At 40.1% G+C, this 107,500-nt stretch overlaps 4 protein-coding genes and 1 long non-coding RNA gene across 14 annotated transcripts in view; 4 read left to right on the top strand and 1 right to left on the bottom strand.

Annotated features, from left to right (window-relative positions):
• Positions 1-25,003: 25,003 nt before the first annotated feature.
• LOC135106295 (uncharacterized) lies at positions 25,004-42,752 on the top strand. Its single transcript, XM_064015161.1, has 7 exons — positions 25,004-25,121; positions 28,206-28,382; positions 29,373-29,518; positions 30,047-30,137; positions 30,531-30,664; positions 31,121-31,238; positions 34,124-42,752. The coding sequence occupies exons 2-6, from the start codon at positions 28,227-28,229 to the stop codon at positions 31,194-31,196; spliced, it is 603 nt and encodes a 200-aa protein (XP_063871231.1). The 5' UTR covers positions 25,004-25,121; positions 28,206-28,226; the 3' UTR covers positions 31,197-31,238; positions 34,124-42,752.
• A 3,757-nt stretch (positions 42,753-46,509) lies between these two features.
• Positions 46,510-57,208, top strand: LOC135106288 (uncharacterized). 3 transcript variants are annotated; one of them, XM_064015151.1, is made up of 6 exons: positions 46,510-46,530; positions 51,261-51,350; positions 51,831-51,938; positions 53,947-54,036; positions 54,517-54,627; positions 55,373-57,208. In XM_064015151.1, coding segments are annotated over exons 1-6 (420 nt in total). In that variant the 5' UTR covers positions 46,510-46,528; the 3' UTR covers positions 55,392-57,208. The 3 variants fall into 3 exon arrangements, with proteins under 3 accessions (XP_063871221.1, XP_063871220.1, XP_063871219.1); XM_064015150.1 differs by lacking the exon at positions 46,510-46,530 and adding an exon at positions 47,018-47,349; XM_064015149.1 differs by lacking the exon at positions 46,510-46,530 and adding an exon at positions 47,459-47,668.
• A 4,482-nt stretch (positions 57,209-61,690) lies between these two features.
• Positions 61,691-89,513, top strand: LOC135106286 (mucin-5AC-like). 5 transcript variants are annotated; one of them, XM_064015146.1, is made up of 13 exons: positions 61,691-61,987; positions 69,854-69,963; positions 70,921-71,022; positions 73,185-73,277; positions 73,741-73,833; positions 75,969-76,080; positions 76,589-76,737; positions 77,797-79,758; positions 79,810-82,587; positions 83,935-84,046; positions 85,621-85,773; positions 87,370-87,525; positions 89,057-89,513. In XM_064015146.1, exons 2-13 carry the CDS (start codon positions 69,877-69,879, stop codon positions 89,257-89,259), a joined length of 6,000 nt encoding a protein of 1,999 aa, XP_063871216.1. In that variant the 5' UTR covers positions 61,691-61,987; positions 69,854-69,876; the 3' UTR covers positions 89,260-89,513. The 5 variants fall into 5 exon arrangements, with proteins under 5 accessions (XP_063871216.1, XP_063871214.1, XP_063871217.1 ...); XM_064015148.1 differs by having other exon boundaries at positions 61,692-61,987; positions 77,797-79,557; positions 79,708-82,587; XM_064015144.1 differs by having other exon boundaries at positions 77,797-82,587.
• Positions 89,514-92,711: 3,198 nt separating this feature from the next.
• On the top strand, positions 92,712-99,513 carry LOC135106293 (alpha-1,3/1,6-mannosyltransferase ALG2-like). 2 transcript variants are annotated; one of them, XM_064015159.1, is made up of 2 exons: positions 92,712-93,007; positions 98,008-99,513. In XM_064015159.1, the coding sequence occupies exon 2, from the start codon at positions 98,061-98,063 to the stop codon at positions 99,282-99,284; it is 1,224 nt and encodes a 407-aa protein (XP_063871229.1). In that variant the 5' UTR covers positions 92,712-93,007; positions 98,008-98,060; the 3' UTR covers positions 99,285-99,513. The 2 variants fall into 2 exon arrangements, with proteins under 2 accessions (XP_063871229.1, XP_063871230.1); XM_064015160.1 differs by lacking the exon at positions 92,712-93,007 and adding an exon at positions 95,961-96,162.
• Positions 99,514-106,105: 6,592 nt separating this feature from the next.
• The window catches only part of LOC135106294 (uncharacterized), a 7,538-nt gene continuing 6,143 nt past the window's right edge, over positions 106,106-107,500 (bottom strand). For all 3 annotated transcript variants that reach the window (XR_010271244.1, XR_010271243.1, XR_010271242.1), the window contains one exon: positions 106,106-107,069. This is a non-coding gene — a long non-coding RNA (uncharacterized LOC135106294). The remainder of the gene's footprint in view (positions 107,070-107,500) is intronic.

Below are 107,500 nucleotides of genomic sequence, written 5' to 3'. Positions count from 1 at the left end.
GTTGAGCTGCAAGCTTGAGTGCATGTCGCCCACCTCTTCCTCCTCCTCCTCCTCCTCCTCCTCCTCCTCCTCCTTCCACCTTCCCCCTTGCATCTCCCTCCCCCTGCTTATCTCCTAGGCCCGTATTCTGAAACGCTTTGCTCTTTTATCACGACTAGTATTTTCAAAGGCCACAGAGATTATTAGTCGGGTTTTCATGAATGTTTCTCACTGTTAATAATGTAGAAAATATTGTTAATCTGTCATTAGAGCAATAAAAAACACTAACAAACCTGTGTAACGTCCACTATAAGCTACTTAATGCAGTAGAGGTGCGGAGCGGAAGTGTTTCAAACTATGGTCCCTACAGGCCTCCTCCTGCCGCCTCTCCAGGCACGCGTTGCACCAACACTGCACCACCATCAGGCACACTCCCCGCGTGTCTCCAAGGCCCCTCCCTCACATGGCGCTGCGTTCTCTCATCGCTCATTACTAACACCATGCTTTCCCTTCGTCTCCCTCGAAAACACTGGCGGGTTCACCTCAGCAGACAAACGATCGAGGCACTACTTCCATAGCAGCCTCGTTAAGTCACTGTTTGCCTTGCCCTTGTCTCTGTGGCACCAGTCGCCGTCCACCAGCACGCTTCATGCCGCTGCTGAAACATTGCCACGGACTCAGCCTTGGCGGAATACACTCAGTTTTATCCCATTTGCTTGCCTGTAAGTATTCTGAGGATCACATGAGTACCAGCCACTCCACGTACCTCTACGATGTGTGAGGTTTATGCCAGGTTAGTAGGATACGTTAACCTAATCTAAGCCACCGTGACACTATCCCTCGCCGTAAGTGATCCCTTAGCCCACTGCTGCTTCTCCTCACCTCCTGCAGGATCTCTTAAGGGGGACAACACACGCTCATACAACCGCTTCTATATTAAATACCCACTACCTCTCTTCCTCCCTCTCAGCTCCTCTCTCTCTCTCTCTCTCTCTCTCTCTCTCTCTCTCTCTCTCTCTCTCTCTCTCTCTCTCTCTCTCTCTCTCTCTCCTCCGCCTTCCTCACCTCTATATCCTCATGAGAGTGGTACAAACTGCGGCTCCCGACAACTTTTCCTCAGGACTTTTAAAACTCTTGCGGCTGTTTGGCCAACTTCTTTCCGTCTTGTAAGGGTTTTGTTTGGCACACGACTGGGTTAGGTTAGGTTATGGCACTAGTAGGCGAAGAAGGAGAAAAATAAATAAATAAAGAAAGAAAGAAAGGAGAAAAATAAGTGGGAGAGGAGGAAAGGGAAAAGGAGAAGGGAAAGTAAGTAAAAATTAGGAAGAAGAAGAGGAAGAAGAAGAAAAAAACAAGACCAACAGCTTCTACTACTGTTATTGCTATTACCACCACCACCACCACCACTAATAATAATAATAATAATAATAATAATAATAATAATAATAATAATAATAATAATAATAATAATAACACATAAAAAGAGAGAAAATAAGAAAAAAAGTAAAAAGGGAGAGAAACTTATGATTCCTCCCCTTCCTTCCTTCCCCCTCCGCTTCCTTCATCCCCTCCTCTCCTTTCCCCACTGGCGTAGAAGAGAGCAGGTGGTGTGCTGGCTACCTGGTCATTTAGTGAACACCTGTCGAGAAGGATGAAAAGCGAGAGAGAGAGAGAGAGAGAGAGAGAGAGAGAGAGAGAGAGAGAGAGAGAGAGAGAGAGAGAGAGAGAGAGAGAGAGAGAGGGGGGGGTTAGAAGGGTTTTATGGCTTGAGTGATGAGGGAAAAGGAAAAGAGAAAAGGGATGGAAAGGAGAGGAGGAGGAAAAGGAGGAGGAAGAGGAGGAGAAGAAGGAGGTGAAGGAAGTCATTGCGTAATTTGATGGAAAAAGGAAATGAAATGTGGATGAGGATGAAAAAGGGAGAGGAAGGAATTAGAGAGGACAGGAAAGAGTAACAGGAAGGAGAGGGAAAGGAAGGGAAATTGAGGTGAAGAAAAAGAAAAGAGAAATAAAAAAGAAGGGATCAGAAGGGGAGTAAAAGGAAGGGAATAGAAGAGAAAGAAAGAAAAAGGAAGTGCAAGGAGAGGAAAGAGAGGGGAAGGGAAGAAATGGGAAAGAAAGTGAAGCGAAGGGAAGGAAAAAGGAAGGGAAGTGAAGGGAAGTTAAAGAAAGTGAAGGGAAGGAAAGGGGAAGAGGTTGTGGGCGGCCAGCATTCACTGTATTGGTCCGTCGGAAGATTTGTGTTGCTGAAATATTGGTCATTTCAACGTGACGCGAGCGAGTAATTGAGAGTGTGGCGCCGCCTGCTGGAGGAGAAAAGGCTGACCTCTCTCTCTCTCTCTCTCTCTCTCTCTCTCTCTCTCTCTCTCTCTCTCTCTCTCTCTCTCTCTTGTTGTAATAGTTTCTTTTCTAATTCCCGTAAAGGTAATGCCGTCGCGAACACTTATGTTTCCCTTACCCGCGTGATGGGCGGCGGAGGGAGAGACAGTGACTCAAAGTCCCTAAGATGTGGTGCGAGGTGCCCACAAGTCGTCTGAACACCCACACCACCACCACCTCCGCTGTCTCCTTATCAACCAGCTCATCAACGCGGCTTCACCACAGATTATGGTTATGGCGCCAACAAATGACACCAGATTTTTAATTTGTTAATGGAATAGGCTATTAAGCACTTCATTAAATCTTTCTATCTCCCAGCGCCTCCATAGCTGTGCTCCACCCCTTGGGGCGCAGGGCGGCGGTCAAGCTCTCCTTGCCACTCTTGTTAGAATCAAAGAATTAGTCAAGATTCACTGACGCAGCGACGCGTAAAGGTAATGAAATAAAGGACAGATCCAGGCTGTGATCAAATTAACCAGAAAACTGTGTTGAACAAGGGCTGCGATTTAATTACCCGGCACAGGACTGCCGAGTGCTGATTAAGGCTGAGGAGGAGTGGCGGGGCATGGGCGGGGAGGAGCTCGATGGCGACAAGGAGCTGACGCAGGAGTTGCTTAGAATGACACGATGACGCGCTCAGCATTATCGAATACCTGCACCAGGCCGGCGTCCATCGGGAGGGCTTTGGGTGACTTCATTTCTCTCCGCCTCACGTCATCCTGCTCCTCGCCGCTCACAGCCGCGTGAAGGCCACAGAGATGATTAGTCGGGTTCTCAAGAGCGTTTCTCCCGTTAATAATGCAGAAATATTGTTAATATGTCTCTATAACCATAAAAATACCCTTAAAAATACGTGTCACCTCAACTAGAGCCTTTTGAAAGTACTCGCTGAGCGGGCAGAAGTGTTTCAGAATGTGGTCCGGTACCCCACACAGCCACCACGCTGCCCTCCCTCCCTCCCTCCCTGGTGGTGACGACAGCCGCAATGATAAAGAACGTATTACACCTTGTCTCGGCAAATAGAGAATGTCTTTTTCTCTATTCTTCACGCATTACTTTGAGATCCAGTGCAGTGTTGTGGTTGTTACTCTGTTTAGGTGTACCGGGCAGAGACAGACTGATAACCAGGGAAAGATATGTAGCTGAGTGTAGCATTCACACAGACGTACAGATCTGTGGCTTAACATACAGACAGACGGAGAAGGCAGAAACACAGGATACTGTAATTGTAAATCTATTTCATCTCTTGACAACTCTCTCTCTCTCTCTCTCTCTCTCTCTCTCTCTCTCTCTCTCTCTCTCTCTCTCTCTCTCTCTCTCTCTCTCTCTCCTTCTTCCGTTCGCCAGCCTTGTTATCATCATCATCATCATCCTTATCATCATCATCATCATCATCATCTTCATCATGAACATTATCAAAACTATTGCCTTCAACTTCACTACCGTCATCATTATAGCAGTCGTCCATCACTGCAAGCATCATTACTACTACCATCATCATCATCATCATCATCATCATCATCAGTGTCATCATCACTCACAGCATTCATCACTAACACATTTGCAAGCTTTTTATCGATGCTATTTCGGTTCGGATAATCCTCTGATCTCGTTTCCAACCCCCCCCTCTCTCTCTCTCTCTCTCTCTCTCTCTCTCTCTCTCTCTCTCTCTCTCTCTCTCTCTCTCTCTCTCTCTCTCTCTCTCTCTCTCGTCACTGCAAAACCTTCTCTGGCCTCAAAACGCAGACAACCACACTTACCCTCACCACTGTGCCAAAGGAGGAGGAAGAGGAGGAGGAGGAGGAGGAGGAGGAGGAGGAGGAGGAGGAGGAGGAGGAGGATACTCGTAAAAGGAAGACAGGCAAGTGTAGGTGTGCTGGAGAAAACAACAGCAAAGCGAGAGAGAGAGAGAGAGAGAGAGAGAGAGAGAGAGAGAGAGAGAGAGAGAGAGAGAGAGAGAGAGAGAGAGAGAAAGGTAACCAAAAGATGAAGAGACAAAACAACATCCTCAAACAAAGAAACGCGAGGACGAGGAGGAAAACGAAAATAAAAAGGAGGTAGATGAAGATGGCGATGAGAACAAGATATCCTTTTGAAACAGAAAGAGGAATAAGAGGAGGAGGAGGAGGACGTAAGCATGAAAAAATAAACGTAGAGAGAGAGAGAGAGAGAGAGAGAGAGAGAGAGAGAGAGAGAGAGAGAGAGAGAGAGAGAGAGAGAGAGAGAGACTAACTAAAAACTATGTAACTTCGTTGTCCTACCCTCAGTTACAAATAAGCTTATCCATCGGGCATCTTGAAGTGAATAAGACGTTAATTTATTGGAGTCTCAGATAGTAATAAGGTACAGCCACTCTGATGCTTCTCTGAGTTAACACCGCGGCCTCCAAGTGTGTTCCCAATGGCGTGATGCTGTGAACGCCTTGCCATCACACTGGAGTTTATCCCTCTCATTGCCTGCTGATGACTTCACATTCAGTCTGCGATGCTCTGTTGTTTTGTTTTGTTTTGTTTTGTTTTGTTTTGTTTTGTTTTCTGGGCACACGAGTATCCCCGAGCTGTGGCGAATTCCGGTGCTTTCTTGGCGAGGGTGACATTCCTGTTCAGGAAGCCGTACTGTGTCGTGTTGCCAGTAATCCGGGTTCGTAAGTATATTTTGTTTTCACTGGGTGGTGTATAGGGTAGAAGTGTTCAGAGCTGCTGAGAGTGGCGGATTGTGTTGTATCTCTTCACACTTTGTCAGTAATATGTTTATCAATGGTGTGTGTGTGTGTGTGTGTGTGTGTGTGTGTGTGTGTGTGTGGGTGTGTGTGGGCCGGCATTTGGGGTGGCTTGGGTGCGCGAAAATTATTCCCTTTGCTTATGGGCTTGACTCGAGTATTGAAAGGCTGTGGACTCTCATAAGGACCACCACCGAAGGCTGCAGAGAAGATTGGTTGGATTCTCATAAGTGGCCTTCCCAATGGTGGTGCAGAATTTGTGTAAGTCTGTCACCGGAATCATGAAAACATCCTTGAGAATCCCAAGAACTTCCACTACAGCCTATTGAAAATACCTGAGATTAGACCTTGAAATTTTTTAGAAATATTACGGTCCCTTTTGTTTCTTCCTGTTTGCCAGTACTTTAATCTTGCCAATGTGTCTCTCGTGGTCTTTTAATCCCTTCATAATGGTTTTCTTTTTTAGGGACTGGCACCTCAGTGGGCCTTTTTTTTTTTTTTTTTGGTCTCTCTTCCTTTTCATGTCCTAGTCTAGTGTCTCTCGTATATAAAAAGAAAAATCCCTGTATCATCGTCCTGAAGAATCCCATCCAATGTGGCGATCTGTCTTGTGCCGTCAGCGTAAGCGTGTTGCACTCTTGGTCAGTAGCCTAGTCACATACGGCTCTCCCTTCTACTGTGCTCATAGCTTTCCCTGTGCTTCAAATCCCCCGCTTTGCAAAGAATCTATCAACTGTAGGACATTATAAGCAGACTGTCAACAAAGCAGAGGATGTATTGAGGAAAAGCACAAATCACAGTGGAAGTGCAGAGGGTTACTGAAATTCTGACGACGGTGTGCCGGCTGTGTGTGGTGAGTAGTGTAGGTGGCAACACGCTGCCCTCCAGTAACCCACTCTAAGGGCACGGGTGGTGATGCTGCTGAAGTGACAGCCATGGATACTGAGCTCTGATGAAGAAAGATACGATTTCGCCGTCACGTCTGGCATTACTAGTGGCAAAAACTTGTATAACCTGCGACCATGACGCTGCCCTATCGTAAGTAGTTTCTAACACATCTCTCGGGCATTGCATCTAAGGTGAAGAGGAAAGATGTGCCGGTCTGAAAGAGGAAAGATGTGCCGGTCTGAAAGCAACACCTACAGGTAGGTACTCTTAACTTTCTGGGCTTACACTGGGGACTATTTGCACAGGCCACAGAGACCACTCATCCGATTCTTATGACTATTTATTTTCCTTTTTTCTTTCCTTTTTTAATGGTGATATAGAATCGTGCGCACAGTCACCATTTATTTACACACCAGCCGTCAGACAAGCTGGGTCTTCTTGGCTGGGTGAAGCGCGTCTTCCATCCTCGTTTTACTCTAAGTAGTGTCTCTTTCAAACTCTTCTCTGCCGGAACGTTGCCGAAGGGAGGGGAAGGTGGAGAGGAAAGCTGCTCTATTCTGTCCTGTTCTCCCGCACCTGCTTTCCTGTAAGAAGTACATAGTTCAGTAGATACCCTTGATACAGACAAACTGGTATCTGTTCTATCATGTAAGCATAATGTGCTCTTCTTTCCTTCACCCGTGTCCTCCTCCTCCTTCTCCTCCTCCTCTTCCTCCAAGACCAGGAATCAAATACGTGATCGACAACACACCAGAACGTGGTATGTATTTTCAGTTTCCGCAGTGGCAAAGCGGATTAACGCCTAACAGGAGAACGGAGCGTGGGCGGCTGGATGGGTGCTAGAGTATATGGTTGGACGTATGGGTGAGTAGATGAATGGGCAGGAGGACAGGAGGCTACGTATAAGCCAATACTGGAGATACCAGTGGTGGTGGTGGTGGTGCTGGTGCTGGTGATGGAGGAGGGAGGTGTGATAGAGATGGTTCCTTACCCCCCACGCACCACCATGAGGTAACAACGTTTAGCGTTGCCACACCATTGAGGGCACGGGGACACTGACTGTACCAAATGTGACCTGAGTCCGTGAGGAAAGGATTGCAAAGATACATTAACGCGCGCAAAGTTGTCCTTCAAAATGCAGAAGCATGTGTGGAGCATACCTGTTTTGGAACCCCTCACAGGTGTGCGTGACTCATCATACACACACACACACACACACACACACACACACACACACACACACACACACACACACACACACACACACATGCATGTAGGGGGGGGAGGCGAGGGCAGGTGTTACGTTAAATAGTGAACTCAGAGGCCGCGAGGGGCGCACAGCAATCCCAGCAGGTGGGGGCTCAAAGACAGGAGTGCAGGCGGGTGTGTAGGGCGGGGTGTGGGTGCGGGTCTAGATGCGTGGCAGCGGAATGGTGCTGCGGTCGCCAGGGAAGGTACAAAGCGCCTATATTTGTTACTGAGGTAAAACTCGTAACATTTATGATTTTCTCCTGACACTTACGGCAACATTTTGGTCCGGCGTTAATAAATACAAACTCAAAGTAAATTAACTTTTAAATAGATTAAGAAAATATCTTGCCGTAAAGTCTTTAGTAACTATTGTAGTGCTGAAAACAACCATCACAGTAATCCAAGCCAGCTATTCTTATCCACTAGAAACAAATAACGCCGTCCCTTCCCCTCTCGCACACACACACACACACACACACACACACACACACACACACACATAGGCACGAGCGCATTTCCCCCCCACCCCTCCAAGCCTGCAGCTCAAGAGATGGTCACCACAGGGGCACTTGAGTCGCCTGCCCTGCCCAGTCTCTAGCGCCTGGGGGCAGCCCGGTGCAGTGTATACTTTGAATGACGGTACGTGTTGCGGCACAGGGCGGGTGAGGCTGGGCGGCGTGGCGGCGCGTGGCGGCGAGCACATTAAAGAGAACCAGTGAAGTGAGTGAGACGGACAGCAGGGCAGCAGGGCGTGGCCTTGATCCTCAGGCAGGAAGCGTGGCGGCGAGGGGCGACCACGCCGCCGCCCCTTTCCCCCCGCCCCGCCACCCACCACACCCATACCGCACCACACCGCTGATATCGTGCCGCGTGTGTGTGTGTGTGTGTGTGTGTGTGTATATACCACCACCTCTTCTTGAACGTTGCAAGTATTATAGACTTATTTTTTTCTTGCATTTTTTTTACTTTTTTTTATGCTCTCTCTCTCTCTCTCTCTCTCTCTCTCTCTCTCTCTCTCTCTCTCTCTCTCTCTCTCTCTCTCTCTCTCTCTCTCTCTCAAAGGACACACTTTCAAATAAGGGCGCGAACAACAAGGTCAAGAGGAGCAAGGACAACAAGCACAGTTTCAGAAAAGTTCAGAGGTTACAGAACTAATGGAAAGATGAGAGTCGCGAGGGAAATCTGAGTGAGTGGAAGGTGACGGGTACTGATGCGAAGCAGTACGAAGCGAGGGAAGAGGAGCAAGGGGAACAAACACAGGAAGACGACGAAGACGAGAAGGATTACAGATTACAGCTTGCAAGTATTGTGTAATGGAAAGTATAGTATGGCTGAAGGCTCCTCTCCACCCACCCAGCAAGAGGAAACAGATAACAACGTAAAGAAAACAGGAAGGACAAACATTAGTAGACCTGCTGTTCGCACAAGGCTGTCTGTGGTGACTATACTATCTAAAAACTATGAGAAAAATACAACAGCAAAGACGAAGGGTCCTCCCCACCCACCGCTCCCTCCAGAAGAGGCTAGCAGGAAAGGAAGAAATGACATGTAGTGTGGAGAAAGTTTATGACAATTTTATAAGAAGGAGAAAAGTACCACCACCAATGTTATATCTGTCCAGTGATAGACAACCGACGACTTATGAAAAGTGACATTCCAGAGATGCATCGGAGAGAATTTCATTGCAGCAGACACTGCTCAATTGCGGATTGGTGTTCAAATACTTGACCAATCTGATTTTATAACCTGTAACTCTTGTTTCATTGACAACATTGGGGGATGCACAGTTCCAAACATTAACGACCTGACTGAAGAAGTAGACTATTTCACTTCACATGACATGAGTCTTTTATCAATAATCTTCAGGGTGTCATGTCTTCTTGTTAGGTTTTAGATCTACTGTAAAATAATCTACATTAATAATATGAAATTCTTTCAGTGTTTAGGTACTTTTATTAGATCACCTTCCATTCTTCCTTTCAAAAGAACGAATAAATCGAATTCAATAAACCTTTCTTCATAAGTATTTCTTTTCAGCTGTGGAATAATTTTATCTATTCGACATTGTATCCCTTCAGGGTTTCCATTTTTTTTTTTTTTTTTTTTTATCAGTAATGTGGAGACCAGAGCTGTAAGTAGTACTCAAGATGGAATCAAGCCAGCCAATTATCAAGTTTTGATATAACCACTGCTGACTTAATTTCAAAGATCGATCCGACAAAGCCAATGTTTGTTAAGTCTTAACTTCTTCAGAGCTATGTTGACTGGGCTTCAGATATATTCCAAGATCTTAAAGTTGTCTGTGAACGTGACAATTATTGCTTATGATGTGCGTTACTTTGCATTCATCAACATTGAATTTTATTTGCCATTCAGTGAACCTGCGAGTTAGTCAATCTAAATTTGAGTGGAAAGTTTTTTTGCTCTGTGGTGTACTTACTTTACTATCAATTTTCACGTCATCATCAAATTTTGATACTTTTGTAGCTGAGGTCATCGTTGATGTCATTAATGCTTATCATAAATATAACAGGACCAAGCACCGAACCTTGCGGCAGACGCTCCCTAGAACCGCCCTCTGTTTCCGTTCAGGGTCACTTCTCATGCCGATCCTGGACATAACCAGTGACATTGAGTGTGCATGGTTTATTGAGTACTATTTCACCATATTGTCTCGAATGATGGTCTACGTACGAGTACATCAGTGTTTCTTAATATGGGGTGCTGGCACTGCGAGATTAGTTTCAGTGAAGGAGGAAGAGGAGGAGGAAGAAGAAGAAGAAGAAGAAGAAGAAGAGGAAGAAAAGAAGATGATGAAGAGAAGGAGGAGGAGGAGGAGGAGGAGGAGGAGGAGGAGGAGGAGGAGAAAGAGGAGGAGCGGGAGGAGGAAGAGGAAGAAGAGTATCCCCGATCAATTATCACCAGAATCATGATGGCATCCTTGAACACCCAGCAACTTCCATATGAATTGAGATAAAACCTGGAACTTCTAATAGTGAGATCGCAAGACATTCACCACCGTTCAACATTCAGTGGCGTGGTTTGATGGGAGTCTTTTTTCTGAGGACCGCAATCCTCCACATATGAATTGCACCCCAACAACAACAGCAAAGTTCTACTCCCTCGCTGTTCATCCGTCATATAGCAGAGGAATAGCTCGCGTCCAGTGTTTGGAAGGGAGTACAAGAAGGAAAGTCCGTACTGTGTGAGTTAAAGTAAATGAGTACCTGAGACCAGAGACGGACAGAGCAATCTGCCGACTATGACAGACATACGGATTACACTGCCGATGAGGAGGGGGAAGATCCGTGGCTAGCCGAGGCGCGAGGCGGGGAGAAGGAGGAGCGAGGGACAGAAAGCCTCACTGACACACAGACACAAAAACCAAGAGAGATGGAGGTCACGAACAAATAGGTTGTAAAGTCAATAGGTCGAGTGCTTCTGTGCGTCCCGCTTCCGTCTCGCCTTTCCTTTCCTGGCAGGGAGTAGTTTCATACCATGCACAAACAACATTCGTTGGTTTGTTTGCTTTACGTACCTTAAGATTGGGAGGGGAGGCGGTGTTGAGCTGCAGGAACGAGTGAAGAGTGGTGCACGGCTGAGCGTGGGAAGCTCCTGGGCAGGTTGTCAGCTGATGATAAGAATGCTTGGGTTCTTATTCCATGTCACAGTCTCGCGGGTTCACTATGTCCGGTTCACTGGGTGTGGTCGCGACGCTCGTCTTCCCTGTTGGTTGACACGATCCCACGTCAAGCACGCACGAGCTGCTACAACTGGGACAGCTGTCGCTCAGCTTACCACAAAAATATTGCTGATCCCTTATGATGTTACCCAAGCAAAGTATTGTTCCCTCTCTTCTAAGTACGATGAATTAATCAAACATTCGGTTCCGTAGTCTGTTCCGCGAACGTAGCTTTTGTCTCTAACTTCACTGTCGACAGTGTAAATAAGGATCTCTCTCTCTCTCTCTCTCTCTCTCTCTCTCTTTCTCTCTCTCTCTCTCTCTCTCTCTCTCTCTCTCTCTCTCTCTTGTGAACTTGTAAATCAGAAGGGACTACGTTTGTTCTCTGGACTTGTGAGCTCGAAGGAATAGTTACGATGCTTTCCGCGAGAAGCAAGAAAGAAGCAACATACATCGACGCTTCGACCGAATGCTCGTGACATACTTCGGGCCGCTGCGTCTGGCGCTCCAGGATCCCTGGCAGAGGAATAAGTGACCTGCGGGAGGATGCGCCTGCCATAACTTTAATAATTTGTAACTGAAGTGTTCCGCGGCCAGGAACTGTCCTCACAGTGTTCCTCAGTGGCTCTTGAAGAAATTAACCCCTTTGGAAAAAAACAAACGCGTACACAACATCCGTTCCTCAGTTCCTCCTCCGCCACGTTAATATGCACGGCAGTGATTGACAAACATTTTTACACGACCCATGAGACTTGCATTCAAAGCGCATCGCATTTCCTTAAGTACTCATACCTATCCAACTTCATACAAGAATTTTGAAATAATTTTCTAAATTCAAATTCTGCGGTCGTACTCTTACTGCGGGGATTACAAGGTGCGGTACAGCAGCATGAAGACGCCATGACGAGTGTCCGGAGTGAGCAGCCATCTACAGTGAAGGTAAATGTGGTTTAGGTTTGGAGAGAATTCAAACGTGAATGTGTCCATTTCTCTTTAAGTCGTCCTAGGTCATTACCTTACGTCGGCTTTGGGGTTCTCTCTCTCTCTCTCTCTCTCTCTCTCTCTCTCTCTCTCTCTCTCTCTCTCTCTCTCTCTCTCTCTCTCTCTCTCTCTCTCTCTTTCTCTCTCTCTCTCTCTCTCTCTCTCTCTCTCTCTCTCTCTCTCTCCTTTAATAACACCTTAAAATATTCACTCCCTATGGTCATGGTTAGAAATTATCAGTAACGCTACGAGTGACTGTCTTCGCTGCCCACCGAGCACCCGGCAGCGGCCGTACACTGGCGACGGTCTCTCGGACCTCAGTGCCCGGACACCCTGTAGCCACTGGGTCTTCCGACGGGCCTCGCGACCACGACCGCCCACGCGCTTCACTCGACAGGCAGAGTAATTGACCGGCCTAAGCCTGCCTGAGGCAGAAAATGAGCCGAAGTCAGTCAGGGAAGCAAGATTCAGGCTGTCAGCTTGCTGGAATAGGAGTGTTCGCGTTATGCTCAATACAGAAGAAAATTAAGTCAAGTGCATGCACTTGTTGGAAACTGTCACAACTTTCAAAAGTAATTTATGAAAAGCTTGTCTTCTTTTCATTGTTATCAAAGCAAATTCGAAACTAGAACTTTCATTAGGGTGGCAAAAAAATTGCGTTTCACCAGACAAGAACAGCAGCCGAGTGAAGGGAGCGGGGCAACAGTAAAGGGAGGAGGACACGCACCGCACGCCTGCTGGGCCTCGACTGACACAAGACCCGGGGTGGGCGGCGCTCAACCTGCTGCAGAGACCACATGCTCGAGGCACGATAATGCCGCGCCGCCGCACCTCACCTCAGGCTGCAGACACTCACGGCCTTGGATAGATTTCAAATCTGGTCCTATGAGTCTTCCGCCGACATTTAAGCGGTGCCGCCCTTCCTCCTCACCCTGGGCAGACGGTGGCGGCCTGTCCAAGCCAAGGGGACAGCAGCCACGTCGCACCGCCGCCACCTGATACACGCCGCGAAGAATCAATACCTAAGTGGCCCCGGACAGCACGCCGAGAGCTGCCGTCGTAACCGACCATCCTTCTTCTTCTTCTGGTCATACGATAAATTTCCATTTTATTTGAATAAAAATAATATACAAAACATTTATACCACGACGAAACATTGTTGTGGCTGTAATTATAAGTGTGGCCACTCTGCCGCCCACCCCTCCCTGAGGCGTGCCCCGCGCCCTCCTCAGCCCGCCACTCGGTGAGCCTCTCGTTGGTCACACACTCTGGTTAATAATGATAAATGAAGTCCCAGTTTGGTATTTTACCGGTTATATAAGCGACGAGGAGGAGCGTCACCACGCAGACTAAAAGAATTGTTACAAACCCTGCACCCTACATGCACGGGAGTGACGGACACACACACACACACACACACACACACACACACACACACAAGACTTCAGTTATCTTCATAATACACGTATGTGAATATGGTTTTACTTAACAGTGAAGGCAAAAAGCGTAACTCTGTGTACAGGTTTAGGTGAGACAGAGTTGTAAATCCCATCAGTGTATCGGCTGCGGCCTCACACCGCCAGTAGGCCGCGGGAAGGCGAGGGCTGCTTCCACACTTCGGCCACGGGCGGCTCGATAGTCCTCCAAGGACCGTGTGATTACTGTGTGTGTGTGTATGTGTGTGTGTGTGTGTGTGTGTGTGTGTGTGTGTGTGTGTGTGTACAGACAAGTAGAAGTACTCACACGGAAAGATTGGTAGAAAGTGAACCACACAGGTTCTTCACTCATCTCAGTCTGCTGTTCACAAAATTCAGTTAACTGTGAGGAGTTTCCTGTAACTCATTAAATTTTCTGCAGCTTCATGCGTCACTCTTGGCGCCCGTGTGTCCCTGAGGTAACCAGTGTATCTTCGTAACTACTCGTCTGTTCCCACTACACAAGTTTACACTTCATTCCTGCTCACATTACTGCCACACATTGGGTGTTGAGTTGTTATATGATATAAATAAAATTATTTCAATCATCTGATTATAATTTACTTTAATCTGAATAAGTAAAATCGTGATTTAAATCAAGGTGATTTTCTTATTGATATGCTCATAATTTTTTTTTTTTGCGAAATGAATAATGAGTTACAGAGTAAAAGGAGGACAGCTTAATTATTAGGCGCACACTGTATCATGCATTTTTCAGGCACTGCTTGTGGTCTTTGTTCTGTAATTATTTAGCAAACGCGTGTGTACTGTATGACACATTGCACCCAGTTGTTCCCTTCATAGATACTCTGCATCAGAAGTTCCAGGCCGCTTCTATGATTATTACTACCACACTACTACTACTACTACTACTACTACTACTACTACTAATAATAATAATAATAATAATAATAATATTATTATTATTATTATTATTATTATTATTATTATTATTATTATTATTATTATCATTATTGTTGTTGTTGTTGCTGTTGTTATTGTTGTTATTAACTTTTACTGATATTGTCATCATAAAATTAAGAAAATTACAGATAAAGATTAAGAAGAGAAAAATCCAATAAGAAGCTTTTTTTTTTTTTCAAGCATAATCCTTCCCAACCGTGGGCCTTGCAAGAAAGGGAATACATCTGCAGGTTTTAAATGCTTCTCCTGCCAAAACAAATTTTTCAGCGACAGGGCCAGTGCTTAGAAAAACAACCGAAATTTAAACACAAAATTTATTGTCACGAAAACTTCTTTGCATAACCTCAGAGGAGTTATTTTGTTCCCATACACGTGTCTCGCTTCCACCAACCGCATCACTGATGCCAAAAAGCACTCTCCTCCATGAAATTTAGGCAATCTTTTAAGTTTAGATGAAGTGTGGCACGCCTCCTGCTGACCCAGGTGAGTGTGCCAGAGCCCCTGCAGGCCCAGGAGAGTGTAGCAGAGCCCTTGCTGGCCCAGGCGAGTGTGGCAGAGCCCCTGCTGGCTCAGGCGAGTGTGGCAGAGCCTTCTGCTGGCCCAGGTGAGTGTGGCAGAGCCCCTGCTGGCCCAGGCGAGTGTGGCAGAGCCTTCTGCTGGCCCAGGCGAGTGTGGCAGAGCCTTCTGCTGGCCCAGGCGAGTGTGGCAGAGCCTTCTGCTGGCCCAGGTGAGTGTGGCAGAGCCGCTGCTGGCCCAGGTAAGTGTGGAAGAGCCTTCTGTTGGCCCAGGCGAGTGTGGCAGAGCCTTCTGCTGGCCCAGGCGAGTGTGGCAGTCTTCTGCTGGCCCAGGCGAGTGTGGCAGAGCCTTCTGCCGGCCCAGGCGAGTGTGGCAGTGTCTTCTGCTGGCCCAGGCGAGTGTGGCAGAGCCCCTGCTGGCCCAGGCGAGTGTGGCAGAGCCTTCTGCTGGCCCAGGCGAGTGTGGTAGAGCCCCTGCTGGCCCAGGCGAGTGTGGCAGAGCCTTCTGCTATCCCAGGCGAGTGTGGCAGAGCCTTCTGCTATCCCAGGCGAGTGTGGCAGAGCCTTCTGCTATCCCAGGCGAGTGTGGCAGAGCCTTCTGCTATCCCAGGCGAGTGTGGCAGAGTCTTCTGCTGGCAGTGGGCCGCGGCAGTTGGGTGAGGGCGGTTGTTTCAGCAGTCTTACTGGCTTGTAGCGTTTCATGAGCAGCTATCGTGTGTGCAGCCGTCTTCCTCCGGCATCTCTGCCTGCCGCGTTCCTCCTCAGCAGGACTGGGGAAGACACAATGTCTCACTCCCATTACTGCACACTGCAGTACTTACACGTTTGCACCTTAACTCTGAACGAGACCAACGACCGAAGCCTAACGGCAGCTGGACTCGCCGCAGGGTCAGCCTGGTGTGTGGCAGGCCGCGTTAGGGGATTGGGGAAAATACGCAGCGTGATGCCTTCACTCAATCACAAAGAAGTTATTCCACATGTTAGTGACGGCGGTGGCCATCAAAGGGACGCGAGAGAGTAGCAGGGATTAGAGCGGCGCAGCGCGGCGCTGATCCTCCTCTACGGGAGGGCAAGGGAGAAGGAGGAAAGTTGAGGGTAGTGTGGCTCACTCATTGTGAATGTAGCAGCAGTAGCAGCAGCAGCAGCAGCACCAGCAGCAGCAGTAGCAATAGCCTTCTAAACAGAGTGGAATTAAAAAGCATTTTGCCTTATCAACTCCTCTCCTCTAACTGACAGTCTTCAAGCTCTCTCTCATCGCCGCAATGTTGCATCTCTTGCCATCTTCTGCCTCTATTTTCACAGTAACTGCCCTTCTGATCTTGCTAATTGTATGCCTCCCCTCCTCCCATGGCCTCGCTGCACAAGGACTTTCTTCTTTCTTTCACCCCTATTCTGTCCACCTCTCTAATGCAAGAGTTAACCTGTATTCTCAGTCATTCACCCCTTTTCTGATAAACTCCAGAACTCTCCCTGCTTGTTTCTGTATTTCCTTCTTGTGACTTGAACTCTTCCAGGAGGGAGGCTTCAAGACAATTATCCTCCAATTTTTATTATTCTTTTTTATCTCGCTATAGGGACTAGCGCTATATATATATATATATATATATATATATATATATATATATATATATATATATATATATATATATATATATATATATATATATATATATATATATATATATATATATATATATATATATATATATATATAATTTTTTTTTTTTTTTTTTTACCTTTGCCAGTGCCCCTCTTACATAGAAAAATAATAGTAGCAGAAGTAGTAGAAGTAGTAGTAGTAGTAGTAGTAGTAGTAATAGTAGTAGTAATAGTAGTAGTAGTAGTAATAGTAGTAGTAGTAGTAGTAGTGGTGGTGGCGGTGGTGGTAGTGGACATAGTAAATTTACATGTGCATACTAATACAGACCCTCCTGGCGGCCTAAGGTCAGTGTGACAGACCGATCCACGTATCTACCTACCTATCTATTTTCACTCTGTTGGTATATATGCTTATTCATATCACAGCTGTGTGTGTGTGTGTGTGTGTGTGTGTGTGTGTGTGTGTGTGTGTGTGTGTGTGTGTGCGTGCGTGTACTGCAGCACCAAGGCGCCAACAGCGAGACAATGTTCCTGGTAGAGACAGCAGACAGTCGGTCCAGCATCAGCCTCATGTCCTTACAGCCTTCACCGCCGCGCTGTCTGAGAGCCAGCTGTCTGCAGAGGAACCTCAGCCGGGGTGAAGGACCGCTGGCCACCGCGCCCCGCCTCAAAGGCACGATGTCAGTAGCTCATACCGGCGGCCTAACGGAAAATAGTGCCGCAGAGGGTGCAACGACGCTTAGGCAGCGGAACTGTCCCAGTGTAATGACACGCCCTCCTGCCGAGCTGGTGCCTTCGACCCACGCCGAGTTGGGGTGACGCGTGGCTGGAGGCCAGAGTACAGCTTGGTGCAGAAGGGAGAGACAGGAACACGTGGGTTGCCTTTTGCAAGATGCTGGCGGGACGCTCGCTCAATATTGTCTGGAGCTTTCAGCGGACACGCCTCCGAGGGGAAAAAAAATAGGGCAAGAGAATCCCTTCTTTCGAATATCTAAATATGAACAGTTGCACAGCTATAGCATCCACTTCAGGGAGGAGGATGGATCTTGCCAGTGACGAGCTGCACACTCTATGGCAACATAACTTATGACTTATCACAATATCTTTATTTCTTTTATTTTGTTTTATTTGTGCTTTTATTTTCTTTGTGTGCGCTTATGTGTAAACCTCAGCAGTCATGATCAGTGGGCCTTTTTCACATTTTTGTTATCCTTGGCCAACGTTCATTTTAAATAAAAAAAAAAATGAATAAAATAAAAAGTACCAGTCAACACACCTGCCTTAGCACTGTCACGTCAGTCGCGGAAACACTGTGGCGTTCGGTGAGACAACAAGAAGAGGAGGAGGAGGAGGAGGAGGAGCTGAGGCTCAGGGAACCACTGAAGCAGGAGAGAACGCCCATCCACAAAGGCTGAGTGAACTGCCGCAATGGTACAAGCAGCCGACGGATTTGATTTATTGCTCAGAGTAAGTATCATGTCTGCCACGTCTGTGTGCCCACTGGATGTCGTCAGTGCCCCGCCCCGAGCAGACCATCCCCGCCCCTTCGTGTCTTGGTGTACAGAAATCTTGTTCACCTGTGAACATCTATGACTTACTAAGTCCAAGATGGATCTCAAGAAAAGGAAGCAGGCAAGCACATGATCCAAGAATTGCACTGGATAATGGGCAAGCACCACCCGTGGCCAGGGAGTCCCAGCACTTCAGACGATGCTGACGGTCCTCGAACTATCTTTTTTTTTTTTTTACACGAAAAGATGGCCAAGACATACAAAAGTAATGTCAAAACGAATCTGCTAACTATACCTTTAAACACACACACACACACAAGGAAACTCAACAGGGTAGGATCAGGTTTGCTTGATATGTTTAAATAGCCTTGGGAGTGGTGACATGGAAAGCAGAATAAAGGGGGTTGTTCCAGAGTTTGTCAGGAAGAGGGATGAAGTGGAGTAGATATTGATGCTTCAGGATCCCCTAAGCACAGGAAATGACGCGTGAGTCTAAAAAAAAAAAAAAGGAGACAAATGAGACACGTGGCACTCGGGGAGAGCTTTAGGGAGGTAGCTGAGGCTCAGGAGGCTGGCGGGGACGCAGCCTTCCTGGGAGACGCTCCTGATGAACAAGTAAAGTCATGGAAACAAGACAACACTCCAGCGGCAGATGGGTGTCAGTCGACTTCCTAGCACCTCTGCATCGCCTCCTGCAGGGTGAGTCACATTTTCGTTTTCGTGCAGAGCGAGGCCTCGAGTGGTCAGTCGCTGCTTCACCTTCCCGTGACTCAACCTTTTCCTTCTTCACTCCCGCGCTCGTCCCACACTTGCGAGGACTCAGCAGAAAGCATCGATTATTAAGCTGACCACTGTTTAGTACTGTCACGCAGCATAACAATAAAAAATTATTTTTGTCACGGAATCATCTCAAAAACTGTCTTGGCGCCCTGTCACCGCCCCGACTCCCACACGAGCTGCTCAGAACATGCCGCCACTGCTGCTGCTGTTGCTGCCGATTCAGTCGAACCACCGCAACACTCCCCGCCACGCCGACGCTGCAGTATTTACTGCCGCTCATTATTTTCCTTATGGTAGGCGCGAAATATTCGCTTCTGATCTGTGGACAATCTTGCATGGCTCCTTCGTCAAGGGATTGCAATACATTGTACATTCTTATATATATATATATATATATATATATATATATATATATATATATATATATATATATATATATATATATATATATATATATATATATATATATATATATATATATATATATATATATATATATATATATATATATATATATATATATATATATGACTTTCTGAACTGTCACATAGCACATAGCACATACATTCTTCTCGTAACCCTGTATCACATAACGTGTTAATTACTCCACACATCTGTGCCCACCAGTGTCCCAGCCCTGGACGTGTGGGAGGCTCGTGTCCTGGTGAGGCTGGAGGCTGCTTCCACATGCACACCATGCACTACCACACACCGCTGTTCTCGTGGTCAGGAGTATAGGATCCCCATAACTAAGATGGCAATGCAATTAGCTGAAGAGGACAGACCAGCGGATGAGACACGTTTATTGACAGTCGCCAATATTGGCTGTTTCTCGATTGGCAGTCTTGTAAAGGAACATTTCTGCTTCTGCTGATGCTTCAAGCTTTCCACGAACTTGCTAAACGAATTGAAGAGAGAATTGTGGAAGCCATAACATCACGAGTAACCTCTAATCACCACTGGCAGAATCATCAGTCCAGATCTGACATTGCTGGTACTGGACGTGAGAGCTCTCAACTGTTTCAGATTTAGTCTTTGTGTTCAAGAAAAAATAAAGTGTATCTTTCCATTATCATCTTATAACCAGGTAAGATACAACTGCTCATTAAGTAACAAGGCCATCGGACAAAGGTGTCAGGAGGCACATTCCTCAAATACCTAAAGAAGTAGGGTTGTGGATTTAACAAAACCCAGGCAAAGTGTACGATATTAGATTGTTTCAAGAAGCCGGCTAAATGTATGGATGGTGGTGGCAGGTGGTAAGGTTTAAGTGCTCAGGAGCTGCCTTGCGTTGCTCAACTGGCCTTTTGCAGTCTGCTTATTTTCTCTTCGTGCTCGGTAACCAGAGACCGCATTCTCAAACATCTCATTCTTACCTCCATTACTTTCAACAGGCAGCAGAAGAGGAAGTTGGTGGGGTTTACAAGGATGCTTTCATGATTATAATGATAGTCTAACAAAGATTCTGCTTTATTAAATGGAAAACATCCTTGAGAACTCATGTAATCACCTCTGTGGCTTTTGGTAATATCCGGCACGAGAGAACAGTGTTATGAAATCTTACGGACACACACCACCACCACCACAGCAACCACACCACCGTGCCAGTAACTCCGGAGAGCCAGCACATCAGCGCCACCTAGCACAGGCCACACGAGGCCGCCGCCACTGCTGAAGACGGTTCATTATTTAAAAGAACGGAAACCAACGGACCAATGTCAATAACTCTGAAACCGAAACTAGCTCTTTAACTCTCTGGCTCTTTGTTGAGCTCTACTGGCTTGCTGTAGCATACACTCGCAGCGTTAACTCATCGCGGGTGGATCGGAACAACTAGTAGGCAGAGAAACAGGTAGTAGGTTTTTTTTTTATTGGATTTTGTTGTCCTTAGCCAGTGTCCCTCCCAGTCCTTAGCCAGTGTCCCTCCCGCATAAAAAAAAGACAGACACAAGGGTAATGTTGTTTCGCCGCATACGCATGTGCATAATGAATAATTTTAATGATCACCCCCCCAAGCTCTTGCACTAACTTAAACACACACACATGGGAAAAATGGCAAGTCCCCGCCCAGCACTCCACGGCCAGCACACCAAGGTCGGGGGTACAGACAGTTTAAAAAGTCCACTCATACAGACACTCATTCACTCATCCAGTCAGTCAGTCACACACACACACACACACACACTTCCTCACCTCCTCACCCTTTCACTCACACCTATACCATCACCCCCTCACTCACTCACACGCAGCCAGCCAGCCTCTCACCTCAGAAACACACTCACACGTTCAGTCACACACCAGTCACTCACTCATTCACACACCCTGTCACTCACTCACCCACTCACAAACACACATTCACCCCCCCTCACCTCTTCAATTACTCATACACTCAGACATCCATGCAAACACACTCGCTCATTCATCCATCGAGTCTCAAACACACACACACACACACACGGATAGGCGATTACTTTTAGGTCAAAGTTAATCCTCGCTACCAGTGCCAGTAAATTTTATCGAAGTTTACCCTGAATTTACCCTCGTAATTGCCTCCATTATCTACACATGACAAAACCATATTTTTTTGCCACTTAGGTCGTGGTCTCAAATATTCACTGCCAAAATAACATCCTTGTCTGACACTTTGGTAAGATTTCATTCGCGAAAGAAGGGTGGACGCGGCCCCTCACACCTTTAGTAGTTGAGGTGACACGAGATTTCAAGGGTGATTTTTTTTTCTTTTTTTTTTTACGGTTCTAGTGACACTCGTGAGAACCGGCTAATCATCTATGTGGCCTTTGAAAATAGCCGAGATAAGGTGACATGGGTTTTTAAAGGGTATTTGCCACGGTTAGCTTTGTTCTGTCATCCATGTTGTTTCTCCCTGCATATAATGGCTATTCCTTATACTAATGTCCTTCTTTCAGTTAATGTCCCGTATTCTTCATTAATTTAGTTATTTAATCACCATGTTTGGTGCTGAAAGGCTACAGATTTTAGGACATAGTTACAATCTATACCTTGCCTCTTTATCATGGATTATTATTATAAGTATTACAGAAGAATCTTTCGATACTGACTCTACAAATTGTCTTGTCTCTTGGTGATACATAGTTTATAGGGTGAAGAGTGTTTAAAGATAGCAATTTCCTGAGAGATTCCTTTCTGGTACCTATCATTGGTGAGAGATTACACTACACAGATTAATTTAGTAACGCTTGCTCAACCCACCTTAGCCATATTTCCTCGTAGCATAAGGATCTTCTGAGACTACCCATAGATCAACATAGGGTCACGTAGTGGAGGTTTCTCGACAATACAACGTCTACATAGTGTAGTTGAGTTTATTGATGAGGGATCGGGACCTCCGCTAATGTGCTGTATACCTCTCACCTAACTCCTCTGACTATAAGAAATTCTTTGACTACTTAACTTCCAAAGTGGAGCACATTCTGACCCTCTTCCCTTTCGCAGAGATCTCCATTCTTGGAGACTTCAATGTTCACCACCAGCTTTGGCTTTCCTCTCCCTTCACTGACCATCCTGGTGAACTACCCTACAACTTTGCTGTCCTCCATGACCTAGAGTAATGGATGCAACAACCTACTCGTATTCCTGACCGTCTTGGAGATACGCCCAACATTCTTGACCTTTTCCTGACCTCTAATCCTTCTGCTTATGCTGTCACCCTTTCTTCTCCGTTGGGCTCCTCCGATCACAATCTCATATCTTTATCTTGTCCTATTGCTCCAATCCCTCCTCAGGATCCCCCTAAGCGAAGGTGCCTCTGGCGTTTTGCCTCTGCTAGTTGGGGGGACCTGAGGAGGTATTTTGCTGATTTTCCTTGGAATGACTACTGCTTCCGTGTCAGAGACCCGTCTTTGTGTGCTGAGCGCATAACAGAGGTGATAGTGTCTGGCATGGAGGCGTACATTCCTCACTCTTTTTCTCGTCCTAAACCTTCTAAACCTTGGTTTAACACAGCTTGTTCTTGTGCTATACATGATAGAGAGGTGGCCCACAAAAGGTACTTAAGCCTTCCATCACCAGAATCTCATGCACTTTATATTTCTGCCCGGAACCATGCCAAGTCTGTTCTCCAACTAGCCAAAAACTCCTTCATTAACAGAAAATGTCAAAACCTTTCAAGATCTAACTCCCCTCGTGATTTCTGGCGTCTAGCCAAAAATATCTCCAATAATTTTGCTTCTTCTTTCCCTCCTCTATTTCAACCAGATGGCACCACTGCTATCACATATATTTCTAAAGCTGAACTCTTCGCTCAAACCTTTGCTAAAAACTCTACCTTGGACGATTCTGGGCTTGTTCCTCCCTCTCCTCCACCCTCTGACTACTTCATGCCACGTATTAAAATTCTTCGCAATGATGTTTTACATGCCCTCGCTGGCCTAAACCCTCGGAAGGCTTATGGACCTGATAGGGTCCCTCCTATTGTTCTCCGAAACTGTGCCTCTGTGCTTGCACCTTGCCTAGTCAAACTCTTTCAGCTCTGTCTGTCAACATCTACCTTTCCTTCTTGCTGGAAGTTTGCCTACATTCAACCTGTTCCTAAAAAGGGTGACCGTTCTAATCCCTCAAACTACCGTCCTATTGCTTTAATTTCCTGCCTATCTAAAGTTTTTGAATCTATCCTCAACAGGAAGATTCTTAAACATCTATCACTTCACAACCTTCTATCTGTTCGCCAGTATGGGTTCCATCAAGGCCGCTCTACTGGTGATCTTCTGGCTTTCCTTACTGAGACTTAGTCATCCTCTTTTAGAGATTTTGGTGAAACTTTTGCTGTTGCCTTGGACATATCAAAAGCTTTTGATAGAGTCTGGCACAAAGCTTTGACTTTCAAACTAACCTCCTACGGATTCTATCCTTCTCTATGTAACTTCATCTCAAGTTTCCTTTCTGACCGTTCTATTACTGCTGTGGTAGACGGTCACTGTTCTTCTCCTAAATCTATTAACAGTGGTGTTCCTCAGGGTTCTGTCCTGTCACCCACTTTCTTCTTATTATTCATTAATGATCTTCTAAACCAAACTTCTTGTCCTATCCACTCCTATGCTGATGATACCACCCTGCACTTTTCCACGTCTTTTCATAGACGTCCAACCCTTCAGGAGGTAAACATATTACGCAGGGAAGCCACAGAACGCTTGACTTCTGATCTTTCTAAAATTTCTGATTGGGGCAGAGCAAACTTGGTATTGTTCAATGCCTCAAAAACTCAATTCCTCCATCTATCAACTCGACACAACCTTCCAGACAACTATCCCCTCTTCTTCAATGACACTCAACTGTCCCCCTCTTCTACACTGAACATCCTCGGTCTGTCCTTTACTTATAATCTGAACTGGAAACTTCACATCTCATCTCTAGCTAAAACAGCTTCTATGAAGTTAGGTGCTCTGAGACGTCTTTGCCAGTTTTTCTCATCCCCCCAGCTGCTAACTCAGTACAAGGGCCTTATCCGTCCATGTATGGAGTATGCTTCACATGTCTGGGGGGTTTCCACTCATACTACTCTACTAGACAGGGTGGAATCAAAAGCTTTTCGTCTCATCGACTCCTCTCCTCTAACTGACTGTCTTCAGCTTCTCTCTCACCGCCGCAATGTTGCATATCTAGCTGTCTTTTACCGCTATTTTCATGCTAACTGCTCTTCTGATCTTGCTAACTGCATGCCTCCCCTCCTTCCGTGGCCTCGCTGCACAAGACTTTCTTCTTTCTCTCACCCCTATTCTGTCCACCTCTCTAACGCAAGAGTTAACCAGTATTCTCAATCATTCATCCCTTTCTCTGGTAAACTCTGGAACTCCCTGCCTGCTTCTGTACGAGTATTTCCACCTTCCTATGACTTGAATTCCTTCAAGAGGGAGGTTTCAAGACACTTATTCATCAGTTTTTGACCACTGTTTTGACCCTTTTATGGGACTGGCATTTCAGTGGGCATATTTTTTTATTGGATTTTTGTTGCCCTTGGCCAGTCTCCTTCCTACATAAAAAAAAAAAAAAAATGTACGAAGTGCTCATTAACGTGTTTGTACTTAATTATACTTACATGTAGGTTTTCTATATTATCAAGATGATAAAAAGTAGTAATTTAGCTGTGGGTTTAGCTAAGAGGATGACAAGAGCAGGGAGAGTAGGGATAAAGTATGCAAATTGTTCATTGACGTGTTTGCACCTAAATATAATTCCATGAAAGATTTCCATATTTTTGAGATGCAAAAAAGTGGTAATTTGATTGCGAGTATAATTAAGAGAGTGGCATCAGCAGGGATGATGGCGATAAGATAGTTTCCTTGGCGACCGTCAGGCGGCGCGGCGGCGTGTAAACAGAGTGAGTCACCGCCTTTGTCGCAGCGCTGCAGCCCCGCCCCGCTGCCCCGCGCCCCACGCCTCTTCCCCACGCCCTCTCGCCACCATGTGAGTCCTAAAGGCATGCTACGTGGAATTTACTATGCTAGGTGAAGTGAGATATTGGTTTTGGCGCCAGTGTGCGGTGTAGAGGGAGGCGTGGGCGATCCCAGCCAGCAACCCGTGTGGTGCTGGTGGCGGTGGCCTTGTGCTGCACGCCCGCCACTCAGCACTAGCCTTATACCAACGCCTTCCTTTATCCAAGAAGGCACTATTTGTTATCAGGAGATAGAAAAGAAAAGTAGATTTCCAGAAACAATAGGTGTTCAAAGTAGCTGATAGAATTTTGCTTTCCAGATAAGTTTTTAATGCCATTCACCAGGTGATGCAACTTTTTATCTTATAAATCACTAGTTTTGTTTGTTTGTTTGTTTTTTCATGTAGTTATTCATTTTGATCTTTTATTAGCAGAGGTTGATTGTACTTGTGCCTTATAAGACAATATTACATGGTACTATTCTGGTGTCAACCATTCAGGCATATACTTTCCAAGCGGACCACCATTTGAGTGAATGGTTATTGAAGCAAGTACCTAATCAGCATGAGTATAAATATGATACTTTACTTGAAAAGTATGGTAATCTTTTACTCTTTCACCATTCTCTCTATTCTGGACGAAATTATCATTTCTGGTAGTTTTTGGCCAGTTTTTAATTAATCTGTGTTGTTTTTTTCATGCAAATCATTATTTTTTTTTTTCTTTATCCCCCCATCTGCTCAAACTAATGTTTTGCAATAAAAATAAAAGGCAAATTGATTCAAAACAGACCTAAATCTACTAAAAAATAGTTTCATCCTCACAAATAAGTAACAGCAATAACACTCACTCGCAGTGTTTCCCCCCAAAGAGGATTGGCTGCCGCTTTCCCATGGCTTTCCCACCTGTCACACACAACCTTTTAACCTAACCTAATGAAATTAACCTAACTAAACCAAACTAACCTAATCTAACTGGCAAGGATAAGAAATCCGTAGGAAGTTGTTACCTTATTCATCTTCATAAAATCTGGCAATACACTGGTAATCAATGTAACACCCTCCACAGACAGACGTCTTCCTTAGACTAATTCAATATTTCAAATTGAGCTGCCTCTCCTTTATCAGGATAAAATAAAATGCTTATATTGGGTAAATTAATTCTGTATTTTTTAATTGGCCGGCAGCTGCATTCTCAAACAAAAGAATCAATAACTGTGACTAATTTCACACTTCCACAACAAATGTGACACACACACACACACACACACACACACACACACACACACACACACACACACACACACACACACACACACACACACACCTCCACTGGAGAAGATCAGTGTTCACCTATTCATCACATGTGTGGGTGTGTCACTTACAAGTGTTGTCACAGGAGCAAGCAAGCTTGCTTCACAAAAAAAAATGAATAAATAAATAAATCTTTAAAAAAATGTTGTCAGCAATTTTAGATAATTTGTGGCGGGTATATATGGGGTTCAAATTACTCAGAATGAGAAGCTCTACCTGATAAGAAAAACCATGATGAGACTGTTGAACAAGTAAAAGAATATTAAAAATATTATAAAGACTAGAATTACTTGTTATTTGATTTTGTATCTGTAGTATTTTAAAAACTCAGAATTATATAAACTGTCATAATTTGTTTGAACAGTGTGCCCTAACAGTACCGTACTTTAAAAAAAGCTGTTTGATCAATTACCATAAACATTTTTTCTGGATAGTTTTGTGTTTTGAGTGAATCTGCTTACCTTTCTATCCTTTCCATCACATTTTTATTTATTTATTTATTTATTTATTTATTTATATATATTTTTTATTTATTTATTGTTTTTTTTTTTTTTATTTATCTATCTATTTATTTATTTATTTATTTACAGCCTCTGCTCTGAAACTGATGATTCACCATGAAAACAAGTATCAGGTTAATACAGAATATGCTTTATTCAACTAGAAAGAAATTTTTTCGTCCTCACAGATGCCACACACACAATAATGCTATGTGTACCATTAATCAGAATCTTTCCCTTTCATCCATCTCTACAGTCAGTTCCACTGTCTCTCGTCACAACACTCTTAGTTATTAACAAGCTAAATCTAACCAATCCTAACTTAAACAAATAGAAGAGCTGCACCCCAGATGACCAATCCATGATCAGTTCATAAAAAAAATTTACCGGGGTTCCTTCCTGCAAGTTTCAATTTCCATGGCATTGGATGCACCTCACACATGCAGCAGAACAATGTATTCACGTAAAAATGTCAGGGAATAAGATTGGGCAATACTCGCACAGTAATTGAAAGAACAACCAGGATACACAAGCATCTTCCTCAGACTTATTCAAATTCAACCCAATTCTTCCTTCTCAGACAAAGCAGAGCACTGTGATTGGTTAAGTTTCTATCCAATTGGCCCACAGCATTGTCTCCATTCAAAAAATTCAGTCAGTGTGACTGATCTATTCTGGTCTGGCACTTATTTGAAGTTGTCAAATGCATTTACAAACACACACTGCCTTCCTCGGTGTGACAGTTGCTGGTATAATATCCTCTTGATATTATATCACCTTCAGTACAACCATTCTAAAAGCTGTAAAGTTTCAGAAATCACTGGTGGCATCATAATAAATGTGGCATGGCTAACAGAGTCTGAGATGATTCATGTTGACCAACACAAAAACTGCATATAATAATACTTACAGTAATGTATAATATTGAAAACAAGAAGGCTATAATGTGGTGGTATTAATTAAATAAGAAATCGGGTATCAACTTGTAGCTTGAAGTGTTCACAATCAGCCACTTCAGTAAACCTTTTATTATTATTATTATTATTATTATTATTATTATTATTATTATTATTATTATTGAAATGAAGATGTAGATCATTAAAATGAACATAAGAAGTCAAGCCATCATACAGTATGTGGGATGACTGCTTGTCTTGGAGAATAGCAAGACTCAATAAGCAATGGTCATTTGGTATTGTCAAGATGAGGTAAGTTATGGATTGTAAGTTCATGTGTTTCTGTCTTGATTTAAGTACAGAAGGAAAAAGCCAACCTGCCACCAACAGTCCTTGTCTTGTTGCAGAGAGCGGAGAGCACCACCACCATGAGAGACCAAGTGTACCGGCCTACCACAACCCCCGCCCATCATGACCACACCAAGAACTGGGTGCCAACCATTCTGGGCCCAACCTCCTCTGGCAGCATGTGGTCCCGCACATTGGTCCTCATCATCTCCATCATGTTTGCTGTCATGGGACTGGTCAGTATTCTCTCTCTCTCTCTCTCTCTCTCTCTCTCTCTCTCTCTCTCTCTCTCTCTCTCTCTCTCTCTCTCTCTCTCTCTCTCTCTCTCTCTCTCTCTCTCTCTCTCTCTCTCTCTCTCTCTCTCCCCACTGATTACCATCTCTACTTTGCTTATACTGTGTTCTCTTACCAGGTTGGTGGAGATAATATATGGGGAGTTTGGGATAGAAGTGTAGTACATGTCGGTATCAAAATTGATATTATGCATGATTTAATTTTAAAAGTTCTTAAATACTGTATTCTGTGATAATAATCAAATTATCATTATTACTATCAGATGATCAAATAATATTGTTACTATTACATCCTTTATAATGGTGTTATTGTCTAAGTCATTAATGCTTTAACTCAGCATGGAGTAAAAATGGAATAATAATAATACATCACCTCCCACTCCACAAGTGTGGTGGCCTGTGTGTTCATTGCATTAGCATGGCACTGAATACAGCTCATACTCCTGCAGCTCCATCTTATCTTCCCCATCTATCCTTATTGCTCTCCCCACATCTCTAAAGAAACATTCCACTGTGTCTGAAAGTTCCAAAAATGTGATTCCATGTCTTAGGGGTGGACAAAATTGGCTTATATTCACACCTAACCATGCATCAAGATGAGGGCAAATCACCTGTCATTCTCACTGTGTGTGTGTAGCTGGACAGAGCCATATAGCATCTATAGTATCAAGACAGTAATCTAAGAGATACTATGTTTATTTTATATTTTAGCATTATTTTGATTTGTAATCATAATTTGATAAATAATGTGAACTTTTTTTTCTGCCTTATCTTGTATGGTAGGAAATACAGTACATGAAGAAAGACAGGAAAGGTTGTGGCAAGAGTAGTCTTAATGTTGCACATTTTTACTTTGGTTCCAAATTTAATTTGTCTTAATGATTTTTCCTTTTTTTCCATGTATCACTGAGTAATTGAGATGATCTTGCACAGGTGATGATCATTGTGGGAGCCACCTCATACCAGTCCCTGGAGGAAGGATCCCTCAAGGAAGTCAACAGCACTGCCTATGTTATTATCTTGTGCTTAGGGGTGCTGATGGAGGTGGCAGCCATTCTTGCTGTAATCTTCTACATGAGGTTAGTGTATGGCTGTTGAAGTTTGATAAAATGGGGAAGGATTTTTGGAAAAAAGGGATAAAGATTGGAAAGAGCCTTTTTATGATTAGGTAAAAGAAGGATGAATGTGGAAGCTGTGCATTTGTGATCCAGATGTTATGCAGAGGACTGGGGAAGATTCTGTCTGTAAAAGTTTTTTCCCTCTATGGCCTGCACTGGTTGTGCATATTGCATTAACAATCAGCTCGTGAGGTTATCATCAAGTGGCTTCTTATCTTCAGTGATGACTGCATTAAGGGGCTCTGGAGGGCAGCATGAGGTTTTTGCAAAGCTGTCACTCAGAAAATTTGTCAGCACCATCATTGGGGAGGGGGACAACCAGCTAAACCTCCCCTAGATATAAAACTCAAAGATTTCAGTGTGACCGCAACAGTGCAAGAGTTATTAGTGTACTGTTGTGTCAGAATGCTGAGGTACAGTGTTAGAAAAAGGAGCAGTGATGGAGCTCCTTAAACCCTTCAGCCTTTTAAGACTTCTTTCTTCTTGCAGGAATGTGGGATACTATATTCCGTGCTGCCCTGGCAAGATTGCTCGCATCAGAAAGCGTCTTCATGAAAACCAAATGATGGTTAATGGACAGGTAAGTTTAACTTCCTCACTGTAGTTTTGGGTTCACTGATCTTTTAAATACGTGTACTGAAATTATTTCTATGTGTTCGCTTTATCTTGCTGATGCCGCGCTCTCTATGAATGTCCCAAAAAGGGATGACCACAGCAGAGGAGCCTCCACTTCTCCCTATGTAACACTCATTGCTTATTCAGGAACTCTAATTATGACAGCACCTCTTACACATGTACTTAATAACCTTATCCTTCATTGTGGCCTATGTAAATGCTGAACATTCAGCATTTGTAGTCACTGCAAAAAAATGGAATAGCAGAAACAATTAATGTATCAGTAGCAGGCCCACTTTATATCAGATATGCATTTAGATTTTTTTTTTTTTTTTTTTTTTTTTTTTTTTTTTTTTAGATGGTGACAGCAGGAGAACCAGTATCTGCTCAGTACTGCCCCCCAACCCAGCCAGGTGTGGGCAGCACCCCTCCTCCACCATACACTGATGTCTCTGAGGAGCAAAGACTTATGGAAGAAAAGACAGACCTTGGGTGAGTTACTGGATTCTGGTAGCAGTAGCTACCATTGTAAAGAACTTTAATGCCTTATCAAGTTTTCATAAATACTAAGATATTATTAGATTTTACTTGCATAGCAACTAAGAGACCTTACTATGTTTATATCCAAAAATGTTAGATACTTCATAATCCTGACTTGCATTGCCTACTGAAGCTACCTACCATTCCTGCACCCTATCTTGACGTCAGCAAAATTATCATCTCTCTTACTTTCCCTTTTACTGTGCTTCAACTTGCTTTATTGTAAGGACCATAGGAATACCACAGGAATGCAGCAGCCTGGAATAGGGATGTGTAATTGAGTCAGAGCATAAGTGTTTGAAAGGGTGAGAAAGATCATTTAATACACTAAGGATCAGTTGATATCTGGTTACTCCAAATCTTTGTTTAATTCTGAATCTTTGAGATTTTACTGTACTGTGATTTCAGAGAGGACACTGAACGTATCCTGGAGGAGGACCCACGAATTGTGTTGACACCACTCAAGCCCCATGAGGAACGCTAGGTCACTCTCTGCACTGCTCTGCACCATTTCTCTAAGCCTCATGTAAGATGAGCTATTTATTTTTCATATCATGCCTTTCACATTTACATATGGAAAGGAATAGCAGAGGGCAAAAATGAGGGCTCAGGAAGAAACATCTAATAAAGGAATTCAAAGTTATTTTTGGCATAGAAAAGAGAAAGATGAGAGAGAAAGAATGCAAATAAAGGTATCATAAATACAGTAAAAATCTCTTGTTCTAAATGACATGGGAATGTGAGTTATTTGAATTAATAAAAAAATATTGAGACATTTAGGACAGTACACCAAGAATACAGGTAGATATAGCTGTAGATAATATATATATGAGGCGCGCGGTGCAACAACGACGTAACCGAGAAATGGAAGTTTCGAGAAAAACGCGCTCAAAGTTAAACACTGATTGCGCACAATAGGATACCCTTAAATAAGTAAGTATTATGCATCATTTGAAAGGTCTTGGGTAGTTCTGTTTGGGGATGTAGGTTTCGAAGTGATAGGTGACGATTTTGGGTGGATGACTTACGCGTTAATTAACGCGTATACCGTAGGTAATAATTTTTTTTCCCGATATTGTTTTCATTTGTTAATAATGTGTTAGAGCCTATTACACATAGTATTAGGTGAAAGTTTCATGAAGATTGGTACATAAATAAATTTTTTATGAATTTTTTTCCGAGCGTGCGTCTGTGCTCGGGCGTGTTAAAGGGCAGAGTGGATGAGCACATGGTGAGTGTGTTGTCACCATGGCAACGGCGCTGGTAAACATGGCAGCGGTGCTGTGATTGGCTCGCCCGCGCCGGGCGGCTGCAACCGCGCTGCTGATTGGCCATACGCACGTGAGGCTGGGAGGAGCAGGTTGCGTCGTTGTTGTACCGCTTTCGAGATGTTAGTCCAGAGAAATTTTCTCCGCACTACGCTCGACTTTGAGCCTTAGTACAGGTGCTTAGATGGTCGAATATGACTTGGCCGACATCACCACGAGACTTTTACACCCTTCTACCACACGGAGCAGGCAAAAACACGAAATCTCAAATTTCGCGGTTACGTCGTTGTTGCGCCGCGCGCCTCATATGTAGTTTGAGTGTGTGTGTGTATATATATATGTTAGTAGTAGACCTTTCTGAATACATGTACTTTCAGAATCAACAGTGAGACATGCATTATTCTTTTTATACAGTATACTTTATATTTTTCACATAAGGGTGCACTCATCAGGGTTTAGTTAGTGGAGGAGTAAACCAAAGTTAATTTTCTGTAGATGTTTTTTGGCCTGTTGAAATCCAGTGCGTGAACACATGTAAGTATAGTATGGGAGAATGTCCTTGGAGCAAATAACCAATCAGCCCACAGCTGGGTTACCTGCAGATGTGGCCAATGAGCACCTAGCTATGCCACTAGGTGGCTGTTGCTGAGAAGGCTGTGTTGTTGATGGCTGGTTTTTGCACTGCTTCAGTCATCTTAAGTCTCTTGCCATCATTCTCTTTCACAAGGATGGTTGTATTCTACTCCATATAGAGTTACTTAAGGATGAGCCCATGCTCATTTATGTAGTGTCATCATATGGCACCACCCTGGAGGTGTGCTGTGGTTCTTAACAGGATTGTAATTGTGAAGCTGATATACCTGGAATTTAGGTGACTACAGTCACCAACAGTGCATGTGTGTTAGTACACAATGTTCACTTCTTGAAGAGGTTTAGTCAGGGGGAGACAGCTATTCTTCATAGTAAAGCTGGTGATTTTTTGGGTCATAGTTGATGAGTAGCTTGGTGTCTCTGTTGACAGGTGAGATGTTGTGTTGTTGTTGTACACTGATGACATCATGTTTTTGTAGAAGGTAGTGATGCATGGTGTTTCTTGCTTGGCCGAGTTGTAACACATGTAGTTGTCCATGCACTGGTGTATTACTTTGTCTGTTTCTTGCTGCAGGTAGCCATTGTTGGTAAAGAGCTGGAGGATTATATTAGTTAATAGTAATCATTGTGAAATCAAGTTTACTTTAAAATGGGATGAAGTCTCCAGAAACAGAAACAGAAACAAAATAGTTGACTTCAGGAGAGCAGATTTTAAAGGATTACGAAGATACCTCCCTGTTAATGATTGGCAGTGGACAGAAAGAAAAGGCAAGGCAAGACATGGTCCTGGAATGTGTCAGGATGGAAGAGTTGAAGTGAGATATATGTGTGTGTGTGTGTGTGTGTGTGTGGTGAGGGAACCAGGTCAAGTTGGGAGGATAGATGGAGTGGAGACAGATGAAAATGAGATGAGGCTTAGGGATGTGGTTAGGGGGTTAAGGCAGAGTGGGAGAGGTGAAGTGAGGTGTGAACATGTGGTGAGGGAATCATGTCAAGCCATGTCTGATGCAACTGCTCTGCAGACAGACTTAGATGAGATAAACAAATGAACAGATAGATGGCAAATGAAATTCAGTATTAAATCCAGTGTTCAGCTTAAGTAGGAAAAATTCACATAATAGGCACACAGTGAAGAATGAATCTCTGGTAAGGTTATAAAAAAAAAAGATTCTGGAGTTATAGCTATATTTTATCTCCTTAAAAGAAAACAATGCATAGCCCAGAAATAAAACAAACAGCATATTAGTGTTATCTTTAGGAACATTAAAAGTAGGAATTCCTAAGTAATACTAAAGCTGTACTTGGCACTGGTCAGACATCATGTAGTTTATGCTTGGCATTTCTGGTTTCCATATTACATGGAGGATAGAGGTCTGTTAGAGACGGTACTGAGAAGAATGATAGGAAAATTTAAGGGATGAGAAATATTCCTTACAAAAGAAATAGAACATTTGTTTCTCTTTGGCCTTAGGTTGGATAATTTTTAAACATGTCATATTTTTGTTCACCACATTGTACATATTGGATATTACCCATTCTGTTGCTTTTGCAGCTGTGTTGATAGAAGGATGCTGCTAGGGCACTAAGCTTGCTCTTCCTTCTGCCAGAAAAGTTGACTCTTGTCTTCAACCATTACATTCCTCACCTCTTAGGAGGCATGGTGTCTCTGTACCCAGTTAAGTGGATTTTGGTGTGCATTTCAAGTGCATGACCAATAGATTATTCTTTGGTTTATTAATCATTACTGTAGAATTAAAATGGATGGTGTAGGTAGTTCTTATTTATAACTGTGTTCAAAACTTATACATGTTAACTGATCATCCTACACAGAAGTAGTTAACTTTTAAAATTCCAAATGTAAAACAGTTATGGTTTGTTTAACTCTGATTTTTTAAGTAAATCATTATTCAGATATATGTACTATATTTAATATGTTTATTAGAGTGAGGATATTGTCATCTTGGATTCTCATACATAAATGTACTTCACATCCAAAGGAAATGTTCTTTTACGAAAAAATTGGACGTGGCTGTCCATGAATGAGGTACTGCAATTACTCACTGCTGAGTTTAGCATCATCCATGACAGAGGAAAAATAATGGTGCAGTGTTCGTCCTCACATAAAATGCGTAGAAAAGATTCTTTGTGGTAATTTTCAGTGTAATTGTTCATCTTGAGAAAAGGATTATATGAATATTACATGCGGTCACCTGTGATAAGTGCTGAGTGTTATCATGTATTGTTTTGCTTTTGAAAAATATACTTTGAATGTCAGGATGTTTTCTGCCACCATAGGGCTTGGAGCTTACCTGGGCTCATGGATGCCTTGGCCTCCTGAGTTTTGGTACAAAGAGTCTTCATATGAAATGTATTTTATTCAGGGGATTATAAGATATCTGAAATTCTTCTGCACAATTGATTCAGCACTCAATGCTTTCTTTTTTCAGCTTGGCATATGGAATGCAACTCAAAATTAAATTAGGTATACTTTCTTGCTTTTGCTGCATTTAATCACCAATTTTGACCTAAAATGAAACTCATAAGCCTTATCTTTGTTATGTTAGGTGATCTGGTAACCATGTTTTCTAAGAATTTATTAGTTTTATCACATACATATATCTATATATAGATGTAAAGGCAATATTAAAATTTGGTGTACAATAATTAGATTTGATAAAGAAAAATATTTTCATATTTGAATTTTGTTGTGTATATACTGATATTTGTGTATTTTTATAATATATATATATATATATATATATATATATATATATATATATATATATATATATATATATATATATATATATATGAAACACCTGCATATGTTGCAAGGATTTAGCTTAGTTTTGTTCCTTAGGGGAATGGAAGGAACACTGCTATGCATTCCACTATTGTGAGATGTTGCATTACATCAAGATACACTGATATACATTCCACTGTTGTTAGATGTTGCACTTATAGACAAATTTTCAAGGCAAGTAGGAACTTTTTACTTAAGAACTGAGCATCAGCTTGGTTCATGTTGGTCTTATGATAAGAAGGAAATTTGTTTTGATAGTCACATGAAGTAGATTATTGTGTACCTGAGGCTCATGAAGCAGAGGTGTGCGTGCATGCGTTTCTTTCTATTTTGGTCTACATGCCTTTTATTCTGCACTATGAATGACTATATATATATATATATATATATATATATATATATATATATATATATATATATATATATATATATATATATATATATATATATATATATATCATGCACAATAGGGATAATAATAGCCCATTAATGTTATTGGGCAAGAGAATTTTGGACAGTAAGGTTAATCATCATGTTAGGTTAATGTTACTGAGCAAGCCATTAATGTTAATGGCCTTTTATCCCTATTGAGCACAATATATATATATATATATATATATATATATATATATATATATATATATATATATATATATATATATATATATATATATTATATATATATCAGAAATGTGTGATTGGGTACCAAAGACCTCATAAAATTTTAGTCTTTAATTTCCCATTTCCCCATGTGATGAAAACCTGTCCGTCCCTAAAGGCAGAGATTTATTCATGCTAGTTGCCATACAGTAAGGGTACTCTTCCCTCGGTGCACGATTATAGAATCTTGAAGCAGAAATCTTGAGACTTCAATTCGATAATTGTAAATGTTAGATATTATGAGGGTTTTGTTGAGACAGACAAGTGCTCATGTTAAACTGTTTTGACACATTTTCATTAGTGTTAAAGATAAATACAACATGCGTCGGTTATTGTAAAACGTATCCACATACAGGGATTTATTCTTACAAAGATTTTGAGAGCTGTGGCTTCATTCTTGAAGTTTCTTTGCATTTGGTCTCATTAATTTATTTGGTATGCTAATTTCTTGCAAGTGACATTACCAATTATGTGTTGTAATATTCCATGTTCCAGTTTCTCTGTAGCATTGGACAGGTGTGATTACTTGTTTTGTTCATGTTTGTAAGAAAATAATGAAAGTAATACTAGCTGATGAAGAAAAGGTGATCTGTAAATGTTCCATGCTAACATATTCTCTCTCTCTCTCTCTCTCTCTCTCTCTCTCTCTCTCTCTCTCTCTCTCTCTCTCTCTCTCTCTCTCTCTCTCTCTCTCTCTCTCTCTCTCTCTCTCTCTCTCTCTCTCTCTCTCTCTCTCTCTCTCTCTCTCAACTGAACATGGATTTACAAGTGGCTTTTAGCTTACAGCCAAGGCATGCAGTGTAATACAGTATAATTTGGTTTGTAACTGAAAAAAATTAATACTACACCATAGCATACTTGTTTACTACCTTCATTGTGAATCAGTATGGATTATGTTACTTTGTACCTGACACTGTACGTGATCAGATCAATTACAATAATTTGTATCACAAGTGTTATAAATTATCTGTCCATGGCTGTTTGAACTTTGTTGATAGTCACAGTCACTTCTTCCTAGCCCAGTGACCTTGAAAGCTAAGATTAAATTGCTCATCAAGTCACTATAAATGAGTTAACCTTTGCTATCCCAGTGAGCTCACTTTGGAGGACTGGGGGAGCAGAGACAGGTTTGTAGGTGTGACTGATGCAGCTGCAGCATAGAATTTAATGTACTTTTGTATTGTTCTTGTACAGTATAGATTATACTGTATTGGCATAACTATGGATTATTTTTGTATTATTCAGATTTATACAGTACAGGTATATGATCTTTTATCTGGAACTTTTGGGACCTGATGCGGAATTCCAGAATTTTCCAAATTTTGAAATATATCTTCTTCTGTACACAGTATTTACAGCTGCCTAACTATTTTCCATAAGTATATGAGGTATTCATTATTTGCAGTTTCTTCATAATTAACTCTGTATTTAGATGTTACCACAAATCTCATGGGTAATTTAATCCTTACAAACATTGTCCTGCACACAAAAATGTGTGTTGTTATTCTCTAACAAACATTGGAGACATACCTTTTATAGCAGCACCTATACCAGCACTTATTCCTATGAACCACAAATAAAGGAATATCAAATAACAGAATATAATAACATTAACACACATTTACTAAATAATTTAAAAGGACAGTAAATAAGAACTGCTAGTGGATAATCATGATGCATGCAGACATCAGCCAAGCACCATCCCTCTTGAGTATTATAATAACCAGGTGCTCATGAAATTTGAGGCTAATCATCCCAATATGCTGTGACTGTATGCAAAAAGCCACCAACTTGCAACTATCGTTTTCCCTTTCAACTCTCACCAGAAACAGCCTGATTGGGTGAGTAAACTGCTGACTTGGCAACTCTGGCAGGACTGACTGTGGCTTGCTTCTAGTCGGCGGTGTGGGCAGCACAGCACCACACAAATAAACATGTGAATAAGAAAATAGGTATGGTAATGGCGGTGGTACAAACGTTAAGAAACAGAGAAAAATATGGAGACCAATAAAGTCTCTGGTATAAAAACACTTTTTTATTGCCATGACTGACTTCCAGGTTTTGGAGTATTCTGATTTTTAGAATTCCGGACAAAAGATAATGTACCTGTAACATAATTCTATATCATATTGTAGTGTACTGCATGCTTTGCTGACAGCTATCAAAAATTGAATGTATTGGGTTTGCAATCTTATTTTGTTGTCATAATCAGTTACTGGGTGTTGACATGAAATTTTAATATTATGTGTATGATTACTATTAATTTTAATATTGGATGCTTTATTGTTAATGAAAATTATATATCTAGAAACTATTCACACATTTACAAAAACCAGTTAATAAATTATATTTCTACATTACTACACAATAGAGATGGAACGAATGTCTATTTTCCACATTTGCAAATGTGAATGCAAATTGTTGAAATTGCAGTCTGATCCCTATTCCATCATTCAAGTACCAATAATGTATAATTTCTTGAAAGTGAAACTAAATTGTATGAATATTTGGGGTTCTATATCAGACACATTTGATTTCTAATTCCTTTATTAAGTTCACCTCGAATTTATCGTAAGAGTTTGGCCATTGAAAACTGAATGATTGTGACCACAGAACCTGACAGAGAGGCAGAGGAACAGGATTGCTGCTTTGCTTCCATAGTCTTCCTTCACCCCACTGTCGCCACTAACACAGTTACAAATATTTCTTTATGTAAACTGTAAACTCTAAACTTTGGTATTTTTCAAATTATACCTATTTATTTTTATTACTTTTTTGGGAAAATACTTGCATATTTGCAAAACAAGATTTAATGAAAATTAAATGACAAATAATGAAGCACAGTAAATATCCACACCTGCAAATACTAAAGTGAGTGTTTAATCTATCTCTATTACATACACACACATGGTATACATATATTAATTACATGAGCATGATGTTCTTAGTATGGAATGTTTTTTTTTTATATCCACTGTTTGGAGTGTTCAGCCTCAGACATGAGGATCACTGTTTATTAATTTTTAACTAAAATCAAATTGAGATGATCCAGGAGTCTACCAAATGATATTGTTTATAATAGCTGATGCTTAAAAGAATATGAAATGGGGTAAAGTGGTTTTTGTCCAGGACTGAAAAGCATTCAGTTTGACAAGTGATATTGAGATCCTTTGTTATGCTCAGGGAGATGCCCTCCCATGGAGATTGTGTTAGGGGGGAGGCTAGTTGTGTTGTCTTTGCAGGATTTCTTTATGGTGTGTCAGTGGACATCACTAGTGTAATTAGAGGAAAGTCTGTCACTGTTTATTAAGAAATTTTTACTGTACTCCTCACCTATTTGGACAGGATCAACACCTTCATTGGAATTTCTTCTGGACCAGTGTTACGAGAGCTTTGGGTGTAGCCTGGGAGTAGGAAACAGGAAATGTAACTAAGGGTAATGTAATGGTAATGCTATGTGTACCATTTTTGTTCATCTTGGCTACTTGCCATTGCTTTGATATTTTACAGGCTTCAAAATGAATTATATTTTGGAAAGGTTATGGGTATTTTCCTCTTGCAAACTCATGTGTATTGACTTCTTAGTTCATTGGTTGACTAGGAAAAGATTGCCAGTCAACTTCTCACTACCTTTTTTGTAATTTAAAAAGTAATGAGTAATGATTCCATTTTTATTAAGAGGTGTGAAGGCAGTAGGATGAAGTTAGTGTTAACTTTAGACTTTAACACAAATCATCACCTTCCAAAGTTCAAGCATTTTGAGGTCCCATTTAATAACTAGTCTTTAGATCATTTTAAACATAATGACTAAGTAGAGTGGGAGAAAGTTCACCAATTTTCTTTTGGTGACATCAGATTTTTAAGTGTTATCAGTAAGGACTAGTAATATAGGTATAATAATGTGCTTGCCTTACTGCTTTGTGTGTGTGTGTGTGTGTGTGTGTGTGTGTGTGTGTGTGTGTGTGTGTGTGTGTGTGTGTGTGTGTTATTGCACTTTGCAGTGAAACTTGTGTGCATGTACTCACTGTGTAAGAAGGTATGCTTGCATATAAATTATCAGGAAATTGTATAATGCTTTAATTACCATTTCCCACTATCAATTTGTCCTGCACACTCAGCCTGTCTTGCCAAATCACATTCCACTTGTTTGTTTTGTGCAGCGCTCTGAAGGAGAAAGACAAGTGTGCCTTATGTGGGTGGCCTCAGAGGATCCAGGAAGTATTGCATACACGACTGGTACAGATTGTTGCTGGGGGGTTATAAAACAATTCACTTCACGCACGCACGTGTACACACAGACACACACACACACACACACACACACACACACACACACACACACACACACACACACACAATAATAGTCATCATCATCATCATCATCAGGCCAAGGAAGTAATGGCTGGGAAAGGTCACATCATGTGTACTGCAGGAAGCAGTGAGTGACATAGGTGTTTGATGGTCGGTAAAAACTACATTTTTATTGTTCTCTTTAATTAAAATTTAGAGTCCACATGTGAGGAAAAGATTCTCTATCTTTATAAACTTGCTATAAATACTGCACATTCAATGCAATATAATTAAATTGTCACTCTTTTCTTAATATAAGGATACCAATAACAATAGTTCATGCATTATTGATAAATTATTGGTCATCCAGCTGTATTGTTTTGTTGATTATAGATAGTAAGAATCAGAGAAAATGCCACTGCTAAAAGTTTTAAATTGGAATTACATTCTAAATTTTCTGAAGACTTCCAGAATGGATAAAATTATTGATCAGTTTTTATTGAAAGTACAGGTAAAAATATACATACATATGTGTTGTGCCCTTTCTGCCAAACACCCTTGTAACATTTTCAGTCTTGCCAGTTAACATTACACTCACCTGACATTGTCTTTCATGTTGCCTAAGGTATTTTCTGATCCGTCCTTGTTTTCATAAAAGGTATTGAAATTGTTTTTATTCATATATTTTGTAACATCTTGCAAGAGAAGCTGAACCACCTTGTGACACCCAAAGCTGTTAACACTTTTTTGCTGCTTTAATCAATCTAGTGTTTATGTTATGGTGATCAAAAATTTTTTATAATGATCAAGTTCTGGAAGCATTCACAAGATAAAGTTTTGTCCTGCACAATCTCTCATTGTCAAGAAGTCTTGCAATTTTGGGTGCTACTAACAAGGGAAACAGATGAAATATATAAATGAAAATCATCAGCAAGTATAGAATCTGAACTTCAGCAGTTATTTTTTGCAATGAAGTATTGCAGGAAAACATTAATCTAATCTTAAAACTAATCCAGTTATTGTGAGTATTGGAAAAATTAATATGACTCACATGCACTGAAACTATCAACTTTCTATGGCAAATGTTTACAATTTTAAAGATATTTGTTTCACACAGTATAGATAATTATGATTGCCTCTTCCTTTGACATACATTCCTAAACATGTCCATCTAATCAGTCTCTGATCACATACATCAGTGAACTTTTTACTCTTGCTTTATTTATTATATCTACCATGTAATGAAGCTAACAGTAATACCTAAGTTAGCATGTCTAGAATAAGTCATTATAATAATTTGTGTATGGTGCAGATAGATGGCCAATTATTTCATTGGGCCTCCATATCATGTGAACATTTTTCAGTATAATGTAATTCAGTAAAAGATATGCAAATCTTCTAAACTCTAGAAATTGGATGTTTATCTGCTTGATTAAATGAAATCAACATAATTTAACAAAGTTCATTCATATGCTCTGTTAATTACAGTTGAGATTTGATTCTCAATTAACGTAACTATTTTATCTGTGTAGTATTTAAAGTTAGCAATTTACTTCCAGTCCATGATTTGCATGTGCAGTGCCCTTGAAATACAGACAGGTTAGTTTATGGTGCAAAATATGAATGAATTTTGTCCTGCTTGATTGGAATGAATACTGCAATTCTTCATCTATAAGTATTATGATAATGAAATTGAACGAGTCTTTCTACAAATCTGCTTTACAAAACTAGACTAGAATATGGTGATTGTGTTTAATGGGTAACAGTAGCCAGGGCGAGCTTCTTTCTTGCAGAAATCTAAATATTTCTCTCTCTCTGAAATCATAAAACTGTGCCTTGTACTTCTACAGGTAATTCCTTGTGTCACAGGGAAACTGCTGTTAAGAAACACTTTTCTTTTATGTCCATGACAGTCAGGTAGAGAGAACTTTTGTTGAAGGAATCCTGGAATCCTGTTTCACTTCAAGGGTGTTGCATGGAAATGTAATGGTGACACTTGAGAATTACATAGTAGCAGTTTCTTGTGTGCCTCATGCTACTAGTCTCTCTCTCTCTCTCTCTCTCTCTCTCTCTCTCTCTCTCTCTCTCTCTCTCTCTCTCTCTCTCTCTCTCTCTCTCTCTCTCTCTCTCTTCAAAAGTCCAAAGATAATTGTGTGATCATATGTATCAAAATCTGTCCATTAAAGCATAAAGATGTTTGTGTATGCATTGATGACAAAATATCAAATTTTTGAGTTGATAAAAGTAGGTATGTGAGGGTCCACTGTGAATGTAATGTGACACTCTTGTTAATATTTCTGTATAGGTTAGAACTTTGAAATACATGTAGATTTTTAAGATTGTCAATTTGCTTTTGATTATTATATTTCTGGCACTGTCAGAGGAAGGGGCACATTATCTCCATGTATAAATAAATGAATACAAGAACTTTTTTTTTTTCTTTATCAACAATTCAACCTGTCGTGTATATTTAGAGAGACACACACAGAGAGAGAGAGAGAGAGAGAGAGAGAGAGAGAGAGAGAGAGAGAGAGAGAGAGAGAGAGAGAGAGAGAGAGAGAGAGAGAGAGAGAGAGAGAGAGAGAGAGAGAGACTCATGAAAATATTTCTAGTTGAGCCCTGTTTGAGTGGAACAGAATGTAAAGTGGATGAAACATTTAATTAAGTGGAAATGTGAACAAGAGAACTGTGTATGAACACACACACATGTGTATTTTACCTAGTTCTATTTACCTAATTGTGGTTTACAGGAGGGGAGTAATCTCCTAGTATCCTGTCTCTATATCTATCCAGTTTGGTCTTAAAAGCATTGACAACATCTTCACTGAGTTCATTCCATTTGTTCACACTTCTGTGAGGAAAACTATACTTCTTGATGTCTCTTCTACAGTTAACTTTCTTCAGCTTCTTACTGTGTCTCCTTGTACTCTGTGTGTCTAAAGTTATAAAACATTCTTTGTCCACATTTTCCATACCATTTATCATTCTACTGATGTTTATTAAATCCTCTCTCTCTCTCTCTCTCTCTCTCTCTCTCTCTCTCTCTCTCTCTCTCTCTCTCTCTCTCTCTCTCTCTCTCCTATTTTCAAGGGTAGGAACTTCCAACATTCTTAATCTCTTCATAGGTCAACTTTCTCAACTCTGGAACCATGTTAGTGACTGCTCTTTGTACTCTTTCTAATTTTATAACATTCCTCTTTATATGAGGAGACCACACCACTGCCACATATTCCAATCTTGGTCTTATCATGGAATTCAACAACTTTATCATTCCTTCATCTAAATATGAGAATGCCATTCTTATCCTTTTTAACAAATTCATCATCACTCCACTAATCTTATCAATGTGTCTGTCCAGAGTCAAATTTTCAGTAACTTACTCCCAAATCCACTTCCTCTTTTGATTTCTGTAACTTCACACCATCCATCTTATAATGATATTGTATTCTTTTCTTACTCTTACCAAACTTCATTACTTTACATTTACTTAAATTGGATTCCACTTGCCAAGATTTACTCCATCTACTTATCTTATTTAAATCATCTTGCAATACCATAGTCATTTACATTTTTCTACCCTTCTCATCAGCTTAGCATCATCTGCAAATAAGTTCATATAACTGTTTATTTCTTCATTTATGCCATTCACATATATTACAAGCATTATCGGTCCCAACATTGACCCCTGTGGGACACCACTAGTTACTTTCAGCCAAGATGAATTCTGGTCTTGTATTACAGTTTTCATCTCTCTATCATCCAGATAATCCTCCATCCACTCCAGCAGTCTTCCTCCAATTTTTCCATAATTTTTCATCTTCCATAGCAATCTTTGATGTGGTACTTTGTCAAACACTTTCTTCAAGTCTAAATAGACACCATCCACCCATCCATCTCTCTCCTGCACAATATCAATTACCCTTGAATAAAAGGACAATAAGTTCATGGAGCATGATCTTCCCCTACTAAATCCAAACTGACAATTTACCAAAACTTTATCTTTTTCCAAGTGTTCCATCCATCTTTCCTTAATTGTTCTTTCACATATTTTTCCTAAAACACTAGTCAAGGACACTGGTCTATAATTTAGTGGGTTTTCTTATTTCCTCCTTTGAATATTGGTGTAATATTTGCTCTCTTCCAATCTTTCAGTGCTCTTCCCTGTGATAGTGATGTCACCACTAGACTGTGAATATTATCAGCCAGTTGTTCTCTACATTCCTTCAATATCCAGTTTGATACTCCATCTGGACCAGTTGCTTTATTTACATCAAGTTCTTCAATCATCTCAAATATTTCCTCATAACTGACTGATACTGTACTTTGTATATTCCTCACCAACTTATCCCTTCCAGCATCAAACTCCCCTTCCACAGTAAATACCGATCTGAAACTATTGTTCATAACCTCCGCCATGTCCTGTGCATGCTCGTAGATTTTTCCTTCAACTTTCAATCTTGATACACCTTCCTTCTTCTTCATCTTCCCATTAATATGTCTAAAGAACAGTCTGGGTTCATTTATACACTTATCTATTATACTCGTATCTCTTTCATAGTTTCTTCTCTCCATTCTTATTATCTCAACGTGTGTGTGTGTGTGTGTGTGCATATTATATATATATATATATATATATATATATATATATATATATATATATATATATATATATATATATATATATATATATATATATATATATATATATATATATATATATATATATAATGCTAGGTTAGATTAGTGTCCTATTATCTTAAAACCCAAACCATTTGTAGTACTGAATTCTTACCTAGTATTCTTACCTGGTTGGCTACCCTGTCATTTTCAGTAGTATGGCTCATGAATACTGATTAGTATAATGATTTAAATTGATACCCTTCAGGACAGCCCACATCTGAAGGCACACCAGCACCTCGTCAAGTGTTAGGTAAGACAAAGTCCACCAGAAGGAGGGACTGAGTTGTGTGCCTTAAGCAGAATTTACACAACTATAGAAATTATGGTGGCAGTGTTACTCAGTATAGTCAAAGAGGATATGGATTAGGTGAGAGTGTAAGTACTTTTTAAATGATGTAATGGAGTCAGCTCCAACAGCAATATCAGGTAGGGAGTTCCAGAGATCTATGCATCTCAGATTAAAAAACCTGAGTCTACACTCTACCGATACATGGGCCTGGCAATTTTGAATCGGTGACCTCTGGTGTGAGTTAATGGAGAGACTCTAAAGAGGTCATGTGGTAGTACTGCTGAGTGGTGGTGAAAAATCTTCCAGTATTTGATGAGATCGACTCTAATAAGCCTTCCCTTCACAGAGTACAAGTTGAGGAATTTCAAGCAGCTGGCATAGTTTAATTTGGCCACTGATTTCTTTTGTCCACTTTCATTGCACAGATTCAGGAAGTTTCTGGTCACAATGGTACCCTGTGTTCCATACTGTCGATCCAAATTCCAAAAATGGCCTAATGTGGGATGTATAGAATTACCATAAAGTGAGAGTCACGGCACTGGGTGGACCTGAGCAGGTTGTTGGCCAGTCCTGCTGCTTTCTTAGCAACAGCTCTTACATGAGCATGGAATTTCAGTGGTGTCAACCAGTATACCTGTCTTTATGTGAAGGTTCTATTGAAAGATGTGTCTTGTTCATATGGTAATACTGGTATGGGTGCATGGCTTCCCAGTCTACAGTGCCTCTGTAGCAATGTAGCACCACATACTTTTCTAGATTAAATTGAAGGCCCCAGGACTTGACAACTTGATAATTATAAAGTATTAATATCTTTCTGACAGGTGTCCAGGTCAGCAGCCTGCGATAAATTCGATTCCCTACACAGCCTTAAGTAAATTTTTATAGCAGCAAAAAAAAAAAAAAAAATGCTTTTAGAACGAATGTATGAAGGTAGATAATTAATGTATATGAGAAAGAGAAGGGGACCCAGAACAGGCACCTGTTGAACACTACTGAGAACATCCACTGAAGAACTAGTACAGCTAGACACAGATAGATACATATTGAATGGCATGATAAGCTAAATAATCAAAACCTAATACGTGGATTTCAATAAAAAAAATATATATAAAAATAATAATAATAATATATTAAAGAGAAATTGTGATGCGGCATAGTAGCTTACAGTTCTCGGCCAACGCCTATATGTTCTTCTGAGAATAAAATGAGTGCCCTGAAGAGCGGAATCAAGGGAAATGTAAGTTTAGTTAATTTCACGTGACGAAGTGCGTGCGCAGCCCTATTTTGACTTTTCACTGTCGTAGCAAAACGTATAGCTCATTTACTTCTAGTTACGGCAATGCACAAACCTCCCTGGATCCCCTCTTAAGGACATTCATTTTATCCTCGGAAGAACGTTTAGGCGTTGGCCGAGATTCCCTAGCTATTTATGCCACATCACTATTTATTTTTAAAATATCATTCTTTTTACTTTTCATTGGGATTCATGTTCTAGGTATGGATTATTTAGCTTATCAAACCATTCAGTACTACAAATGGTTCGGGACACTAAACTAACCTAGCATTACCTAACCTAACATTACCTAACTTAATCTACATGCCATGTTTACTACTGCTGCTGCCAAATGATGTCCCCTGAAGACGTCTGTGCGTTGACGTTGCTAGAAGTGATTGCGTCATACGTCTGGCAGTTTGAAAAAATTATCACTGAAACTTACCGGAGTCCCGTGTTTTGGGCTGGTCTTGGGACGGGGTTCCTCTGCACCAATAACTTTTTCATAAAATTGTGAAATATATGAAAAAGTTCTTATGCAGAATTGGGGAAAAAAATAAAGACAGGAAAACTTAATAAAGTGACCAGTTAATGATAAAAGAAAGAAATTTGGTAACCTAAAAAGCGATACAAGTGAAATAGGTTACAAGAAGAAGAAGGCAACTAAGTATTCCGTCTCCTCAGTTCTGTAACTTCTGTATCTACAAGTAGAAGCGTGTATGTTGATGGTGTGAGAGGTTATGTGCATTTTCAACTCTTGTGCATCATGGATCCTGATGACACGTAAGTTATTTGATAATAGGTATTGATATTTTTGAAACAAAATGCTCAACAGGTTCTTGATGCTTGGCAGTGATTAAAAAAAGAAGTGAGATGAATGAAGAACCAAAACGAACTTAGTAGATGAAAATGAGATGAAATTCTCAAGTAAACGTAGATTGACTCCTCAGCATGGCAAACTTTACACTGAGGTCACTGGAAGTCATCACAGGAGAGGATGATATGTGTGGGACATGCGAAAAAGAAAAAAAAGAGTCAAGGAGGAGGATGGTATAAACTGTGAGGACTGCGAGAGAAGGTTCCACTCTGGATGCCAAAATGAGTAAGCAATTAATTTAAGTTTTAAAGAATGAAGAAAGTGAGTTTTTGGTACTGCAAGCAGTGCATGCTGAAGGTCAAAGCTTATGCACAAGATGATAAGAGGCTGAAACAGAAACAAGACATGAAAAAGCAGTTTGCAGAGCTCCTTAAGAAATTTAGATCTGAACTAAACCAGGTTATTACGAAGGACATTAAGGAAGATCTGCTGAAAGAAAATGATTTGAAGAAGGAAATTATGGATAAAGCACCTACCCATGACGAGATAAGGTTGTACATTGATCAGTGTATTGAGGAGAGACTTGAGGAACAAGAAGATATTAGGAGAGAAAAGAATAATTTAGTAATTTATAACATACCAGAATCTGATAAGCAGGACTCACATGAAAGACAAAAAAATGAGGAATTATGTAGAGTTGATTGAAGAGTCCTTGGAAGTAGACACCACAACTGTCTTCATCCAGAAGGTAGTTAGGCTGGGTAAGGAGCCCCAGAGGGGGCAGAACTAGGACAACATTACTGATACTTGCCAGTGAGACCCAGAAGATAATAATATAAAAAAATGCCAAGAAACTTAAATATGAATCAAATTAAATCAAGAAGAATGTTGCTATTGCCCCAGATATGACAAAAAAGCAAAGAGAGCATGACTAACCTAAGAAAAGAATTAAAAGAAAGAAAAACTCATGGCAAAACTGGACTGCATATAAAAAATGGAAGATTGTGCAAAGACAGAGAGGGAGGTTGGCAAAGGAATTAAAACTAATATAAAATTATGGTATAATTGCAGTTTCCCCCAGTAAACCGCACTTAAGTATGAAGTGTCTCACGGTCTATTATTAAACATTCAAGGATTAACAACACCAAAGATGTATGAAGTAGAAAAGTTATTGGAAATGGAAGTGAACTTAATTTTGACAAAAACACAACTAAAAAATAAAGTGCATGTCAGTGAACAATTTAAGAAATATACCAGCATGAGAAAAGAAAAGATATGAAAGGAGGGGGACTACGTGTGTTGTATCAGGTTAACAGCAATGTAAAAATAGTGCAGATACAAACTCAAAACAGTGACATTATGAAACTATCAATTAAAACTTGCAAACCTGAAAATAACTTTAATACCTAGTAGTGTATTTGCCAGTATCAAATGAAGAAATGCAAACATTAATTAAAATGAACTAAATTCAATAAAAAAAAAAAATACCTATGCCAATGATTGGTGATTTTAATGGAGATGTTGGGTTTCTTGGAGGGCAAGCATTATACAAGAATGGACAAATGGTAATTGGCTAGAGAAAGAAAACCATATACTAATGAATAATACTGTAAAATGTGAAAGACTGTACACATGGAAAAGACAGAAATCAAAGTGTGATAGACTACACTTTGTTTAACAAACAACTTTTTTTTTTTTTTTTTTTATGTAGGAAGGACAGCTTTGTTAGTATGAAAACTGATCAAGAAGTTATTGACATTTCAGACCACAATTTACTGGATGTAAGCCACTAAAGAAAATAGAAAACAATTCAGTAAGAAATGGGAAGTAATAGAATACTTTAGTACCAGAGAACACTTAAGAACATATGCCAGTAAAATAGAAGATGTGCTACAAAGTAGAAAAATAGAGACTGTTGATTAATTAAATGAAGTGATTATTGATGGTGCAAAGACTGAGCTCAAGAAAAGTATAGAAGAAAACTTGAAAATGAGAGACCAAAAAGGAACCTTTATGGATAAATGAAGATATAAGGAATGGAATCAAGAAAAGGAAAAGACTTAACAGAGAAGTCAATAAAGCAGCATTAGAAGACAAAAATAGATTCTGCTGCAAAATCAGTGTCTAACAAAACAATTTCAAATTATTGAAGACTCTGCAACTTGTGAACACTTTCTTTTCAAAACTGACTGATTAATTTTTCTTTACAATCAGATTCTTGAATTCTCAAGTGTTAGGAATGGAACATAAATTTAATATGTACATTCATTTCAAGTTTATCAACCATTATGGTGGCTGTCCTGCATATTGTATTTGAAGTGGTGTTTTATAACATACAACAAATATCACTCTCCACTGCAAGCCAATGCTTCAACTTAATGTGCAACTGACACAAATCTAACTATAATCAGCTCAGCAGTTTAGTTACTGGCCACGACACTTTACTACAGCATTATAATGTATTCACACTGCAGCTGACATGAGTTAACCATGAGAGCCACTGTTCTAGTAGGGGAAAATTGCCACTTAGAAGGTAGAAGGAGTATTATGCATGAAAGAGGTGTTAGTAGAGATGGAGCACTTGAGCAAGCATGAAGTGAATATTTGGATAGAGAAAGGTGGATGCTCTTATGCTAGGTCAGAGGGCCCCCTTAGGGGACACTAAATGTGACCAAGATGCCATTTAGATAGATAAGATATGTCTCCTTGTCCTCCTGTGTTAGATTACCATCCTATTCCCACACACACTCTCTAGGAAGGGAAAAAAAAAAAAATATCAGAGAACTCAAAACAAGACCTGGTTGCCTACTAATCAACATTCCATACCTGATGCCAACAGATACACAAGCAAATAGATACAGAACCGCTCAACACATGTCAATACAAGTAAGCACAAAAAAACCTGGGATTTCTTACATGTACAAAGATGAAACATACACAAAGCTAACACAAAACAAACATCACAAAATACAGCATGTATTTCTTAAGCAGCTTTGAAAAATGTTTATAGGACCTAACCCAATATATATATATACATTAGATAATAAATGGATAAATAAAACAGTGGATCTAAGTATCATATTCAGCACTTGATTTGATAAAGTAACCTAACAAAATATAAATTACAGCCATTGAAACTAAAATGTAAACACTCGGCAAAGTGGTTTTGAGCAATTAACTTTCTCCTCTTCTGCTTCCTTTTCTCTTTCTCCAGCTTGGTCTTCATCTCTCCAACCTTGTTTTCCTTCTTTCTTTACTGAAAAAGAAAAAAAGAAGAAATATATATATATATATATATATATATATATATATATATATATATATATATATATATATATATATATATATATATATATATATATATATATATATATATATATATATATATATATAATATACTCTCTCTCTCCTCTCTCTCTCTCTCTCTCTCTCTCTCTCTCTCTCTCTCTCTCTCTCTCTCTCTCTCTCTCTCTCTCTCTCTCTCTCTCTCTCTCTCTCTCCTCTCTCTCTCTCTCTCTCTCCTCTCTCTCTCTCTCTCTCTCTCTCTCTCTCTCTCTCTCTCTCTCTCTCTCTCTCTCTCTCTCTCTCTCTCTCTCTCTCTCTCTCTCTCTCTCTCTCTCTCTCTCTCTCTCTCTCTCTCCTGATAACACCATTCTAATGTGGATGATTCTGGATTTTCTCCTCTCTCTGTCCCACCTTAATGATATGTAGTAATCCATGACACAAAAATTTCACCTGTGTTTCCAGTGTTTTAAAGGCTTGTAGTCTTGAGGTAGGCCTTCAGGTCAGCCTCAAAATCTGTTTGCTGCCCAGTTATGCAACTGAGGCAGTTCTGCTTCTGCACTTTGTAGCATGCATCTCTCTCTCTTTCTTGCAGGAGTTCAAAAGAAGAACTTTGGAGAAAAATTGAGGATGTCCTGCCAGATCCCAATCCACCAATTGCACCTTTGGAAAAATCCCAGAACAGGTGGGTCTTTATTTGAAGGGTATTGTATGGATGGTTTTATGAAGTATAGATGGAAATAAACATGCATAACCACATTTCTAATTATAATTATATTCATCTGTGATCTGGCAAAGTAGAGTAGTAAAGGGAGTCATAAATTCTTCATTAGACAAGTTTATACATAGAATTAGTCTTGCTGTTTTTGGGGGGCAGTGTAAAGACTTTCCAGGGATGCACCAAACTTTCACAAAAATTCTACATTCCCTGTTGTCTGTGTCCCATAATCCCTGCAAATACTGGGGAGTAGTGTGTAAATATTTTGAACAGTTATGCAAAGTAATAATTCATTTTTGTGCCTAATAAATACTAACTCCATTTTCTATCAGCATTCACTCTTGCATCCCGTATTTACATGTTATGTGTCAGATAAACATAGATGTTGAATGACAGGCCTAATAGTAACATACAGATTTCAATGCCAGTCTCTGCTTTTTTCCACAGTGATGAACTTGACCAGCGCCTGAATGATGATGGGAACTTTGATGAAGGCGATGAAGCCACTGCTCGTGCTATGGGCATACAGGATGACGTCTGGCTAGTGATGCTAAGGTGTGTTGATCGGATTATTAACATTGTTGATTAGTATTTTTCCATCAGGCTTAGTGTGTATCATAAAATCTTTGCTTTCCATGCCATATCATATAATCATTCAGCTCATTAAAAACAAGATAGGACTGCATGGTTTATAGGTTTATGGAAAAAATGTTGCAGAAGCATTTATAGAAAGTAGTGGCTTCCAAGGAGACAAAGGGAATATTTCAGGCTGAAAAGGTAATATAAGGAAAGGGAATACTGTGGTATCCTATGATGAGCAAGCTCAGTGGACTGAAACGACCATGTTATTCCCAAAACTGCTAGTTGTGGAACAATAGATTGTAAAAATAAAGTCTGGAACTTTTTTGAAACTCTCATATATATATATATATATATATATATATATATATATATATATATATATATATATATATATATATATATATATATATATATATATATATATATATATATATATATATATATATACACACACACACACACACACACACACACACACACACACACACACACACACACACACACACACACACACACACACAGTATATTCAACTACCATATATCCCTGGCTGACTATGTAACTCACCCTGATAGCAAGATGTTTGGCTAGTGCAGCTCCAGGAGCAAGATGCTAATGAAACATCTGTTAATCTTGAAAACCAGAATTTCTGTCATGTTAGGTGCTGAATTAAAACCAGCTTTTATATAAGCAAAAAGCTTCTCAAGCATATAAATACCTAGCAAATAAACTAAAAGAAAAAAATACAATATGAGGAAACATATTGGTAAGGTGACAATCTTATTGATTATGAAATAGAAGACTGGTTAAAAATATATAGAAGAAAAGATAATATTCATAATATAAAAAATAAACAATTTAAAGAAATTACATATTCAAGAAATTCAAATAATATGAAGTCTAAAGCAAAGTAATAGATATAAAAATAATAATAACAAATAAATAAGAATACAAAACACAAAATATGTACAGGTTGAAATAAAAAAATCTGACAACCTCTGGATCTGAGGAGTGCTGCATTTTTTTAAATGCCTGCTTTTGTTATGGTTATATTTGCTGCATATATTTAAGAGAAAATAACTACCTGTAGAGTCCTTTAAAGAAAGAAAATTAAACACTAAATGAAAAAGCAAATGAAGTTTTAATGCTCACCAACTAAATAAAACCAATTGACATTACACAATGTTTACATTTTATGCCACCTCTTTTCTTTGCTGAATTCATAATGGGGCTATACAACAGCAAATAAATGATAATATGAGAAGGAATGAGCAGGAACACCTGTTAGCAGGTGCAACCATGACTCAATGGCTGATTCTGGAGTACAGCACCATCAAAACAAAAACAGGGCCTCCAGAAAACAGTGGCGTGCCAAAGCAGTAATCTGAAGGAATCGGATTATCAGTGGCTGGATTTTTTAACATCATCTTGTAATAAAGAACTGGGGCCTTTGCAATGGTCTGGAAAAACTGCCGGCTTAATTTAACACAAAAAACTCATTATGCTGGAAAGAAAATCTTTGTCACTTGAGTACTGTATTATCAAAACAACTAATCAAATATTGGGAACTTTTTTAGCCTCCATCATCAAGTAGAGAGCAAGATATATGGCAAAATGAGTTAGATACTACACACATTATCTTGGGTTTGGGATATACTATATTGTCACCTTAGGATGAATGCTATTTTTTCACTATGTATAAATTTACTTTATCCATTTTAATACAAAACTTTAAAAATCCTGGCACATGTAAAAGAAACAACCATGTTTTGATGTGAAATCTTAGCCAGACACCGGTGAAGATTGCATGTTGGCATCATGTCTCCCAACACTTTCTTTGAATTGTCAGTTTCTTCTTTGAAAATACAACCCATTGTTTTACACCTTGAGGTATGCCTCAAAATTTGCTTGCTGTCCTGTTGTGCTACTGAGGCAGTTCTGCTTCTTCAGTTTGTAGCATGCATCTCTCTCTCTTTCTTGCAGGAGTTCAAAAGAAGAACTTTGGAGAAAAATTGAGGATGTCCTGCCAGATCCCAATCCACCAATTGCACCTTTGGAAAAATCCCAGAACAGGTGGGTCTTTATTTGAAGGGTATTGTATGGATGGTTTTATGAAGTATAGATGGAAGTAAACATGCATAACCACATTTCTAAGTATAATTATACTAATCTGTGATCTGGCAAAGTAGAGTAGTAAAGGGAGTCATAATTGCTTTATTAGACAAGTTTACACATAGAATTAGTCTTGCTGTTTTTGGGGGGCAGTGTAAAGACTTTCCAGGGATGCACCAAACTTTTACAGAAATTCTACATTCCCTGTTGTCTGTGTCCCTTAATCCCTGCAAATACTGGGGAGTAGTGCGTAAATGTTTTGAACAATTATGCAAAATAATAATTCATTTTTATGCCTAATAAATACTAACTCCATTTTCTATCAGCATTCACTCTTGCATCCTATGTTTACAAGTTATGTGTCAGATAAACGTAGATGTTGAATGACAGGCCTAACAGTAACATACAGATTTCAATGCCAGTCTCTACTTTTTTCCACAGTGACGAACTTGACCAGCACATTGTGAATGATCATGGGAACCTTGATGAAGGCGATGAAGCCACTGCTCATGTTATGGATATACACGATGAATTCTACCAAGTGATGCCAAGGTGTGTTGATCAGATTATTTCTAAAAATTTTAAATTATTTGATTTACTTGCTGGTGGTAGTGGTTTTGTGACTGAAGTATGTCTATGATTTTGCTGAATGCTCACCAGAGGAGCTGGTGGAAACACATGAAATTCATAGCTCAGGCTGAGGCCTTGATTGAGTTTGATGATAATGAATTACTGCAATACAAGAGAAGTGACTTGCTTGAGGTCTGGTTGTAGAGTGAGAAGAGTAGTAGTGAGTGGACATGTAGTCACAACTTATTTATTCAATTTATTTCATTCAGAACCTTTAATAGCCATCAAAATTGCACTGCAAAACATCCCCACTCCTTACTGAATGAAATGAAGTGGTTATAAGACTAGAAGAGAATGTAGAAAAGAGTGCATGCATGCAACAAGCCAATCATAGTTAACAGCCAATCACTGTCTTTGTCATCCAAAGCTTTCTGTGGGTGGAATTTGAAATCTAAACTTTATGAATTGCACCTTTAAATTTTCTAAGGACAAGTAGTGTTGTGCTATCTCTTGAATGAAATGGTGCCCTACTTTTGTGAGGAAAGTAGTGAGGTTTGTCCCTGCTGTGTGTTTGGTTATAGCTGCTGATAGTGGTTCTGCTTTATTATTTTTTTATATTTGCCTGTGTATACCTTTACTCAAACTTTCATTGCTCTTCCTCCATAACCTATATGAAAGTGCATTACTCTCACTGGTAGTTTCTGACTAAATTCTTTCATCTCCACAGATTAGCACAGCAGCAGTAGCAGAAGGAAAATCAGCAGTAACAGCATTGGCACTAATGACAGTTGAGAAATTGGTACATTTGTATCTTGGAGCCCCCATCTGGGGAGGGGACCACAAATGTCCCTCAGATCGGACTGCACTTCTCATATTGACCTCAAGTGTTTTGACATTCCCCTCAACTTTTTTTTCCCAAACTTTGTAACATTTGCAGCCTTAGATCTAATTTTCAATTTGTAGAACACCATTTCCCCTCTACTAAACCTCATCTTATTTTTCTCACTGAAACACAAGTGTCTGAGGCAACTGACAGTAGCCCCTTTCCTGTTCCCTCCTACTTTCTCTCCTCTTTTTCAATCCAGATGTGGATGTTTTGTGTCTATGTATTCAATGATTTAACTTGGTCTCGTCTCCCACTCATACCAGTGTAGAATCAGAAGCTTTTCATCTCTAACTGCCTGTCCTCAGCCTCTTTCTCATTGCTGCAGTGTTGCATCTCTAGCTATCTTCTACCACTATTTTCATGCTAACTGCTCTTCTGAGCAGTTAGCGAGACCACAGCCTTGCTGCACAAGACTTTCTTCTTTCTCTCAACCCTATTCTGTCCACCTCTCTAATGCAAGAGTTAACCAGTACTCTCAATCTTATCCCTTTCTCTGGTAAACTCTGGAGCTCCCTGCCTGCTTCTGTATTTCCACCTTCCTATGACTTGAATTCCTTCAAGAGGGATGTTTCAAGACACTTTTTTTTATTATTATTATTGGATTTTTGCTGCCCTTGGCCAATGTCCCTCATAAAAAAAAAAAAATTTTAAATACCTTGGATCTTTCAAATTTCCCACATTTTGTCTATGGCTATAGGGTCACTATCAGATCTAATTTTTCTGTGCTATGCAGTGTTATGCTGTCTACTCTGTTGGGCTCCTTTGATCACAATCTTGTATCTGTATCTTGTCCTATCACTGTTAACCCTGTCAGCAGCTGGTTGAAAGGGGCGTGTGGACCACTTTTTTTATTACACCCGAGTCAAATTCACTCAAAAAAAAAATTTATTTTATTTAAATTAGTCAAATCTGTGGTGCTAGTAAAATTAATGTACAAAAACTTAAACATATGAAAAAAAAATGTAATAGGCAAAAAAAATAAAATAGATTTAATCTCATATTTTTAGCATTTAAAATTATCATAGATGTTATTTGGTGATAGTAGATAATAAGATAAAAAAAAACTATGAACTAAGAGAGAGAGAGAGAGAGAGAGAGAGAGAGAGAGAGAGAGAGAGAGAGAGAGAGAGAGAGAGATTTACCACTCCTTGGAACTTTTTTATTTTGGAATGCTGACAGTTTTACCTTAATATATATTCCTACGAGGAATTTAGTCACTTCAAGAGTATGAAATGGCTACTGTTAGACCTGCTTCACACTACCCACTTTATGGGTCCTCCCTGTGATGGATGTGCCATGTGTATTGTGTCAGCTTTGGTTTCTTGTGATATGTATGTTATGTAGTACCAGGGCAGCTGGACTCAATTTTCTTCAGCAGACATATGTACTACCAGGGCAGTTGGACACAATTTTCTTCAACAGATGTTATCAAATAACTTGGTCCATACACATGATTTTGTAGTGTATTTTGCTACATATGAGAATAATTCTATACATAAACTGTACTTTAGGCTGCTAGTGTTACTAGGCCATTAGTGTTACTGGACTGTACACAGAATATTGATTTAAATATAGTAATGTGGAAGAATGGAAATAAAATTGTAAAAAATAACCATAGTATTAGCTATAGAAAAAGTGACATGTATAGTAATACTGTAAATGAAGATAAGATCTGTCTAGTTGTGGCTTTTATTTTTGCAAGTTCAGTGGAATGTAAAATATATATATATATATATATATATATATATATATATATATATATATATATATATATATATATATATATATATATATATATATATATATATATATATATATATATATATATATATATATATATATATATATATATATATATATATATATATAATATATATAATATATATATATATATTATATATATTATATATATAATATATATATAATATATATAATATATATATATATATATATATATATATATATATATATATATATATATATATATATATATATATATATATATATATATATATATATATATATAAAATATTGGATGTTATGTATCATACCTTGAAATCTTGTAATTTACCTTGAAAGAAATCTAGAAAAATCACTAGTAGCACTAATCTGAAAGGGCAGAGTGTCAGTTTCACTGTAGTATTGTAGCTACTAGAATACTTGGTGAGGAAAATTGTACTAGCATGCTTGTCTCTTAAGTGTGCAGTCTTTGTATATGATATTACTCGATACAGGGACTGCCACGTGTAAGCCTGGTCGCTTCTTGCAGCTTCCCTTATTTCTTATGTTCTTATGTACTCCAGAGTTGTTTTAATTGTTGTGACATAACAGGCTGCCACTCATTGAAGCCCTTTAAGTCAAAATAAAAAGCCATACCCAAATAGATTAATGAAGTGCTGTATTATGCAATTATGAATTTCTTAAACTGGTACTCATATAATTTTATATATGTAAAGAAATATCCACAAAATCAAGTTCCATACATTGAACGATGTTCTTTATTGTGCTGTACAGTATGGCATGTGTGTGTGAGGCAGTAAGCTACTGTTGTCTTGAACTTTGAATGAAGGGAGGCAGCAAAGGGGCAGTAAACTGATGTATTTTCACATTGTCTGGCTGATTTTTTAATGTTCATTAGGTAAGTTACAAAATAGTTAAATTTCACCCAGTTTGACTTATCATCAGAAAAGCATATTTCAGGTGCCAGACATATACTGAAATGATAATTACTCTCAGGGAGGTCTAATAAGCATATCTGGGTATAATGAACCTACCTCTGACCCAGTTGTGACCTTTCTGAATGCTTCCCTTTGTGTCTCACAACACGAGAGCAGTCACAGCCTACCTTCTAAAGACAACTATCTTCCTTCACACTACAATACATGCACCTAACACACCTATACCTTTCTCTCAAAACTAAAACTGTCCACAATGACTGTCTGGGGAATAGGGATGGACCAAATACAATTGTATTTCTGAGAGAGAGAGAGAGAGAATTACAGTGATGGCATGCAGTTTTTATCATGCCTATAAGACATATCATCCACCTGGCATTTTGTCTTACCCACCCCTCTAGCCAACAGTCTCTCTCTCTCTCTCCCTCTCTCTCTCTCTCTCTCTCTCTCTCTCTCTCTCTCTCTCTCTCTCTCTCTCTCTCTCTCTCTCTCTCTCTCTCTCTCTCTCTCTCTCTCTCTCTCTCTCTCTCTCTCTCTCTCACACGCACACACACACACACACACACACACACACACACACCAGACACCACAACAAGATAACGCCCCTGAAGGCGCCGCGCACAGACTGGTACAGACTCAGTGCGATTCCCACCATGGTGCGAGCCATCAATCAATAGTATTTCCCTCCTAGATTAGACTTACCTTTAGGATTAATGTTAAGTTTTTCCCCACCCCCTATGTACATTTTCAGTTTGTTAACTGCCTAAATAATAAACCGTTTATTATTATTATTATTATTATTATTATTATTACACACACACCAACAAATATTAGGATGGCATTTCATTACATGGATAAGACTATGACAAAAAAAATTATAGCCACTATGCTACATCACAGAATATGCAGCAGTGGTTTGGTCTCCACATATGAAGAAAGACAAAGAAGTTAGAAAGAATTCAGAGAGCAGCTACAGGGATGGTACTGGAGCTGAAAGACCTAATGTACAAAGAGGTTGAAGGAAATGGGACTGCCAACTCTGCAAGTTAGAAGAGAAAGAGGAGATCTAATAAAGATGTATAAACTAGTTAACTGCATTGAGAAGATAGACAAGCAGGATCTGGTGTTGCTGGAAGAAGAAGAAGCTGGACAGACAAGAGGACACTCAAAGAAGATCAGGAAGAGTCAATGTTTGAGGGATATCAAGAAGTACAGTTTTCCTCATAGAACTGTGGATATCTGGAATGATCTAAATGAGGAGGTTGTTACAGCACCAAACATGCATAAATTTAAGGAAATTCTGAATAAATATAGGTATGGAGACGACACTGAGCCCTGCTCGAACCCTGTATTATACAACTAGGTAAATACACACACACACACACACACACACCAGCTGCTCCTCTGCCCTCTCTAATGAAGGAATTAATCAATTTTTAAAGAAATAGAAAGACTTCAATACTTGGTATTGTTCAATGCCTCAAAAACTCAATTCTTCCATCTATCAACTCGACACAACCTTCCAGGCAACTATCCCCTCTTCTTCAGTGACATTTAACTGCCCCCTCTTCTACACTGAACATCCTCGGTCTGTCCTTTACTTATAATCTGAACTGGAAACTTCACATTTTATCTTCAGCTTCTATGAAGTTAGGTGTTCTGAGACGTCTCCGTCAGTTTTTCTCACCCCACCCCCCCCTGCTGCTAACTCTGTACAAGGGCCTTAACCGTCCATGTATGGAGTATGCTTCATATGTCTGGGAGGGGGAGGTTCCACTCATACTGCTCTTCTAGACAGGGTGGAATCAAAAGCTTTTCGTCTCATCAACTCCTCTCCTCTAACTGACTGTCATCAGCCTCTCTCTCATTGCCGCAATGTTGCATCTCTAGCTGTTTTCTGTCGCTATTTTCATGCTAACTGTTCTTCTGATCTTGCTAACTGCATGCCTCCCCTCCTCCCGCGGCCTCCTCGCTGCATTCATTCCTTTCTCTGGTAAACTCTGGAACTCCCTGCCTGCTTCTGTATTTCCATCTTCCTATGACTTGAATTCCTTCAAGAGGGAGGTTTCAAGACACTTATGCTTCAATTTTTTACTACCGCTTTGGACTCTTATCTGAGATTGGCATCTCAGTGGGCTTTTTTTTTCTTTTAATCGGATTTTTGTTTCCTTTGGCCAGTGTCCCTCCTACATACAAAAAAAAAAAAGGATGATTGAGGCGGTGAAAGAGTTTCTGGAGAGAATGTGGCGTGCCAGGTGTAGGAACAATTACTGTTGAGGATGCTGTTTATTTATCTTTTTTTTCCCTTCTACAGGAGTTGCCAATCCAAGGGCCTGGCTTAGGAGTGATCCCGAGCCACCTGTACCATCAAGATCTCGATCAACATTATAAGATCAAGATATAGGTCAGAGGATGAAAGTAATGTGGTATGGAGACATGGAGAGAATGAGTTGAGACAGGTGCAAGAATACAAGTACTTAGGGATGTGGATGAGTCCTAGTGGGTGTGCAAAGGCAAAGAATGAAAAGATAAGTATGGTAAACCAGTGGGTAGGTCAATTGGGAAGCACGGCAAGGATGAGAGCAAGTAAGTATGATGTGTTGAGAGAAGTGTGGAAGAGTGTGGCTGTGCCATGTATAATGTATGGTATGGATGTGATTGCATGGAATGAAAGTGAAATTGATAAGTTAGAAGTGGGCCAGAACAGAGTAGCAAGGATGGCACTGAGTGCACCGAGGTGCACAGCAGTTGAAGCCTTGAGAGGTGACATGGGATGGAGCACCTTCAGAGAAAGACTGACAAAAGCCACACTTAGGTACAAGATTAGGCTTGAGAGAATGGATGATGCAAGAATAGCAAGGAAGGTGTACCTGTGGAATGAAAGTGGAAGCAAATGGAGGAAGAGATGCATGAGAATGACAGACAGGAATGGATTGCAAGTTGTGTGGGCGATAAGAATGGCTGGGAGGAATCAAAATGAGCGTGAATGGGTGGTAACAAGAGGAGGAAGAGTGGGAGCCGAATGGGATGTGAGAAAATGGAAGAATGAGATAGACAAAGAAGTGAAATGTGTGGGACTGAATGAATGGAAGAATGAGATGGAAAGAAAGAAGACCCTGGAATGGTACAAGGAGAAAGAGGCCCCGAGGTATGAAAGGTGGTATGATGGAAGCCTGGGCGGTGATCTTCTCTTCCGAGCGAGGGCACAGTGTATGGATGTGAATGCAAGGAGTTACAGGTGGTCTGAGTCCCGCAGCAAAGTGTGCCAGATGTGTGACATGGGAGAGGATGAGACGGTGGAACATGTGGTGCTGGAGTGTGTGCAGTATGCCAGAGACAGGAATGAGATGATGCAAGTGATACTGACTGAGTTAGGGCATGATAGGAATGAAAGAGTGGAGAAGACAGGAAAGGAATGGATGGTGTTGTTGCTGGGACTGTGTAGAGAGGCGAATGAAAGGATGATTGAGGCGGTGAAAGAGTTTCTGGAGAGAATGTGGCGTGCCAGGTGTATGAACAATTAGGATAGAGGATGCTGTTCGTTTCTCTTTTTTTTTCCCCCTTTCTACAGGAGTTGCCGATCCAAAGGCCTGGCTCAGGAGTGATCCTGTGCCACCTGTACCATCAAGATCAAGATCAAGATAATCACAAGTACACCCTAATATCGCGCGCCAAAAATTGCTAAGGCAATATTCCGGGGTATTTTGAGTCATTGCAAGTTTCATTCGCTTCTGCTTGGCATCAGGAAAGGTGAACTTGAACAACGTCAACTGGTGGTGAGGTGAGTGAAGAGTGGTATGCGACATGGGCTGTGTGGTGAGGGATGAAGACGTGCAGGTGAGGGCAAGGACTGCCACACAAATACTCGCGTCTCTGCCAAGCAAAAATATACATCTGGTGCATCAGCAGAGTGCGGCTTCCGCTGGGCACCTGGGTTGTCAATCCCGGTTACCGGAAAGCCCACCAGGTGAGAGGACTGTGTATCCTTCAGTGTTGTATGCCTCGTTACCGTTACTTTTACCCTTTGTTTAGGTAAGCATGGTGGAGGTTGTGACTGGCGAGGATAGTGACTCACATAATGGTGTTTACAGTTGGGAAAAATCAGTTTTCGTCCGGCAGATGACATTATGTAAATTTAGTGATCCTATTTTAGTATGTGAGGATTATGGAAGTAACCTCGGTGATAATATGGATATAACCTTAGCGTCTTCTGAAATTAATACTTAAATGTCAGATAGAATTAAGGTTGTTGAATATCATGCAATATATATCAACTTCTGGAATCTTGTTAGAGAAAAAAAAGAAAAAGGTTAATGAACTGATACATCCCCACATGACACCCTTCCCATACAAATGATTGAGAGTCACTGCTGGCCGGCTGCAGGAGCTTTGTTGGGCTGGGCAGGGTTAGTCATTATGGGAATCGGAATTTTATATATATATATATATATATATATATATATATATATATATATATATATATATATATATATATATATATATATATATATATATATTACTCCCAGTGAGGTCTAAAGCACTGTTCAGGGGGTGCTGTGAACTTATCATTAAACCCAGCTGTGACCTCACTGAACGTTTCCCTTTGTGTCTCACAACACAAGGGGGTAGTCACAGCCTGCCCTCTAAAGACAACTCTCTTCCTCCACACAAAACTACAAGCACCTAATAACACACACACCCTTCACTCAAAAAAAATTTAAAATCATGGCGACTCCTACACCAGCCTCGGAGTCCCCATCTGGGGAGGAGACCATAAATGTCCCCAGGTCGGACTGCCTTTCCGTCGACGACCCTAAGTGTCTTGACACCCCCCTCAACTTTTTCTTCATTAACTTCTGCAACATTCGCGGTCTAAGATCTAATTTTCAATCTGTAGAACACCACCTCTCCTCTTCTAAACCTCATCTTCTTTTCCTCACTGAAACTCAGGTGTCTGAAGCAACTGACAGTAGCCCCTTTTCTGTTCCCTCCTACTTTCTCTATCCTCATTTTCGATCCAAAGCTGGATGCTGCGTTTATGTGCGCAATGACTTAACCTGCTCTTGTGCCCACGCTCTTGAATCTTCCGAGTTTTCCACCATCTGGCTACGACTACAGAGTCATTCTCATACTAAATTTATCTGTGCTGTATACCTCTCTCCTAACTCCTCTGACTATAAGAAATTCTTTGACTACTTAACTTCCAAAGTGGAGCACATTCTGACCCTCTTCCCTTTTGCAGAGATCTCCATTCTTGGAGACTTCAATGTTCACCACCAGCTTTGGCTTTCCTCTCCCTTCACTGACCATCCTGGTGAACTAGCCTACAACTTTGCTATCCTCCATGACCTAGAGCAATTGGTGCAACACCCTACTCGTATTCCTGACCGTCTTGGAGATACGCCCAACATTCTTGACCTTTTCCTGACCTCTAATCCTTCTGCTTATGCTGTCACCCTTTCTTCTCCGTTGGGCTCCTCCGATCACAATCTCATATCTTTATCTTGTCCTATCACTCCAATCCCTCCTCAGGATCCCCCTAAGCGAAGGTGCCTCTGGCGTTTTGCCTCTGCTAGTTGGGGGGACCTGAGGCGGTATTTTTCTGATTTTCCTTGGAATGACTACTGCTTCCGTGTCAGAGACCCGTCTTTGTGTGCTGAGCGCATAACAGAGGTGATAGTGTCTGGCATGGAGGCGTACATTCCTCACTCTTTTTCTCGTCCTAAACCTTCTAAACCTTGGTTTAACACAGCTTGTTCTCGTGCTATACATGATAGAGAGGTGGCCCACAAAAGGTACTTAAGCCTTCCTTCACCAGAATCTCATGCACTTTATATTTCTGCCCGGAACCATGCCAAGTCTGTTCTCCAACTAGCCAAAAACTCCTTCATTAACAGAAAATGTCAAAACCTTTCAAGATCTAACTCCCCTCGTGATTTCTGGCATCTAGCCAAAAATATCTCCAATAACTTTGCTTCTTCTTCTTTCCCTCCTCTACTTCAACCAGATGGCACCACTGCTATCACATCTATTTCTAAAGCTGAACTCTGCTCAAACCTTTGCTAAAAACTCTACCTTGGACGATTCTGGGCTTGTTCCTCCCTCTCCTCCACCCTCTGACTACTTCATGCCTCGTATTAAAATTCTTCGTAATGATGTTTTCCATGCCCTCGCTGGCCTAAACCCTCAGAAGGCTTATGGACCTGATGGGGTCCCTCCTATTGTTCTCCGAAACTGTGCCTCCGTGCTTGCACCTTGCCTAGTCAAACTCTTTCAGCTCTGTCTGTCAACATCTACCTTTCCTTCTTGCTGGAAGTTTGCCTACATTCAACCTGTTCCTAAAAAGGGTGACCGCTCTAATCCCTCAAACTACCGTCCTATTGCTTTAATTTCCTGCTTATCTAAAGTTTTTGAATCTATCCTCAACAGGAAGATTCTTAAACATCTATCACTTCACAACCTTCTATCTGATCGCCAGTATGGGTTCCGTCAAGGCCGCTCTACTGGTGATCTTCTGGCTTTCCTTACTGAGTCTTGGTCATCCTCTTTTAGAGACTTTGGTGAAACTTTTGCTGTTGCCTTGGACATATCAAAAGCCTTTGATAGAGTCTGGCACAAAGCTTTGATTTCCAAACTACCCTCCTACGGTTTCTATCCTTCTCTCTGTAACTTCATCTCAAGTTTCCTTTCTGATCGTTCTATTGCTGCTGTGGTAGACGGTCACTGTTCTTCTCCTAAATCTATTAACAGTGGTGTTCCTCAGGGTTCTGTCCTGTCACCCACTCTCTTCTTATTATTCATTAATGATCTTCTAAACCAAACTTCTTGTCCTATCCACTCCTATGCTGATGATACCACCCTGCACTTTTCCACGTCTTTTCATAGACGTCCAACCCTTCAGGAGGTAAACATATCACGCAGGGAAGCCACAGAACGCCTGACTTCTGATCTTTCTAAAATTTCTGATTGGGGCAGAGCAAACTTGGTATTGTTCAATGCCTCAAAAACTCAATTCCTCCATCTATCAACTCGACACAATCTTCCAGACAACTATCCCCTCTTCTTCAATGACACTCAACTATCCCCCTCTTCTACACTGAACATCCTTGGTCTGTCCTTTACTTATAATCTGAACTGGAAACTTCACATCTCATCTCTAGCTAAAACAGCTTCTATGAAGTTAGGTGTTCTGAGACGTCTCCGCCAGTTTTTCTCACCCCCCCAGCTGCTAACTCTGTACAAGGGCCTTATCCGTCCATGTATGGAGTATGCTTTACATGTCTGGGGGGGTTCCACTCATACTGCTGTTCTAGACAGGGTGGAATCAAAAGCTTTTCGTCTCATCAACTCCTCTCCTCTAACTGACTGTCTTCAGCCTCTCTCTCACCGCCGCAATGTTGCATCTCTAGCTGTCTTCTACCGCTATTTTCATGCTAACTGCTCTTCTGATCTTGCTAACTGCATGCCTCCCCTCCTTCCGCGGCCTCGCTGCACAAGACTTTCATCTTTCTCTCACTCCTATTCTGTCCACCTCTCTAACGCAAGAGTTAACCAGTATTCTCAATCATTCATCCCTTTCTCTGGTAAACTCTGGAATTCCTTGCCTGCTTCTGTATTTCCACCTTCCTATGACTTGAATTCCTTCAAGAGGGAGGTTTCAAGACACTTATCCACCAATTTTTGACTACTGCTTTGACCCTTTTAGGGACTGGCATTTCAGTGGGCATTTTTTTTTATTAGATTTTTGTTGCCCTTGGCCAGTATCCTTCCTACATAAAAAAAAAAAAAAAAAAAAAAAATATATATATATTTATATATATATATATATATATATATATATATATAGGAAGGACACTGGCCAAGGGCAACAAAAATCCAGTAAAAAAAAATGCCCACTGAAATGCCAGTTCTATAAAAGGTTCAAAGCAGTAGTCAAAAATTGATGAATAAGTGTTTTGAAACCTCCCTCTTGAAGGAATTCAAGTCATAGGAAGGTGGAAATACAGAAGCAGCCAGAGAGTTCCAGAGTTTACCAGAGAAAGGGATGAATGATTGAGAATAGAAAGATCAGATCAGATTAGAAGTCAAGCGTTCTGTGGCTTCCCTGCGTGAAATGTTTACCTCCTGAAGGAGTGGACGCCTATGAAAAGAGGTGGAAAAGTGCAGGGTGGTATCATCAGCGTAGGAGTGGATAGGACAAGAAGTTTGGTTTAGAAGATCATTAATGAATAATAAGAAGAGAGTGGGTGACAGGACAGAACCCTGAGGAACACCACTGTTAATAGACTTAGGAGAAGAACAGTGACTGTTTACCACAGCAGCAATAGAACGGTCAGAAAGGAAACTTGAGATGAAGTTACAGAGAGAAGAATAGAAGCCGTAGGAGGGTAGTTTGGAAATCAAAGCTTTGTGCCAGACTCTATCAAAAGCTTTTGATATGTCCAAGGCAACAGCAAAAGTTTCACCAAAATCTCTAAAAGAGGATGACCAAGACTCAGTAAGGAAAGCCAGAAGATCACCAGTAGAGCGGCCTTGACGGAACCCGTACTGGCGATCAGATTGAAGGTTGTGAAGTGATAAATGTTTAAGAATCTTCCTGTTGAGGATAGATTCAAAAACTTTAGATACGCAGGAAATTAAAGCAATAGGACAGTAGTTTGAGGGATTAGAACAGTCACCCTTTTTAGGAACAGGTTGAATGTAGGCAAACTTCCAGCAAGAAGGAAAGGTAGATGTTGACAGACAGAGCAGAAAGAGTTTTGACTAGGCAAGGTGCAAGCACCTTGCTTAATTATGAGAAAAAAAAAAAGTTAAGGTTAATTTAGGTTAGGTTAGGTTGGGGTTAGGTTAGGGTTTAGGTTAGGTTAAATTAGCGAGAACTTCAAATAACTAAGTATTCTGATTCCTGTAATGGCTAACCCCGTCCTGCCCTACACAGCTCCTGCAGCCAGGAAGGAGTGACTCAAGCACTTGGAGGAGGAGGGTGTTGCATGGGGATGGATCATTTCATTAACCTTTTACCTTGTTTTATTTTGTTTATTTATTTATTTTTATTTTATTTTATTTTATTTTATTTTATTTTATTCTATTTATTTTACTTTATTTTTATTTATTTACTTATTTATTTTTATTTATTTATTTATTTATTTATTTACTTATTTATTTTATTTATTTTTTTTCTATTTATTTATTTTTTATTTATTTTTTTATTTTTTTGCTTTAACAAGTTTGTGGAAGTTGATATATATATATATATATATATATATATATATATATATATATATATATATATATATATATATATATATATATATATATATATATATATATATTGCATGATATTCTTCAACCTTAATTCTATCTGATATGTAAGTATTAACATTAGGAGAAGATGCTAAGGTTATCTCCACATTACCCTATCTTGGTATTATTCTGTTTTCACACCAAACTCACTTCTACTTTCGTGACTTGTCTCATTGGCTAGAGTTCCTCATGGTGAGTATTTTGAACCCCATATATATATGTCTCATAAATTAACATCAGCGATTTTAAAAAATTTGTTGGCTTTCTTTTGTACACAACAACGCACCCCTCCTTCTGAGGTTCAGTCACTACCAACTCACTCTCCCAAGGGACAAGGAGAAGTGTGTTTGTTCATACATGTGTTTGGTAAGTACTTCTGCATCTGCACCAAATAGGTCACCATGGTTGTTCGATTTGTTGGAAAGCAATTTCACGGCCATTGAAAAAAAATATTAATTTAGCCAATCACAGCGCTGTATTTTGTAGGGGGAAGGAAGGATGGCAGATTTGAATCAATCAAGCAAGATGTGATAGCTGCTTTGTCAACTATTTCCAGGCCATTGCAAAGTTTTTTGAAAGAAATTAAGATTCATTAACATTTTTATGGGGACACGGTTCTGCTTATGCTGTCACCCTATCCTCTGTTGGATTCCTCCAGTGACAATCTCATATCTGTATCTTGTCCCATCATGCAAATCTTTCCTCAGGATCCCCCAAAGCAAAATGCCTCTGGTGTTTTGCTTCTGCTAATTGGGGGGACCAGTATTAACCAATATTCTCATTCACTCGTTCCCTTTTCTAGTAAACTCTGGAACTCCCTGCTTGCTTCTGTATTTCCTCCTTCCTATGACTTAAACTTTTCAAGAGGGAGGTTTCAAGTCACTTATCATCCAATTTTTGACAATGGTTTCTGATTCTATTTGGAGACTGGGACTTCAATAGGCTGTTTTTTTGCCCTTGTCTGGTGCCTCTTCCTATACATTAAAAAAAGAAAAAAAAATTTTGGGCATTCCAAATATTGTGATGGTTGAGCTGAATGTCACTCAAGCATAACACTCAGATTCACAAATCCACATTAAGGCTGGGTTCGCACTAGTCCATTTTTATGGATTTCGTCTCTGACCACTGTCCAGCAATGACTTCACCGCCATGTCCATTCAAGCTGCTGTAGTAGGAACTGGGTTCCATTTCTACCTCTGTTTGAGTAGACACCATTGAGTGGAAGAGATGAACCGAGTTTAACTTTATATGGAGAGAGAGTCACAGTGCATGCTTATATTTTGAATGTTCTAGATATGATGTTTAAGTACAAGATGAAAAATTATAGAATTACACCTTTGTAGGTGGGCATGGTAACTTGTCTACATATATGAGCATACGTGACCTTCCTCTGTTTACACATATTTGTCACTAAAGCTGCTAGAATGTTTGGGACTGGCATATTTTAAAATTAGGTTAAAGTTGGTGTAGCTAATTAAATGAGTTTCAGTATTGTTGGTAGGTAGTATGGAAGAGTAGAAGCATGTGGAGCAAGTCCATTGGACATCTGTAGAATATTTACCCCTCTCATCATGTATTTGGGTGATTGTTTGGAAAACTAACACCATGATTTTTATTAGAATTTCCTAGGAATTATTTTTGGCAGGACATGAGAATGAAAAGATTTACTGCAAAAGACCAGTTGGCATATATGAGGCAGTTTCTGAGCCCTTAAGACTTATCATCTCCTATCCTCATACATAAATTGATTTAATCTCTTAATAGAAGAAGTTAGGAACTATAATTTTTGATACATATAGAAGTGTGGAGGGAGAGGCAAGATCAGGTTCTTCAAAGGAGAGTGATAGGATCATGAAGGGAAAGGCATGTGAGATGTGGAAGAATATTACGTAAAATGAGAGCTACATGTGAACACTAGATTCCAAGCAGTAGATATGAGTTAGTATGTAGGAATGCTATTTATGTAGTATGTACTAGTGGACAGAAGCTTACCATTGTCTTGTAAGTTCATGTCCATTGGGGAGAAAAGTCTGAAATGTTGGTTTGTTAGGAATGATCAAATGCAGTACTCCAGATTTGTGTACACCCTTGAGTAAGATTGGTGTATGCTGGATTATGAGGAGGCACCTTTGAAGGATTGGAGAGCTGCATGTCAGAGAGAAAGACAGAGGGGAGGAGTATCAGAACAAGAGCAAACTATGTGAAACATTTGCTGTAGCCATAGCAGCAAGAAAATTGAATGAAAATGCATTTTAGATAGACAGACATCTACCAAAGTTGTTGATAATAAATAGTAAGCATAAGGAAGGCATAAGGGTTATTAATATGGTGCCGTGTCCTGCAGGGTGAACACGACTGCCCTGATCCATGGATGACACGCAGCAGCTGGACTGCACACAGGCACTCCTGTGTGACCAGGACGAGGAGGATGAGTTGGATGAGACACACCACTTGGTGAGTTGGGAATCAACTTTGTTTCCTCTAAAATGCTGAAAGATCACACCTGTATTGATTGATGTTTTCATTGCTGTTGTAGTCTTCCTACAGTTACCCTCCTCAAGGTCAAAGTAAGGAGGAAGACATCTTGTTTGTTCTTTACTACGGATGGATGTAATGGCTGAGTGATACCTTTTATTTTCTTAAAGATCACTAATGAAGATGTGTGTATTCAGGGAATGATGAGAAGTAGGAGTACAGAGAGCTATTGCTTTGCTGTCATTCACTTTGTTTCATGGGCCTTTCTTTTTTTTTATCCTGTGGCTCTCTCTCTCTCTCTCTCTCTCTCTCTCTCTCTCTCTCTCTCTCTCTCTCTCTCTCTCCTCTCTCTCTCTCTCTCTCTCTCTCTCTCTCTCTCTCTCTCTCTCTCTCTCTCTCTCTCTCTCTCTCTCTCTCTCTCTCTCTCTCTCTCTCTCTCTCTCTCTCTCTCTCTCTCCTCTCTCTCTCTCTCTCTCTCTCCAGAACCAGTTGCCTGTAGGAAAGGGTGAGAGATAATTTATTACTTATATTTTTATGTGAAAAGGCTATCTGCCACTAGATAATTTTTACTGTGAAGGCTATATGGCTATATAGCAAGGAGAGAGGCTGTAAATTACATTATTTATAGACCCAGCATTTGGAATGTTGATTATGCATAGCCTTTGTTCAAGAAAGGAAAAAAAAGTGGCCTGTGCACCAGTTCAGTTTTTACAGAGGCTCTCTCATGAAGAGGTATTTTATGTAACTTATTTCACCACAAGGATCTGCTATTATAACTTAGTATGTGCAGTGGGATGTTAGTGTAATAGATTTCCAATACCCATGCTAGCAGAAATATCATATTTCTTTTCTGATATACCACTATCATTTTAATGAATTACAAGCAACACACTGAATCTTCTGTGAACATCTTTCTACCTATTTCTCATTTTACAGGTTGCCTGGTTAGAGGTGAATGGAAGTCAACATCAAGTCTTTGGTGGGAAGAACATAATTGGCCGAGACCCAGATGGATGCAAAATAGTCATTCCCAACAAGGTGAGTACATTTGTCATGCATCAGACAATAAACTGTTTTCCATTAATTTTTTTCACATGGCTCTCCACAGTTTTTTTTATTATTTCATGAAACTAGAGAAGTTGTTGTGGGACAAAGTAAATTATATTGTTAGGAAAGGCAAGTAACTTGGGCAGAAATGGTTTTTTGTATGACCTTGAAGTATGTCCTTAAGGAACCTCAGTTTTTTATAATGTATTTTATTGATTTATTTACAAGTTATTCAGACAAGTCTTACTCAAAATGCACTCCTTTTATTGCTGTTACACTACTCCCAATGTTTTTCTAGTTCATGAGTGTGTCTTGGAATACTGAAGGATGAGAACTGGCCTTTTAATAATTTTTTTTTTTTCTATCTCTTCCCTCTGCCCCAAATCTCAGAATTGCTGACATATCTGGGTGGAATTCAGCTTTAGAGGAATAGGTAATCAGAGGGGACAGATTCACACAGTAGGGCAGCTTGGTAAATGATAGTCACTCATTGTTCATAGGCAAGGGGCAATGCATTAGCAGGTACTTTGTCATGATGCAGCTTTCAGGTTTTCTTAATGCCTGAAGCCCTTCTTCACATTGCCTTCCCTCATATGTTAGAAAATATTTTATTAGGAAATATTTTATTAACTCTCACTACCTGGAACATATTTTTGATCAACAGTTTTCTAATAAAAAAAAAGATGTTCATTGTCATCATCATCGCAAGGTGTGGCGTGAATGAAGACCAACCCTGTGTGTGTGTGTGTGTGTGTGTGTGTGTGTGTGTGTGTGTGTGTGTGTGTGTGTGTGTGTGTGTGTGTGTGTGTGTGTGTGTGTGTGTGTTTTCTATCTAACTTATGCCTTTGTGCTCTCTAATAGTCATATTCTATCGTGAAATGCTTTATTTTTTATTTTTTTTCTTTCTTCGCCACATAATTTACATTGCTGCATGACTCAACATTTTCACAGCACACTTTTCTTTCTCTGCCCCCCTGTTACATGCATACTGGGATGATCAGTGTTGTGGCAGACAAATGTATCCTTATAAATAATCTGTATGTGAGCTGTACACAGAAATAAATGTGCAGTTCATGGCATGTAGATATTTATTTTTACTCTCTGCAAATATAAGGTATATAGTTGCATTAATTTTTTACTGAGTGCTGTTTCTTCCATTTTGCTGTTGTTCCACATGCCTACACAACCACAACTCTTCCCTCTTCCCACTGACCCTTGGTCGTGTTCATGTCTGCCATTCTGTCTCCTGTTGCCTCTTCCTGTGGTCCTCATGCTTGCTGTCGTGGTGGTGCCCTGGCCTTGTTCATCCTCTCTTGCAGGGAATGATTTTTTATAATGTATTATCAAATGAGATAAACAAATTCAACATTAATTTTATCTACTTATGAGGCTTCACCCAACACAAACACACAAAGAAAGCATATAAATCATCTTGAAAAAATGCCATTACATGTATTGTGGCAGATGTAGGACAAAGACAAAAAAAAAGGTAAAACACATCTCTATAAATAAGGATTTGGCACAGAAATGTCATGGAAGAAACGTCTTGGAATTGCCTGCATGCATACATAACATTGTACAATAACATTTTCCATAGCAATGTCTGATAAATGATAAGAATTAATCAGGCACACAATACCCAGACATGCCATGCAGGAATTTGGATGGATATTGGAGGGATTACTGTTTTAGAGAAGGTCACAAAGGGAATATCTTGTAAGATTGAAGTCAACCTGGCAGTCCACTACATCAAGAAAGGTTTTAGAGGTACCAGAAAGATAAGGGCCATGGATGCAGAGGAACAGGTATTAAGAGTTGATTATTAAGTAACAGTATGGGTAAGAAGTAGAAGTACACTGAGATGGCTTGGGCATATCCACAGAATGCATGAAGTAAGACTGCCAGAGATATGTATGAATGACAGAATTTTTTCTTTTTTTTTTTCTTTTTCTTTTTCTTTCTTTTCAATGTTAGAAGAGTAGAGCAGTATGTAATGTGTACAGGAAAGTTATGTGATATCATAAATGAAATAAGACTGTATAAATTATCATAGGAGCATTTCTATGACCATTTTAAGCACAGGCTTTCTACAAAGAAGGAAGGCATCATATATGGTGGTGATGAAAGGATAACATTTTCATGCTTTGTGGCAGGTCCTGTCTAAGCAGCATGCAGTAGTGGAGGTGAGGGCAGGTACACACACCCTTTCTGACTTGGGTAGCTGCAACAAGACAAGGCTGGGAAAGGTAAGTTCAGGTTAATCATCACTGTTATTCATGACATTGCTATGGTTGTCATTATTATTATTATTATTATTATTATTATGGTCGTTATTATGGTTTCCGTTTTTGTATATGTTCACCATATCATTCCATTCCTTTCTATTGTTTACATAATTCACTGCCTTATTACAATTGCCACACGTATCTTTGCTGTCTCCATTATTTTTCTTCTTATTTTGTCCCTTATCCTGATTTAGGAGTAAAGCATAACTACATTAGCACATATAGATTATTAATGTACATAAACACAGCTGCCACCAGATGATGGTGGTGGTGGTGGTGATGGCCAGGGTTGTGCTTCTTCAAAGGCACCATGATTATAAGAGTGGCCAGTGGGATATGGCATCACATGTTATTAGTGAAAGCTCATACTGGGCTCACCATTTAAAAATATACTCATTTACTCCTTTTATGATTATGCCCTTAGATGGTACTGCGACCCCATGTCCAGTATGCACTGCAGGGTGGTGAGAAGATCAGATTTGGAAATGTGATGGCCACCTACACCATTAAACCAGAGGTAAAGCTCCTACACATGCAGTAGCTTTGTTATGCATGTTTTACCATGGATAGTAGTGTCCAGACTTATAGGGCAGAGCTTAATTCCCTAATTTTCAATTTTGATTTTCCCTTAAATCATCAGTCTTTTCTATTTACCTCTCCCTGTCCCCACTCTTCTCTTACCTGCCACCTCGCTGCTGCAGTCATGACTCCTCTTCATTCCCAAGGATGTCTTCAATCTGGTAGGGCTGATATATGCTCTATTATCTCTTGTTATCCTCCTCCTCTTCCCTTTTCTGTTGTTACCATCACAACTAAAAGATGCATGTGTTGTTGTAGCTGCTGTTGTTAATAATGGTAATAATAATGGTAATACAGCAGAAGTTCCTTAATCTGAATGGCAAAGGAACAAGCCATTTTAATTAGTGAAAAATTTGGATTACAGGGCAGTATATCTCCTAAACAAACATAGGTAATTGGATTAATCATACTTGCTAATTTATAAGACACATCAAATAGGAAATACCCTAATTTTACAAGGAAATCCTTTTTGTTGAAGAAAGATTTGCTGTATTGGTATTTGAGGAATAGAGATTTTTTCTGCTATGGAGTTAAATACTGAAAGCATTGCACTCATTAAGACATTCAGGAAATGGTGTAAGGTATCACATGTTATTGCATGATGTCCCATGAATTAATATCCTGTTTTCTTTCATTGTAATCTCATATCTGTATTTTGTCCTATCACTCCAATTCCTCAGGACCCTCAGAAGCACAGATGTCTCTGGCATTTTGCCTCTGCTAATTGGGGAGACCTGAGGAGGTATCATTCTCATTTTCCATCGAATGACTACTGGTACTGTATCAGGTATCCATCTCTGTGTGCTGCGCTTGTAACAGAGGTGATTGTGTCTGTCATGGAGGCATACATTTCTCATTCTTTCTGTTGCTCTAAACTTTCTAAACCTTTGTTTTATTCACCCTTTTCTCATGTTGTACATGATGGAGTGGTGGGCTACAAACAGTACTACCTTTCATCTCCTTAAACTCATGTACTTTACATTTCTGCCTGGAGTTATGCTAAGAGTTCTTCAGCTAGTTAGAAGGTCTTTCGTCAGTAGAAAATGTCAAAGTCTTTTCAGGTCAAACTTCTGGCATCTAACCAAAAATATCTCAGATATGTTTTCTACTTCATCTTTCCCATAAAAAAGATAGATAATCCACCTTTCTGGATAATATGACGAGGTTGATGGCATTAATGATTCATCCAATTTTAGAATGTGCAGCAATGTTATGGTTGTGACTCAGAGAATAGTATAAGGAAGATTGAAAAAATATTGAGCAGCAACTAAAGTTGTTTCAAGCCTGAGAGAGTTATCATATATGATATGGAGAGACTATTAAGCCTGAAGCTCCCAGCGTTAAAAGAGAGAAGGGGAGGCCTTATTGCAGTAAAAATATTTGAAGAAAATAAGGAAAGTGGATAGAGAAAATGTGTTTGCTTAGAACTCAAGACATGAGATCACAAGAAAAAAAAAATTGTAAAGAACCACTTACAAGAGAGACTTAAGAGTGTAAGAGATTAAGAGTGTAGGATTCCATACAGAAGCATATAAATCTGTAACAACCTGCAAGACAGATGTGAAGTGGTCTATGCCAAGAAAATGTTATAATCTAAATTTAAGTTGGTTGATAGTGTGTATGGAGATGGGACGGCATGAACATAACTTTTCTATATGTTACAAATAGATTAACACACCAAATTAATGTACAGGCCATACACTTCAGACATGACCCTGATACAGAATTAACTTTTGAGAACAGGACAGAAGCAACATCGAACACCATATTTTAAAGATGATGTAACATGAGTCTTAATACTTAGTGGAGGACAGCGTAGAAGTTTAAAAGATTGTCTAGTTGGTGCAGTAAGTCCTCGTTTAATAATATTGTGCAGTATCTAGGCTTCTGGGGTGTAGTATGATGGGCCTCAAGATTGTGGCTCTCCACAAGGGCCCAGGGGAGATTGTGAATATGTGGGAGTATGTGGTGCATTGTCAGAGTTGGATAGCCAGCTTGGTATATAAAATAGATAGTTACTTCCATTGCTTGCTCCTGGTAGTGTGATTCAGATTTTTGAGTCTCCTCCCACAGAAGTGTGATGACAGTGGCTCAGAGACAGGCTCAGAGTCGATGCTTCCTATGATGGAAGATGAAGAAGAAAGATCACCATCCCCTGTCCTTTCCTCCAGGCTTCATTATTCAGGTACTCTACCTGTTCTTGTATAGATGAGTACGGGTCCTCCTTGCTCATATCTCTCTCTCTCTCTCTCTCTCTCTCTCTCTCTCTCTCTCTCTCTCTCTCTCTCTCTCTCTCTCTCTCTCTCTCTCTCTCTCTCTCTCTCTCTCTCTCTCTCTCTCTCTCTCTCTCTCTCTCTCTCTCTCTCTCTCTCTCTCTCTCTCTCTCTCTCTCTCTCTCTCTCTCTCTCTCTCTCTCTCTCTCTCTCTCTCTCTCTCTCTCTCTCTCTCTCTCTCTCTCTCTGGTGCTACATCTTTGTCTCAGTCAAGTATCATACTTTAATGCAAAATAATTCATCAACTAAATAAATATCTGAAGTCTGTCAGCTCCTAGAAAACCTCTTTGAAAAGAGAATGGTGTAGTAATTCCCTCATCCAGCTCACCATGTTTACAGTTTCCCTAAATACCTCAAATGTTTCACTGAGCTGATAATTTAATTGGACAAACAAAAGACTTACACTCTTTGTCCCATCAGGCTCTCAAAATGCACTGCAGAATGGCACTGATGCCAAGCCAGTGACATCAGTGTTTTCTCAGAACAGCAGCATACTTCAAGGCAAGGGGATGTCCTCGTCACCATCCCTGGACACACCCCTCTCTCACCTTACAGATTCTCTCTTGCAGGTAAACATTTTTAGGTTGTTAAATTGTGGCTGACTTTCTCTGTCTAAGCATAAGTGTATCAATGTAGGCTGAGGGGTTTATATTGGTAATCAACTTGATTCTTTCTGATATTCCTTGTACTGTTTTTGTGGATTAAAAATATGTACTTACAAATTTTTAAAAGGATTGCTTGTCATATTAAAACTGCAGATATAATTGTTGTTTTATGAGAGTAAATTCTAGAGATGAAGGAATATGGAAGAGATGCGTAAGAAATGTAATATTTTAAAGTATAAAGGTGAAGCCATTCTAATTCCTATGAAAATGATAGGTGAGGTAGCATAGTAAGAAAGATTTATGAATAATTTAAGAATGAAGATGTCAGTCACAGAATAGTGTAAGCAAACAGCAGTGAGGGTTTTGAAAGATATTTTGAAAGCCAATGTAGAGTAAAAATTGAGTGGCCAGAGGAATGTAGTCAGGCTGAATGGAGAAAAATTAATATAAGTACTTTAGTTTGATTATATGTAAGCATGGAAAGTGAGAGAGCCTGTGTCAGATATAGTTTGCATGTGTGTGTGTGTGTGTGTGTGTATAGAGAGAGAGAGAGAGAGATACAAGTAAGCAGGAAAGCATTGCCTGGAGTGGATGAACTGTGTGAAGAAAGCACTGAATGCGAGAGGAATGCCTGCAGCAAGCAAGAGCAATTATGTATGATGAGGATGAATGGAGAGCAACAGTGGTAAGTGTATGAAAAGGACGTGGTCTCGTCAGTCCCTGGAAAGGGAACAGTCTCATTATAAGGGAGCAGTGATAAACTAGTGCATACTGTTGAGCAATGCTGTGGATGTATGTGGTCAGATGTACTATGCCTAAGCTCCTAGAGTGTAGTAAGGTGGTCTACAAAATTATTCCTTTCCATCAGGGGCCAATAGGGCAAAGAGTGAATGAGTGGGTGGTACTATTGTCTGGGCCACTGCTTGTGGGATTGCCAACCTGATAGATAGATAAATAGTAAATAGATGTATCACTCTTCTTAGTGATCATTATGATGATAATGATGGTAATTATTCTTTCCAGTCAAGTGATGTTGAGAGTAGTGTTGTGAGTGCTTCTCAGTCACCTACAAAGAAGACTGCATTGCCTTCTCCCTCATGCACTCGCAGAACCGATTTGGAGGAGTACAACAGTGATGCAAGTACAGATGTAGAAGACAATGCTCCAGCTCAGTTTTATCCTAATTCACCTGAAAAACCAGCGCTTACCTCCCCTGTTACTTCCGTACCAGAGACACCGCCTCATTCCTCACACAAGACGATCATAGCAGACACTCCAGGGTGTTCTTCTTCTAACATATCCATACCAGAGACACCAGCAGCTTCCTATCCAAGTCCATCAAAAATGGATACCTCATTGTGTTCCTTGTCCATCACATCTATACCAGAAACACAAGATTGCTCATCTCCCATTCCATGCTTCCCTGATACACCTATAACCACAGGAGATACTCCAGCAGGAGTACAAAAAAATGATCACCCTGGGCAAGGACCTGACAATGAGTGCTCAGTGTTCAAGAAGCCTCTTGCAATATCAACAGTTAAGGCATCTAGGTCTCCAAATACACCTGTGAGAGTTGGTTCCTCATCAAAGTCTTCAGTTGCTACCAAGTCCTCAGAGTCTGTGTCAACACGGCTATTTTCAGCTGGCAGTTCAGATGTTGTGGATCTTGATGCTCCAACGCAAGTGTTTACAGGCAGTGCATCAAGTGACATTGATCTTGATGTCCCTACTCAAGTGTTCACTGGTGACACGAGTGTTGATCTTGATGCCCCTACTCAAGTATTCACTGGTGACACAAGTGTTGATCTTGATGCCCCAACACAGGTTTTTACTGGTGACACAAATGTTGATCTTGATGCCCCAACTCAAGTGTTTGCAAGCAGTCCACCAAGTGATGTTGATCTTGATGTGCCAACTCAGGTGTTTACTGGTGACACAAATATTGATCTTGATGCACCAACACAGGTGTTTACCAGTGATGCACCAGGGGATTTAGACTGTCATGCCCCAACACAGGTGTTTACCAGTGATGCACCAGTGGACATAGATTCTGATGCCCCAACACAGGTGTTCACCAGTGATGCACCAGTGGACATAGGTCCTGATGCCCCAACACAGGTGTTCACCAGTGATGCACCAGTGGACATAGGTCCTGATGCCCCAACACAGGTGTTCACCAGTGATGCACCAGTGGACATAGGTCCTGATGCCCCAACACAGGTGTTCACCAGTGATGCACCAGTGGACATAGGTCCTAATACCCCAACACAGGTGTTCACCAGTGATGCACCAGTGGACATAGGTCCTGATGCCCCAACACAGGTGTTCACCAGTGATGCACCAGTGGACATAGGTCCTGATGCCCCAACACAAGTGTTCACCAGTGATGCACCAGTGAACATAGGTCCTGATGCCCCAACACAGGTGTTCACCAGTGATGCACCAGTGGACATAGGTCCTGATGCCCCAACACAAGTGTTCACCAGTGATGAACCAGTGGACATAGGTCCTGATGCCCCAACACAGGTGTTCACCAGTGATGCACCAGTGGACATAGGTCCTGATGCCCCAACACAGGTGTTCACCAGTGATGCACCAGTGGACATAGGTCCTGATGCCCCAACACAAGTGTTCACCAGTGATGAACCAAGGGACATAGACCCTGATGCCCCAACACAGGTGTTCACCACTGATGCACCAAGGGACACAGACCCTGATGCCCTAACACAGGTGTTCACCAGTGATGCACCAGTGGACATAGGTCCTGATGCCCCAACACAGGTGTTCAAAAGTGATGCATCAGTAGACATAGACCCTGATGTCCCAGCACAGGTGTTCAGTGATGCACCAGTGGACCTAGGTCCTGATGCCCCAACACAGGTGTTCACCAGTGATGCTCCAGAGGACATAGACCCTGATGTCCCAACACAGGTGTTCACCAGTGATGCACCAGTGGACATAGGTCCTGATGCCCCAACACAGGTGTTCACCAGTGATGCACCAGTGGACATAGATCCTGATGCCCCAACACAGGTGTTCATCAGTAATGCATCAGGGGACATAGACCCTGATGTCCCAACACAGGTGTTCACCACTGATGCACCAAAGAGCATAGATGGTGTGGAGGATAAACTTGATGCTGCAGTCACTCTTGTGTCCTCAAGTGACACCCCAGAAATTAGTGGTGATGAGAGCTGCAGGCAAAAGTTGGCAGCGAGTGGTAATGTTAAAGATATTGTCTCTAAGGGATCCTCTCAGTTGTCTCATTCACATGAGTCTGTCACTGATGATCCTCCAAGTTCTCCTACTCTTCTATATGATCCTGTAGACTCTGATGTTCCAACCCAGCTATTCTCAGGCACTTGCTCTGATGTTCTCCGGCCCAGCAGCAGCATCATGGAGGCTTGGGGGCACCTTGAGTCAGCTGCCAGCCTGAAAACCAGCACACCCTTTGTGGGACACACTAGTAAAGAAAACCTTGAGGAAAGTGATGCAGCCTCTGATATATCCAAAAGTTTGTTCAATGAAGAAGATGAGACAGATTCTCTCCATGGTGAGAAAGAGACTGGTGTGTTTGACATCATGGAAAAAAGTCATAAAGATTTGAAGGAGGAGTATCACTCAGATGAAAGCACAGACATTGAGGAAAACACACTCACAGATACTACACCACAAACTACCCACAAAAGTGAGAAAACAGTACTCTCACTCAAGAATGCTGCAGAATGTTATGTAAACAAAAAAAGATCCATGAGTAAGGTGCCACAAAATCAGGCTCTTGAAGGAGACTGTGAAGAAGTTTTACAATTTCCAACGACTTTCTCTTCCCCGGGTAAGGATGAGAGTCTTCTCATGCTCACAGGACAGAATACGTCCTCCAGCACTAGAAAGAGGAGAAAGCACAGGCAAGTCATAGACTCAGAGCCCTGTAGCCTAGAATCTTCGCAGGAGGCTGTTCCCATCAAGGTCTCACTATCAGACTGCACTTTTGTGAGTGAGGAGAGTAATGAAGGTATCCACTTGGCATCACCATGCAAGAAGGGACCAGAACAATCTGATTGGCTAAGTGACAGTGAGTCTGAGGAGGATGCCAAGAACCAATCACAAAAATTGTTTGATCTGCCATCTGACACTGAAGACCCTACACAAAAAGAGGAGAATATCCTGTCTTCCATCAACAGGAAAACCACTGACACTGTAGATGTTGTGCAAATGAGAAAGAATGTCTTGCCCCCTCCTACTACCAGGAAATCTACCAGACTTGTCTCCCGTAAAGCCAGCACTCCACAGAAAAATGGGAAAAGGTTTAGGGCAGCTTCCAGTGCCACTCCTGCCTCCAGTTCCTCAGTGCCTGTCTCTACTGCTCCAAAATATAACCAAGTCAAAATGTCTGTTTCTTCCTCCCTAACCCCAGCCTCAATCCCTAGTTCTGTCCTTGCCCCTGCTTTCCTTACTGCAGCAACTACAAGCACAACCCCAACTTCCACCACATCTGCTCCAACCTGTGTCCCTGTTCCAAACCTTACCATTGCACCCATGACTAGGAGACAAACAAGGAGGGGCAAAACAGAGCTAGTGACTTCTTCCTCCACCACTATTCCAGTCCAGTCTCCCACATGTACCAGACGTGGTAAGAGAAGCACACCTTCATATGGCATTCACTCCACCGGCACCATCTTCAATACTGTCACCACTCCCATTTCTTCCCCACGCACCACATCTGATACCACTCTCACTACTATATCTAACTCCAATATTATCACTGCTAGCACAGTTACAACACTACAAGATAAGAGAAGAACTCGATCTCAAAGAGTCTCTGTTCTTTCTCCACTAAATACCAGGGGTAAGGAGACAGAGACTTTTAATGAAAGCACAGCATCACCACAGCCATCCACATCAGCAGCTACCAATAGCAGCAACAGTTCTGCCAATACAAGGAGCAGGAGGAGTAAGCAGGCAACTATACCCTCGGTTATTAAAGTGAAAGTTGAAGTGAAAGATGAAGATGTACAGATGACCCCCTTGACCACAATAAAGCAGGAGAAAGAAGAGATAGAGACACCAATAGATGAACAAATCATCATCAAAACAGAACCTAAAGATGATCTGCCCCAGGACAACCTTCACAAGGACAGTGGCCAGTGCAGGAGGACACGCCGAAAACCTATGAGATACTCCCCAGAAAGAGATATTAGCCTGCCTGGCAGGAGGTCAACATCATCAGGATCTTCAGGAAGTATACAGAAGGAGAAAACTGGAAATGCATCAGCAGTTATCACAGAGAGCAGTGAGACACCAAAAGATGTCCCAGTACAGCAGCGACGCTCCCAAAGGGTCTTGACTTCTGTGCAGACCAGAAAACAGGAGGGAGCTACATCTGTTTTAAACTCAATAAGGGTTAAGGAAGAACAAGAGGATTTTAGTGAAGAGTATTCAGAGTCTCCTATTCCACTTAGCATTACACAGACCACCAAGGCAGACCCACCACCAAAGAAAAGCAGGCAATCAAGAGCCTCCACTAGCAGAGGTGCAAGTCAGGCACCATCCAGAGCTACAAAGAAAATTAAAATGGAATTTATAACAAAGGAAGAAAGTGATGAAGGCCATCCTGAAGACTCCCAGAGTAGGATAACACAACCAAAAGCCAAACAAATAAAAATGTCAGATTGTAAAAAAGAGGAGGCAACAAAAAGAGTGAGTAGAAATTCACTCTCCCAGCAAAAGGCCAAAAGAATCAAACAAGAAAGCTCGGATTCTGCCTCATCCAGCCATAGCAGTGTCTCTTCAAGAGCAACCAGGAGTAATAAAGTAAGTGTTTTAAAACTTTTGTTTCATGAAGATAGTCTGCAGTTTCCTTTGAGTGTAGTTTTGTTGATCATTATATAATGTACAAACTTTGGCTATATATATATATATATATATATATATATATATATATATATATATATATATATATATATATATATATATATATATATATATATACAGATGCATAAATAGGTAGATACAAACCAGTTCTAATGGTACAAGTTAATTTTTTTCAGAACACTTGCTTATATGGCAAATATTCATATAACAAAACACATACTAATGGGAATAAAGGATTGCCATCCATGACCTCAAAGGTGATTATTTTTTTCAAGCAAAATAATGCAATAACAGTGTAACTAAAGATATCAATATTACAGAATGCACTTGTTTTGTCCAGCAGTAACACAAATACACACATGCAATAATTGGCCAATCATATAAAAATGCATCCCTTGATTGTAAATTCAGTGAGCACATACTTGCATATAGTTATGAGCAGACATCTGATGTGAGCAGATGCTGAGCTCAGAAGAATGGAGAGAAATTTTACAAGGCAAGTAGAGGACAGGATGGGCTGTATGGGTTCTCTCAAGTCCTCACAGACTCATCTTGGCACATCTGCATCATTGCACAGATGGTATGAGTCAGTGAAAGGAGCAGCAAGGCATGTTTTGAATTTCCTCAGGATGTTACTGTCTCTTGTATTCTTGTATAATATGATTTCCTTGGCTCATACAAGCATTTTTGTCTCTAGTTTATTGAACTCATATCAGTTTGTTGTGTAAATGCTCATATAACTGGACCTGTACACACACACACACACACACACACACACACACACACACGCACACGCACACACACACACATATATATATATTGGGTGTCCCAGAAGTCCCTATATTTTTTTATTCCTAAAAATTTCACAAGAAACCAAATGTATTCATATTTTTAGCATCAGCAAAGGAGTCATTGCAGTTTTACTCACTAGGCTTGCCATCACATCCCTGCAAATCGACAGAAGTAAATATATAATACTTTAGGCAAATGATTTATGTATACTGAAAACAATGCTGGTGTCAACAGCACTCAACTTGTTACATCTGTCCATTTTTGTTTTCCATCTTTTGCCACTCATTTCATTTCTCTTCCTTTCAGATAATCTTCCATCCAGGTTTTTATTGTTCCCTTCATCCCTCCAATATGTGTGTGTGTGTGTGTGTGTGTGTGTGTGTGTGTGTGTGTGTTTTAAGTAAAACTGATAATGAATGAGGCTTGGGGTTAAGGAACAAATCTAATGTTGATGTAGAGTAAGTGTAACCTTTTCTCCTTGGTAATTATTTGCAGGATGTGGAGCTGTGGTCTCCCTCAAGGAGGCAGCGGCAGGCCAGCACCAAGCCACGGGTGCTCTTCACAGGCTACGATGACCCGGCTGACCTTAAGATTGTTTCGGATTTGGGTGAGTGCATGGTGCCAGTGCTACAAACAACTTCCACCTGTTATTTTCTTAGTGTGATGTATTTTCAAGCTTGTTTTAGTGAATGGAATACATACCTAATAGGTATACTTCAATATATACATGATTAGATCATTTGCTAATCAGTACTATTGAATATTTTACTATTTTCAAGTGAAAATTTTCACTATTCCATAATCTCCAGGTGCATAATTTTTAGTTCTAGTTCCTTTTCTGTCTTCCTTTGTCTTCTTCAAAGAAATTCTCATATTTTTCATTTTTTTAATTTATACATTTGTTCCAAATGTTTCTTTGAGCACTTCTCATATCCAAAATTGTGCTCCAAAGCCTTGGGTGGTGCATGTCATTAGTTTTGCTAACAACGCTTACAATGAACATCATATGTTGTGTGAGCCACCTAAGGCTGGGAGCAGTGTAGTAGGAAGTGAATGGCCTTGGAAGTGATTAGTTAGATGCCTCATTTCTACTTCTTATTGTCACCATCAGCAGCTGAATCTTCTTATGTTTCCTCAACTTTGACATACTTGTAGCATGACTCAGAAACACCCTGGGAAATAAAAAAAGGAACAGGTAGGGAGCAGAGTGAAGTGTGTCTTCCCTCATCTATATCTTCCCCATCACTAAGCTATACACTAGTGAGTCACCCATACTCCCTCCCTCAGTCATCTGCACAAAGCAGTTGAGGTGCCAGATAACCTAAAATGCAATTATATGTGATTATTTTAGATTATTCATTAAAAAAAAGGGGGGTGACAGTTGTCTGCCAGCAAATGCACTGTAGTCAATGAGCCATGCCCATGCAGTGATCATACAAATCCCTTCACTCGGCATTTAAATGTATGTAGTATCATCTCCTTATCAGGTGAGTTAGTGTAAGCACGTGTTCCTCATGGCAACATACATACATGCATGCGCACATGCCTGTGTGTGTGTGTGTGTGTGTGTGTTAAACCTAGGATACCCAGTGTGTATATGTTGGGGATTTTCAATAAAGGATCGTTCTAACATTATTAATATAGGGGAGGGGGATAGTTGGGCATCATTGAATAAATGGGATTGTTGTCTGGAAGCTTCTGCCAAGTAGACAAATGAAGGAATTGAGTTTTTGAGTCAATAAACAATGCAAGGTTTGATCTTTTCCCTTCAGAAATTATTGAAAAATCAAAAGTTTTCTCTGCATGAAGTGTTTATTATCTTGAGTTGGACATCTAGTCTCAGACCCCTGGGATAAAGGAATGAAAGGTGAGGTGATGTTCCATAGAATGAAAAATTAGATATAAGGCCTTGAATACTGAAGAAACTTCCTGAAGTTACCAGTCTCCTCTGAAAGAAAAATCATGGTTACTTTAGCTCATACTGAAATGCTTTAGTTTCCCCTTTGGAGGGAAGCAATAGATTTGCAGCCACATTGTGAGATCTTTATGAGGCTGATACTAATCAGATATATTGCTTTGTGTAAATACTGAAGGAAGACATTGGCAGAAACAATTTAAATTGGATGTTATGCTCCATAACACATTACAAAGATATTTTTCTTTTCTTCCACTTGTGACTAGGGGGGAGGATGGTGGAGACACCTCATGACTGCACCGTGCTGGTGGCCACAAGTGTCAAGCGTACCTGCAAGCTGCTTTCTGCTATTGGGATGGGGCGCCCAATTGTGAATCCTAACTGGTTGACCATGTCCAAGGCTGCTGGCAACTTTGTCGGTAAGGAACTCACACTTGTTCTTGCATATTAATGATAAGGGAGTGTTACAATTCCATTACCATGTTTTTATCAAAACAATACCTCTTTCTTTGACTGTGGTAACTAGGCATCTTTTAGAGATGGATGTGAAATTATTTGTATTAGAATTTATCTTGAGGATATTCTCCTTACTCCTCTCCTGGACCCCTTCCTTTTCCTCTTTGCCCCTCTTCCTCTCCTTCACCCCATCTCCCAAAGAGAGAGAGAGAGAGAGGTGCACAAGAAAATGCAGAAAGTTCATAGTAATAACACAGTCCTGTCTTTGTTTAATCCTAGCTTGAAATACAATCTTGACATAAATTTACATCTTAATCATCCTAGCCTTGTTAAAGTGGAAGAAAATATGTCAGAATTGTGGACAGGTTAAACATCTGGCAATGTCTAGTCAGATGTCATCATGTCTCATTTTGACATCAGCTGTGGGCACAGTTGCAGAACCATTATGTCTGAGTAACTACTGCCCTTATTATTTTACATTATTCATGATTTTGTCTTGGCCTTCCTTAATATTAGTTGTGTATTGTATATTCTTGTCTTGCACTTACTTTATGGTTGGGATTCAAATATTGAAGGTAAATTTTCATTTCCATCAACCTTATAATTTTGGCTGTAAAATCTGGGAAATTTTCACATTCAGCTGAGGGATGGTCTTACCTGCAGAATACACAGGATGTATTAATTTTCTTAATAGTCATAGGCTGGTTAGCTCTGGTGTCTCACTGTAGTCTTATTGGTAAAGCCTTGAGACTGGAGTGACTTATTTATTGGAGATGCTATATATTTGACCTTAATACATGACTGGTGCCAGGAAAGTAATCACCCTCACTGTATATTCTTGACTGAGATGAAAATTAGATAGTTTTGCTCAGACTTTAGAAGATTAATAATTAATTTTCTTCTGTATGGGCTATTGATCATATACTCTTAGATAGATGTTTAGTTTCCTACATCAAGTCATCTGTTTCCTGAATTGAAAAGTGAATTTCATTATATCACTAATATAGTAAATCAAACATCTTCAGTGGCAATTTTCTTTCATATATTGTAGTAATTATTCAGTTTTTACTTTACTACTTCTAATAACCTATTTTACATATTCCATATTATGCACACACCAGCCCTTTTGTATATTTGCTAGTGTAACAATTTCTAATACTGAATGTTGGCTTTGCTGTTTGGTGTGGACTTGTTTCAAATCTGTCAAAAAATTTTTTTACCATTCCAGACTCAGAGATAGGAAATTTTTTTTTTTAAGATGATTCTCTCTGTAAGTGAGGATGAACATGTATATGTTTGATTTAATGCGGAAGTTCCAGGAATGCAGATGCCTGTTTCCTATCTACTTCATTAGTAAGTCCATTAAAGTGGTGGAGAATTTCTGCACCCATCAAATCTCCCTTTCAGTCATTCACAGTGCTAGAAGCCATACAAATAGTTTGCTGTCTGTGTCTTAGCCCTCTAACAGTGTACCTCTAAAATAATATTAGATAATGCACTAAGCAAAAAATGTTTCTCTAAGCATGAAATTTCTTTTAAGTATATTGTTCATTTTACAGATCCATGGCAGTTCCTCCTCAAAGACCATGCAGCTGAAGAAAAGTATGGGTTTTGTTTAGAGGACACCATTAAATCTGCATCCAACTTCTTGCTGTTTGAGGGTTTGTCCATTTATGCCACACCCTCAGTGCAGCCACCACCATGCCAGATGAGAGGTAACTATTGTCCATTATGACTTTCCAAACAGACTGGACTATATGTCTTTCTCCCTCACAAGAATAATCCCAGACCTCGAGTGTCATGTTTTCAGTAGCTTTGTAGGTGTCCTGAGATGTGAGGTATGACTGAAATCTAGTATTCCCTTGCCAAAGTGTGTATTTCCATCTTCATTCATTAGTTTTGCTCCTGTGATGCACATTTTACAGTTTATTGAATTTAGGCTTTTCTCTGTTATGTGATATGGCATAGCAAAGATAGATTTTGATGTATGTCGAGTTGAAATAGACTTAGAAATGACTGGGGAGAGAAAGAAAGATTCTGTAAAGGGTCACATTTCCCAGATTTATTTATTTGTATATTTATTTTATTTTATTTTATTTATTTATTTATTTATTTATTTATTTATTTATTTTTTATTTTTTTTATTTTTATGATTTTGTATTTGTATTTTATTTATTTATTTATTTTCTCATATTTCAAAAAAGATTATTGGAACAGTGTTTTGTTGCCTTTTATGTTATCTCATATACAAATATAATTATTATTCATGATCAGTTTGCAGCTGGTGTTTGTAATAAAAAAAATTGTTCATTGTTGAATTTTAATTTCAATTGCTAAAAATATGCTAAAACCTCCATTAGTGTCAGTATTCATTGTGTGTTTGGTGATGCATAATCAGATTTTTCTTAGGTTGAAACTTATTATATTCTGTTCATTTTGTGGTGCTTGTAGTAATGATTGCAAGACAAACAAGTCATGGTGATGTCATTCAAGCATAGATCTTCACATGCCAGGCTTGAATAGTGTCAATGTAGCAAAACACGTGAATTAGAATACACAATACTCTCAGAACCTCATACGAAAATTTGTCAAGCAATGCAGTGAGGAATTGTTTTTACACAGGCACAGTGGTGGCATCCCTGCTGCTTCCTTTCAGCTGCCTTGCCATAAGAGTCAGAATAGAGTTTCACTGCCTTTGTAGAGAAGCTAGAAGCCGTGGGGTAATGATGAAGGGATGCCACCACCATGTTTGTAAAAAGACAATTCCTCACTGCCTTGACCAATTTCTGTATGAAATTCTGCAAGTTTCATATCTTAAATTCACATATTTTACAATATTGACACCATTTAAGCCCAACATGTGAAGATCTATGACAGTGATATCACTGTGACTTGTCTGCCTCACACTCATCACTACAAACACCACAGCATGAACAAAAGAATGCATTTCACCCTGAGAACAGAGCTGATCATGCATCACCAAAGACACTACAAACATTGGTGATCTACACAATACTGGTTATTGTTACTATGGACACGAGTGATAAGGAGAGATGCATTTGAGATGCCAATAAGTCAGTTTGTCCCAGCCCATTTTTTATGCTTGCTGGAAGGCCTGAAGTAAAATGTGCTCCCCAAGTAGCCTGAGCTGCCACTATGCAAGATTGGTGTTTGCTGACTATTCGTATACATCTGAATAATTATCTCTTAAGTAATGACTTGATTCACCCTTTCCTTTATTTGCAGACATTGTAGAGTGTGCAGGAGGAGATTACCTTCATGCTCCACCCAGAAAGTATGCTCCACAGATCCGGATAATATCCTGCCCAGAGGACAAGCGCCTGTGGCCCTCATTCAAATCCTTGGGAATACCAATCCTTGGGGTCGAATTCATCTTAACGGGTCTGCTGAGGCACGAATTACTTTTAGAAGAGTTTGTCCTTAACTAAGCCTTTGCTGCTGCTGGTGGTGCTGCTGATTCCTTGTGGCTTTCCAGCTTCAAGATGAGACTGACTCCTTGACTGTGACCAAATAATGCATTTTCTCATTCATTGTAAGTGTAAAGGATTTTCATTGAAATTTTTTATCTTTTATGATAACTTCACCAAATGTCTTGAGTACTTGATGATGAAATATGGAGTAATGTTGTATGTATTTAATAGACCTAAGCTATAAATAAACATTATGATTGTATATTATTTTATATATAGTTTTTATAAAAAATATTTACCATCATTATTATGACTGGTAGACTTCACAGTTAGCTGGTGCCTTAATTTTCTGTCAGTCAAAGAATTAGTCAATGGTCAGACACCTGTGTACCCTGCCAGGTTCCATAAAGCACCAGCTAACCAACCACTTTACTGGAGGATAGATGGAAAACACATGGGAATGACTCTGAGCACAGCAAGTCTAGATTGTAAGGCTGTATTAACAACAATTGATGCTTAACTGCTGGTTACACTTTGACATCACAGAACCAAACTCTCACACTAGCTATCACTTCAAACCCAGCCATCCACATCCAGGCCTACCAAAAGTAAGGTTTATCCTAAGTATACCATCATCCACAAATCTCAGAGGTGCCTAGACAATCTTTAGATAGATACGTTAAAAAAGGGAACACACATATACCCATATATTTCTGGCAATAGATATTTCACTAAATTCTCTCTACTAAAGGAAGATAATTATTTTTGTTTAACACCCTGGTAGTGTTATGGTCAGTATGTTGCAAAATACAGGGTACAAATCTTTAATAAGAATTTTTCTTAGTATCTTCTTTCACAGTGAATCTTGTTCATCCTGCAAGAAATTAGTCAAGCCTGGCAGAAGCAGTGTATATATAGCTGTTCTTTGTCCATAATGTGTGTGTATTTGTTTACTAACATAGGGATGAGTTAATCCCATTGTTCATCGCACTACACCCCACCGCCAGTAAAAGTGCAATGTATGATAAACAAACCACTGTTTCATAGTGCAGGGAAAGTATCCAGTTTGGTTGAAATAAAGGGATTAATATGAAATTTAAACATCTGTCAGTTGCTACATCTCTGTATGTCATCACTCAGCTGACTTGACCACCTGTTAAGGAGTACTCACACTTGTCCTGTTCGCCTGGAAATTGTGGCCAATTTCTTCACACATTTCATACTGATGTTATGATTTAAGTGGCATGTAAGCCTCAGATATCCCAAACCAATATAGCTCTTATTGACTCCCTCCAGAAGGGTGGTTTTGGTTCTAAGGAGATTTCTAGGAGGACAAGACTGTCACAAAGAACTGCACTGTGCACAGTGTTGGCTGAAAGATCCTGTGAAAATAATGATTATTCCACACCAGTGAAACAAGCTGCTTTGGACAAAGACATGTTTTATCAAAAAGAACTTTACTTTTAATAAGATGCCAGCTGAGTGCTTCACCATTCCTCTGGGCAAGAGGAATAAAGCAAAAACTCTGGGTGTGTGTGACAGAACGTAATAAAACCACAAGGATACCACTTTTATTGGCAGCAGGTGTAGCCTTGGTAATTGTGGTGTATTCAGCCTTAGTTGTTAACTAAATACCCAACACAAAGACAATTTAGAACATGTTTTCTTATTCCTTGTATGTCATTAAGGTGTTTGGAAGTAACAGAATGACATTCCCTCCTGTATATCTCCCTGTGATGACAATGATTGAATTTCTTCCTAAATCCTGCTGATTGTATGAATGTGTTTGGATGTGGTGCTAGCAAGGATAGAAGGGAGAGATTGGGAGTATGTATGAGACAAAAGTTGGATATGCTTGCAATGAGTGAAATGAAAACAATTAGTGAGTGGAAGGAGTTCAAGTGTAGAGAAAGGAAGAGCTTAGCTGATGAGTCCATAAGTGCAGTAGGATGTGCTGGAGTGAAAGGACCTTACATTGAGGCCTGTGTGGATGAAGTTGGGTTAGAAAATGTGGATGTTTGTTAGTGCATATGATTGTGATGAAGAGAGAGAGAAGCAGTGTAAAATGACATCAGTGAGTGCAGTTTAGGAGTAAATGTGTAGTATTGCTGGATGACATGAATGATAAGAGCTTGGAATGTAATTGAAGGTATATAGTTAGTATGATGTGTCTGAAAGAAATGAAAAAGGATAAGAACATTAGCTTTATGCACTACATAAAAACTAACTAGAAATACTTAATTTAAGAAGGATATTTATAAGTATAGTTGGATGAGACATTGGGGTTGGAAGGATTGTTGAAGAGCAATGATGAATTATGTGGTTTTGTCCAGGAATGCAATGGGAAGATGATTACATGTGAGACGCTGATGAGTTTAAAATGGAGGTACATCTCACCACAGCCTGGTGGAAGAAAAAATAGAGGTTTAGGGAGAATGCGAGCAAGGCAGGTTGGGTGTGACAGTGAAGATCTGAAAACAAATGGGTTAGGTAAAAGAAAGTGATTGAACATTATGAAAAGCTGTAATTTGTGTGATACGGAGTGAGAGTGATTTTGTGAGTGAGTGACATGGCGACGTAGAAAAAAGTGACGGTCACCTAAAGGTCCACTCACATACATCATTGATGTATTAGTTCCATGTCAGTTAAGAGCTTCAGTGCCAGTGAAAAAAAAAATATTGTTACTTTGAATTAGGCTGGCGCGTTCACAAATGTCTGACGCAGTTCCGTGTTTTGAGTCTCCTTGTCAGTTCCATCTCCGTTCTGCAATATATATATATATATATATATATATATATATATATATATATATATATATATATATATATATATATATATATATATATATATATATATATATATATATATATATATATATATATATATATATATATATATATATATATATATATATATATATATATATATATATATACATATGCTGTGGATGTATAGAATCTCTTTTCTTTCACACCTCATGTACCCACTTTCTTTTCTTCAGCTTATGCTCAGCCTCTTCCTCTTCATCAAGAATTATGACAGTCATTGCCAATTCAACTTATGAAAACTTTACCATCTTGGAAATCACTGACGCAGTACAGATGTGTGTGAACAGACGTCACTGGAGCATCACATATTTCACTGACACTGAACTGATACGTCACTGATGTATGTGAATGGGCCGTAAGACTGCTGTAGTAAAGGGTGCAGAAAAGGTCTGCAGTATGAGATGGGTGGTGGGGTGAGGACAGGGAGCAAACAATGGAGTGAAGTACAGCTGGTTTTTTTTTTTTTTTTTTTGTTCCATATCCATATACTTTGCCTCTTCTTTGGGCTAGAGTTCGTGTTCTACGTAAAAAAGAAAGAAAAAGAGTTACAAAGAATGGTTCGTTATCATACATGTTTTCCTCTTTAAATTTAATATTGACAATATTGGATCCACAGAGAAGAAAGATTTGTTTCAGGCTCCAGCAGCAGAATACAAGGAAAAAATAAATAAATAAATAAGGAAAAGTGCCCTGTCTGACGCCGCCACACATAAGAAAGAGGACATAATAGGGACATACCTGTTTGAAAATAAATATAGTATGAAAACAAAGAGAACAATGCATAAATAATGATACGGAAGGAAGAGGAGAAAAGGAAGAAAACAGAAGACCAGACGGTGAGAAGAGACGCTCCAGGGAGTGCCGTTTCAAAGGCAACACTCAAGAAACAACTCGACAGCAGTAGTAGCAGCGACGGCGGGGCGGTGACGTGAAGCAAGGTAGGTAACGCAGTAAGAGCGGCAGCATTATAACAATAACAAAAGTAGCATAAATACATCAAATAAACCGGAAGGCCACAGACAACTTGAAGGTAAAACAACAAGTCAAGACACCGAAAAGTGGCAGCCGTGACAAAGGCTTGTGCCACGAACACTGGCTGGACTGGACACTGGTAGCAGGAGTGGTAGTGCGGTGTGAGGATGACTGCCACACTTACAGGCCATGCAGTGTTGTCAGTGTGTGTGTGTGTGTGTGTGTGTGTATGGGGGGGGGGCGGCGATCCTGGAAGTAATGTCAGGAGAAGCTAAGGCTGACCCAGGTGCCAATTCTTTGATATTCGGCGTAGCAGGTAGACCAGCCCTTTTTGGCCTGTTAAACTGCATGTTGGGCATTACTGATATGCGTGCTGAGCGGACGTGTCGGCCTGAGCTCCGTCTTATACTCGATCATCTGTCTTAGCCTCTCAAGTTTGGCTTGTGCCTGGTGGTTAGTGTGCCCATCACCCAGGTAAGTCCTGGAGTCATGGCTGGTAAGGAGATTATGGTAGCCGGAGCAGACCCTGGTCCAAGCTCAGGGGACATGGGCGGTGCTGCTGCGGATGATGTTTATCCGTTTGGTGCTTGTAATGTAAACATTGGTAATGAAGACAGTATATCTTGTTAAGTTCACTCTCCATTCCCTCCCAACCCCCTAACTCCTCAAACAAGCTTGAGGACCTATGGGGAATTGGGTTTTTTTGGGGGAGGGGGGATTAAAAAAAAAAAAAGCGAAATAAGGGCGTTAAAAAAAATCTAAGGAAATTTGTCCAAATATTCCGAATTTCACTGACCTAACCTATCCCCTAGACTTAACCCCGCTAGGACGTTGACTTAACATAACATAACCTAACTTGGCCGGTGGGGCTGCACCCCCCTCTCCCCACTAGGACGTTAACCTAACCTAATCTAATCTAATGTAGCATAATCTAACCTAACCAAATGAGTCACCTCAAAAATTATACCGTTATGCCTTACTGGTGTGGTATGGAGATTCTTAGGGTGATGGAGGTGGGTGCAGTTTGGCGGCTTCCTAAATAAACACATGAAATGTGTCTCCAAAACAAATGAAAAGTATAACTGAATCTACCGAGTGACAGCGTATGATTGGAGGGATCAGCTGTATGGATATCATGAAATCCTGATATGCTGCTACCCACAAATCTCAGTTATAAACAAAAGAAAATCATTTCAATGTTTACTCTTGACTGGTGCAGATCTTGCTGAACTTAGAAAATATTGAATTTCTCCATACTCTCAAGTGCTGTTACAGCCATACTAGACACGTCTCCCAGTTTGTTTTATGTTTACAGCAAGGTCAATGAACCTTCTAATGACGTGTGAGTTTCATGCTTGTATGTAATACAGACATGATTTCATATTAACCATAAAGACTCCTCAGAGTGTGAGCTGTGTTCTGTCTGGACACATGGTGCCCAAAAGTGTTGAGGACTTGCATATAAGGCCTTCAAGACCATTGTTGACTTTTCAGAACATAGTGCCTCCTATGTTTGCACTGCTTGCCGAATCAATCATCCACATGGTGTCAACAAACCTACTTCAGGTAACAATGATCTGACTCATCTGTTTGAGACAGTTAAGGCTTTATCATGTGATGTGTCCACTCTACCTAATGAAATCAGAGACCTGAAATCCAGCAGACACTTAGGTAGCCCAAGTTCCAATGACCTTACTTCTCAGCTTGTTTCCAGTCCAGTTGAAATAAGAACCATCCTCCATGAAGAGACAGTTGAGATCAGAGAGAAGGACAAGAGAGCTGACTCAGTTATTTTAAGAGGACTTGATTTAGGTGTAGATTCTGTTTCTCAGAAGTTTGGTGAAGTTGCCATGGCCTCAGTATCATCTCACCTACTGACATTTTCACCATGAGCCCACCAGTTGACATGAGGGGCCATAAATTTAAAATTCATATGCAACGTTCTCAGTTAGAACCTCATAGACGGTTTTTCTCTTGTTGAATCATCCAGAGATGGAATTCATTACCACAAGAAGTTGTTGAAACACTCAATCTCCCTGTATTTAAGTTTAGATTACACACCTTGGGTGATGACCTATTTTCTGCATGATTACATCTCTGTCCATTCAATTTACACACTTTGTACTAGGTTTTTCTTTCTTTGATCATTTTTTTTATTTAATTTCTATTACTGAAAGATACACTCAACCAGTCAGTCATTATCATGTATAATAGTGCTGCCTGTTAGTCTGACTGGAGTATCTATCTGGAGCTTCTGGGCCTGTCCCTCCCCTCACCCAGTCTTGGCTGGACTCGGGATGGTAAGGACCTACCAGATGAGTTGAAGAGGTGAGTTGGTAGCAGGAGTGGTAGAGTGGTGTGAGGGTGACTGCCACACTTCCAGGTCATGCAGTGTTGTCAGTGTGTGTGTGTGTGTGTGTGTGTGTGTGTGTGTGTGTGTGTGTGTGTGTGTGTGTGTGGGGTGAGCCCATGAAGTAATGTCATGGGAAGTTAAGGCTGACCCAGATGCAAATTTTCTGATAACTGGTGTAGCAGGTAGACCAGCTCTTTTTGGCTTGTTAAACTGCATGTTGGGCATTATTGATATAACAAGAGTATTTTTTAAATCATGATCTTCACAAGGATTACCAATGGAATTAATGAAGCAAATTAATTTGTACCTAATCCAGCCAAGCCCTGAGATAGAAGTGCTAATATTATTTCAGTATTTCCACATTTTCAATCAATGGCTGGGTTAGGTTAGGTATTAACAAACTTCTTTGATTTCACTGGTCATCCCTTTATGGTGTAGATCACAATTTGAAAAGGCATCACTTTTTTGCCCTAAAATGAGTAGTCATAATCTCAAAATTAGTAGGCTAAGGCTTTTTCCATAATGCCCTGATGTGTTTTATTTTACATTTTGGTGGCACACTGCAGCTGCTGGCCTGGCCACTGGGACAATGTCTGGTGTGTGTCAGTGGCCCTGTTGTCCAGCCGTGGCGGCCCATGTCATTTGAGCTATAATGCCTTTACACCTGCTTTCGTGCCGCATCACATAGGATGTGATCTTTGAAGCCTTAAGCTGTCTAGGCTGTGATCCTTGAAGTCCTGAGTCGTCTAGGTTGTGACCTTTGAAGCTGTGAGTTGTCCAGGCTGTGATCCTTGAAGCCTCGAGTTGTCTAGCCTGTGATCCTCAAAGTTCTGAGTTGTCTAGACCATGATCCTTGAAGCTGCAAGTCATGGGCCAGTGTTCTTTAAACTTTTTTCATCATGACCCAGTTTGATTATATATATGGTGGTACCTTGGTATATGTCCTTAATCCATTCCAGATCCTTGAACTTGTACCAAACAGGATGCATTCCAAGCAAATTTTTCCCATAGGAATTAAAGGGAAAGTTATTAATCCATGTCTATGAAAAAAAATCCTTTTGTCATTGGCATATTATACAGTACATTGATGGTATTGTATAAAATAATTTAAACACTGCTTGATACTAAAATACATACCATATCTGATGGCATATAAGACACATGGGCATATAAGACACACCCCCATTTCAGCAGGGCATATTTAGGAAAAAAAGCTTTTTTTTTTATGTATTTAAGCATGTAATATTTAAAGCAAGCTAGCAATACAGCTGAACAAAAAGCAAGCAATCACATTACTAAAAATATTCTATATGATTGCAGTAATAAAACAGAAGTAGTGGCTTAGTTACAGAGGTGAGGCAAAGAATGCAGCCCAGCTGCCAAGATGTCAACAACACACTTGCTGCATCACTGAACAGGCTGCATTTTCATTTTCAACATTTCCTTAAATCATATTATGGTTGAAAAATATGAAATAGCACCATTACCTATAATGTGGTGCTGTAAATCTTCAGGTTTACGGACAAAGGAAATTTCAAAATTAAATCTACAGGAGGCCTCATATTTGCATATAAGATACTGGGTGATTTTTTGAGCCATTTTTATGAAAAAAGGTGCATCATATATACCATCAAATATGGTAAATACAAAAGCAATTAGATGAAATAAATGAGAAAAGTTGAGTGCCTACTAGGATGTTGCTGAGAAGGGAGATGTTATTGTTTGGAAGGAGTCATTAACTTTTTTTAGAATTCATGGTTAATGAATTTAAAAATGTATGTGAAAAATGCAGAATTGCGTAAAAATTCAGTTATAATTGGGGTTGTTCACTGAATGGTACCAATGGATGTACTGACACTCATGGGCAGTCGTGACTTTGTTTTGGGAGAGGTAAACAAGGGTAGTGCATGGTGTCATGACTCATTTTGACCCATACAGGTTTTAGCACACAAATTGTATTTCAAATGAAGGTTGTGTACCAAGCAATTTTTTTCGTGTCCAAACAGGATGTATACCAAGTTGGACTTATTACAAAGTGGACATATAGTGAGGTACCACTGTGATTAGTTTTGGCTGTATTAAGGTGCAGTTTATTTGACTTAAGCTACTGATTTATTAAAATTAGTTCATGTTTTAAAGTCTGATGTAAGAAATTTATATTTTTCATCTGTTAGCAGACTTGTGTCATCATAATTAGTGAATATAGACTTAGAAGCATATGGTATATGCATATAAAAGAGATCCTAAAATAGATCTGTGTACAACTTCACTTGCAGGCTTTTATGGAGATCTAGAATTACAATAAACAGTCTGTGGTTTAGCCAAAGCTGGGTTTGGGGTTTGTGGGTTTGCACCTATCAGCTATACACTGGCAGGTGCCATACTACCAACCACCACTCATTTGCTGCTTCATGGACAAGGGCATGGATGGGAGGAGACTGCCTATCTCTATACCACTTAGGGATTTCTTGATTTAAAGCTGTTCATATTAACCATTGTACTACAGTGTGTGTGTGTAAGAGAGAGAGAGAGAGAGAGATTACACATTAAGTAAATCATATCCTTATAGATCACTTCTTAATGTGTGCCTTTTACTCATCCCTGCTGTAACAGGGATATTCCAGAAGCTGCATCTGAAGATTGCTGAGGTCCCAGTGGTCAGCAAGATGGTGGTAGTAGCATTTGTTCATCCTGACCTGGGCATTGGTGGGGCTGAGCGCCTGGTGGTGGATGCTGCCCTGGCACTGCGCAGGAAGGGCCATCAAGTGCACCTGTTTACTGCACATCATGATCCAACACACTGCTTCCCAGAGACCACTGATGGCCAGCTAGAAGTAACCTGTGTTGGGGACTGGCTGCCACGCTCCACCTGTGGCAGCCTCATGGCACTGTGGGCATATGTACGTATGGTGTATGTGGCGCTCTACCTGGTGTTGGCTAGTGGTCTGGCCTTTGATGTGGTGTTTGTGGACCAGGTATCTGCCTGCATCCCCTTCCTCAGGCTTCGGCGGCAGGCAAAGATACTCTTTTACTGTCATTTCCCAGATCAGCTGTTGACCCAGCGTCGCACTGTGCTGAAGAAGTTATACAGATATATCCTTGACACTCTTGAGGAGTGCACCACCAGGCAAGCTGACTGTGTGTTGGTCAACAGCCATTTCACTGCCTCAGTATACCGTGACACCTTTCCTTCCATTGGATCTGCACCCTCAGTTCTCTACCCCTCACTAGACTTTGATAAATTTGATAAGTATTCCTCTCTTACCTTACATGATGTTGGTCTAGATATTGACAGTACCTGTATGTTTTTGTCTTTAAATCGCTTTGAGCGCAAGAAGAATCTAAATCTTGCTCTGGAATCTTTCAGTCTATTAGTAGAAAAAGTTGGGAAGCAGCATGATTCTGCTTTACACCTGGTATTGGCAGGTGGCTATGACCACCACCTTCAAGAAAATGTTGAGCATTACTGTGAGCTGGTCAACACTGCCAGGAGTCTAGGCATTGTGGACATGGTTACCTTTCTTAAGTCTCCTGAGGACAGGGTGAAGGTAGCTCTACTAAGAGCAGCTAAGTGTCTCCTCTATACTCCTGACAAGGAGCACTTTGGCATTGTGCCAGTGGAGGCCATGTATTTGGGTACACCAGTCATTGCTGTTAACAGTGGAGGGCCACGGGAGACAGTGGTGAGTGGAGAGACAGGCATCCTCACCCACCAGACTCCAGAAGCTTTTGCAGAAGCAATGGAGACCTTTGTTACTGGCAAGAGTGACAGGGAAGCTATGGGCACTGCTGCACATAATCGTGTGATCAGTAATTTTTCTTTCATTAAATTTTCTGAGCATTTGAACTATATAATACAGGGGCTAATGGATGAAAGGAAACAAAAATAGTAGATATTATTTGTAAAGTTCATTCCAGATACCATTTCAGTGATTGACTTGGTATAAACTTTATTTTTTTAATTGTAAAATTATAATGAAATGTCATAATATTCATGAAGACATGAGCGATAGAGGTGAGTCATTGGTACATATCAGTCGTTCTGTTTTTTGCCAGTATAAAGTAAGGTTTTCACATGTGACTACTACATACATAAGTAATATATCATAAAACAGCAAATTATTGTAGTGTTGTGATCCTTATCTATTAGTTAGCAATATACAGCAATACTACATAGGTGTACTGTAGCAAAACAACAGACTATACTGCTTACCCACAAAAAATGTGGTTTTCAAGCAACACAGCCAGAGGAGAATATCACTCCACCCTCCATGTTGCCTCAAAATTTTTTATTTATTTACTTTTTGTCAACTTTTAAGAGAGTAGGAATATGTGAAATTCCATTAATTGTCAAGTAGGTTACCAACCAGTCTGGCTTGTTTGGATGATATTACTATGTTACTATGAAAATGTGAAACTGACAGACATGTAACTAGCACTCTTAGTAATATGCACAAGGTTATTCCAACAGAACTGGAAACACACACACACACTACCCTAATAATAGTAAAATAGAAAAAAAAAAAAAGAGATTCTCCAGCACTTATTGTCAAGACATTTTCATTAGAATGATTTAAATATTTTTTATTATTATTCAATTATATAATTTAAAGTAGAGGCAAGGCAGACTGCAAATAACGTATGAGATGGAGGTCTGTCCATCAAATGATGAGGACATCACCATGATCCTTGGTACCAAACACGATATCATGCTGTGGCCATGACCAAACATGAATTGACCAAAGAGTTGTTCATCTAATCATTGAAACATGGTAACAGTCCTTACAATGGTGTTATGCCAAGTATGTCCCCCTTCTAGAACAGCACTCTCCCACGTACCTCCTGGGAGAACACAAGAAGAGAGTCTCTCTCTCTCTCTCTCTCTCTCATCAGAAAGGGATGCATGGGTTAACTTAAGGTGCATTTTTGTCATCAAAGATCGCTCTTGGTTTCAAAGCACAGTCTTGACCCCTTTTCGGTTTCGATGACAAAAAAGAGTTGCTTGGAAAGAGCCAAAATGAGAAAGAAAAAAAAAAAAAAGAATATATATATATATATATATATATATATATATATATATATATATATATATATATATATATATATATATATATATATATATATATGAAAGCTACAAAATGTAGTGCATTGGCAATATATTCAACGTTAAAATAAGAATTGGCTACAGCTAACCGATAAATGCCAAAAGTATTTCTTCACAAAAAAGCAAAACCTGGCAATAAACAAAGAAGTACCCAGCAGCTGACTTGCCTCTTTCTTCCACCTTGGCCACATGTGTTAGCCCCTCCAAACTACCCTCTGTCATTCGCCTCACCTGTGCCTTCCTGAAGAAGATAGGACAACTACCACGATTGTGATACCCTCGTAGGTCTCCACCAGGGCTCACATCATCCCCATAGGATCATCACAGCCCCACAGCATCAAGATCAATACCCAGCAGGTGAGCCAGAGCTATGGCAGAATGTGAAGAACAAGAACCAACAGGACACCAGTATGCAGCAGTGATGTTAATGGCATTACAGCCTGCCACTACATCAGATATTATTAAAGTAAGTCAGGGCACTAGTGTTGATGTGTAGTCCTGGGTTGGCTGGACTAAACACCTCCAAACATATCCCAAAGATTCCCAAACATCCCCAAACAACCCCAAACATCCCCAAACACTCCTCAGATATACCTCCAAACACCTAAAAAACACCCCCAAAATACCATATAAACCCCAAAACATTCTCAGACATCCCCAGACACTCCCCAACATCCCAAACACCTTGAAACACAGTGTAACCTAACCTAACCCCAATTGTTTCGGAGGCTGGAGAAGGTGGAGGATGAATTGGCAATGACCACGAGATCTATGAGGACACCTGCATGGTGGAGCACAAGGTCACCTCTCCCGAGGACATCAGGGTGCATCTGCAGAAGGTCCTAGGCGTTGAGTGTTATTGGCAGCTGGAGTTTGTGGGAATTAGGTAGCTCAGTGTTTTGGAGGGCTGGATGTGTTTGGTAGTGCCTATTAACACTTCATCTTTACTCAGAATATCTCTGATTTTAATCACTATTGTAGTGAACTGTCATCTAAGTCTACAAAGCTCACCTGGAAAACTGTCTCTTTGATCTATATAACTATTTTTGGTAAACTGTCTTCTTTATCAAAAATTATTTTAAGTCTTCCTTATAAAAAAAAATTGTAGCAAACTCCCAATCTCAGAAAGTATTCTGGAAAATATTTCATCCTGATCTATTAAACTTTTGGGAAATCACTATATTAATTTCTAAAGCTATGATATTATTATTATTATTATTTTTTTTGCCAACAAAGAACATGTGAATATATACAGTGTTAGTGTTGTGAGCTGAATAAGCACATGTTCATTTCAAAGACAGTTTTAGTAAACATAATCTATACAAGTGTAATGAAATGTATATATGTTCATCTTAACAAAGAATACATGTGGTTCTAGCATCTACATTAACATGAATCAGTCACCCTAATCTTTAAGAAACACTATATATAAAAAACTATATTCATGTCTCCTTCAGCCATGCTGTGAACTATATTAGCATTTATTTAAGGTAATATTTGGGTTGTTGTATCATGATATTTCATTACTAAATAACCACAGTAAAGTGTCCTGACCATGAATATATATATCAATGCATACTTAATGTGTTGTCAAGACAAGCACTTTGCAGCAGCAGCAGCATTGTCTTCAAGTAATGTGCTTCCCTTCCTGCAGGTCTGTTTGATCTGAACCGTGACAAGGGCAGCTCATTTTCCCCCTCTACTGTCGCTGCGTCCTCATTTTGAACAAGGCCAAGAACGTCCCCTCTAAGTGGCTCCAATTCATGAAAGGTACAGACCAGCACTGTCATCTTATTTTCCTTTTTATTCACAATCTGATCCTTCTCTTCCTTTTTCTCCATGGCCCAATAATCTCAATAATTTCCACTTAAGGCTGTTACAGGCTAAATAATACCAGACAGAAATAGTCTTAATAATTATAGATAGGTTTTATCAACCAGTGTCTTTATATTATAAGTTCTCTTGTATACTGACTGACAGATTAAAACATAAAACACAAGAGTCCCATGTTCTATATTTATTTTTGGTAAGATGATATGTTTAATGAAGGGACAAGCTTTTACAAATGAGCAGACTGGATATATACACTGCACAGACAGCTTCCTACTTGATGAAGCATTTTCCTACCTATATTCCTAACAAAAGTGACACTGTCATTCTTTTTTCATGGCAGCTGTTATTGGCTAGAACTGCCTCCGACACATATCTTGGGCCTGCCTGCTTCCTCTCCCCTTCCACATCCGTCTTCCCCACACCCATACTTCTCATCTCCCCCCCTCTCTCTCTCTACAATTAAACTTATTTCATAGAAGTTCATGGAAGTAAAAAATATATACACACAAAGACCTAAAGGTACTCTCAAGTGATAGTCCAGTTATTAAACAAAGGTGAGTAGAATGTAATCTAAGTTGTCATTTACACTTACAAGAGGTAGGACAGTGTCTTGTAGCCTTTATCCCATCCCCCCATCTTTCTCTCTCCAGAGGTTAATCCATAGACCCAAGGGAATGATGACCTCTCACCATCCTCCACCTGTACTATGTGTGTATAAAAACTGTCCTGAATGTTTAGGTATGAGAGAGAGAGAAAGAGAGAGAGAGAGAGAGAGAGAGAGAGAGGGGGGGGATAAACATATGGTGGAAAGGATGCCAGTGTCTTCTGGGACTTGTTTAGATGGTAAGACAATTCTCAAGGCATTTGGGTCACTGAGATGTGTGTGTGTGTGTGTGTGGGTGAGAGAGAGAGAGAGAGAGAGAGGGGGGTGGGGTGATGATAAACACGGTGAAAAGGATACCATTGTCTACTGGGACTTATTTAGATGGTCAGACAACTCTCAAGGCATTTGGGTCATTCTGGTGTGTGTGTGTGTGTGTGTGTGTGTGTGTGTGTGTGTGTGTGTGTGTGTGTGTGTGTGTGTGTGTGTGTGTGTGTGTGTGTAAACCTCGGTTACTGAACACCTCCCTTTTTGAACAAAATTTTGAACTCCTGATTGCTTAAGTTGCCGTACCATAACTTGGTTCTTGAACAAGGTTACTTGATTTCAAATATTAAAAGAGAAAGCAAAAGCTGTTGTTTATTACTGATTTATAGTTTCTATAAATATTTTCTTCATTTCTATATATTTGGAGGGACACAAAGTGTAAGACAGTAATTCAATCTGAAGTAAGGTAAATATTGATTGCCTTGATGTAAACAAACAATATTCAGTGCTCAAGGGTAATCCTGATCTCTGGATAACCCCCAATACCATCACTACTGCACAACTGTATTTTTACCGTAGGTTTTCCCAGCAGCAAGATGTCTAAGTGTTATGATTGCCTTCATTTTAGTGGTAAGTGGGTTGCTCCTCATTTGTTACTCTGTAAGGTTTCCCTCACTAGATTGGTGACAAAGAGAACACCTACACTGTCTAAACAGTATTTTCTGATGAGTTCTGTGTCACTAAGTTCATTCAATATATCCTTTCTGAATATATAATTTGTGAGCTAGAGATGATGTGAAGCAGCCATTTTAGCAGAGGGAGCATCTGCCATAAGATCCTAAGGCAGGGTTGGCTGGTGTCCAGGAACAGATTAATCTGTTTTACAATGATTCTTAAGGGGAATATAGTTTCAGGTCAGAAACTATTTATCCAGAAAGGGTGTATTGAATGAACTTAGTGACACAGAACTTATCAGAAGATATTGTGTGCAGGTACTCTCTTTGTCACCAATCTAGTGAGGGGAGCCTTACAGACTGACACAAAGAGTAGTCCAATTACTCCTCTTTGAAGGTGATCATAACACTTAGACATCTTGCTGCTGAGAAAAGCTATTAGGAAAATGCAGTTGTGTAGTAGTGATGGCGTTGTGGGTCACCAAGAGAGCCACAGGTGGCTTGGGATTATACCTGAGTGCTGAAAACGGTCTGTTTACAATGGGATCACATTGAATTTATTTCAAACATTGAATTATCATCTTACCCACAATCTCTCTGATCCAAGTACATAAAAATGAAGGAAATATTTATAGAAACTATAAATTAGTAGTAAATGGCTGCTTTAGCTTTGCATTTTAGTATTTCAAATCAAGTAACTTTGTTAGAGAACTGAATTATGGGTCTGGCAACCAAAGCAATTACAAGTTCAAAATTTTGTTTGAGAGTCAATGTGTTTGAAAAGGGAAGTGTTCGGTAACTGAGGTTCCGCTGTGTGTGTGTGTGTGTGTGTGTGTGTATATATATATATATATATATATATATATATATATATATATATATATATATATATATATATATATATATATATATATATATATGGTGTCCCATGAGTTAAGGTACATACTTTGGGATGTGATAGTTCAAATAATTCTAAAGCAAAAATACTCTTTACACATATGCTGTGTTTTTGCTTTATTTTGTGAGAAATTAACATGCAAGTTGTGTGTTGTGGGAGATGCTCACCTAGGTGGGCCACCACCTCCTTTCCTCCCTCCTCGGCTCACTATGTAATCAGTGGCTCTGCACAGCATTAAGTGATAATTTTTTGTGTACAATCTATACCATCAAAGCCTTACAGGAAACAGTTAGCAAATGACAGTTTAAATTTTTGTATGTGTCAGTAAAGAAAATATACAGATAAGTTATGCAGTGCTTGGTAAGTGCTACTTTTTAAACATACATGGCAACTGTCACATCACCCCAGTGACCCCCTCAATACCCAAACAGTTGAGTCTTGACACCAAAGTGACAGACCTCGTCAATCAGCTGACTGCCAAAGTGCATCTTTTTGCTACAGTGAAGATGTCTTTCACACTCAGTAACATTGATTATTTGGACATGATATTCATTTGATGATATTCATGACAAGATATTCATTCTGTGATGGGAATATCTGGGCTGCAGCAGCAGGATATAGAGGCAGGTACCTAGACAGAAGACACCCAGATAGCAGAGTGTTCTACAGACTGTACCAGCATCCCTATGATAGAGGATGTTTTTCTGATACTTCAGCAGCTGAATATACTGGAGCAGCTCAAGCTGGTATCATCTGGATGATAAAATGAAGCCCACCATCAGTACATGAATACATACAAATACATAAAAAGGCAAAATTCATGGAACATCGGACAATTTAACATCACTTAGAAAGAATATCATATAATCTAAAGGAACATTTACTGGAGTGACTTAAACACCAGGCAGTCATCATGAAGCTGGTGAGTTGCCATGTATGTTTTAAAAAGTAGCACTTGACAACCACTGTATTGCTGTGTTACCTGTACTTAACCTGTACCTTAACTGACATACAAAAATTTTATTTGTCATTTGCTGTTCTTGTAAGGCTTTGATAGCAAAGATTGTACACAAAAAAATGATCACTTAATACTGTGTGGTGCCACTGGAGTATGTAGCGAGCCGAGGAGGGAAGGAAAGAGATGGCAGCCCACCCAGGCAAGCGGTTCCTGCAACACAACTTAAGTATAGATTTTCCAGTTCTGAGTCAGTAAGATGTTTAGAGCTGGCTATAGAATAATGCTAAAAAGAAAAGTTAGCAGTGAAAGAGTTGATTTACTGAGAATTTCTTTCAGGCTTTACAAGGAGACTGAAAGGAGATAAGTCATTACTGAGAGAGAGAGAGAGAGAGAGAGAGAGAGAGAGAGAGAGAGAGAGAGAGAGAGAGAGAGAGAGAGAGAGAGAGAGAGAGAGAGAGAGAGAGAGAGAGATTACTGTATGCATGTGTGTGTTGTTGAGGATGGGGAGAGGGAGAACAGTGGGAGACCAAGAGAGGGAAGGACAGAGAGGGGGGAAGAAGGAAACAGAGAGAACTTATATGACTTGACTGTGTGTGTGTGTGTGTATGAATAGAATTCCTCATTAAGTCCTTCCTTGCTATGTCGTGAAGGCTCGAATGCTTGTGAACCTGTAAGTGCAGATGTCTTGCCAACCTCACTTCAAAGGAGATTTTGGACAATTTACTAGAATACAACAGCACAGTAACAATAGAAGGTAGCAAGATATATAAATGCAAAAGGTAAGTGAAAGGGTATTTGTTTGAACATTACCAGGGTCATGTAGTTCTGAATTGTTGCTTGTTTTCCCTATTAAATTTGGATTATGCTGCTCCTTTTCTCATGATGCTGCATTTACTGGTGTTGAGGAGGAGTGATAAGAGGCTGTAGAGAAAGCATTTTGAATTCTTTTTGTCAACTTTATGCATGGATAAACTGTGTATATACATCACTAAATATAAAAACAGTGAAATGGAAGAGAATTGTGAGCAAGAGATCTAGGGAAGAAAGGTAGTTAAGGATGCAAACACAGGATATGAAAGCTTGGAGAACATGAGAGCAAATGAAGATTATAGAAAGGTAAGCAGCCAGTGCATGTCTGTGCTGTTCAGTGAAGTTCTTCAAAACTATTTTCAGCACAAGATGATCTGCTGGTATACTTGCTGAACAGAATGGATTGATTGACAATGTGGATGTAGATGCAGCTCCTGGTGATCCTATGCTTGGTGGGGTGTTGCAGCACTGCTACAGCTTCTGTTGCCACCAATCATTATCTGCTTCTGAATTTTCTTCCCACCACGGTCCTGGAAAGAAGAGCACTGTCATGTTATTGGCCGAGTTTACCTTGAAAGGGAACACGTTTTCTTAGTGTCCCGTGTTCCAGCTTCCTTTCACGCCTTTCGAACATTTTCCTTATTATTGGTTATAAGTAGTGTAAAGCTTTAAAAATCCATTTTATATCACGTAGTATTGTTCTCTTCATAATTTAAGTTCTTTATATCTTTGTATGTATAAGGGAGGAAGTATAAATGAGGTGGAAATATGTTGAAACAAGGGGAGCTTGAGTGGGCAACAACACATTCCAAGGAGGGGAAGGCAGAGCGCCTTGGGTTGTGAGGTAGAGAGGAAGGTGGCGTCTCTCAGGGAAGAATCTTGGTGTGGATTGGTGATGGAGTGAGTGTGTGGAGGTATTAGTGGTGTAGCGGTATAACTTTGATATCCAGGATCAGATGAG

Source organism: Scylla paramamosain, chromosome 13, assembly GCF_035594125.1.
Source record: "Scylla paramamosain isolate STU-SP2022 chromosome 13, ASM3559412v1, whole genome shotgun sequence".
Classification (NCBI taxonomy): Eukaryota; Metazoa; Arthropoda; class Malacostraca; order Decapoda; family Portunidae; genus Scylla; species Scylla paramamosain.
Note: the sequence above shows the minus strand (reverse complement) of the source record. Positions and strands in the feature narration are given on the sequence as shown.

What these genes read in the sequence shown, in the direction of transcription:
- LOC135106288 (XM_064015149.1), top strand. Translation starts at nt 47,580, where the DNA reads ATGCGAAAAAGAAAAAAAAGAGTCAAGGAGGAGGATGGTATAAACTGT. An exon ending in GTCTGGCTAGTGATGCTAAG is followed by an intron (nt 51,939 to 53,946) that starts GTGTGTTGATCG and finishes TCTTTCTTGCAG; the next exon opens with GAGTTCAAAAGAAGAACTTT. An exon ending in TTGGAAAAATCCCAGAACAG is followed by an intron (nt 54,037 to 54,516) that starts GTGGGTCTTTAT and finishes TTTTTTCCACAG; the next exon opens with TGACGAACTTGACCAGCACA.
- LOC135106293 (XM_064015159.1), top strand. Translation starts at nt 98,061, where the DNA reads ATGGTGGTAGTAGCATTTGTTCATCCTGACCTGGGCATTGGTGGGGCT.
- LOC135106295 (XM_064015161.1), top strand. Translation starts at nt 28,227, where the DNA reads ATGAGAGACCAAGTGTACCGGCCTACCACAACCCCCGCCCATCATGAC. An exon ending in GCTGTAATCTTCTACATGAG is followed by an intron (nt 29,519 to 30,046) that starts GTTAGTGTATGG and finishes TTCTTCTTGCAG; the next exon opens with GAATGTGGGATACTATATTC. An exon ending in GAAGAAAAGACAGACCTTGG is followed by an intron (nt 30,665 to 31,120) that starts GTGAGTTACTGG and finishes CTGTGATTTCAG; the next exon opens with AGAGGACACTGAACGTATCC.
- LOC135106286 (XM_064015144.1), top strand. Translation starts at nt 69,877, where the DNA reads ATGGATGACACGCAGCAGCTGGACTGCACACAGGCACTCCTGTGTGAC. An exon ending in TGGATGAGACACACCACTTG is followed by an intron (nt 69,964 to 70,920) that starts GTGAGTTGGGAA and finishes CTCATTTTACAG; the next exon opens with GTTGCCTGGTTAGAGGTGAA. An exon ending in TAAGATTGTTTCGGATTTGG is followed by an intron (nt 84,047 to 85,620) that starts GTGAGTGCATGG and finishes ACTTGTGACTAG; the next exon opens with GGGGGAGGATGGTGGAGACA.